At 42.8% G+C, this 144,179-nt stretch overlaps 3 protein-coding genes across 4 annotated transcripts; 1 reads left to right on the forward strand and 2 right to left on the reverse strand.

Moving 5' to 3' along the window:
* The first annotated feature begins 10,748 nt into the window (after positions 1–10,748).
* On the forward strand, positions 10,749–46,841 carry APBA1 (amyloid beta precursor protein binding family A member 1). 2 transcript variants are annotated; one of them, XM_074166012.1, is made up of 12 exons: positions 10,802–11,953; positions 21,996–22,097; positions 25,383–25,422; positions 28,480–28,625; positions 33,783–33,815; positions 34,936–35,022; positions 35,617–35,802; positions 38,468–38,647; positions 39,466–39,678; positions 43,046–43,165; positions 43,859–43,999; positions 45,383–45,454. In XM_074166012.1, the coding sequence occupies exons 1-12, from the start codon at positions 10,802–10,804 to the stop codon at positions 45,452–45,454; spliced, it is 2,472 nt and encodes an 823-aa protein (XP_074022113.1). The 2 variants fall into 2 exon arrangements, with proteins under 2 accessions (XP_074022114.1, XP_074022113.1); XM_074166013.1 differs by lacking the exon at positions 33,783–33,815 and having other exon boundaries at positions 10,749–11,953; positions 45,383–46,841.
* Positions 46,842–54,792: 7,951 nt separating this feature from the next.
* On the reverse strand, positions 54,793–86,645 carry LOC141477321 (endosomal transmembrane epsin interactor 1-like). Its single transcript, XM_074166437.1, has 11 exons — positions 86,280–86,645; positions 83,878–83,934; positions 73,511–73,621; positions 71,545–71,673; positions 70,648–70,755; positions 70,409–70,527; positions 64,925–65,054; positions 63,556–63,628; positions 59,276–59,425; positions 56,894–57,183; positions 54,793–55,816 (listed from the first exon to the last, which is right to left on the reverse strand). The coding sequence occupies exons 1-11, from the start codon at positions 86,643–86,645 to the stop codon at positions 55,610–55,612; spliced, it is 1,740 nt and encodes a 579-aa protein (XP_074022538.1). The 3' UTR covers positions 54,793–55,609.
* An 11,814-nt stretch (positions 86,646–98,459) lies between these two features.
* Positions 98,460–114,674, reverse strand: LOC141477263 (endosomal transmembrane epsin interactor 1-like). The gene is made up of 6 exons (XM_074166357.1): positions 114,309–114,674; positions 111,907–111,963; positions 101,567–101,677; positions 99,600–99,728; positions 98,703–98,810; positions 98,460–98,582 (listed from the first exon to the last, which is right to left on the reverse strand). Exons 1-6 carry the CDS (start codon positions 114,672–114,674, stop codon positions 98,460–98,462), a joined length of 894 nt encoding a protein of 297 aa, XP_074022458.1.
* Positions 114,675–144,179: the final 29,505 nt, after the last annotated feature.

Here is a 144,179-nt window from a genome sequence, read left to right on the forward strand (position 1 = left end):
AGGCTGTCCCCCTGCAGCCCATGGAGGTCAACCGTGAGGCAGATATCCACCTGCAGCCTGTGGAGGATCCTGCGCTGGAACAGGTGGATGCCAAAAAGAAGCTGTGACCCCGTGGGAAGCCCGTGGTGACACAGGCTCCTGGTGGTTCCTGTGGACCCGTGGAAAGAGGACCCCACGCAGGAGGAGGTTTGTTGGCAGGACCTGTAGCCCCATGGGGGACCCATGCTGGAGCAGTCTGTGAGGAACCTCAGCCCTCAGAAGAACCTCAGAAGTTCATGGAGGACTGTCTCCCGTGAGAGAGACCCCATGCTGGAGCAGAAGAGTCCTCCCTCTGAGGAGGAAAGGTCATCAGAGACAATGTGTGATGAACTAACCACAACCCCCATTTCCTATCCCCCTGCACCACTTGCGGGGAGGAGGCAGAGAAACAGTGAAGTTGGGCCTGGGAAGAAGGGAGAGGTGCGGAGAAGATGTTTTAAGATTTGGCTTTATTTCTCATTACCCTACTCTGATTTGATAGTAATAAATTAAACTAATTTCCCCAAGTTTGGGTCTGTTTTACCCATGATGATAGTTGCTGGGTGGTCTCCCCCTGTCTTTATTTTGACCCACAAGCCTTTTGTTCTATTTTCTCTCCCCTGTCCAGCTGAGGCGGGCAGTGAAAGAGCAGCTTTGGTGGGCATCTGGCCTCCAGCCAGGGTCAACCCACCACACCCTGGTACACAAAAGAAGGATCTCTTTATAGCATTTTCATATGTGGTTACATGAAAGTTACAGTCTTTTGGTTAGAAAACATTGCATGTGTGCAAAGATACTGGAGCTGTTTTTCACTTAATTCCAGTCTTAAAATAACAGTCATTCAGAAGTCTGTTTTTAACTGAATTAGGTTAATGTGATTCTTTTAAATTTTTCAGTGCCACTGGTAAATCTTAGCCAATTTCTAATGATCCCAGACAATGAAATTTGCGATGTATTCAGGAGTAAAAAATAGAATTTCTAAGTACACTTTAAATAAATTTCCATCACCAATTTTCCATCTTTTTTTTTTTTCCCAAGACTTGTTATTTTTCTTTATAGCTTATGTAGTTTTTGTTATGATTGCTAATGCATTTTTTTAAAATATTTTTTTAAAGGCGAAAAATGCCAGGACACATGCAAAGAAAATGAAAGCAAAACATGGCTATGGATTTAATAATAAGGAAGTGTCATTGACTCTCATGTCTTACTTATTTTTGCAAGACTGAGGAGTCCGAACAGTAATGTGAAGAGTAAAGAAAAATTTAAGTTAAACAATCAAAACATATATCACTGGCAAGGTTTTAAAACCGAATGTCAGATCTTCAGCTAGATTACGTGCAACTACTTGAATGAGAGATAATTGCAGAAGGCACTATTATGAAGCAATTCTTGCCTTGCTAATATACCTTGTGTCTTGTGTGTGATATTCCCCTTCTTTCCTGTGCCACTCCACCCTCCCTTTTTGCCTTATGTTCTTCTGTCTCCTGGTCCTCTGTTTTTCCCCAAGCTCATATTTACTCTTATAAACAGGGACATTACATGAACAAATGAGGAATTTGTTGGTAAGGTCAATTTTGATGTTTTAGCTGCATCAAGTTATCATAGTAATGCATATCTAGATTGGTCATAAGGGAAGAATTCTTCCCTGTGAGGCTAGTGCAAAACCAGAACAGGTTGCCTAGAGAGATGGTGGAATAACCCATCTACAGAGGGTTTCAAGGTTTGGCCAGACAAAGCTGTGACCAACATGGTCTGGTATTGGCACTAGTTCCACTTTGAGGAGCTGGTTGTTCTGGGTGATCTCCAGTGGTCACTTCCAATCAACATTTTTCTGAATCCGTGAGTTTGTAGGAACCATCTGAGTATGCAAGCAGGCACCAGAATATACTGCTTTCTCAAATATTTCATCTGTATCCGTAATGTTTTTATCTTTCGCTTTCATTGTCTTCCCTTTTCCACTGGTGAAAAAGCATCTGAGAGAAAATATCCCCATGTGATTAAAAGACTGAACATAAGTTAGAAATTATGATAGATATTATCAAGCAAATGATTTGTGGAACTGCTCTGGGGCTGTCCCTGACTTAGCTGCAGCCTGAGTGGATCTGTAGGACAAAACATTTGGTACCAAGGACTTAGTGTACAGCCTTAACCACATTTGAGGAGTCTCATATCACGTTAGCTCTGGACTGGTCCTGTACCTGAATGCTCACCAGGAGATTGAATGAATTAGGTGCACTCCTGGATCTCTGTTCTGCCAACTGATTGTTGTTTGAAAGAAATCTCCAAACCTGCTCTGCAGTCTGAAGTGCAGTATGTGGGGACCCACCAGAAGTTGCCCTTCAGAAGCGTGTTTTGGATCCAAGCTAAAACACAAATCTAGACCCGCTCTGAGAAACTGGCTCTGACAAGTGTAGATGACAATCTATTCACTCTTGCAAGCTGCAGATTCTTTTTGTGCTCCTCCCCTTCATTCCCCTCCCCTTCCTCTTCTTTTCCTTTTTTCCAGACTTTTTTTCTGCTAGAATTGATGAGAGTCAGAAGTTCAGAGACTTTCCGAAAAGCCAAACCCCCAGTCATAGGCCTGAAAAACCAAACAAGGTTTTCCCAGGACTGACTGGGATTTTTTTAATCATATGCCTGCTCTAATCACATTTATGAAATATTACTTCAGTTTGTAGTGACTCACTTCTAGTTACAGAGCTTGGATGTTGTGTGTTTGAGCTCATGATCTGGATGAGTAACTGTCTACAGAAACTGGCATGTTTGAAAGTCTTTAAATTTGACTGTACTAAATTCCTACTGTTGACCACTTGCTTTTGTGAGTAAAAATTGTTCTATTCAGGTAACTGATTTAACATCTTTAGAAGGGTGTGGCAAAAGAAACTTTTGGACTCTTAGTTTTCAATAGCTATTATAACAATGCCAGAGTCCCAGAAGACTGTAAAGAAGTTTATGTAGTGCTAATATTTTGAAAGTAAAGTGAATGACTGGATAATTGTAGCATGGCAGCTTAACATCAGTCCTGCGTGGGATAATGGAGTGGATGTTGTGGACTGACAAACGTTGAAAATTGCAGGTCTTTCTGAATGGTTTGTGCTGCAGTTCAAGCAAGCAAGAGCTCAGGGGTTCATAATGGTTCATGCTTTTTAGGAGGTCGGATTTACTCATCACCATGGGTTTTTACAACTTTTATAGAGCCAAAAGCTTTCATTGTCCGGAGAAGTCCCTGTGACTTAGTACCAACAGTAGCCATCTGCCTGAGTGATTTGAAACACAGTGTCAAATTCTGTAGTAAACCGGCAACCTTAACATAATCCTGTAGCAAGCTACAGAGCTGTGAGAAATAAAAAATTCTTTATTACTTTCATTGCTTTTTTAATCCAATTCCATATTTCAAATTAATCCAGTGGATTCCTACCCTCATTTTAAGGTATATTTCATAGAATCATAGAATCATAGAATGGCTAGAGTTGGAAAGGACCTTAAAGATCATCTAGTTCCAACCCCCCTGCCATGGGCAGGGACACCTCTCACTAGAGCAGGTTGCTTAAAGCCCCATCCAGCCTGGCCTTGAACACTTCCAGGGATGGGGCATCCATCCATTTCCATGAGAGAGATCGCATACTCAGTACTTTCTGTTCTGAATTTAAGAAAATAAAAACAAAATGATGCTGTAGTATAGCAAAGAAAAGGGAAATTAGTATGTGCATGCCTATAGGGTCACTTGCACCAAGGTCAGATATTTGGAGAGGTCCAAACCATTCCTTTTACTGATGGATAGCAGAGACCAGACCAGCATGGTTTTTAATTTGAGTAGAACATCATTAGAGAATAGGACCTTAAATACCATACTTAAGCTTGGAAGTCATAAAAAAAGACATTCTGTTGTAGGAGGGATGATCCTTCCTTGGAAAGGAATAAAAAGATAAAGCAGAATAACTTTAAATATACCATTCCCTGGCATTACAGAATCCCTCATTCTATAGGCTTCACGGAACATTTAAGAGACATCTTATTTCTTTTCATAAAACATACTAAAGCAAAATAGTTAGGGCTTCCATTTCCTGGAGACAAAGGGTCATGACTGTCTTTGAAATACATTACCTTAATAATAACTTCTGAGGATAAGTGAAAGGAACCATTGACTCTCAAACTGTCTGCAAGCAAAAAAGGAGAAAAGTGTTAATAGGGGAATATCTAAATATTTTAATTACTTCATGTATTGAAATATTTCAGAATTGTATTCAATATTTCAGAACTGTTCTTCCTGTAAGTGTATCCATGTAAAATGGATTTTACCTTACAACCGCCCTTTTTAGTTGCTGCTTTTCTCTGCTATAATTTCACTACTTGGATGTGTTAATAATATACAAAAGATTTTATAAGGCTAAGAATGCATAATAAAAATATTCTAAATACAATATACTCTTCTACTAAAATCTAAGTATTGCTATATAAAAAGAGAAGATGAAGTAACCTACTTCTACAGAATTGTGGGCCATCTGAAGGTTTTATTTAAGTCAGTTCTGTTTGGAAGGGAGACAAAAGCACTGTAGGGGGCAGGGAGGAACAAATAATTAAAAAAAAAAGACAACTGCCACCCTACATGTGTTTAAAAAATCTTTTATTTATGTTCAGTTTTGCATATGACTGCATCTTTAAATGTTGTTACACTATATCCTTTTTTCCCATTGTCTGTATGTATTACTTGGCTGGGACTGGTTTGTGTGGACATTCTAGCTGTAGATATTGTGTGGGGATGTGGGAAGTGTGTTTGGGTGACTCCCCTCAAGTTTCTTTGTTTTCTTCTGAACTCTCTTCTGTGTAATTGTGTCCTGGTAAGTTAATTTTCTCAGTGGGGAGAGACTGGCAAGTGTATGGAAAGCTTTGTGGTTTTGACAGAATGCATCTGGTTTTGATTTTCGTGACCTGGCAGTAGTGTATGATCCGGTTAACTTGATTAGTACCAACAATTTTATTTTTTTTCCTTAACCTGATGGGACCCCCAGGCAGGACTCCCATCTCCCTTGCTCAGACTGTATTTTCTGAGCAAAATGCCATTTGAGAGACAGATCTGAGGACCCTGAGCTGCGTACAGTGCAATTACTAATACTCTTCAAGTTCTGTTCTGAGCTGCAGATGTGGAGAAATGCCAGCCTTCATTAGGATTTAATTATGTCTGGGGAACAGATTTCATGTGTAAGTTGCCTTGGAGCAGCTAGTTCAACTAACTGAAATGTGCTTGTACTGAAAAGTAGGTCTCAGTCAAAGTCTTCCTCAGAGAATAGAGAGTGATGTTGGTGTACTCCCTGTTTGAATAGCTAACCCTTCTCTCATCAGCTGTGGGGAACTGCACAAGGTGTCTCTTGCTTCCTGCAAGAGGTGCAGAAATTGTTAATGTTTCAGGCTAGAAGAAACTTTGCTGTTGTGGAGCCTGGAACAGGCAGATGGGTCTGATGAGGCCAGCCAAATGGAGGTGGGCGCTGGTCTAGCCAGACCGGCCACTTGCAGCTGAAAATCTGGTGGATGGTGCCTGGTGGTGCATCTACTCTGACTGGAAAAAAACATACACTTCACAGCTTTTTTTGTTTAAAGCTGTTTTGGATGAGATTTCTTAGCACATGGCAGCAGAAGCAACCAGGCTTCCCAAGCAGCTTACAGTTCAGAAAAGAGAGAGTCATCTAACACAGGAGAGGTAGGGCATTCTCTCTAACAGGGTATTGCATACGCTATTAGATTCTTAGCTGTTTTATACTGTACAGGCTCTTTTAAAAAATAAGAAAAGATTTTGAAGATGTGTCTCAAAGACATATGTTTGCTAAAAGACTATGTTGGTTTTTGGAAAGGTAGCTTGTGTTCATATGTCTTGTTGAGATAACTGTATCTCTACAAGTGAAATATTGGTATATTGCTGGAGGCTGGAAAAACATAGATGCTTTGTGCAGTTCCTCAGAGAATGTGCCAAGACAACTTGCACTTGGGATGGGATGCCTTTGAAAATTCATAGAATGATAGAATTGTCTAGTCAGAGGTGTCTCTGCTTCTAGTGTGACTTGGAGTTATGGGTAAATATATTAAAAGAATAGCTATATTTTATGGAAGACACGGGTAAATATGTCCAAAGTTTTTTAGGGAAGACAAAACTATTTCTGCTTATGTGCTCAACTGGCACACTAACTTTTCTCTTGCAAACATTCGGCAAAGTAAGAGGAAACAGTTATGTTGCTTATAAGTTAAAAGATTCATTAAAAAAATGTACGCATGTAAATACCCCTAACCATGATACAGGCTGGGGCTGGTGTGACCAAGGAGCAGCTCTGGGGCACAGCTGGGGCAGCAAGAAAAGGGGCAGCGATACTTGCGGTCATATGAGCAGGACATGGCCCTGAGAGCCAGGAGAAGGCAGGGACCGTCCTCTCTGCTCAGTGCCTGTCAGACCCCGCCTGGGTATTGCCTCCAGTTTGGGTCCCCAACCCAGGAATGATACTGACAAACTGGTGGGAGGTAAGGGGAGGCCACAGAGATGGTGGGGCTGGACCCTGTGCCCTTTGGTGGTGTTTTAAATATTTTTTTTTTAATATAAAGTAGCAGAGAAAAATCCTTAAATTTCAAGTTTTTTCTTTATGTTGTTTGATAAATATGTGGAGTTGTTTAATTTTTCTTCTTTACAGGCAGGAAGGTACTTTAACCTTCAGCAAAGACCTAGTTGCAGTAGTAATCAGCCTCTAATTTCTCTATTTTGGAGACAGATTCATCCATCAAGTCCTGAGTGCAAAGCTAGGAGTGCTTACAGAGCATTTTCCCATATATGTTTGATTACTGGAGCACAGCTGCTGTTCTGGGTAATTAATGTGAGAGTATAATATTTTTCAGATGGGTGCTGTGTCTTTATTTCCAAGGTCAGATGACCTCTCTTGCTTATATTCTTTTCTGTCTGGCATTTTATGTAGGTTATTGATTTTTGTTTGCTTGCTGGAAATAAAGTGCTTTTTGAAGGCCTGGTGAGAAAAATCAGGCAGAGCTTGTATCTGCTTGAGGGAAATACTACTAAGTATAAAAAAATGTGGGTTTTAGTAGTCTTACAGCTACCATGTATGAGAAGAGATTTAGTGCTTCTAATGCCCAACCTTCATAGGTGGTTCTTTAAATTACTGTCCTAAAGACTGATTGTTAAACAGTCAAATAAATACACTTAGAAACTTACTTTTCATTGAAGATTATTGGGGCTTAGGTAACCTAAAGGCATTTATTCAGCTCTACAATTTTATAAGTGAACTTACCTTCTTTTCTGACAATTAAAATTTCCCTTTTTAAAAAAAATTTCAAAATACATTTGCAAATAATATTTTATTGTGTGCCAAATTAAGAAGTGAAATTAAATTGAAATTATTAGAGGAAGGAGAAACAGAAGAGGACCTTTTTCAGAAAAGAGCTTTAAGTAGAGCTTAAAGTTTCTTCCTCATCCCCTCAAAAGACACAACCTTGAAAATTTCAGGATATCAATATTTGAAATTAACCTGAGATCATTCTTCAAATGAGGGCAATTTCACAAGTGGACCTTCGGAAACTTTCAATTTGCTAAAGGAAAATGTTGAGGCTCTCAGGTGCTTTTAGCAATATTTTGTATGGTTTGTAATCTCTGTAATTTGTTTCTCATAGCTAGACATGTCAGCAATGCTGTTTGTCTATAGTGTGCTATTATGCTGTGACCCTGTATTAAGACTTCTAAAACAGGATTACATGTTTTCAGATATTATTAGAACTGTGGTTCTCGTAAATATTGTGACATTTGATACCTTATTTGACTTGAGGTAAAGGTAGTCTTCGTGCAGTTGAATTTTGCCTTCTTTCCTGACTTAACAAAATTCAGTTAAATGTGTAGCAGGGTACATGTGATAAAGATCTCGGAAAGTTGGTGTCCTGGTTTCAGCTGGGACAGAGTTAATTTTCTTCTGAGTAGCTGCTGTGTTTTGGTTTTAGTATGAGAACAATGTTGATAACACATATTGCTTTAGTTGTTGCTATGTAATGCTTAAGTCAAGGACTCCTTTAGCTTCTCATAGAAGCCGAGAGGGAGCATAGACAGGACAAGCTGGCCAAAGGAATATTCCATACCATAGACATCATGCTCAGTATATAAATGGGAGTTGGCTGTGGGACAGGAATCTGCAATTGCTGCTCAGGAAGGGCTGGGCAATCGATCTTTGGGTGGTGAGCAATTGCATTGCATCACTTATTTTGTATATTCATTTATAGTTATTATTATCTTCTCTTCCATTGCTGTTCTAATAAACTGGCTTTATCTCAACCCACAAGGTTTTCTTTTTTTCCGATTCTCCTCCCCTGTCCCACTAGGTGTGGGGGGGCAGTGAGTGAACAGCTGCGTGGTCCTGGTTGCTGGCTGTTCATCATCCTGTGTTTATGTGTAACTTCATTTCTTTCAACCAGTACTGCCCTTTTTCTGTGGGTGACCAATGACACATAGGTGTGAGTCAGGGGCTACTTCGAATACACCAGATCTAAGGCAGAATTTTTGAACAGTCCTCTATTTTAGCCTAATTCTATCTATGTGCAAAGTATGTCATATGCTGTGGGGAGGAGAGCATTTGCTTTGTTAGTTCTGGCACAGACCTGCATGCCCACCTGTATTCTGCCCATTATTTCCTAATTTCTTGGAAGTCTTAGCTGGAAAAGACCTTACCATGTTACTTAAGGCTTCTTACTAACATACCTTCTTTAGCTGGAAAAAAACAGTTTTTTTGTAGTTATTTCGAAAAAGGATTAGTTTGTGTAGAACATCTTAGTCTGTTCAAGTAATGTGATTTATCAGCTATTATTCTACAACCACATTTTTTAGGTACTATATGATATACGATACATTTTTCTCCCATGTGATGAGGGTTAGGAAGGCAAACCTTAGAGGTTAAACACAGCATGCTAGATGTGCTAAAGCTACCTGTAGGCTGTTCCTGAAAATTAAAAGATCTGCCTGGAAGAAGGTATTTTGTTTCTTTTTTTTTTTCTTTGTTTTTTTAAGGACTCTGCAGAATCACTCTTCTGTGATTCTGTTTGTTTTTTTTTGTTGGGTTTGGTGGTTAGTGGTTTTTTTTTGGGTTTTTTTTTTTTTGTGGGTTTTTTTTTGTTTGTTTGTTTGTTTTTTTTGTTTGTTTAATCGGTTGGACTAGGTGATCTTAAAAGGTCCCTTCCAACCTAGGTGATTCTGTGATTCTGTGAGGAGTGTTTGGTGAGCTGTAGGCTGCACCCGCTAGATTTCCCATGTGCAAGTAACTCTTACCTAGCCTTGCCGGCCTGTCAGCTTTTCTAATGGAGGGCAACTGAAATTACTGTTGCTTTCTCTTCACAGGAGGTTATTCCCAAAGCTCTTTTGCACAGAGCTCATTTACTCAGCAAAGTGTCACCTGAGCCTCCCTGCCTCAATTCAGTACATTTGGTTCAACTTCTGTTTTACATTAATGTTAATTTTTTTGATTGGTAATTGACACATGCTTTTATAGATCCTTCAAGTTAAAAGTACCTTTTCTTTTAATGTCTTTTAATTTTTATTTTCTAATTTTTATATTGTAGTATATTTATTTTATTATTTGTTATTTATATATAAATGTTTATTATTTATTTATTTTATATTTTAGTACTTGTTGATAAGTTACAGGCTAGAGCTCTACTTTATTTATGTGGTTTGACTTAGGGACCAAAAGGGACATAAAATGTCCTTTTTATGACACTACATTTTAAAAATAGGGCAAGGTTCAAAATAGCTGAAGCTGTTACATAAAAATGAAACCTTCTGAGCTAGATAGGCCTGTTTCCTCTATGAAACTTGTAGAAGCTAATCTGTATTCTTATGGGGTTTTCCTGTTTCTATGGTGTGCATATTTATTATTACTGGCAAACCTCTCTAGTAATTATATCATCTTTTGAGATTGTTACTCAATGTCAGCAAGTCTAAGATGCCTCACAGGTCTCAATGTGGTCGTGATTATGAATATTAGTAATGTCTTCTCCATGTTTTAGGAAAGATGTTTGGTTCAGAAGCTATCTTAAGTGATTATAGATACGTTCCACAAAGGTAACTTTTGTATCTAGCTGTCATGTCCTTCTCTAGGGAGAAGGAGCAGGTGCTCGAGATTCCCAAAGAGCGCATTTTTATTCCTAATGATTTTTTTAAAGTGCATAGGGTGACTAGCTCGTACTGAAGAAGTGTAGTATGCATAGCTGTCATGTATCTGAGCCATTGCAAACTCCTGTGATGGGACTAAATCTGTCATTTTACATTACAGCATTCTTCCTTTGCGCTGTTAGTGACCTGTAGGGAGAGTGGTGGAGCAGAGGTGGAATGTTTCTGTCATATCTCTGCCATCGTTGAGCCCCTGGCAAGACTTAGCTTTTCTAACATGTGTCTGCCAATGTCATCGAAATGTCACAGCAGTCCATAGAAGCATCTTCAAGGAGTTGCTTGGAATTATTCTTCCACAAAGAATTTGTCCATAGAATTGAGAAGTGCGGTCCCCAAGGGGGTTGTTGTTGGTTGCTGCTATTGGAGATTATTTGCATGGGAGGTCATACTGATGTGCTGGCTGTTGTCTGGCTTGGGAGCTGTTGAAGTCAAACGTTTGTCTGCTGGGGAAGGAAGGGTGCCTTTTGTTGCTTCTGTTTATTGACTCCACTTTTTTTTTAAGAGTAATGTCAGAGGTTTTTTTTATTTCTTTCAGCTGTGATAGACAAAATGTCAATAGAATAAGTGACCTACCCACCAGAACTTGCCATGAACCATTTGGTTGGACCGCCTGAGGGGGAGGTAAGTGAAGAGCCAGCAGCTGGAGCACTGAACGAGTCAGTGGAGGCTGACCTGGAGCACTCAGAGGTGGAAGAGGAGCAGCGGTATGCAACTCGCTACCCAAGGCACACAAACAACAGCCAAGGGGGCCTGTCTGGGCAGGAGGAGGAAGGGATGTTAGCTCGGTCAGCCAGCACGGAGAGTGGTTTCCACAATCACACGGATACTGCAGAAGGGGATGTGATAGCCACAGTGGAGGACAGTTATGACACAGAGAGGGTTCAGGAAAATGAGGATGAGAGTGCATATGCGGTGCAGTACAGGCCTGAGTCTGAGGAGTACACGGAGAATGCTGAAGCTGAGCATGGTGAGGCCATTCGTAACCGAACATTGCCCAATCACTTACATTTCCATTCCATCGAACATGAAGAAGCCATGAATGCAGCCTATTCAGGTTATGTCTACACACATCGTCTCTTCCACCGAGGAGAGGATGAACAGTACGCTGAGCCTTATGCCGACTATGGACTGCAGGAGCACGTGTATGAGGAGATAGGGGATACACCAGACCTCGATGTTAGGGAGGGGATACAACAGTATGAGCGGGAAAGGGAGGAAGCTGACAATTACCGCAAGGAGGCACTTGGTGCTCGCCTTCACCATTACGATGAACGGTCTGATGGAGAGTCTGACAGCCCTGAGAAGGAGGCAGAATTTGCACCCTACCCGAGAATGGATAGTTACGAACAAGAGGAGGACATTGATCAGATTGTAGCAGAGGTGAAGCAGAGCATGAGCTCCCAGAGCTTAGACAAAGCAGCTGAAGACATGCCAGAGGCAGAGCAGAGTTTGGAGCATGGTCATCCTCTTGCCGGTAGTGGGCATGAAAGTAATGGCCAGCTCCCAGCTGGTTCTCGAGTTATATCCAGCTCAGGAGAATCTGTACAGAGGTACAGCAAGGAAAAGAGAGATGCAATTTCACTGGCCATCAAGGATATTAAAGAGGCTATTGAGGAAGTGAAGACAAGGACCATCCGTTCTCCTTATACCCCTGATGAACCTAAGGAGCCTATCTGGGTGATGAGGCAGGACATCAGTCCAACCAGGGACTCTGACGACCAGAGGCCACTAGATGGAGATGTGAGTATACAAAGCTTTCAGCTCTTGGGATACGTATGTCTCGTTCCTTTAATTGTAACATACATGGCAGTGAAGGAGAGTGCATATTTTTCTTGTTCTGTGACTCATCCTTCAGTAATGTATGTAGTGCTTTGTCTATTTTAAATGTATTCTCTAGAGGACATGTAAGATGTAAGCATGTACATTATCAGTGCAACAGGTTTTTCTTTATGAAGCACTGCTGATTCCAGTTATACAGTACAACAGTTTGTCACATGAAGCTCTTTACTTGTTTTTTGCTGAAACAAATGCTATTACGTTTTTATGGCCATGGGATATTTTAGAATGGCTATTGAACGCTTTGTCTTCTATTATCTATCCTTGCGTGTTTCTGTTAATTCTAGGTTTCTAAGTATCATTTTCTGTCACGTAACAATCCTAACAGTTCCATCACAAATCTGTTAATATTCTTTATGGTGTTATCATAGATCAGATTCATGTTCCAGAAAAGTTGCAGGTTGTTTGTCGTTTTGCAGGCTCTATAAATGTGTTATGAACCTCAGTATATTACATTATCACTGTAAAGTTTAGTCACTCTCCAGCAACCTGTGTTGAAAGCCATTGTTCAGATTTACATCATCAGCATTTCTAAAATTCTGTAGTTTTGGCATGAGGCTTAAATTGGGACCAGAATCAGTTCACAGTCCATGGTTCCTGCTGCCTGTATGGTAATCTTTACTTGAAATTTTATGGGTTTTCTGCATTTCTAATAAACTCATAAACAACTGTTAACTGCGTTAAATTTATGCCTGATGTGAAAAGAGCTGGTAAGCAAAATTTACTGGTCAAAAATAGTCTATCATATGGACCCATGCTATTACTCAAGGATAACTGCACTGCAAACATCTGCTCCATCCTCTTTATTGCTATGGAATGTTTTTTGTGACCTTTGTTTTTTTGGAAGAACACTGAAAGATAGAACGTTTTGTCTGTTGTTTGATGTTTTACACTGAATTACTGTAATCTTCCAAGAAAGCATCAGAACTTTCCAAAACACCTCAGCCTCTGCAAAGGGAATTCAGAAAAAAGATCACATGCCACGTAGAGCTCTGACAGGCTTCTTATTTTTTTTTATCTGCCTTCAAAACGATGAAGGCTAGTATTCTACAAATGGGGAGAGATTTTTGGAGCATGGTGTTCGAGTTGCTGAAAAAACATGCAAGCTGATTGAAACATGTAGCTTCCATATTTTATTTTTCCTTGACAACTGTGGAAACACACCGTGGTGAGTATGTTTCAGTCACATTTTTGTTTCTTCATAGTTTCATTGAAACTTCTTTTTTTAAAAAAACCCCTATATTCCAAAAATTACTTTGACGAATATTTTTTAAATTATGTCTATTACAAAGTTGATTAGCAGTCATGTGGAGGGCTAAAGCAATCTTCCCAGATTATTCAATATGGGAGAACAATTATTTTCAACTTGAAAGATTTCTAAAAGCTGCAATTATTTCTCTCCCCATTTTCAAACAGATCACATTACTCTCTTGCTGTACATTTTGTTCACCATATTGTCTGTGTTTGTAAGTGCTGTCTTTGTCTGGGAGGATCAGAGAACTTCCTGTTGCCTGATTGTCTGATTATAGCACCCAGTACCATGGTGGTCTCAGTGACATGAAGTTGGGGATCCTGGGAGCACTGAGTCCTTCCTAAAGGTGCTCCAGCTGCTCTCTCAAATCTTGCTGCACCTTATAGAATTTAACTTTTCTAAGGTATGCTGGTAGGACTCAGCCTGGTATGTTCATATAGTAGACAAAACAGGTGTTTCCATTGGTCTCTGTATCTACATTAGTTATTGAAGTACAAAGGTATTTCCTTTTTGCACAGAAAGTTACTTTCTCATTCAATATTTTTCATTGTCTGTCAGATAAGATATTTTCAGTGCTGGCTGTAATCAAAACAGTGATGTATAATGACAATTAGTACAGCTCAGTGCAAAGATAAATGGTGGTTGTAGATGTGCAGGCAGTCTGTGTTCTTGGAAAGAGGAAGTAAATTAAGGAAATCGTTTAGAAGATCTGCAGCAGATTGAGGGGAATACATGTTGTAGAAGAAAGGACTTGGGACTTGGTGGGAATTTTGTTTTTCACTGAAGATGAGGTACGTATTTGCTTTACTGGATTCTTTAATTCAGATGCCAACTCATGAACAGTCTGAACAATTTGCTTTCTTTAACAAAGCATTCCTAGAATTGCTTAGCAGTAAGTTGGGCAAAATTAGGTTGTCTTGACTAAGTGACCATGAGTGATTAATTATAATAAAAATATAGTTAAAGCTCATTCATCTAAATATAGATTTTTCTTCTGTCTCCCTTGAGAAAGAAACAGGATCTCAGACAGGAGCTTTTCAGTGTAACCAGTATATGCCAGAGATGTTATTCAGTCTGATTTGTAACACTGGCCTTGAAATAGGAAAGAATTACCTAAGGAGAGTATTTTACCATCAGGCAGACACCCTTTTCTTCCACCTAGAAGTGTCAAGTAGCTGCAGATAAGTGATGAAAAATGAGTGTTTTTATTACCTTCAGTTATTTTGCAGGACTACTTTGAAAATTGTCCCCACATTGTTTTTTAACAAAACCATTTTGCTTTTGGAGGTAAAAATTACTTGGAAATATTTGTAATCATTTTGTGTTGTTAATCATGATACTGAAACTGCTAAGACCTCTTTAGATCCAAATAGCAAGTCACTTTTTATTTAGCTAGGAGCTCTCCATGAGAGAGCAATGGAGCCACAGAGTCAGAAGAATGATTTGCAGTTGAGTCTCATTAAATACGACAATGTCTTTTGCCTTTTTTCAGAAGAAAATGGCTGTCACTCCTCAGTGCTGAGCATTTGGATGATACATTCACAGCAGAATGTTTGGTAGAATACTAGTTGGAAGTGTCCAGAGACTATTTTGAGAAGCTAAAAATCCAGAGGTGTTCAGCTGGCCTGCAGCTGGGTATAGTTTGGGAAAGGAATGTTAGGAGAGACATGCAATGACTGTGACTGTAAGAAAGCTACAGATCACTGTATTCGTTTGTTTTTAAGATGCCCTGTTATCAGGTTTATTAACAGTTTAATTTACCGGGAACTTCAGTCTTTCCTATGTATTCCTCCTCAAAAGAAATGTTTGGTAGGTATCCGAAAAAAGAAAATAGCTCACAGCCCGTGGACAATTTTACTGTAATAAGCTCTGGTAGGTCTGGTAGGCAGGTAGCAAAATTCCGTGAATAAATAAATAGTGTACCAAAGTACCTGCTTAATATTTAACAATGGAGAGTATTTGCTGTCGTGTGCATTGTGCACCCTGGTTTAGTGATGCATGCTTTCGCTTGAATAGGAGATGTTCTGGACGTCTAGTTTGTGGGGAAGATGTTGTATTTGTTTATTTGATAAAAGCTGAAAAATTATCTGACTGTCCTTTGAATAAATGCAATAAGATTTTTTTTTTTGTTTGGCACACATATGAGATATGATAACTTGACATATATTTCCAAAATAATTTTATCAAAAACCTCTTAAAACCAAAGCAGACCATCACTTGCATATGGCCTCGTGAGGGTATCCTTTCCAAATACAGTAGCAGTTACAGCTGCCCTTCAATAATGAGACATCAGGAAAATGACCCATGATGGAAAAGACTGTGGAACTGCAGTTAGGTTGTGTTTTCTGAGTGTGAAATTAGAGACAATCTGTTCACATGATACTGAATAATGTTCACAGCTGGAGACCAGCATAGAGCTTATGTCTGAGAGTGGTGGAAGGGGATACTCTTTAGGAAAAGGTGTTCTTCTAGATGCACACAGTTGTCTCACTGGAAGGGAAGGGCCATATCCCATTTAGGTAGCTCTTGCCCATCATTCTTCTTTGTCAGATTCTCCACCAGAAACCTGCTGTGAAAGTGCCTAGCCAAGCACAGGAATAGTGGTGTTTAAAGGTCCAAGTAGAAGACATCTCCAGTGCATGGATCTGGACTTAATGGTGAACACATGTTAGAGTGGAAAACGGAATAGTTTTGTGTAGTAGATATCTCAGAATACAATTAAATATTGTGGTGTATAAACTGTAAGGAAGGTCTAAAAAAGCATCTTTAAAATGTCATGGAGTTTTGAGAATAGTGGCTTGCTTAGTCATGAAAGTGCAGAGGCCAGAGGAAAGTACAGAAAAACACTGAAAGGCACGAAAGCTCAAGTAGGGTTTTTTTGGCTGGGATTTAAAAAACATTTCTGTCCTCTCATGTCCGGAGAAGAGAAGCAGGCTGCCTGCTTCAGTTCTGCCATAATCAGGAGAAAATAGTGATTTGGAGGGAGAAATTCTCCATTTCAGAACTAAATACCACGACCTTTTTCTGAGGTCCATTCAATTATCCGTGGGGTTATAGATCTGAAAGCCAAGTTTTGTTGACCTGCAGGGCACAGTTCATTGCTGCATGCCAGACTTTGGTTTTGCAAATCCCTCTCATCAGCGTTCACAGACCCTGTTCCTCTGCAGACGTTTGAGGTGGTGCAATGTTAGAATAAACCCTAATATAAAGTGAAACCAAATACATAGGTGATTTGGATTTGTGAAGTAGAAACTCAGAGCTGAAGACAAGCCTTTCAGGTAGAGCAGAACTGAGCTGCATTCTTTTGCTTCTCTGTTCTTTTTGCTTACGTATATTTTATTTCAACCTTTGAGTTGTCAGTGCAGGATTTCCTCAATTCTGGTAACTCCAGGAGTGAAGTGTTTTCATGGAGATGAATTTGCTTCACTTTTTCCACAGCAGGAGTAATGTATTATTAACAAGGCAATAGAGAAGTCTGTTATAAATAATTAAGCAGGTTTTGATATTAGATGAACTAAGGGGAAAGAAAGGGAAAGAAAAGAAATTAAAGATGAGTTTATATTCATAGCATATTGTTTTCTTTTTCTGAACAGACCTTTTAAAACTGTTGGTGAGCACACAGAATACAGGTCATCTCTCTGCCATCTATACAAGACCACAGTCCTAAAATTATACAGCAGAAAATTATCCCAGAACCACCAAACCAAAAATAATTTTTAAAAAAAACAAACAAAAAGCATTTTAATATCCAGGTCAGAGAGCTTTATGCTGATTCATCAGTCACATGGAAGAAAGCCAATTAATCTGCCTGAAGACACTCTTCAGATGAGTTATGGGCTTTTAAATTACAGTGTGCACTGGATACTTAGCCCCTTGAATATTTCTGTTTGGTTTTTGTTTTTTTTTTTTTAAATTATTGAAAGATGAAAGCAATTTCAAGTGATTTTCCTGTGCTGTTGAAAACTAGAACAGTACTTGCCACACTTTTAAAGTCTTTTGAGAATGCAGGAGGTATCCAGGCTAATTTTTTCAGACTGACACATGGATCTGCATTTGTACTAGAAGTTCAAGTGAAAAGTACAGCTAAGGAAGTCCGGACTTGAGAAACAGCCAGCGCCGGACCAGCTTCCCAGAGCCCTGCTGTGCTGGCAGCCTTCTGTCCAGCGTGCATGCTGCTGGATGGAGCCTACCTGCATAGCCTCTGTGTGTGTGTGTGTGTGATCTGACGGGCACTCACAGTCCGTACAGCCTAAGATTTTATTCAAAGAGAAGTTACCAGCTCAGAACACGCGACTGTGGTACTGCGTGGCTGCTGCTACTGACTCATGTGGCCAAGAGGCTCTTAGAAATTGGCAAAGTAAAGGGCCATCTTGCCCAAACAGGCTCCATTACATTTATAGTTTGCTCACTCACACTTTTCTGTATCAGACTTTACAAACCTCTGTATATTCTTAGGTATATTTTTATTCTGTATTTGAGACTTGGTAATATAACAGTAGCAGGTGGGGGGTTTTCTTCCAAGACTTTGACAGAGGTACACAGTTATTGCTTAGGTCAAAATCACTATTTTTATATCTTCAGTGAACTCTACTGAAGAATTACAACTCAGTGGTGTTGTGCAGGCACTCATGGACAGTGTGTTTGTTTTTAAAAAGGTAGTTTATTCAGAGCTTTTGCATAGTGTACCATGTGTGGACAGTCAGATCTCTCAAGTGGGATTGTCAGTCATTGTCCAGATGGTGGCAAGTGCCAGGAGGCTCTGTTCTTGCAGGGCATCTTCAGCTGGATCAGAGGAGATTCCCCAGATCAAGATTCCCCAAACTGCATTTGTTCTCAGGTCTTACATACAGCTGGTCTGTGATCCTACACGACCTCTCTAGCATGTGATCTGTTGCTATAGTTTACCTTAAGCTACATACAAAACACCTCCTATGTTAATTGTATGCATAAGATGATTGTACCTGATATTACCAGCATCTGCAGGAATAGTTTCTTTTGGCTACAGGCAAATATATTATCCATGTACTTTTGGGTAATTTTTGCAGCCGAAACTGTGTGGGAGAGCTGTTGGGTCAGCCACAGCCCCTACTGAGGATTGTAGGTAGCACCTTGAAGCGATGCACGGTGCCCCTCATGTGTCGTATGCACAGGAGGAACCTGATGGAGGAATCTCCGAGACTGCCTGAAATTGAGGAGAGGTCATACAGCAATTAAATATTTTGTCCTGAAGTGAGCAGTTCAGTCAATTACCTTGTCTCAAATCAACTTGGTTGTATCATCAGTGCACAAACTGGCAGGGAAGTGTCCTGGACCACTCTGCAAACTGATGGGTAAGTGCCCTGGGTACGTGTAGAGGCAGTTACACCACAATTACACCACAACTGCAATACAAACTTAAGTTTCATCCTTATGTCACAGTTATAAATCAAATCACATAGATTGTGCCACAGTATGCATGTATGTGTACAGTAGTTCTGATTTTATTTTTTCAAAGCCTCCATTTTTAACACTATAGTTAAAGCAAATTTAAACAAAGATGACCAATAATGATGATTAGTTATATTGTAAGGAAATTTAGCTTTCAGCTCCATTCTTTATGGGTACTTTTATGCCATCTGAAAGCTATGAATCGATGGTGGTGGTCTCAGTCTACATTTTAGTGAATAGAATTTGAACTGTTCAAATCACAGTAGATATTCTGACACAATGTAGTTGTGCTAAAACCTAAGCAATTTACTGCCATAGCTGTGCCGTACTGGGCTGTGCTTGTGAAATTATGCATCTGATTATATTTGCATGTTGGACCTGAATATTTGATAGTGGTTTGACCTTTGGCTAATATGTATGGGTACCTCTCAGAAGACTTTTTGTCACTGAAATCAAATAAATTTAAAAGCCTTGCTTTATCCAGCTGACTCCTCTGAACTATGTATGTGGAGAATATATTTGCCATTCCTCTGCCAAGAAGCCTGTAGGTGGACATTAGTGTCATATAAGTAGTGGCCTTTTGTTTAAGTGAATCTTGCGCTGCTGAAGTATTTGTTGATTTTATGCCCTCTGTCCCAGCTTTGTATGTGATGGTGTGACCCACTAGCTTATACTCATTTCAGATAAGCTGCTGCTAAAAGCAGATAGAATAACACTGCTTTTATAAAGCAAGAGCAGGTGGTTGTGTTTGAAGATGTTTCAGTGTCAGTTATGTTTGTCTTCATGAGCTATTCAGTAGCCAGTTGGTTTGACCTGGATAGGTTAGATGCTACACCATACAACACAATCCTCTCCTGTTACAAGTTCTGTTACTAAATCCCTCTTCACAATAGCAAGGAAGGCTTCTCAGGCGGAGTGGGTTGCGTGTTAAGTTAGAGTCAAGCAACGCCAAAACTGAGATGGAGAATTTTTGGATGTACCAGGTTGAGTATCGTAAGAAACATGTAAGTAGATATTCAAGAGGAGAAATGGGGTTACTACTGTTTTCTTGTAGCTGCATTTCAGAAAATGCTTTGTAATTCCATTAATGGCCATTTCTACGTAATAACAGCGCACTTCACTTGAACTTACCATGTTTGTTCTGACAGCATTTTTGTTAGGCTTCTGAAACACGTTTTGTTAACAGGCGGTGAAGCAGTCACTTAAGACTATTTTACTATTTTAGACTTCAGTTTGTAGTGGTTTGAGCAAGTTGTCTGTCCACCATGATTTATCAAAATATTTCTTGTTATTGCACTGAAAGCTACTTTCAGACTGTGACTGAATTCTTTCATTGGGGCACTGTATATGGTACCTCTAAAAATGCATTTTGATGCAGAGGAGAACTGAGTGTTTATTCTTCAAAGACTGAACTTTTTTGTACAAATGTTTTTTTGGGACAGCTCTCATGTCATATCATGTAGCAAACTTTGCAGATTGTTTGATATTTGGGTATTATAGTTTGGGTTTGGGGATTTTTTTTTCCTTGAAAAATTTGAGTATTCAAGCTCAGCACATGGAAATCTGTGCGATTATTTTGATAGTGGCCTAATTCTGATACTTTGTAGATGAAAATAGCTGAGTAAAGGTATTTATACTGCTGCTGGAGTAACTGTTAATACATTTTAAGTGGTGCAAAATTTCTTAATTAAATATATATAATTATATAATAATCTATAATATATAATAATAATTTTAAAAAATAAAATTTTAGCAACCAACCAATTTAAATGAAATTGTTTATTGTTATCACTTTAGTGCATGAATATGAGAGCTTTCAGGCGTTTTAAAGAACTAATTTTTGGCAGAAACGTGATGCTAAAGTATGATATGCTTTACTTTGTTTCTTTGTTTACTATTGAAAGCTCAATCCTACAATATCCTGATGCCACCATTAGGTTGACAGTATTGTGCACCTTTTATATTTAATCGTAATACAGAAATGCTGTGTAACTATTGGGAATTTACTTAAGTAAACAGGAGTTTCCGTGTGTGCAGCTGGGTCACTGTGGCACTGTAACTCCGGTAGTTACACAGCAAGTCGGGGGAGCCTGTATCTCTCCTACAGCCCTGGCATGAATGCCAGTGGTGCAACGGCCAGTCCTTCAGTCTGACGGCACAAGCACATGCCAGCGTTCCAGGGACGCATTTTCACAGCTGCATGTGGCCAGGAACCGTTTCACAGCTGCATTTCTTTTTTGCCCTGCAGTTGTAATTCAAAATATAGGAAGATGCAGGGACTGCTCTTTTACCCAGAAGATAGCTGTAAAAGGAATTTCTTCTTAAGTCTTTGGAAGCCTTTATTAGTTAACTATAATTCTAATATTTAGTACCTAGATAAGATAAACCTTTTAAAGAAATGAGGGTAAAGAGAAAGCAGAGGAGAATGGAATTTTATGTTCTTGGTTTGTTTTATATCTGTGAAGCTAAGCTTGAAAAACTTAGATTTTTTTGCACACTGTTTCACGGAACAAAATGTTTCAGCTGGAGTGGAAGTATAGCACTCCTAGATCAGACCCACTGCCAGCTCAGAACACTGGAATTGTAGCCCTTTTCTGGTATGACTAACTGGCTCATAGAAGAGCCATGTCGTGTAATATTTTACAAAACCAGAAGAATAGTACTTGACTGTTTTACCGTCTGTCGTGAACTGTTGGGCTGGCAAAGATTTTTTTTTTTTGTTGAGACCAAACTTCCTATGTCAAAGGAGAGTGTAGAATGCCAGGGTTGCTGAGCTAGAGATGCAGCGTGCATAGCTAAATGCTAAACCTTCCTTTGAGGATTCACATTTTGGCATGGGCACTGACATGCTTTGCAGGAATCTCCTTAAGATCTGTCTTTAAAAATGCCTAATAACAATATCAGATGATCCTCCGTTGCAAAAATACTATTTTATTACACACTTTTTGGCTAAGAGTTGCTTGCCACTGAGTACAGCTTTTTATTTTTGCAACAGCTTCATTTCATATGTTGCTGACAAATGAACACAGGTGTTTTTTAAATGATTTAGCTGTTCAGAATAAGTCCACTGAGATACTGATATGTGATCATCATGATAAAAAGCAAGGGTTGCAACAATTTATAAGTGTTTGCCTTCGTTTTTGCGGTTTTTTTGTCTCTCCCACCACTCCCATCTCTTATTTCCACTGCCAAGTTAGAGGAAAATAATAAAGAACAATTTCTACATCAGCCATTCAGATTATTATTTAATTTTCTTGCCATGTCTAGTCTCCATCTCCAGATTCCTCTTCACCTCGAGGTGCTGAATCGTCAAGTAGGCAACATCACCAGGATGTCTGCGGTACAGCAGAGGCCTCCACTAACAAAGAGGTAGAGTGAAATCTTTTTAAAAGCCACAGTCTCGTTCATGCTTCTTATGCCTTTTTATTTTCCTTTTCCCCTTGTACTTGTGCAATCACTTTTCTTCTTCCAAAATCGCAACAAACTTGAAAAGCTGATTTGTATCTCCTTTCCCTATGCTTGCCTGTCTGTCTGACTGAATTTCTAACGTACTTAAGACTGTTTGTCATGGCATTTCTAACTCCGTGTTCAGCTGGCACTAAATTTATTTAACAAGCTAGGAGGTATTGATTTACCAAACAGCCAACATCACCTCTGTATTACAGACAATAGAAAGAAGCCCTTTTAATTTTTCCTTGCATAAAGTCTTCCTGCAAAGAAAAGACTCTTTCTCAGCCAGATGAAAAACTTGCTTAAATAAAGTTAATTAGCTAGTAATTTATGCTGGTTAGTATTTTGTCATTGTAGAAACTGATTTGCCAGTGATTCACAGTCAGAATTCAGTTCCTGACTCCTTGCTCCTCAAAATAAAGCTAAATACTTACTTAGTTACTTTTTTTTCTTTTTTTTTCTTGCCTGGCAGCTTTTTACACTGCAGTAGTTCTACCGACACAAAAGGAGAAAATGTGATTAGAGCTTCTTGCAGTGAGAAAAGAAAATCATTTGGCATAAAAAGTACAGAGCCAGCCATTCTGTACTAATGCAAATAAACAAAAAAATCCGCAAACATTTGATTTATTTGCTTTTTGTTTTTTAAACTTCAAAAAAATGTAGAAGCTGTAGTCTAAAAAGATACCATATTGTTACTGATAGCAATGCATAGGTTACCTTCCACAATGAAAAAACCGGACCTACTGTAACTGGAAATACTGATTAAAATTGAAACACTAATGAGGAATCCATTCTTTCTCTTTTTCTTTTGTTATGATCAAAGCCTAAAAAAGCTTGTAACGTGTATGTAGTTGTGCCAGTCTACATTTGCATTTAAAAAATAATGAAAGGTTTCAACGGACTTAAGAAACTCATAATTTCTGATTTGCTAAAGCCTTCAAGAATAGAATATACCATTAAATTTTCAACTGCTATTTTGTTAGGGTCTTAAAGCCTTTAGCTTTCTGCAGTAGAGATTCTGTCACTTCATATATATCCTAACTTTTAGCTGTTTTTATATATCAATAAGCTTACCCAATGGAAGAAAACGATCAAGACGCTACTCATTTCAGTTTCTAGGATGTGCTTGCATGTAGTGGCAGAGGTGGTAAACCAGGTGTCACAGTAGGATGTGTCAGGTTGGTTGTTTCCCTCAGATGAGCAATAATGCCCACTTTAGTACTTGCAGTGCAAGAACGACAGTGATAAAACAGTCTCATGATTTCTGGGAATGACTTTTAGGTCTTAGTAAAACCTTTTTTTTTAAACATAAATTTTATATTACTAGGTGGCAACAAGATTAACAAGAGTAATGCAACATTAATGACCTTGATTTTTTATTATTCATGGCTATGTAAATTTAAAAGGGGTAGGTTTCCTCTTACTGGTAACTTTACCTGTTACTTTATGATTCCTCTGGTCTTAGTAGACTGTTTTTCAACTTGGGTAATGAACAAAAAACCCTTAGTTTTGTGTGTGAATCTTTGCAATAAAAGATACGTGATGACAGTTTACACCACTCTATCCTGAAAAGAAGTTGCGTCAGGTAGGTTGCTGAAGAGTTGCCAAATCGGTAATGACAGACTTTATTCACTCATTAAAAAAATAAAAGTACTTTGGAAAGCGGATTTGTATGCATGAGCTGTCTCTGGTGTGTAGAGGATTTGTCCTCTAGGCCGGCAGAGTCCAGTGGTTGAATTTTCCCTCATAGCACGACACCAGCAGCAATTACAACCAATTGTTGAAGTCTGTATGGATAGGTGGTCCAGTAAAAACATTCATCTGAAGAGATGAAAGAGCCAGAGACCTGAAAAGGCATATCGGTGTCCTCACAGCGGCTTAAATGCTTTGGCAGCGGGAGATTGTTGTTTATTCACATCTTTCTTTATGCTAGTACAATCTCTGATGGAGAGCTTTCTTGGTTTTGCAGTACAGCTTAGTCATTTTCATAAGGAACAGCAAGTACTTACAGGCTGCACAGGCTCTGCTGTCTGTGTCACGCACCCTTTGTTTTTATTTCACAAGTTGTTTTATAGCAAGATGAGAATCATCTTGAGAAATCACATGAGAATGTTACTTGACACATCCATTTTCTATTTGTTGCAATGGCAAACACTGATAAATACATAGATTTTCTTTTAATAAAAATATATTAAGCAGTTATTGGGCGAGTTACTGCCAGTACAATTGATTATAAATTCATTAAAGTTATGTAGTTCTTGGACTATCCAAAATTCTTATCTGCAACACATATGATAGCAGCAGATATTTCAGTATACCTATTACAATCTATGTATTGTCACAGAGAATTTTCTTTGAATATTTTTCCTATGTGTTTTATGTAATTCTTTATAACAAAATGGCAAGTCTTACTCACTGGAAGTTGTAGCTTTGAGGTGTTTGAAGTGTTAGCAGCCACAGACTCTTTCACATAGCATTGCAGTTGGAAGTAAGGTCTTACTTTAGACTGTGTATTTACATGTACAAGTCAGGATTATTTTTTTATTTTTTCACCTTTTATGAAATACCAGGTGTGGTTTTGTGCTTGATACAGTGTAAAGATAGTTGGTGGTGAGGTGTTCCGGAACTCAGTTACCGCACAGAATACAGGTTGCTACCTAACCTATTAAAATTTAGAAAGCTTTTTGTAGGCTGTATTAATGTGAGGGATACATCTAAGAACAGTCCTAATGAATAACAGAATTTGGTTAATGAACAACAGAATTTTGTTAATGAGTAACTGACTAGGCTGATGAAAGTCATGAATAATAACAGTATAGTGTAATTTTATATATTCCTGCATGTATTTATTTGTAGTTGGAAGATCCAGTGTCTTTGAGATATGATATATTTTCCTGCATACTGCTTGATTAGTAAAAGTAGAGCACCTGTTTGTAGGGAGTTAATACACTACTGAACACCAACAAGTAACTGAAAACTGGGCCTTGTATGTTGACAGGTAGATAAAGACACAAATGGAATACATTGAATTTAACTTTAGTAGGTGCTTAGAGTTTGAAAATAATAAATACAATAATAAATTTTATTAAATTGTGATCTTCTGCTAATGAGTGACCTTTTTTTTTTTTTTGGCATGGAGAAATTTTCAATGCATATTTGTGCATGTTCTGTTCTCTTTGAAATTGTTTTTTCTCTTAATTGCAGTCCAGAAAAAGCTTGGCTTCATTTCCAACCTATGTTGAAGGTAAGATAGTTCTACAATTGCTGAATGTTTTTTCCTATCTAAAACACTCCAATGTTTGTAATGTATAAAATTTTATTTTTGTTTGCTGAATAGAAAAGCTGTGAGGGTTGGGTATACTCATTTAGATTAAATTGTGTCCAGTGAGAAACCTGAGCTAAATCCTACTATGCTCTTTCAGAAGTTCAGAAGCATGGAGCTTTTACTTTTTTAGTGTTTCATTCATAATTTCTGTCTCAGTTCTGCTGTTTTTTAATCAATGTCACTTAAAACACTACCCTTTTTTTTAATGGTATTTACACGTGTGTGTGGGCAAGGAAAACGTGTTAGACAAGATGAGTGTAGTGCTCTCTCCAGCACTGATTCCAGGTGGCAGGCTCAATCCAAGCTCAGTTGGATTAATTAGCAGAACTGAATTAATTGGATTAATTGGCAGGCCTGCCATAGGAAATCTCTACTGCTTTACAGCTACTTCTCCTCTAATTAATTCCTGTCTTAGACTTAAGGTTGCACTTGTACTAGTGCTGAGTTTGTTCAGAACAATGTGAAAAAGCAAGTTACCTGCTACATGAATTTCTGTTACCTTTTGTATGAGTCTGCATCCTGTGTGTACAGGAAGACTGCATGTTGCAAAATGCAATTATTTTGTTATGAGAGCATGACAGAAGCAGAAAATTAGAAGTTTCATTTGTTTTTTGTTTTTTTTTTTTCCTCCCCTGACAGCAGTTGTTCCATATGCTTGATGAAATGCCAGAAATACAGATTATGCGATACAACATTTAGGCTGGCTTGGAACTCCTTGGGTTGCTTTACAGTGTGCTGTGTTTAAATGATAGTGTGATCATTCTCTTTAGCCTACAAATTGATCCTTGGTTTAGTCTTCAGTGTATGAGCTGAATATTTTGGAGAATGTCAACTAATGTAAATTTCACATATTGCTTTGAAGCTGGCTGATCTTGGGAGTTCTGCAGCAATGAAGGATCTCTCTTAGAACTGAAATTCATCTGTTAATGGTAGCTCTGTCTATCAAGGGCTATCTCAAATATTCCTCTCCTTAAATAAAAACAAAACAAAAACAACAACTGGAAACTAAAATTTTCTTAGATCTTAGTCTGGTGCAAAATTCCTTGAAAAACAAATTTTCCATTTTTATGCACTAGCAGTCCAAGAAAGGCTTGCTAGCACCTATGCTACACGTTTGTTCAGATAATAATTTAATTGTCAGAGGTAATAAATGGAGGGGTTCTTATAAAAAGCAGAGCTGTCTGTGTGTTCACTTCTGATGTAAATAGAGCACATACTTTTTTCTGTTTTAATGTACTTCCTTCTGGGGGTCTTATGTACACCTTTGTCAGTCTAGATTTTTGATTTTTGTTTTGATCAGAAATTGGACGATAAAAGGTTTTGTATGCTTTATAGTGAAGTAGTGGAAGTGGTGAAAAGGCCTTAACATGTAGAGTAACAAATAGCAACACTTAAGATGCTGTATGGTTTCAGGACTGGAAGAGTGTGCAAATATATAGTACTTCCAGTGCATAAATTTACCTAAGGAAAAAGTTCCATTTCTTTGGGTCATGTACTTGAAAGTGACTTGTTCATTTTGAGCGTTTTCGTGATCCACAGTATCTGAACAATTCTGCACACTGGAGATGAACATCTCAAAATTAACTAGCTTTCATAGCTTTGTGGCTATGAAAAGCTTTATGGCTTTTCATACTTAAAGAAAATAAAGGAGACAAGCTTGCTCATAAGATTTATACGTCTACTTCTGTCTGTGTGTATAGTTTCAGTGTGATACTTATCTCCCTGTCTTTCTTCTGTTATTTTAATCTTAATAATGACTTGCATTTTTCTGGGGCCAAAGTTACCCATGCTCATTCTGACTGGTTGTTAATCTCTTCTGTTATAAGTAGAACAAAATTGGCATGCTGAGTAACATTAAACTTTAAGCCCCATCACCTTATATCTCAAGATACCCATTGAACTAATAGAAACTCCATTCTGATATTGTAGGGTTTTTTCTTTGCTCTTAGAGGAAAAAAAGAAAACCTAGAAACAGGGCTGTTTGGTGATAAAATGTGGACACTTTTACCATTAGCATTCTTTAAGATGATTTGCATTTTCACTTGTCTTGAACATTAATTGTTTTTCCTTACTTGTAAGAAAACAGGAAGCTTCTTAACGTTAACCAGCCTCCGTTTTGGATCATGACAATTTTAATACGTAGCAAGGTGTTAAAATAGAACATATTTACATATACAATTTTTAGATATAATCACCAAACAGCAAAACACTTGCAGACCATAAATGCTGCTTTGTAAGGATTTGCATTGTTAGGCACTGAACCCACAGAAGTTGATGGGAGTCTGATCATTAGGAATCTGTGGGACTAAGAGAGTTGTTTTGCCATCAGGAGAGCCCACACTCCGTGTATTTAACAACATTTTTATTTAACTCTGTACTTTACCTCAATATCCTTGTTGACAATAAGAATGATTTTTAAAGGTCTATGTCACAGAAGTACTTTGCTTGCTCAGGCAATCAGTATTCTTGGAAAGTGGAGATGTATTGTACCTGTAAAGCATTCCCGAGGAGGTTCCTCTGCCTGTGGTACTAACTGCAGCTACACACAAGTGAGCAAGTGGCTGATGGCTGTCATTAAATTGCACCCTTCCTCTTTCTGCTTGTGACTGCTGGTCTTAGAATTGCAAGGATGGTTTTGGCGGATGAAGGGCAAGCTGAATAACTGTGTCTGTCCCTTGACAACAGTGAAAACCCACAGAGATTATTTTGCTCCAGGGTGATCCCTGCTCACAAAAGAATGAGCTATTGCAAGGGACAGGCTGGATTAGCAATTACAGCTTTTGGCGGAGAGACGTTGAGGGCATTTGCTTGGTGTTTTGTACCTTTGAAAGTACTGGTTGCCATATCATCATGCTAAACTGAAGTATTTCAGGGGAGGATTTGCAGCCATCAGGTGCAGGCTCAAGTTGTCAGAGTGCAGTTGTTTTGCCGTGGTTCAGCATGATTTTCTTCAGTGACTGCTTTCCTGTGTTACAGTTCCTGGACCTTGTGATCCTGAAGACTTAATCGATGGAATCATTTTTGCTGCCAATTACCTTGGCTCGACTCAACTCCTCTCTGATAAAACTCCCTCCAAGAATGTGAGAATGATGCAGGCACAGGAAGCTGTCAGCAGGATCAAGGTGAGGAATAATTCCTGCTGCTTCTAATACTTGTGCATTGAGGTTGCGGATACGAATTTCTCATGTACGCAGTAGTTTTTTCATGTGGGGTTATCTGTGGTTTCGGGAAGGTTAAGTGCCTCATCTTTCTTTCTGCAAAATAAATCATTTAATGCTGCTTTTGGAACAAGACTAATAAGGAAATGCTACCAGATCATTTTAACTCACTATGGTAATACTTGTGCCGTGTACTCTAAGCTGGAATGTGAAGTGAGTGGTGGTCTAAGTTATATATTACCTGGGTGTTGAGGGAAAACAGGTTTAGGGTATAACTAGTAATTACTGCAGCTGCTTCTGGCTTGGCACTTGATGAAACTGGTACTGTGATAATCTCTGCAGTTATTTTTGACCGTGCTGTGCATACTGTTTTCTCCACCCTGCAACAGCTATGAGCTGATTTAAAAAGAAAAAGAAAAGCCTGTGACAGTACAGAGATGTATGGAAACAAAATTTTGTCCTGGAATCCAGTATGTTTGCTTTGTTTGTTTGGAAAACAGAAACGCCCACTGATTTCTGTATGGGCCATGAGAAGCAATGGGCTTGCTGCTGTGTTGTAAGTTACAATGGTGACATTGTCAACTGAAATTAAGGTGTGTGGATGAAGTATTGCAGGGCTGTAGAGGGTGCTGCAGTACACCCGCTACCGATACATGACTGGGTCATAGGCACACAGCTTCCTCTTCTGCTAATTCAGCTAACAAACACAACCTCATCTGGAAGTTTTCCTTAGTTTAATATTGGTGTGTTCTTCTTCTGTATAGTTTATTTTGGATTCCAACTCAGACTCAGTGTGCAGTTGTATAAAAGTGAGAGGAAGAGAGACAGCATGTTATCAGCAAGGCCAATAGCACTGTCTATTAAGGTCGGCTGATGTTTCCTACCATTATTATTCCTTCCAATGTTTTCCATGCCAGGTGTTCAGTTTGGTCTGTGTATGAAACTTTCACAGAGAACCTCCAACTAGAACCAAAGAGATACTTCCAGAAATTGGAATTTTGCTGATGTTCAAATACATAAGGTCTTGCAACCTTGTCTCTGAAAATCACTAACACTCTAGCATTATAGAGGAGGCAGGGATGTAGCCTTCCTGTTACAGATAAGTCATCTTCTGCCATCTCTGTGGAAGCTTCCACAAACTTAAGCAGCTACTGAGCCTATTGCAAAAGAATGATTTATCTGTTTTCATGGAGACTGTGGATTCAGTGACATTTTTTAAAAAGATTTTTCACTCGGCTTTCTCAACTGTGACAAGTCTTGATGTGTTCTTCCCAAAGCTACTGTGGAGCCTTTCCTTTACAGGATCTGCTTCTTTGCTGCTCTGGGTGCAAGTAAGGCTGTGCCTGTCTGTTTAGTAGTCCCCATTCTTTCCTGACACTTGGCTGCAGGGTAGAAAAGTTGTCTGATTTGAATGCACAGGAAACTAAAGGTAAAATAGAAAAGGGAAAGAAATAAGGGCTTCATTGAGGCTGTATCTAGGAGGGATGCATCACTGGAGGCTGAAAGGAAAGATTAGCATCAGCTGTCACAGGAAACTGGTATGAAGAGTTGAACTTGAGCATGGATCTGGGCAGGAAGTTTGCACCTAGGAGGTAAAGCTTGTGTGGGAGTACACAATAGACAAAGATTGAAGGAATCGCTTCAGAGTGTATCTGTGAGGTATAAGAGTGTAGAATCTTTCCCTGATACAAAATGTTTTTCTTAGAAATTCTGTTATGCCTCAGTGCTGCTATGCCTCAAAACAGAAGAAATCTGTTTAATTCTTTTCACTCATAAACCCCATAATTTATACACTCATATAAATTAGCAGGCATGCATTTTCTTGGTTGTAGTAAATTTCTCTCAGGGTGAAGGCCCAAGCAGTTGCATTGTTGACCTGGTAAAACCTTAGCTTGTGCACAGAATTTTCTGAATTTGTATTTCAGAACGTTGCACACAATACGATTGTACACTTCTTTGACAGTTACTGCTTTTCCGCTTCTAGGCAAAGCACAGGCAATGTAAGTATACCTCCCTGCGCTTTAGGGTCTTTGATTTACTAGGGTTGGTTTTGGCCAGTTTTGTGCCTGATTGCCGTTAAAGCTAAACTTTTTTAGTGAGAAATTCATTACGAGAGATGGAGTTCCTGCTGCCAGATTCATCATGGCATAAGTTAGCCTTGTGCAAAATACTGCTCACACAATGACTGTAATATTTGTGCCCTACAGAGGTTTGTTTACAGAGTGTGTTAGGTGTTGTGTGTGAAACATTTCTCTGTAGTTAAACAAATGTTATGAATTAAGAACAAGCTTTTAAAAATTTGCAGACTTGAAGTTAAAAGCATCAAAAAGTGGGGAAGAGATTTGTTTAAGGCCCACTGTGTACACATTGCTTCCTTATGAGTGTGTTCCTTTTTAAATCTAATAATTCCTATAATGCTTCCTTTTAGCAGAGCTTTCAGACCACGTATTCATTCATTTTGAATATAAACAGATTTTGAAAACAATTCTCCATGCTGCTTCTTTAAACAAGTATCTCTTCAGTTAAAACTACAAGGTTTTTCTTGCTGAGGCATTCGCCTCTGTGAAGTCCAACTAACTTAAAATATATACTTTGCTTTGAAGGCATTCATCAAACGTAGTTATTTTATATTTCCACTAGGAGGTACTCTTAGTAATAGAAAAGGTATTTCACCATTTTCAGAGACTGTAGTCTCCCTTCTTCAGACAGCACAGAAAGTAAGATCATTTTGACATTTTACTTGGAGTGCATCTATACTACTTGTAGAAGTAAAAAAGTTGATGTTCATGGTTACAGTTCACAGCTGATCCATGAGTTTTACATGTCAACTAACAATTCACTTTCATTTTTATTTTTCATCAGCAGATTTGAGCTGTGTGGCAGATTTGAACATTTTTAGATAACAACTGATTTAATCAATGAATAGAATTTAAGATATGTGGAAGTATGTTAATATTCTGCACATTTTGTTTACTCAGTGTCATCTGGGTTGCACTGAGTTGCAGTACGTTTTTTTGTAGAGGTTAAATGGCTTGAGTATGTTTGAGACATCTCTGTAGCAAAAGTGGAAGCTTCCTGCTTTTTAACAATTTATAATTTTGGAAATTGATATTAGATACATAGTTAAATTTCATTTACCTTAAATGAAAAGCCTGGAGTCTGTATATTTTTAAAAAATAATATTTTATTTTGTTGAGGTAGTTTCTGGTTTTTCTAAGAATATGGAAAGAACCTTTTGATCTAAATTAGCGAATAATGTGATAAAGAGCATTTGTCTGATAAAGCATCTTGTGTAGAACTCTCCTAATTTGTTTTGTTTTTTTTTTTCTTCATGGACCATAACTTCTTTTATGACATTTCTGTGTAGTGTTAAATCACTTATTAAAATGGGCTGTTCCATATCATTACCTTAGTTTTATGGAATATCTGAAAGTCAGTCTTCAAAAAATTAAAATACCAGTAAAAGCAGATGCTTCCATTGCAAGAGCAGAATTTTCAATAAATTGAATAATAGTGTATTTTGATTAATCTTTGATTTAGCATTGTAAATCTCTAGCGCAAGGATTTTTTGCCCCGCTTTTTCTTCTTTGTAGCCTGTGCTTTTCTGCTTTTGTGAGGTCCATCACTCTGTAAAGTTCGGGGAGGGGGGAAATTGTCTGAAGGCGAGCTTGAATTTGGAAGGTACTTTAAATGCTCTATCTCATGAGTGAATCTCCTTGCCCAGTATACAGCAGGCAGCTGTTGATGAGTGTATTATTTCCGAGTTCCAACGTAAATGAATATTAATCTAATGAAGAACCTGCAACATGAGGCAGTTCTAATTGCTTTTGCAATAGTTTGCAATCACCAGGCTATCAAATATTTGTTACTTTGATAAAGGTGACTAAAAGCTGGCATGAGAGTGTTTATATTTGTAAATAAGCAGCATGGTCTAAAGATTCAGTAGCTGCTTTCAGATTTGTTTAGGTGAAACCTGACATATTTAAGTTGTGAGCATCAGTACAAAATATTTGATGTGTCTTGTGATTCCGGCCTCCTGTTTGTTCTTCATAAAAATAGTTAGCCATGAATCTCTATGAAGCCCGTAATAGTAAGTCTCCTTCCAGCCACAAGAACACCTGTTAATTTAATTAGCTAAGAGGCTGTTACAGTTGGAAGTAAAAGGATATCTGCCAGCCTAGTGAGTATTGCACTTCTTCAGTAAGCAGGTCCATAAGTTTGGTTCATCTTGGTTTGAATTAATGATTGCAAGACTGTAAGAGTGATGCTTATTTGTGGTGTTATTGTTGTCACAGTAGTAGCATGTAAGGAATCAGTCTGGTTGATAAATCTCTGGATGTAAATCAATTTAACTACTTAGTGACAAGAGACCTATTTTCAAGTGTTTGTGGAGCTGAAGTACGTGCTCCACTGCCTTCTTGAAAAAATGTGGTAGTGTGGACATATCTATGTGCAGGTGTCACAGGAAAACCTGTTGTCCAGATATGCAGTGCTAACATTGGTATGGGTATATTTGCACAGAAGGAGGAGAAAATAGACGTGAAAGTTACCTTCTGTAATTTTGTTTTTCCAGGAAAAAGTAGCATAGTTTTTGGGAGTTTATTTTTTAAAGACTGTTTAAGAGCATTAGAAAACTTGAATCTAAATTCTTTCCTTCTAAAAAAGCTGGAATAATAACGGTTAAGATTATTCTCTCACCTTTTACACAATTGTTGCTTCAAAAGAAGTAACCTTATGGTTTACACTACTGTAAATGAGGGGAAGCTCTGTTTTTTTCCTTAAAAAAAAACGCTCAAGGGAAAAAAATTAAAAAAAACCCACCCTTATTTGTTGCGAGTACATTTTAAATGAAGAAAAAAAAATTGAATATTTTTGTATTCTTCCTGACTCTTTTAGTGTGGTTTCTTTTCATTTTTTTAGAGTAATTGTGCTAAACATGAAATTTTTAAATTTTTTTTAAGCCAAAAAGAAAAGAAGGAAATTGATCAAAGCAGGCACTAATTTAGAATAGTTAATAGTCTGTGAGCCCTGGCATTAGCATGCAGATTCCTGCTTGTCTTGGAGTCTCTGTAAGTTCTTTTCTAACTATTCTCCTGTCTCTGTTTGTTCCATGCTAAGCAGATGGCCCAGAAATTAGCCAAAAGCAGGAAGAAGGTGCAGTACAAACTCCATCAGCTTGATGTTATGCCTGTTCTTTTGTTTTCTGGGAGGGTTTTTTGCCTTTCTTTTTTATTTTATGCTTTTATTTTCTGCATCCAGCAAGTTTTTTTTTAAGATTTATTTCTAAGCCACCATACAAGTTGACATTTCTCAGAAATCAGTTGCCTGATTGGCCATTTTTTGTTGCTTATCATTAGCCATTTCATGTTAGAAATAGAATTAAGATTGGATTTATCAAATGGTTACAGGCAGTACCCAAAATGCTTAATAAAGAAACAGGACTGACATGGCAAAGGTTTTAACTCTGTAAAACGATAGATTAAAATGAAGTCTTTTTATTTCACTTTATCTTTCTATAAGAGTGCTTTGTTTGATTAACAGAAGTGTCAAATTGCTGGATGCAAAAAAGAAAAAAAAATATGTATATACACAGTAATATGCTGAGATTTACTCATCTTAGTAATAACCTTTGTTTATGGAGTTTTTAAGTATCTTTTAACAAATCTAATTTTTTAAAAAATTAAAAGTGTTTGCTTTCTGTTAACAAAATATGACTTCTGAAGTGGGTTAGTGCTTGAGTAGTATGTTGTCTGACTGTGAAGGTCTTCTTCCCAGAACTGCACTGTGAATTGCTTAACCTGTACCCACCCATGGTACGGGTTTTTCCATTGGTCTTGGCAGTCACCGTTAGCCTGTATAGAAATTCTTCAGGCAAGAGATACTGTTATGCCTTTCTATGGCTTGTGTGAAAAACCTTCTTTAAAGTGGGGTTCATAGTGTGGAGAAATTGGGAGAATCATTTTGATTTTCATGAAGTCCTCATATATTTTATGTTGCAATCAGGTATAATTTTACTGAATGAGAAAAAATATCAAGGAAGCTTTTATGGGGTTAACAATTTTTCAAATAATATCCAATTCGCTTTCACATATATGTATATAGTTTCCATATCTTTGTGTTTATCTTTAGCTTCTGCGGTCTAATACTCTATCTTGCATTGCTGTTCTGGTGACTGTGTCTTAGTGCGCCCCTGTTTGTGAGCTAACATCATTAGTACGTTACCTAATGTTTTTGTTTGAACATTAAAATCCATTGAAAATGCATTTACTTGCAGGCGCCAGAAGGTGAATCACAACCCATGACTGAAGTGGACCTCTTCATTTCTACACAGAGAATAAAAGTACTGAATGCAGACACACAGGTATAGACAAAGATACCTTTGTCAGTATTGTGGTAGTAGGCTGCTGAAATAAGACTTTGACCTACCTGCCAAAATTTGTTCTTCAAAAAGTCCTGGCTTTTGTATTTCCCTCCAGGATTTCCTAGTAAGAAATCCATGCTCAAGAAATATGTCATACATGCAATTACTCTGATGTGTCTGACTGTAGAAATAATTAGAATTTGTGGGTAAGCTAATTGCAGTCAACTCATTTCTGATGAGCTGTGATGCGCCAAGTATTGATTGTGCCCAGAGTGGCCCAAAATGTTTGGTTGTGGTAATCTGAAATTCATAGTCCTTTGCATGTACATGCCCAGCATATTCAGGTTCTGATATTGAGGTCTTTATGTGCTTTTCCACAGAAAACACAACTTTCATTTGTAAAACTTGCTCTTTGCTTTAGTTGTCAAAAGTGAAGCTCTTGCTTTCTATTGGCATCTCTCTTCATGCATGACAGGTATCACAGACTTCACTTAACAGAGGTCTTATATTGCCATTTTTTTGTTTTCGTAATACTAGGTGTGCAATAAGAGCTTCCTTGAAACAGCTACTCATGTTGCTTTTTGTATTCCTCAGGAAACCATGATGGATCATCCCCTGCGGACCATTTCTTATATTGCAGATATAGGAAATATTGTCGTTTTGATGGCTCGTAGGCGAATGCCACGGTCTAACTCACAGGATAATGTGGAAGCATCTCACCCTTCCCAAGACGGAAAGAGGCAGTACAAAATGATTTGCCATGTCTTTGAGTCTGAGGATGTAAGGAACTACTCTGTCTTGTAATTTTCTAGGGGTGTAAATGTAAGCACATTTTGGTAGGCTTGAAATCCATAGCAAGTAGCCCTCTTGTTCATTAACTGCAACCAAGTATTTCATCTAAGGAGAGGAACTTGCCTTCTATTTGTATGTTTAGACCTGACATTTTACTCACAAAACTGATGTTTATAGAAATACTTCCCATTTTTAAGCTCCTCCTGTGCCTTCCAGTAACAATGAGAGGGGCTCCAGTTGCCACAGCTTGCACATACCAGCTCAGAGTCTACATGTTAGAGTGAAAGTCTGTCAGAGCTGCTTATTTTCCTAGGGAAATTCTGATCCCAAGTGTTGCACCGAGGATCACTGATACATTCTAGAAAGATGATTTTTTTTTTTTTTTATTAGCCCAAGGAGACTTGGGCTGGGGAGTAGTTGCGGACATCATATCAAAAAGCCAACAAAGAAAGCTGGTGATTCCAGCAATCTCAAAGTATGCTGGAGACACAGCTGAGTGAATTTTAGTCTATGGTGCAGGTTACTAAGTTACCTTATATAGGACTTGGTATCCTGTCTTTACAATCAGTGTGCATAACTTGCTGATTTTATGCACTTTTAAAGCTCAGAAACTGAAAAGTAAAATCAAACATATCAGATTGCAGTGGCTAGATATACATTTGCCAGGATCATAATCAAGTTAGCCCTAATAATTTGGGAAAATAAAAAAAATCTCAGTTTTAAGCCCTTCAAATAGCAGAGTATTACTTAGAAGTGAGGTGAAAATCCTCATAGGTCTTCCATTCTGCAGTGTACCAGCAAAGACTTTGGGATGGGAGGGTTTTCTTGAATATGCAGCTGATTTTATGTCATGATGAATCTGTTCTAAACCCATGTGTTGATGAATTATCTAGTTGCAGATGAATGTACATATACGAACCACTTCTGAGGTTAAAAAGTAAGGGCAAGAGCACTGACAGAAGTAAACCTCTGCCAAAATTTTCACAGAGAGCATAAAAAATTGTGGATTCTTTTTTCCCAAAGTAACATGTAAGCCAGTTTTGCAAAGGCTTTCAAGAAACTCTTGTGAAAATGAAAAGAGTAGCCAATGTTTTTTTGGCTTAATATCACTTGATACACTGCCCACTTTGAGGCTGCTGTTCCTGTATTTCTAGTCCCAAGTTTGGACAGTGCTAGCCCTCTTCCTGGCCGGTTGAAAAAGCAGAAATCAAACTGTCAGGTTCCAGAGCTTGGGGCTTATTTCCCTTTAGCATGTGTGGTCTGACTGTGATCCAGATTTCCTGTACCTGTTTTCCAGGCTGCTATTAATACTTTGGCTATCTGGGGTCTGTGCTTCCTTTTGGGGATCACTGACATTAGTTTCTGTGGTTTGTTTGGATCAGCCCATATTTGTGTCGCATGTGATCCTCCCTATGCCACTAGATATTGGCTTGGAAAATACAGGCCTGCAGATCCAATAAAAGCATGTGAAAAAATGCTGAGAAATTGCGGGAGATTATATCAGCTCTCCTTAGCCATGGTATAGTTCACAAATAGCTTGCAAAATTTATCTCAAATACACAAAGGGCTAAGAAAGAGAATAGAATCATTGTAGCACCTGTTACAGCAAGGAGATGGCAGCTTCAAAAATCCTGTATATCCAGTGTAGTAGTACAGCCTGTTTATGTTATAAAACTCATGTATAAAACTCATTGTCACCTTTTATTCTTCTGGGACAGCTGGGTATTTAGATGAATTAATCCAGAGGTGGTAAGCCCTCAAGCAAGTGTTGGCCAGAATGTGTTTCTCCTTGGAAGAGTCCCTATCTAAGGAGGACAGCACCAGGTTTTCCACTGTATTTGGAGCTGGATCTTCAAATGAGCTGAACCCTAGTTATGTGTCCAAATGCTGGGTGTCTAAATGGGAGTTGATCTCTTCTTGGAGAGAACATACATGTGTATGAATGTAAAGTCCACATATATCTCCTCACCTAGGTTACTGAGCTGTGGAAGTGTAGTTTTCCTATTTCCTTCCTGTCTCCTTCTTGCTGTCAAACCTGGGTTGATCTGAGCATTGGTAAAACACTGCCAGTCTAGGTACTGGCCTTTTCAGCAACAGCAATCATGCTATTCTCATCAGTTTGAGTTGCTTTATATTTCAGGGTTGGGAACCTTTCCTTTATTAGGGACCAAAATGGACTTTAAATACAACTCGTAGGCTGTATAAAAATACAGCTCCACAGTATTCATTCATCACTCCGCTACCTGTCTCATACTAATCCTGATCACTGCCTCAAAGGGAGGCATCCCTCTGGTCTACTGTTCCCAGCTGCAACCCCCACCTTGCATGACATGGAGCTTTCTGTGTGTCTGCCTCGTGCATTGTACCATTGGCAGTTCTTGCCTGTGAAAGGATGGCTTTATTTGTATTTCTCATTTATAATTGCTTACCAAGCTGGATTCATGGCACAGGTGTTGACATTTTGGGGATCTTTCAAATTAATTTTTAATGCATAAATATTTTTTTAAACTCGGTTGCAGTAACTTGACTTGTAGGTTCATCAACTTGACTTGATGATCCATTTTACAGTGTGATTGTAACAGAGAAGGTGTTAGTGGACAAGAGCATCAGAATGTTTACTCTCTTCTTTTCTCTTCTCTGTGAACTGCTACAGGCACAGTTGATTGCACAGTCTATAGGTCAAGCATTTAGTGTGGCCTACCAGGAATTTCTGAGGGCAAATGGAATCAACCCAGAAGACCTCAGCCAGAAAGAATATAGTGACTTGCTCAATACCCAGGACATGTACAATGATGACCTGATTCACTTCTCCAAATCTGAAAACTGCAAAGATGTATGTCTCTCTTTTTTTTTAACTCCCATAAAAGCATTAAGCTGCTGTGTACCAGTTGCAGGCCATGCTGGCAGAAATCAGAAAACCATCAATACTTCCTATAAATGACCTCAGTTAGCCTAGAATATCCTCCCGAGTAGGACACCCTGTCGTCAGTTCTGTTTCAAAGGCAAACAGTGAACCCAAAACTTATCCGCCTGAAATGATTTGCTATCTGTGTTCTTTTACCAAACAGTTTTCAGACATGTTTGACATTATATGTCAACAAAATTAATATAAAACAGATAAATAGAGTGATACAATTTAAAGGGTTACAATAAACAATATAAAATTTATAGAGGCACAGCTGTCTGTGAAACTGGCTGCTTCCAGATTTTAAAGGATTGTATTTGCTGAAAGGGTATACATCTTGGTTAATAGAGATGAACCAGTGCACCACAGCAACACACAGGCAGTGGTTTTCCAATCCACAGTCGTAAACTCTTGCAATCTCTTCCTGTTTAGCTTTGTCCACCAAAGTCCATGGCAGCAGGGTTTCTTCCACTCCAGTTTCTTCTGCTCATATGCAGAAATAAGTTGCGAGGGGTTTTTTGCACTAAGCAAAATCTGTATTATGTACTGTTATTTCATGTTTCAATACAAATGAAATGTAGTAAAATGTGTACCCTGTTTTGTTTTGCTATTGAATTAGAAATGCAGGTTGCAAATAAGGAAGGGTATGTAATTGTTAGTTATATGAATGTTTGGGAGGAGGAGTGTTAATCAGTTCCGTAGGTGTGAAGAAGCTTTTTTTTGAAACATTTTTTCTTATGATACAGGTTTACATTGAAAAGCAAAAGGGAGAAATCCTAGGTGTAGTGATTGTGGAGTCTGGCTGGGGATCCATTTTGCCTACTGTTATCATAGCCAACATGATGCATGGAGGACCAGCAGAGAAGTCTGGAAAGCTGAACATAGGGGATCAGATCATGTCAATCAACGGGACCAGTTTGGTTGGTTTACCACTCTCCACGTGTCAGAGCATTATAAAGGTATGCAGAATGTTTCTGGAAGTCACACATTTTAAATTGATTACGTAATAGGAGAGAAGAAAGTATAGAACTCTTAAGAAAATTCTTACCAAGTGTTTGTAAAGCACTTCCCATTTCATTATCTTTAAACTACAGTGGGAATTATGCTACACAAATTTTCTGACTCTCAGAAAGTGAGCTGTGCCATTTACTTGTATAGACAAGGACTCTGCAGAACTTCACTCCACAAGAGAATGTTTTGTTGAGAAGGAACATATTACCAAATATGTAAGATATGTGTCTTCACACATGTAGACACATAGTGTAATATTGGTGGCGTATTATACAGAAATTCCTCTCTGATTTCTACGAATATGGCTGTTGAACTTACTTATTTATTTCGGCAAATTTCTGGTAACAAGTTGTATTATGTAAATTTTTTTTGCATTTTGTACTTTTTTAAATCACAAAGTCAATTTTCCATTTACAAAGTAAATTTACAAAGTAAAAAAAGTAAATTACAAAGTAAATTTTAAATTTTTGTCCATGGATTCATTTCTCAATACTTGAACTAAGATGTTTGCTATAAAGACTTTCCATTCCGGTTTCCAAAAATGTTAGTGCTGAGTTCTTATGAGTAATAGATGGATAAGTCACTGAACCTCCCATTTTAGATTCAGTGACTAGAAATGATAGCCTGGAAGTGTAGCATACTAAAAACATGGTAAAAACAGTCTTACATTTGTGAAGTAAAGAAAAAAGAATCATATTAAATATCTTTGTGCCAGCTTCAGTGGAACAAAACTCCCTACAAATTTAGGCTTTTCACATAGCCATGCTTGTTTCCTACCCCACATCAGTTTTATTTCTAAACTGTGATGAGTTATGCTTCTCTGATTCTGAGCCTTTCAAGTGGAGTTTTGTTGTGCTCATCTGTACTTTCTCAAAAGAGAAACAACCAGCTTTGCTGTTTCGAGCATCTGCAGACCTTTCTTTTCCTCACTGATACTTACTGCCGTTGTCATAGGAACTACTAGTCATTTATTTTGTCTTTCTAAGGAGAAAATAGTCCGTATTTTTGCAGATGTTCATAACTATACATCTGAAGTTGTTCATATAACACTTCTGGTAACAAGTATATAAACCACTGAATGATGCAAGCATACATTTCAATGTGGCAGAAATATCTCAGGATTTCAGAATCCTGTCAAAAGATGAGAATATTGTGTAGATAAGAATATCTTGCAAGTGCTTCAAATAACATAGTTTCAGTATTATAGATGTAATCTCTGCTACTAATTGACCATAAACCAATTGCAAACTGCCAGAGCTCAGAAGAAGCTTTCCATATGTGGTGGTTATTCCCTAATTGTATTATGCTACTTGTATCCTTTTCAGAAGCATCTGGTGCTGGCTCATATCAGAAGCACACTGAGAAACTAGATAAGCAAATAAGTTGGTCAAGTGATGCAATTGTTTTGTTTCTGATCAGCATATATTACCAGTCTGCATAATACCGGAAATTAGCCACTTCTGAAATACATTTGCTTTCTGGAAAATTAGAAAATTGTTTGTTGGTGACCACATTACTTTTTTTTTCAAGGAATACATATAAACTTGCACATTTGTCAGGGAAGTAAGAGTGCAATGATACCAGCTCTGTTGAGGGCATGTAACCTGAGTAAACTCAGATGACTGAAGTTAGACACTTGAATTCCTTTTAGAAAGGACCACTTCCAGTACTCTGCATGACTGCTACCCTCCTGGATTTAGAAGGCTGATGTAGAAGTCCCTCAGACTTTTGAGTAAACATCATACCCATGGTTAATTAGTCCCTTTCTTCTACTATGTGTGTTGTTGTGAAGACCTGCATATAGGAGATGAATGGCCCTTGGGTGCATGTGGTATGCTGCTAACTCCTCGCTGGAGTGGTGGAGTCCATAGTTGTGGAAGAGATGGCGTTCAGACCTTCTTTCTGCTGCGAGTAGAGTAGAGGCAGTTCCCACAGCTACGTGCTTTGTCATTTTGTGTTCACACAACCATTCTCCTGGATCTACTCTCAATAATTAGCCAAGCTGAGCTCAGCGCTGTGTGTAAGTGAGGGCAACTGTCTTCCGTGTGATAACTGCATCCAGTTTAAGGCACTGACAAGAAAACGTACTCTAAGGAATTCACCTTGGCAAGGATGCCAGTCTAGTTATTCAAGTCACTGCTGAATCTGGAGTTTAGCTCAACAGAATCAGCATAGTAAACTGGATGTAGATACTTCAGTGTATTACCTTAGCTATAGTAGGAGTTATTTTTCAGAATTAACCTTTTGAAGTCAGTGTCAGACACCTGTTAGTTGTAGTGGGACCCAAATTTCAATTTTACATAAAAAAGGAATTCAGAAGGAGGTGCTGGAATTGGTAGGTAAGGTGGAAGTTGCTGTATTCTTTATAAAGCATTTCTTTCTTGATGTGGATTTTATTTATGTGTTTATTTATGGCTAACCTTTTGTGTAAATGAAGCATTTCAGAAAAATATTTTAATAATCTCCAAGAGCTCTGAATACTTGAAGTTGTACAAGGGGTCAGATTGCAGTTATCTACGTTTTTACATTTGAGTTTTCAGGAAGACACACAATCACAGAGTCTCTGATGCTGGCAGTCACTGCTGAAACTGGTCTAGACCCACACTTTGACCCACACTTTGGTTCAAAGTAGAGTGGGTTGCTTAGCACTATGCTCGCTGGGGTTTAAGTAACTCCAAGGTTGGATACTCCACAACCTCACTGGGTAATCTGTTCCAGTGTTTTACCACCCTTACCAAAGTAAAAATAACTTTTCCTCCTTCAATTTTCTTCTGGTAGCAAAGAGCTCATGACAAATGTGGTAGAACTCATTTAGAAGGTAGGAGGAACGGAAATGAGGAGCAGTGCTTATACAAGCATGATATGAGCAGGCCCTGCCATTTGCTTCACAGAATTTAATATATCCTATTAGGGAAACCACTTATTTGTAACTATCTTAGCTACTTACTTAAAATTGTATTTCCCATCCACAGTCACTGGCTTTTTTGGTGAGCTGCATAGACCTGTTTACTATTCTTTTTATACGTGATTTGTGTTATCAAATGAAGAAATTGCCAACAGGAAGGTATTGTTCTTGAAACAACTGTGTCAGCTTCTGGGCAAGAAAAATTTGATATTTTGCCACTCATTTCACTAAATATTCTGATGCTTGTGTATGACATTCAGTTACATTCTGTTATAATGCATACAAAGAGCTGTTTATTCAGGGCTGTTCCCATGTCAAAATTTTAACACTTTTTATCCCCCCCGCAATGCTTATGTTAAATGTTTCACTCTATCTTTGCCAGCGTTTTTCATGGTGATTTCTTTCCACAGGGTTTGAAAAACCAGGCCCGAGTTAAACTGAACATAGTTAGGTGTCCTCCAGTAACCACAGTCTTGATCAGGAGACCGGACCTCAGATATCAGTTGGGCTTCAGTGTGCAGAATGGGATCGTAAGTAGCTTCCACACTCACTGGTTAAGCTTTAATAGACATGAAATGTATCCATTTGTGGGTAAATTTCAGTGTGAGAAGAGGGAAGCTGCCATTTTCTCTCTTACAGCAAGCAGGACTTTGCACATGTGTTAAGTCTAAGATACAAAATCTGAGTTAATCAGAGATTTTTTTTTTCTTTGACTCTACTTGACAACTTAAGAGATAGCCAGAGAAACAGAAAAGCTGCCTTAGGTTAGAGAAACAAAAATGCGTAGCAGAGGCTGGTTTTTTTTTGAATCTGCATCATTGATGTCTCTAACCAAGCCATTGCATGATCTCAAAAGAAAAAGACTGACCTTGACCTGTTTTGTTGTAAGGCATCTGCATCCTGATGTAAGGCATCTGCATCCTGATGTAAGGCATCTGCATTGTTAAACTGTGGTCCTTCGTTCACTCTTAAATTTCCAAGCCACAGCACATGTGACGTACAACACAAACAGCCTTTTCTGACTGTTCTGGTCTTGGAAGAGAAAATCCAGTAGTTTACTTGTCACTAACAAATTTTACTTTGAATCAGTGATTCATTACATTTTAGAATTTGTTGCAAGCCTCTGTGTTTAAATGCTGATTTACAGTTTATAGGCAAAAATTAGTAATCTAAAGCCTCTGTTCCTTATCTAGGCCCTGGTAAATTTGTTCTTTCCCTTCCAGATCTGTAGCCTTATGAGAGGAGGCATAGCAGAGCGAGGAGGTGTGCGTGTCGGCCATCGGATCATTGAAATCAATGGACAGAGTGTTGTAGCAACACCTCATGAGAAAATTGTTCACATTCTCTCAAATGCTGTTGGTGAGGTAAGAGCAGGCAATGTGTCTAGACAATATGACATAGTTTATCACTGTTACTAGTTAGAAACAAAAACAGTAACGAGTGGTGTCCCTCGAGGGACCATACTGGGACCAATAGATTTTAGTATCTTCGTCAATGGACATAGATGGTGAGATTGAGTACACCTGCAGCAAGTTTGAGGATGCTCAGTGGTGCAGCTGATAAGCTTGAAGAAAGGGGTGCCATTAGAGACACCTTGACAGACTTGAAAGAAGAGCTTATGTGACCCTCCTGAAGTTCAACAAGGCCAAGTGCAAGGTCCTGCACCTGGGTCTGGGCAGTCTCCAACATCAGTACAGACTGGGGGATGAATGGATTGAGAGCAGCCCTATGGAGAAGGGATTGGGAGTACTGGTGGATGAAAAACTGGGCATGAGCTGGCAATGTGCACTCGCAGCCCAGAAAGCCAACTGTATCCACACAAAAGAAGTGTGGCAGCAGGTTTGAGAGGTGATTCTGCCCTTCAGTGCTGACTCTGCACTGGTGAGACCCCACCTGGAGTACTGCATCCAGCTCTGGGGTCCCCACAACATGAAAGACGTGGACCTGTTGGAAACGGGTCCAGAGGAGGGCTACAAAGATGATCAGAGGGCTGAAGCACCTCTCCTATGAGGACAGGCTGAGAGAGTTGGGGTTGTTCAGCCAGGAGAAGGGACGAGTCTGGGGAGACCTTATTGCTGCCTTTCAATGTATAAAGGGAGCTTCTAAGAAAGATATAGAGAGACATTTTACCAGGGCCTGTAGTGACAGGACAAGGGCCAACAGTTTTAAAATGAAAGACGGTAGATTTAGATTGGACATTATGGAAGAAATTTTTTACAATGAGGGTGGTGAGACACTGGAACAGGTTGCCGGGAGAAGCTGAGGAGGTCCCATCCCTGGAAGTGTCCAAGGTCAGGTTGGACGGGGCTTTGAGCAACCTAATCTAGTGAAAGATGTCCTGCCTGCAGCAGTGGGGTTGGACTAGATGATCTTCAAAGGTCCCTTAGAACTCAAACTGTCCCATAATTCTATGATTCTACGTCTATTAGCCTGTTGGTATTCAAATCTATAAAATGGAAGTGAGAGCAAGCCAGCACACCATTTCTTTTATTATTTACCCATAGTTTTCCTATGTTTTAGAAGAACCCTAATCTGAAAACATGAAGTGTCCACAACTTTAGATGGTTCGTTGATACTAAACATACTGCTTCATAGTATCACCACCTGCAATACTTTAATAAGGGTATGAAAACTCTCAGGTTTTACCTTTTCCTTCAGTCCTGTATGACCTTAGGTAATTTCTTCACCAATGCTGTGTTGTAGTATGCGTGTTTGGAACATTGATTAACTTGTCATATTTCCTTTAGATTCATATGAAGACTATGCCAGCTGCCATGTACAGACTGTTGACTGCACAAGAGCAACCAGTTTACATCTAAAGCTGACACCTCACCGTCACAATGTGCATGGAGGATGTTTTTCCTCATTAGTGCTTGTCTCTTTAGTGCTGCATTTCTGTGTCTGCAGAGACATTTCTTTCCCCCTCTCTCTCTCTCCTTCACAGGCACAAACACACTGTCTCTCTTCACTCTCCCTTTTCCCTCTTCTCTCCACCACTTTGCTGTATTTTGGGAAGGGGTGAAATACATCTATGGGGATGTTTTGGTTGAATCTTTCTACAAGCCAACTTCATGCAGTTCCACATGCAAACCAGGAAAATAACAGCAGCATTGTTCACAGCAGGATTCACAGAGAAGATTAACTCTGCTTCATACTACATATTCAGTTTTATTTTTGTGGCTATAATTTGACAAATTATAGTAAATTTGAGTAAATTAAATGTTGCTGAATGAAAGATGTCTTTACCAAGCACATAAAAGTATAGGGTGCAGAGTGTTATCTTGGATATCCTTGCATGTGACTTTGCCTTTCTTGCCCTGTTTTCCCACAGGCATTGAGCTCAGTATTAAAGATTTATGTCTGTAGGGAAAGTAGATACCAAAAGGATAGTTTTGCCCTCAGGAAGAATTACCTGCTTATGAAGATTCAGTAAATGCTGCTGTTGTAAAATAGGGTGCCCAAACACACACCTTTTAATGCCCCTCTGTCATCAGTTCTTCATGATAGTAGGACACCAAAAGGTACTCCACGAGTTGCAGAAACATGTTACACTTGCATTACTTACACTAAGTAATTTGGGAGGCATTTTTTACAGCTGTCTCCCCGGCTCTGCCCCCCGTTTTCTAACTCTTTGTTTTCTTCTGCTTTGTTTTGAAATGCAACATGTCTTTTATAGTCCCTTGCCTATTTTAGAGGTTAAAGGAGTGGGGGGGATCTTTAAATACCTACAATAGAAATAGTGAGGGGCTTTCCTGAATAGCTACACTTTTTCTAGGCTCTTAATTCTGAATTTGGTGCGCACAGCCATGTGTGCCAGTGTATATAGACATTTTTAAGATTGTGCTTGCTATTTATGAAGTTTGAATATAAGAGATCTGCAGACTATTCTAAGTAATTTTGTTCTCTGAGCCAGTTTTAACACATATTTTTTTCCAAAGACCTGTCTAATTTTATTGACTTTCTCTTTAGTTTATGATATAGATAACAGTGGAAGAGATGAGGTGGGAATAAACTTATTTATTTTGTTATATAATTTAACTTGTGGTTTTTTCCATATGTATGGCACTTAACAGAGATATGCGTGTACTATATGCACTTGTATGAAGATGATAAACTGCAGGGATGTATGAAATCTAGGATTTGATTTGCCTCTAACTTGCATGCTAGAGACAAAAGGGGATAAAATGGTTGATTTTTTTTAAGAGGAAAAATAAAAAAAAAAAGAAGCAATGTCTTTTCTTCCTAGGGAGAAGAAAATTCTCCATTCTCTGTAGTTGTTTTTTACCAGGACTTTATATTAGTGTTCATGCTGAAATTGAACCATGCGTTTAGTCCAGGCTAGTATGTTGATTTCTTTTAAAGAAGCAGTTTCTGCTGTGTTTTATTGTGATAGAAAGGCTCAGTGAGATGAGAACAAGAGCAGGCCACACACAGCCACACACCACTTCTGCTTTGCAAATATACTGCTGGTCATAGTCACTTGTTTCTCAATTATTGTGGGGTGGACTGTGCAATTTAACCATTGTTTGCAGTCCAGTAGCGATACCTAGACATTACTACGGAGATCCGTGGAAGTGCATATCCATGTGTGTACATGCCTACGCACACTGAGCACAAACAGTGCTGAGAGCCATGGAGCACTCTTGCCAGAGGTCCATTTTTGGCTTTCAGAAATCATGGATATCCATGGGTGGACCAGAGGTAGAGAATAAACTTTGTATTTCAGTGGGCAGTAAATATTTAAGGGAGATAATGAAGTGATGCATAAACTATTGTAGTAAGTGAATATGTTTTAGTGTTGAGATTAGCGTATGATGACTTGATTTTACTGCAGTTCTTGTTGTTATATTATTTAATCCCAATCTCCAGAATAGCGGATTGCACAAGAGAGCGGTGTTAGTATTCCAGGTCAGTACTTACCTCTGCTACCTGACTAATGCAACTAGATAGTGAATGAATTGTGAGTATGTCGTTTAACTGTAGACATCTGGTTTATGACCATTTGAACTTTTTTTTTCCAGAACTTTCCATATATATAGTAACATTTGTAAATATGATATATAACCATGTACAATTTAGAAGATTATATACAGTGCAGCCTTTCCATAAGTTGCCTGAGGAAACTTAGCGAACTCTTGAAGACACAGTTATCATGCTTCTGGTTCCTGCTGTGTTTAAGCTCTCAGCTTCACTTGTTTCTGTGGTTCTGTCCAGCTCATGTGGTGGGGTCTTTAACTCACTTCACTGCGAAATGGTGAAGACCTGAACATGCAAATGTACTTAGAGGTGAAACAACTGTTTCTCTTAAGGTCTTGCAGCCAAGATTCTGTGAAGTTAATGGCACCTGAGTGCTTGAGCAGTTCATGGTAAATAGGTGCTTAACATTAAGCAAGTGAATGCTTGCAGGATCAAAGTCTAGCAAAAAATCTCAAGTTTTCCAATTGCAGTGTGTGCGTCAGATTTCTAAACTGGGAGGTCAGCAGCGTGTGCACACTTCTGATAACGCTCTTGTAAACAATCCCATTATACTTTGTAAAGGGAAAGAGTTTCAAGGAAAAGGAGCTCGAAAGGGAAAGCTGGCCGTTCTCTAGACTGTTGCAGCAGTTTATTAGATTACATACGTGAATTTTTAACAGATTCAGAGGAACAAACTGCTGGTTTACATTCCTTCTTCGGTGACAGACCTGAATTCTTTTTCATCCTTGCTGCTTCATACAGTTTAATTAACTCTTCAGTGTTTACATTAAGGATGAAACATCCCTTACATTATTTTTTTTTTATTGGCAAGTTTCACACATTTGTTTTGAATCTTGTTTGAATTTGATACTTAATGGGGATTTCCAGATTTGCTTGCTTTCCTTGTTTTCTAAATGAAATGTGTTTTTGAAGACAACAGTGTGGTTGAGATCTCTTGTACATATTTAGCGCAGTACCTAGGCTATGAAGTTGTACTATTGTTCTGTAAAGGGGATGAATAGAAATTATTGTAAAGCGTTGGGAAAAGTATAGTATTGTATTTGTAACAATATTGTTCTTTGTAAACATTTAATGATCTCTATATATAAATATAAATATATATATAAATATATGTGAGCCTGGAATGTTGATACTGCACATCTACTGAATGTAATTCCTCTGATGTTTTTTGCCACAGGTCTTTGACCTCTGTAATGAAGCTGCAGTGGTTTGATTTGGGGGGAGGGTAAGGGGGAGAGGAGTGGGCTTTTTGTTTTGGGTGGGGGGTTTCTGGCCAGCTATTTTGTTGTGATGTATTTACTGTGCTACTACCTTCCTTTATTTAACAGAGCGCTAATGTCTGTAAGATTTGCAACAATAAAATACAAAACAAAAATACCTCAGACAAGGCTGAGAGTTTGCTCATACTGATCTAAGGGTTGGCTCGCCAGTACTGAATGCGTGAGTTCTTGGAAGTTGTCTGAACTTCTCTTTTGCCACTTAGTCTGGAGTTTCTGCAGATGTGAACCGATGCTATTAAGTTTATTTTTAAAACAGCATTATTTTCAGGTAATAGATGGCACGAGTGCTCCTAAATTAAGCTGATTCCTCATCTAAGGTTGCACGCCAGTTTTTACCGTATGAAATGTCACCATGTTTGCATCTTCCAAAAATATGTTGTTTCAAGATGCCTTTTATGTGACAGAAATATTTCATTGTCAGATGCTTGGCAGAAAAAATGCTTTTTTCGTAAGTGAGGCCTTGCTAAAAATTCTTTACACTTACTCTAATTTCTGAAACCACTATTTTTCTTCAAAGGTCATCAGCATGGTTTACTCTTAAAGACTTCCTATCATTTGAATAAATAAAAAGTAGAATTGTAATATGTCTGTCCTTAGAATAAATCCTGGAACTGCCTGTGCTAAGGTTAAAAAATATTTGTATAATATGAGAGTTTGACTATGAAAAATATGATGGTATTTGAAAGTCAACCAGCGAGAGCCAACAAAGGAGCATTTCTTCAGGTCAGGCTTCCTAGGATTTTCTGTGCTTCGTAGGTTGCCGTGAGTACTTTGAAACTACAGAAACTGAGACAGGCCACAGCTGATTCAGAAGAAAACTAAAAATGGGCCTTCAGCCACTGGATGGCTGTTCATAACATGAAATACAAATATTGCCAACGTGGGAGAATGAAGTATTTCTTAACTTTTCACCTTATTTGCTTAAATGATAGATTGGAGAAATTGTGAAGTCTTTGTTGTAAATGGTGCAACAGACAGGCTGAGGTTGCTTTCTGTGCTTCCCGGTGTGCCACCTTCCATCCTGTTTATTATTTCTTTTTAAAGCTTTACATTCTGATTTCTATATTACCGACTTTTTTGCATTTCAGTGGATAAACCTAAGCCTGGCTTTTCCTTTAGCAGTACAGATGTAACTGTCACAGATTTGCTGTCTCCACAGAGGACATTTTCCTTGCCCTCACTTCTGGTGTTTTAATGGTTTGGATGCACACTGGGAGGACGAGCAGACCCCAGCTCCAGCACCCTGAGGGGCCTTGCAGGCTGAGGAAGTTGTGCTGACACCCTGTGGGGACGGACAGTGTCTGAGAACAGGACCGGAATTGTGATATAAATGAAAGTTCAGTGCAGGAGCATCTAGTAGCAATCCTGCCCTGAGGAACGTTGTGCCTTGAGGAGTGGGTGATCCACGTCTTGGTTAACCTGAGCAGACCCGGGTCTGCGCTGTCCTGCTCTGTGCTGCTTGTACAGCCTGGCCTTCAGGGATGTCCTTCGGACACAGCATAAATGTTGCTGGTTGATTATAAGGGAGGAGCCTGCTGGCAGCCCCTGCTTGGTACTGGTGTGTGTCCTTGCCTTTACCTGGAAGAGCAGCAAGAAGTTCTTATGTGAGCATCCTTTGTGTTAGACAGTAGAAGTGATGAACGGAGTTGTTTTATTCTAAGAAAATCTTCTAATAGCTCAAATGAACCGAAATGGGCTGACCCTTCCATGGATGGGATCTGCACAACTTCTTGCACCCTGGTCGTAGGCCTGTTTGATGCTACACAACGTGGGGTTACCAGCATCTGAAGGGATATAAAATTACCTATACTATCCTCTTTCTTTATATCATTAGCTCTAATAAGTAGCATTTTAAATGTGACTTTACAGAGTCTGAGTGCCTTTCTTATGGGGATGATAACAATTTAGCACTTCCTGGTGCAAAACACATATGCCTTGGAGTTCTGGTTTTGGTACTGTCAGTAAGGCAGGAATAATGTCCTACTGTTAAGTGAGAAGGTCACTGAGCCAAAAAAGAACTTCTTTCAAACAGTTGGTATTTTAATTATAGTTTGCAAATTAACAACCTTCTTTTGTAAAGGATAGTGTTAGAACTCTGGACACCAGCTTTTACTGAAAGCTGGCTTTGTATCTGAAAGTCTGCATTTTACGACTGGAGCTTTTAATTTAAAGCATAGTACTCATAATTTGCAAGGTTCTTTGATACTGCTTTTGACAGCTGCTTCCGCAAGAATGGTGTATAATCATGCCCCATAACTGCAGAGGTTGCCATACTTCAGAGCCAAGAAAATGTTTCTGGTCTGTAACCTCAAATAAGGTATAAAAGGCATAAAGTGCCCAGACTGTGAATGTGCATCCTGGTAGATTTTCTTCCTGGCTTCTCAGCAAGGTGACAACCACTGCACAGGGATTTCACTGGCCTCTGCAATGAAGTGTGACTATGGTCGTAAGGTGTGTGTAATAGTCATAGCTCATTAGAGAAACCGTTAGATATTGATCAGCTTGGTGTACAGGAATGAGGTGTATGTATACATTTAGCAAACAGAATTATGTATAAGGACATTATCCATGAATCTGCATGCTGACTTTTCCGAGGGAGGGCAGCAGCAATTCTTGGGAAACCAAAGAATTTTAACAGCATGCTAATTAAGAGGGATGCTTCTCAGACCCAGTGCAAAGTAACTAACTGCAGCACATACAGGAAGGGAGCAGTTGTTCATTCTTAAAGAGGTTGGTTATTGCTGTAAATGTCAATCCTAACTATTTCTGTTTCTGTAAAACACTTTAGAAGGGACACTTTTTTTCTTCTCCAGTACCATGGTTTTAGATACCCTCATTTTCTCTGCCACTGACTGCCTGCCATGACTGCTCTCCTGGAATTCTCCCCTCCCTTGAAACCTAGTGTCTATTTTAAGCGATTTGTATTCCATCTCCGCCAGGCAACGTATCTATAATTTATGCTAATTCTCATACTTTCAGGGCAGCAATTTCATGCAGAATTTTTCCCCACTGGATGATTTTACCAATGAGCGAATCAAGATGGCGGAAAAATGTCTCCCGGAATCTAAGCAACTGGCTTGTGCCACCCTGTCATTTCTGATAGTCTGTGTGCACGTGTGTGTAGGGGTAGGGAGAGGACATAAGAATGACTTTCAGAGAAGTAAAGTGAAACCAGGTACAATTTTCCACTCTAAGTCCGTATTTCATGCTTAGCCTTCAGAGAAGCATCCACTTACCCACTGATGCTTCTTCCTACCATCTTTACCCAGTCGCAGCCTGCATGTACTCTGCCCTTCCTCCCTCTTCCATCCCATGGAGCATCTTCCACGGCTTCGGTGGATTTTCCCACTGAGTGAGCAGTTGCACATGCTGTACCTTCTCCAGAACGACATCTTCACGCGAGGCCATGGAAGTTCAGGAGATATACCCTGGCAGCACTGGGGAGAGAGACAGTATGACAGATTGTACTCAGTTTTGTGCTCCCGCCCCCAGTTTTAGAATGAGAAGGTCTGGGACTAAGAGGGCAGCATCTCATCCACTAATACATTCCCATTGCTCTAACTGGGGGCTCTCACCGTGGGGTGAGAGTTGCAGGAGGAGTGGCGAAGGCATCATTATTTGAGAGACTGCTGTTGATGGAGACCTTTTCATTGGTGCTGAAGACTGCCCGGGCAAGAAGCGAGACTGTATTTTGCAAGTGGAAGGGGCATGAGAAATTTGTCTTTCGAATGTATGATAGCTTATAAAGCTGGTAGGTTGGGTTTTTTTTAAAAAAAAAAAAAGAGCCGCTGGTGGGAGACCGGTTCTGATGAAAAGAGATTTGCCTAAACTTTTCCTTATGGGATAAAAAACACTTTAGGAAATGAAAATTATTCTGCTGCTAGGGGCTGCAGTCTCGCTGGAGCTGTGGTGATTAAGGTTAGCTGCTAGACACCTTGTAGCTCTTGAAATCTTTGCATGTTTTAAACTTGTTTAAGTAGCATTAAGTGTAGTAAGTGTCCTTTACATTATGTCTGGCTGAGATTCAAGTTATGATGAAGAAAAAGAAACTGGCTATGTTACTGCCAGTAGATTTAGATTAGATATTAGAAAGAAATTATTTTCTGTGAGGGTGGTGAGACACTGGAGAAGTTTCCCCGGGGAAGCTGTGGATGCCCCATCCCTGGAAGTGCTCAAGGCCAGGCTGGATGGGGCTTTGAGCAACCTGGTCCAGTGGGAGGTGTCCCTGCCCGTGGCAGGGGGGTTGGAACTAGATGAGCTGTAAGGTCCCTTCCAACTCTAACCCTTCTATGATTCTACTGTGTCTGTCCTGCTGAAAGATAATTAAATTATAACTTGCTACACTGTTTGGATGTATGGGTAACTTTTTTTTTTTTTTTAAACTTGCAATGTTTTTGTTCCAATGCTTGTAGAGGAATTTAACTTTTAATTTAATTTAATTTAATTTATCTTAGAAAACTACTCAGTTTGCGAGAGCAGTATTTTGCAGTTTAATTGCTTCCTATCTAGAACGTTATTTCTTCTTTTCTGGATGGGTGATCCACCGCTGGCGAGGGGCTGTAAATCCGTGGCACTCAAGGCGTGGTATTGGCTGCCACTGTGGCTGACGGGGCTGGGCACCAGTGGACAAAGCAGTGTTCTGGAGGGTAGATAGATAATCCTTGCAGTCAGCGAGGGCCTGCGGGGCCAGCCCCTAGCCAGTCGGGTTGTCCAGTCACCGGTGCAGAACAGAGCACAGCCTGGCTACAGCCACCAGCCTGCTCAGTGTTCAGGCTCATCTCCAAGAAATACAGGAATTCCAGTATTATCTACACACCGGTTCAGCTACAGAAGTTGCAGGTGTGTTACATGAGGTACCTGGAGATGCAAGTGCCTCAGCTTCATACGCATTCTCCACATGAAGTGAGGCTGGCTACCTGTAGTGCGCCCTGGCCACAGACTTGGCTGTCAGCTCTCTGAAACGCTCCGCTGCAACAGGGAACAGGCCTTCTAGAGAAGCCTGTGATAATCAAAAGGTGAGTATCATCGGTCAGAAAAGTTGATAGCTCCGAGTACTTTATTTTTTATTTTTTTTTTTTTAAATCTTTCCCTCTGGTGGAACAGCTTCTGTTGCCCCATTATTTCTCTTAGTCTCTGTTAAAGCACGACCGGCTAAAAAACAGGTCATGGTTTGTGCAGGTAACGAAGGAAACACCTTACCTGGGTAATAACTTGACTGATAGGTTTTATAAATAATTGTGGCACTTGTCCTGGAGTAATTACTTGGTCAATTAGAAATTAAGAGCTTTGGAAAGCAGGTAATTTAGTGAAATCAGATTTTCTCTTTCCTGTTACCTGAAACACGTACCTGCCTTTTGAAGCGCTGCCCGATGTCTGGTAACTTTAGTTCAGGTTAGTCCCATTACGCTGGGATAATGAGCAATTAACTGAACTGTGATCAAGTCTTCTGAACCACAAGCTTATGTTGCATCCAGACTTCGAGCCTGGGGACCTTTGCAGACTTTTCTCCCCGTGGGGTTGCAGGGAGTTTATACACAGAATGTGACAGCAAAGTAAGAGCTGTCAACAGCTACTGTGAGCACAGTTTGCACTGATGGGGTGTGCGTGGTTTTCCTCTTCCACAATGAACAACTGGGAAAAGGAAGCTAATACTGAAGATCTAAAAGAATTCCCACTTATGATGATGAGTTTTAAATGTGGTTGCAAAACATGTAACAGAGCGGACTTAAAAAGCAATGTGTTCTTGTGGTGTTTCCCTTCTTCTCCAAGACAAACCACCTCAATTTTTACTTGCTATGTTCTTACTTCTGGAAGCAAAATGTACCAATAGGCCAGTGCTCCAGCAAACTCAATACCCCTAACGTATTTCCTCTATTGACAGGAAAAATAAAGCAGCAAGTCCAGTGCAAAGATAAGCATTTTTATTATTCAAGTTATCATCTTTAGTGAGTCAAACCACGCCGCACAGTTTCAACTTCTGAACAAGCTTAATTAAAAGTCCCTTTAAAGCTTTTTGGTTTTTCAGTGGGAAAGCCATTTAATAATTTTTAAATGAAGCTTTATCATTAAAATAGCAGCAGGAATACTTAGCCATCCTAGCCACAAACAGTGTTAAGTAGTCACCTCCACATCTGAAGAGAATTTGAGCTGGCTGCTTACATGCTTCCAGCATGGATGTCAGCTGGCACATCACAATGTGCTTGTTATGTGCCAGCAAAAAAACACAAAAAAAAAAAGAAAAAAAAAATATCAGTGGAGCTACAGTAACACACACCAGATGAACACAGGCATTGACACTGGCCCTGTTCTCCAGTGAGATACAAAGTGCACACATGCAAGAACTGTCCTTGCCTCACCCTGGTAAATCAAGGCATAGAGCCATTCTGCCCTCTCGCTTGTGAGTTGAGTGAAAAAAAAACAAATCCATCCTAAGTGGTGATGGACTAGGGAGACACAACTGGACAGTACCACACCACAAACAGACTAGTCGCACCTGAGCAGCCCAATAAAGGCCAGCTTCCAAGCCACTTAATAGGCTTTTGGAACAAGCTTCCCCTTCGGAGTCTGAGCGTGAGGGTACAAAAAAAAAAAAAGGATTATCGGCACACTCTTCCAACCCCAGGTCAGAGATAATTTTCCTCTGCAGCACGTATGCCTGACAGAAGTGCTCCACTGAGGAACAAACAGAAAACAGCTCAAAGAAAGGCAGAAACCAGCTCAAAGTACAGTTTCCCTGACAACACCAATAAGACTGTGGGGCCGTTCATGCTCTGCTCTCCGGATCCTCCTTTCTGGTAGCTCATCCTCATCTGTGGTGAAAGTACTCAGGTCACCACAGCTCTCCCGGTGCAGCAATCCAGGACGCCGTCTGAAAGGTAACACATGGGCACTCGATGATGTGGCTTGCTGGGCGGGTGTCATCACCTTTAAAAGGGGGGGGAAAAAAAAAAAAAAGCAAATCAGATTTTTTTTTCAGGCTCTTGTTCCATTAAAATAGTTTCTTACCCAACTAGGAAGAAGCTAGTTGTAGTGCTGAGACTAAAATTGCTATTTGTCAAGGAGGCAGAGGAAAAGCAATCTCAATTGGGAAAACGAGTGAGTGTTGGGTATTTTTTGGTGGTTTTTTTGTAAGCTGCACAAGAATTAGCTCACCCCACACCATGGCCTGTCGCGTATGGCTTAACAGGAATCTAAATGTTGCTTCCTGCAGAAGCCACTAGACTGTAATAAGCTTCAGGCCAGCATGAAAAATTAAATTATCATATGGAAATTTTTTTTTCAGCTCTTTCTGTCAGATTTGTTGAGGCTTTTGTTGCCGGTAGGCTGCAGTGGGAAATCTCACTTTATGTGCAGAGCCTAATTAAAATCTTTGATGTGTTTTGTGTGAGAACTCAAACCAAAACTAGTAGTCACAGCAAATCACCTGTACCATGCATGAATCAACTCATCTATCCAAATGGTCTGTAAGCTACCAAAACATTTGTTCGATGAAGTCTATATTGTCTGAAACTTCTGAATATTCATTCCATTAACGTAAGCACGTATTTTCTACTTTCTGCTTTTTTTTTCCCCTTTAGTACTAGGTCTTATTTTTATCATGGGAGCCAATTACAAAAAGTTTCTTCTTGACAGCCTTCATTCCTTCCACTTTATATGCAAATGCTTTATAAATCTCTTCCCTCTCCCTGCCATGCTCAGTATAAAACACTGTCATGTTATTTACAGTTCATAATTCTACCGCAGAAGACCATCTCCTTCAGCTTTTAAAGACACATATATTCAGTCCTCTGAAAACCTTCCTGGATGTGTGGTTGATAGAGCAAGAGACATCACAGCTACGCAGCCTCTCGCACGCTCTCTAAATAAAACCGACATACCAAAAGAAGCTATTTGGGTTCAGAAACTTTGATACACAGAGCAGAGTGGCAAATACAAACCTATACTCCCACAAGGCCAGCCTGGGTTTCCACATCACCCAATAAATACAAGCAATAAAACTACCTGCTCAAGGAAGGTGGCACTAGTGATAGCTTCTGCCATATGTTTCTCATCCGATTTTAAAACAGACTTGATGTTTTCCACCAATTCGTGTACGTCAGGGCTCATGCTGCAGGAGGACTGCTCCAGGATCCACGCCACAAGCCGTTTGGTGTCCGTGTAAGACTTGTAGTCTATCAAAGACTGGGGTCTTCCCCTCAAAGCTCTTGCTCTCACACTCTTCCGCAAGGTGACAGCGCAGAGTTGAGGGTTTGCGTCAGTCTGCGTTGCAGCTTCACAGCTGAGCACTGCCCCTGAAGACAAAGATCAAGCAAAGCAAACAATCCACTTGGTTCACAGGACTGTTCGACAAGTGTCCCCCGAGATTTCAATCCTGATGCAGTGCAGAATTTAACTGTGTAAAACCTAACAGCCTGGTATGGTCAGGGTGGCACACAAGGATTACTCTGTATTCGATTTATGCTAGAGGAAATGCCTGTAAAACAAAGTAGTACACAGCTATGGTTGAGCGCATATCACATGTCAAAGGGTCTGGTGGGACATTTCTGGGAAGGTTGTCTGCCATTTAGTGTATGTTGGTTCCTTTCTCTTTTGCTTCTGTTCTGAATAGACCTGAAACAAGCACTGCGTGTTAATGTTACCAGACAGTTGTACAAGGCTGGTTAAGCAAAGCTTGAAGGCTTTTATGAGCTTTCCTAAACTTTTTGTAACCTTCAGCTAGTCACAAAATATCAGAAAATAATTGCTTGTCAAGTAGGAAGCTAGTAATAATACACACTGGAAATTTAATGGAAAGAACCCCAACCAACCAAACCAACAAACCATTCAAAATTACCTTGTAAGGACTAAACAAGGGGCAGCAGGGAATCAATTCCACTGCCTTTGGCCTAAATAACAATCATCACTTTTTGGCCCTGCTAAAAAAAAAATAAATAAATAAGAGCACCTACAGGTTGTTCAAGAAGCACTTTAATGTTGGCTTTATGCCAAACACAGTACCAGGAGGAGGGCCAAAACTTTCCAGCAAGAGGAGCACTAACCAACTTAGAATCATAGAATGGTCAGAGTTGGAAGGGACCTTACAGCTCATCTCGTTCCAACCCCCCTGCCATGGGCAGGGACACCTCCCACTAGAGCAGGTTGCTCAAAGCCCCATCCAACCTGGCCTTGAACACTTCCAGGGATGGGGCATCCACAACTTCCCTGGGCAACCTGCTCCAGTGCCTCACCACCCTCACAGTTAAGAATTTCTTCCTAATATCTAATCTAAACCTCCTCTCTTTCAATTTAAAACCACTACCCCTTGTCCTATCACTATACTCCCTGATCAAGAGTCCCTCTCCAACTTGAAGCAACTTCTCTTGTTCTGTTGCAGCTGAGTTCCCTTTCTGCAGCACTCTCATGTGTTTAAGTCTCAGGTGTAGTTCTGAACAGACCTAACCTCAGTTACATCCAGCCTAGAGCACACAAATGCTTCTGACTGATGGAGTCTACAGCAGAAGCGCTCTGCTCCACTTTCACAGCTATGAGTAGGCTCTGTGTCATGTAACTATTGCTTCAGCAGCAGATTCTCTGGGGTGCAGTGGTGGAAGTTGATAGGAGGAAAAGAGAAAACACATGATGTAGCAGAGACATAAAAAACATTCCACAAAATAGTAAGTGTAATCCAGACTGGCAGGCTCCCTTTATTCAAAATAAGTGGTTGTTACTAACATGCTTCCTCCCCACGTACATTTTGTGAGTGCCTGTATGTACCAGCAGCTACTATATACAATATCTTCCAATAAAAAAGGCAAGACTCTCAACTAGTGGATTTTTAAGACTGTCAGCGGAATCAAGGACTCTGCAGCCACACTAGCACTTTTTCCACAGCAACTGAATTAGATCACTGACATCAAAGTAGCTCAACAGACTTCATCAGCTCTCCACTCTGGGTTTTTTTTGTGTTGAGTTTTTGGGTTTTTTGATGCTATAAGGAGGAAGAATAGGGGTGTAAATTTATAGGCTAATACCAAATACCCAAGCTAATTTTGCTTTAAATTGCTCACACTAACAACTGCCCTTGCAAGCTTTTAGATGCCAGTGTACGAATACATGAAGAAATCTTATGTGGTCCCTCCTCCTCATCTTCCACCATCTCTCCCTCCTCCTGAAACCAGCAATGCCTGACACGGACTCTTTTCCAAGACAGGAAAGGCTGAAGAGCAGCAAGACTAAAGTATTGGGAGAAGATTTGGCAAAGCATGAACCGTTTGCTCTAATGTGGGTACTCGTTGGGAGACAGCGGCTGATTTCTGGAGGTACTAGGTTCAAGGTACTAACCTTCTGACAAATGTTCTTTTAAGGACTCATTCAATAAGCACTGACAAAGAAAAATCAATTCACCTTGAAGCAAATGGCTGTGCAGCGCAGGATCACTTTTAGACCGTTTCCGCAAAGGACTGAAGGCTTTCCTGCAAGCTCCTTCTGCAGGCACCGGGCTTGCATTTGAGGGTGAAAGGCTCACTCTGCTGGAAGACTCGGGAATTTCTTCACCTGAATAATTAGGAATAGTAAAGGTGAAGGAAAAGCAGTCAGAATAAAGAGAAAGCAGTCAGAGGTGCACATACATGTGCATATGCCCACACTCGCCAGTAACGTTGGTCTAAAGCCTGCTTAAACATTTGCAGAAACCTGTTCAGCCTTATTCAACTGGAGTAGCAAAAAAAAAAAAACACAAAAAAACCCCACCACAATAAAAATTCAGCTTTTCCTAGTACAAACTTTGCTTCAAACTACCTGATCAGAGAGAAGGGAACGACAGCTTTCTTGGAGAGAAAACCAAATCTCATAGAGCCTGAAATCCTTCTGCATATAAGCAGATGTACCAAGATATGACAGCATATGGTCACAGAGGTCAGTTACTGTTTGCAGTCAGGTAGCTCATAAATCAGTCACCAGGCCCTACAAGAAAATTAAAGAGCTTGTTTCATCAGGTTCTTTATTAAAATAAAGATTTTACTGAATTCTTGTGACGTGTTTCATCTTTCCAATTAATCAACATTCCTCCTTTTCCTCAGGGTGAAATTATATGCTGTGATTCCCACAGCTTTCTTTTAGTTAGCAAGACAGGATGAAGCTATGTATTTCTCACCATGGCTGATTCCGTACCTCCCATCTGATGGCACTGGACAGATTACAGGAAACAATGTTCTTGATTATACATGAGCAAAAAACCAAATTATTGTAAACAGTCTCTTACTCAGAGCATGGCAAATGTCTGTGCTGCTACTCTAACAGAAACATGCCAGTGACTGGAGCATTTGAGAAAATTAAGGCTTGGATGATATGTACTTGTTGAGCACAGCACCTTATCTCCTACACAAATTTCACTGAATTTCACTGAATTTTTAGAGTTGGAAGGGACCATAGAGATCATCTAGTCCAACTCCCCTGCTGAAGCAGGACTGCCTAGAGCATGTTAGAGCATGTTACTCAGGACTGCATCCAGGTGGGTCTTGAAAATCTCCAAAGAAGGTGACTCCACAACCTCCCTGGGCAGCCTGTTCCAGGGCTCTGTCACCCTCACCGTGAAGAAGTTTTTTCTCATATTTGAGTGGAACCTCCTATGTTCCAGCTTGTGCCCATTGCCCCTTGTCCTAGAATCTCTAAAGAGAAGAACCAGTGACACAGGAGATAGCAGCCTGGCAAGTCAGGAGGTTGGACACAGCAACAAAGCATGACAGGCCAAGAATCAGGCAGGACTAAAGAAGCCATCACCAATATAAACTTTGTAAAGTCAGTGGAGTTGTGTCAGTCAGTCCTTGAGGTACAGTGCTGCTGGTACTCCGGAGATGATGTTTTTTTTTAAAACTACTATATAGATGAATTAACTGATTTCATGGGGAGGGACTCTTTATTAGGGAGTAGAGCAATAGGACAAGGGATAATGATATTAAACTGAAAGGGGGGAGATTTAGATTAGATATTAGGAAGAAATTCTTAACTGTGAGGGTGGTGAGGCACTGGAACAAGTTGCCCAGGGAAGTTGTGGAGGCTCCATAACTAAAAGCGTTCAAGACCAGGCTGGATGGGGCTTTGAGCAACCTGCTCTAGCGGGAGGTGTCCCTGCCCATGGGGGGGGGGTTGGAACTTGATGATCTTTAAGGTTTCTTCCAACCCGAAGCATTCTATGATGTTACGATAATTCTTCATAATATTAGTATTTCAGACATCAGAGAGATAACTGGCTTAAGCTGCTGTGTACTGGAAATGCATATACCTAGTATGTGGTGATATAGAGCCACTGCCATGCATCCCCAGACATCAGTAGAACTGCATGTCTTCCTACTACAGCTGGCAAGGAAACTCCCATTTTGCTTGACAGGAGCGCTTTTGAAATCAGTGAAACCATTTTGGCTAGCCCAGAGAAGCTTACAGCTCCTCCTGCAGCCAGCACTCCCCGTGTTCTGCTGCCTGAGATGAGTGCGTAGCTTTAACTTCCGTGGGGAGCTACACTTGGTTGACCAGTCCTGAGGATGCCAAGGGAATCATGGCACCATACACAAATGCCCTGGCACAACAGTGTACCAGCATAAACTGGAACTTCAGCTTTTATTTATAGACTGTTAGTCTGCATCACTTGAGACAGCCCATGCAGTTACTCTACCACAATTCCAACATACGCCCTCATTTTGTATTTCCCTCCTGCTGTGGTTTAACCCCAGCAGGCTCAGGCCCACACAGCTTCTCACTCACTCCCCCACAGCAGGATGGGGAGGAGAATTGGAAAGGCAAAAGTGAGAGGACTCATGGGTTGATATAAAGGCAGTTTAATGCAGAGAGGGGAGGGGGAACAAAACAAACCAAAGAAAAAAAAGTAGTGATGCAAAAGCAATTGCTCACCACCAACTGACTGATGCCCACCCAGTCCCTGAGTAATGGCAGCTCTGGAAAACTCTCCCCAAGCCTATATTGCTGAGCATGACATTATATGGCATGGGACATCCCTTTGGCCAGTTGGGGTCAGCTGTCTCAGCTGTGTCCTCTCCCTCCCAGCCCTCTCGCTGTGAGGGGCAGAGTAAGAGATGGAGCAAGACTCAGTGCTGCGCAAGCGCTGCTCAGCAAGAGACAAAACATTGGTGTGTTATGAAAACTGTTTTGGTGACAATTCCAAACCAGCACCATATGGGCTGCTATGAAGAAAAGCAACCCCATGCCAGGCAGACCCAGTACACCTCCCCAAATGTAAGTAAATTAAGAGATACTGCTCAGCATATTTCCTTTTCTTAAATTCATTGCCCCTAGGAAGCCTTGGCATCTAGAAGAAGCAGCGTTAATTTCCTTCATTAAGATGCTCACTTTCTTCTTTATCTGAATTTATCAGCCAGGCTGAGATGTAAATGTCTCTTTACAGGCCTTCTTAAATAAAATAAAAAAAAAAAAAAAAAAGAGAGAGAATTAGAAAAAAAAAGATGATCTGTTCAAAAGGAGGGTACAATTTACAACATGACCACATGTGCTCAGGTCTGCTTGTTTGCAAAGGAAGTTTTTTAATACAAACAAAACCTCATGCACACAATGCCTCATCATGGCTTTTTTAAAAAAAAAAAGAACAAAAAAACCCACCAAAACTTTCCTGACTCTCCTTCACAACAGTTGCATTTTCTATAGTATTCTTTTCCTGTTTTCCATTCTCACAACTTTAAGCAGTCACCATGGTACAGCCTTATGTTTGATATCTTATTTTCATTTGTGCTCAAAGTTCCCAGGGAAAGCAACAGCAGTTCTAGGGATATGAAGTCCTTGAGAATTAGACTTTTTTGCTTCAACTCTTCTGAATTTCTTTTTGGCTATCATAAGTGATGAGATATCAGAAGCATTTAAGTGCTTGTTTTCAGAGGTTTCAGGCAGCCTGCTGGGGAGTGTAAGGAAACTGTGAAAGACTTGTTATTTGACTGAAGTATGGTTTTATGTAAATAACTTTTTTCCTGCCACCACTTAGTAGGGACATTTTCAAGTGATAAACTTCACACCAAAGTTTTCCTATAGCTTGAAAAGTAGGTTGGCAGAAGAGAATCCACAGTCAAATAATAGATTTGGGTCTTTCTCCCCTCAGCCCCTGCCTCAGTGTCTTTACTCTCTGTCTGGTATGAATGTTGCACAGAAAGGCACACAGCCATCTGTTGCACAAAAGATAATCTGCCCCATAATGGCAAGTTCAAATGAAAAGCAGAACAGATTTTCACCAGGGCTGTACTGGAAAAGCTGCCTGTGACTTATCTGGGATCTGATAATGTTTAACCACAAGCATACACCACAATAAAGATCAGGCTGAAAACAACTTGGAATCATTTCCATAGTTTTCTAAAACAACGCTGAGCAAAGCTTGATGTGGCCTCTATGCGTAGTCTAGCTATGTCCCATACCAGTATGCAGAAACTATTTAGTAGTTCTTCCGGTGCAGGCTGATTAATATATCTTCTTTTTGTATCTTAAGAGCAAACAACTTTTTATATCTTTTAAACATTGATCCCTGCTCCTACTGCCCAAAACAATCACGATTCTGTATGTCTGGCTTGCAATACGGTGGCCATCTTTCAAAGAAATAATAATGCTGCTCTGACATTAAGTCATCTGGGTTGGGTAGAACTGTTCTAGAACAAATTTTAAAATGTACTTTTTACCTTGAGAGGCCTCCCTGTCACTCACTTCCCCTGAATCAACGACTTCCACAACACTTATTTGTAGTGCATCTTCCTGGAATGAAATAGAAAAGTTAAAAAATCACAAGCCACCATCTTTTTTCTGAGACAAGAACTGCAACATCCACCTTAGAAAGTGAACACTTTTGCTTAACTGCATGGTTTGGGCTGCACTGGCCACTAAAATGAATGACAGCCTCTTTAACCTCTCTCCCCAGAGAAGGGAGAGAGAATAAGAGAGACTTTTGGGTTGGAAATAAACTAAACTACTTTTATGAAATATCAATAATAAAAAGAAATTATAATAATATCAATAAGAAGATAAGGAAGTATATACAAAACCAATATCAAGCTCCCAGGATGATGATCATGCCACCAGCAGGCACTAGGAAAGTCCTAGATGGGAACTGAACTCAGGAACTGGATTCAGGAACACATGGGTCAAAGGCAGATGAACAGAATTCTCCTTGCACGCCAGCCACTGAAGACAGAGGCTGACTCTTTGACCCCTCAGCTTTTATACTGAGCGTGGGGCAGATGGGATGGAATACCCTGTTGGTCGGTTCTGGGTCACCTGTCCTGGCCGCTCCTCCCCACAGGTGGGACCCTTCTATGCTCTTCTGCTTCCGACCCTCCAACAGGCATATAATAAAATTAGCTGACCTTGGTTGTTACAGCAATAAGAAGAAGCAGGAGCCTCTCTGCATACCATTCCTTGGTGTTCACTATAAACATCAGACCTTATCACTCCAGTAGCAAACACTGTCTGAAAAATATGCTGCTAATTTCAGAGTGCAGTTCAGTTGAAGAGGCTTAGCTGAAAAGTAAAATTACTGAAAAGAAAATTGGTTCTGTTCTACCTCAAACCAGGACAAGTGACTACATGATATGTGTTTAATTCCACTGTAAAACCAAGACTAGCAACTGTCTAAAATTAGTGTTCATCATCCAGGTCAGACAATTTTATCCTCCTGAGTATTTTCTGGAAAAATGCACCTGTCTTCTGAAAAGGTATCATGGCAAAACCCTGACCTAGTCCCACATGGGAGGAGTACAGATGCAGTAAGGAAGTAAAGAAAGGAGGAAGCACAGGTGTCTTCTAGAATAACCACAGTGTATTTTACTCCTCCCATGCTTGGACACAGCTTTCCAACCGGGGAAAACTCAACTCTAAAGGTAAGTGACTAATTAAGATCTTCGGTGAAATTCACAGCAAGCCACATTTGTAATGAAACATTCTCCTGCTACTCTGAAATGAAAAGATACCTGACATGTGTTTACCATCCCTCAGTGCAACTTTACCTTTATAGCAGAAAAAACACATTACACTTTAAACTCCAGTGGGCCCTACCTGCTCAGAGCTGTTCTGGCTCCACACAGCTTCATAAGGAGGAGGTGGGTCCAGAGGGCAGAACACTTCAACGCCTTTGATTCGCGCTCCATAAATATGGGGTAACGGAATCACATCCGAGCCAAGCATCCTGCAACAAGCAACACCAAGCAACTCTTGTCAGTATGGCTTTCCAGCTGCAGAAAACCATCATCAGCTACTAAACTCCAATGGCTTTGCCATGCCAGCTCAGATTTTGGGATCTCAGTCACAGCTCATCAACCCGCTGAGAGCTCCAAGAGATTTTCCCAGAAGATGGCAGGACATTGCTCCTTAGCAGGTGCCTCTCCAATGTGTCCACCAGAGCTTCACACATCTTTGGGCAGTGCTGCGCCCAGGAATCCATTTCAGTTTTATTTCACAGAGATTCAGTTTTGTTTCAAGAGATTCAAACACAGGCAGTCATATAAAATGTGATAGCCTAGCTCTGATTTTTGTGTACTAAATTCTTAATTATAGCTGAAATTCAAGATACTTCTGATCTCATGTTTTATAGATACAGCTGCACAGAAAAAGGCAAATTCAGACTAAAGGCTATTTTTATGGTGGTGCTTGGCTAAGAATATTATAGTTGATCAATTCATGAAGGCTTGTATAAGGCAAATGCACCTCACGGTTAACTTTACTTCTCATTTTTCAAAGAGCTATATGAAGCCTGAAATACAGCAGAAGTCCCAAAGACCTTTTGCTGTATCATCTTCCTTTTGGGAGGTAGCTCTGACAGGGAAGAAACCAGAACAGTGCCTGTACAAACTCTTTTTGGCAAGTGCTGATTTTGATAACATGTTTGTTGCTCCATTAACACTGGAACAAAGGGTGGTGGTCAACAGCAGAGGCGCAGAGGAGGCCTTCAGAGAAGTTTGTGACCCAAAGCGTCTCAATCTTACTCTGCTTTTTATTACATTTTAAATCATGGATTTGGTACTGAGCTGGAACCTCAAGCAACACACAGAAGTCCATGTGTTTTGCTCTCAGGACCCACGTCAGACTTGCAGCTATCACCAGTGGATGCGATCTCTCTACAAAGAAATGTTACACAAGATCTAGTCCTTCCTCACAGAATTTAGCGCTTCTCTGGACACTGGCTGGAGGGAACAAAGATGATTGTGAAAATTATTTTCTTAGAAGCTGAGAGGAAAGGGCAGAGTGAATAGAAATACCTGTGGAAGGTTGCTTACAGAGGAAAAGAATAAAACTTCCAAAAAGAGAACAGGGGAGCACCTTTATGAAAGGCTTCTGTCAAGGTAATGGAGGCACTGCATGGAGAAATTTGAGAAGACAGAACAGATTTTGATACCTAGTCGTTGCTGTTTTAATTTCAAAAATGGGAAAAATAGAATACATTAAAATAGTTCTTAATTTTAGACTATTTCATCTGCCCCTAAAAGATTCAGAATAACTTCGGAGTACGATGGAGACCGATGCTCTATTGACGTTACTTCTTCACATTTTTCCAGGACGTTCGTGCTGAGCTTACACTCAATGATGGCCACAAAATTATAAACTTCTTAAATCTTAGTTTTGTTTTTAAACATGCCTGTCCTACTCAGCTCAGTCACACCTTGAAAATTAATGTTGCATCCAAGAATTACATTGTGCTAAGACTTATTACAGAACATGGAACTAGAAAAGCATACCCTTAAGTCCCTTAATATAAAAGTCGTTTCCAAGATGTGCACGTTCGTCAATCTGTTAGTTATTTCTTAATTTCCATTCTCTCTTTTTAGGTAAGCAAGGCGAATTCTTGTGCTACACAGAACACCAGCAGCTTTTGGAAGTGATGATACAGGAAGGTAGGAAACAGGCGTAAGAGCTGTTTCAGGGAACCCCACTGCCACCAGACTGCTCCAGACCATGGGGAGGCTCTGTACTGCTTCTGGTAAGCAGGACACTGAAGAGGGAAGGCACGTCCTTGGCCACCTCTCACCCACCTTCTCCACTCACACCTCAGCTGAACAGCAGCACGAGGGCTTTGGCCTCCCGAAAGCTTCAGTGTTTCAATAGCAAGAACTTTTTCAGTGGTGAAGAAACAACTGTCAGCAGCACATGGGTCCAATTTGAGACACAGTCTGAATGTGACAACATGCAACCTGGATAAGCAGATTTGCATTTTGGCAAATGCCTCTAGTCCTCAAATGGTACTTTAAACTGGGCTGGGGTACACTTCTAGACCACAGGCGATCAGTTTGCTGCTCTACATGGATCGCCTCTTCCCTTAAATTCACATGCCTTATAACACATGCCTTTGATCACACAAAACCGGGAGGGGTGGCTGACACACCAGAAGGCTGTGCCACCATACAGCGAGACCTGGACAGGCTGGAGAGTTGGACAGAGGAACCTGCTGAAATTCAACAAGGGCAAGTGTGGGGTGCTACACCTGGGGAGGAATAACCCCAGGCACTGGTACAGGGTGGGGGCTGACCTGCTGGAGAGCAGCTCTGAGGAAAAAGACCTGGGAGTCCTGGTGGACAACAGGATGACCATGAGCCAGCAATGTGCTCTTGTGGCCAAGAAGGCCAATGGCATCTTGGGGTGCATCAGGAAGAGTGTGACCAGCAGGTTGAGGGAGGTCATCCTACCCCTCTACTCTTCCCTGGTGAGGCCCCATCTGAGTACTGTGTCCAGTTCTGAGCTCCCCAGTTCAAGAAGGACAGGGAACTGCTGGAGAGGGTGCAGCAAAGGGCTACAAAGATGATTAGGGGCCTAGAACATCTCTCTTAGGAGGAACGGGTGAGGGACTTGGGTCTTTTTAGTCTGGAGAAGACTGAGGGAGGATCTGATCAACACCTATGAATACTTAAAGGGTGGGTGTCAAGAGGATGGGTTCAGTCTTTTTTTCAGTGGTCCCCAGTGACAGGACAAGAGGTAACAGGCACACACTTGAACATAAGAAGTTCCATCTAAACATGAGGAGGAACTTCTTTACTTTGAGGGTGGCAGAGCACTGGAACAGGCTGCCCAGAGAGGTGGTGGAGTCTCCGTCACTGGAGACATTCAAAACCCACCTGGACATGTTTCTGTGCAACCTGCTCTAGGTGGACCTGCTTTGGCAGGGGGGGTTGGACTAGATGATCTCCAGAGGTCCCTTCCAACCCCGTATCATTCTGTGATTCTGTAACACTTTGTATTTTATTCTTCACGTGGAAACTCAGCCGTAGCTGCTAATGTTATTGTGCCAATCCTGAAAAATAACTTCATTGCTATTTCCTCATTTATGATGAGGTAGGAGTTGACCAGACATTTGTAATGCTAGTTTGTTTTGTCTACCACTAAGGAAGATAAATGTAAATGTTTTCCCATGAACAAACAAACTAATTAACTGGCTGTGCTAGCAGTGCCTCTGGCTTTGCAATTTAAAGGGCTGAGGAGAATGGCTACTCCTTCCAAATATGTCCTTGGCACATGTTTTGATCACCGCAGTGTTTCCTTTTTCAAAGTGATGTATCTGTTTTGGAGTTGCCCCAGGTGCGCCTTGCAGATGGTGGCTCACCACCCTGGAAGCAGTTCCTGCCACACAAAGGTTTTGGATGCAGGGCGCGTGGGAGCTCGGCACAGAAAGCCAGGTCATGGACACAGCACGGCATTCAGGGTACGGACAGGGCAGGGAGAAGTGCAAAGAGGCTAACTGAGAAAAGGCCAGGTCCCATCTCAGCCACTCTGCTGGACACCCTGAATCCAGCCTGGGGTGAGTCATATTTCCTCTTCTGCCAAGAACGGAAATTGAGTCTGTCTGTTGCTTTAACTTCTGCAGTGCTGCATAACTGCCCTGAGCACCCTGAAACAAGTAGCCTGACTTCAGAAAGACATGACCGTTGATTAAATGTTATTATCAACAAGTTTTAATGCAGTCACAGGCAAGGTAACTACCCAATATCAGACTGCAGAAGCCTTAACTATTGTTCAGTGGCTCCAACTGTGCTGAAAATAGACAAAGAGAAATACTGCTGCTGGGAAAGAGAGAACCATCTAGAATGACGTGCCAGACAAAGAACGACAGCCCCGTTTTAAAGCAGGGGAACTGTGACAAGCATATGTCAATAAATACCTAATCCTCCAAAGAGATCATTACACGCACCATTCTGTTCTCATAACCAGCTCGAGCCAAGACTCACATAGGAGGTTTTTAGTAAAGTTTGGAATTCAATCCCAGTCTTCGGTATTTTAGATCACTTTTTCATTCTAAAATCTATTCCTGTGCCACATTACCATTTTCTAGGTAATCCCAGGATCTGTAATTACCTCTGTAAGGACCACAGAGTCTTGAAAGTCCTGTGTGCTATTCCTGACAAAACAGTGAAATAAACTAAACAGTCCTGCATGCTGCAAAAGGCAGGGGTAGAGTAATACGGTCTGCTCGAGCATCATGATATCTTAGGTATAAACATGGTGTGTTCACAGCAGAATAATGCAGGCCCATCTGAATCATAAACTAATAAAAAAAGCTATCCTGCAAGTTACTGTGAAGAGTTTATAACCACCCGGATAATGAAGGATAGCACAGCCCGGAAGCCAATACTGAATTGCAATATAGACACTACTAAGTCCCAGTATAGCAAAATAACAAAGTTATGGACAAGCTACATGACTTTTAGCCCTATCCCTCTTCAACACGAAAAAAACCCCACCAAATTTATATTTTAATGTTTCATAAGACTAATTATACCAAAGGCAGCCTTCAGCAACATAAACATTTTCTGCACGTTTTCTCTTACTCACAAAAAAATTCATGCAGCTATTATTTAATCCTCCTCCAAATCCTTCGTCCCTTTATCTTTGTGGTAATTAATTAAACAAAAAAACCACAAAAAACAAAAACCAGAGGGTGTGGGGGGCAGGGGAAGAGGTTACAGCAACTTACGACTGTCCTCCTCTTTCTGATATGTGAGCTCATCCTCCCATGTTCACTCTCCCTTCTCCTCCCTCCCTCAGCTGCCACTGCAGAGAAGCCCAGCAACACCACCAGGGGCGAGTACCGAGATAACGGTACCTGGCCTTGCAGTCAAAACGTACCCTTCAGTCAGCCCTAGTTGCCAGAGAGGGGCCTGGCAGGAAGGTCTTTGGGGCCCCAGGCTGCCATTCCGGGGTCTCTCACAAAAGCCTTGCCAAGAGGTTGCGCCTGGCTTCTCATCGCTGCCCCGACCTGCTCCTGACAGCACCCTAAAAGGTTTCAGCTGTGTCAAACTGCAGTCTTTCTCTCACCCAGAAACAGTTTCTACAGAATCTAACGTGAAAACCACAAAGTTATACCCCTCACTGACACTGTAGTTATGCTGCCTCCTAACTCTACAGGTTTTTTCTTTTTTCTTTTTTTTTTTTTTTTAAATAAAGTCACCAACCTTTTCCAGTTAATAACAGAGAAATGGGTCTTTAAAAAAAAAAAAAAGAAGATTATGCAGTGTTTCCAAAAACACTAACAGAAAGGAAGAGTGTGTAGAGGTTTACCTGCAACTTGTTTGTGGAGTACAAGAATAAAAAGTTGCAAAATAGGAGGGAGGTGGCACAGGTGGGACAAAATCATCAGGATCCAAAACATGGTCTTGGTCTTCAATCTGAGATTCATCCTAATCAAACGAAACTTCTGTTAAAAACCTTCTGAGATATAAAAAAATTGCTGAAATGTGTAATCTAATAATACTGTTAGAGCCGCTGTTTCTAGCGGGCAACGCCTTGCGCTCACTTACTATGCAGGATCTTCTTGTTGCAAAAATCTGTAAGTAATGCAGGGCGGCCGCTACCAAGCAAACTGTGGTGGTGAGAGCATTCAGGGCACAAAGAGCAAAGAGAACTTTCTGAAGAACATGAAGATCATGGGAATTAAAAGATTAAATCAAGGTATTTGTAAATGTCAAAGTAATAATAAATAAAAAACTGAAACAAACTCAAACACAGAAAACACAAGGATGACCGTGACAATTACTTGTTAGAAACATCTGTGATGAAGTCTTCAGGACAGGTAATCGCCAAGATTGCAGTAATTTGCAAAAGCTTGTTTTGCCCTATTGTGTGTTCTCACAGGGAGATCCAGAAGGGTTCAATACCACTCAGATATAATTTATAGCCCATTGATTCATCCAAGAATTACAACCTTTCTTTTAACTTTTCCGTGGGAAATCCAGATGTGAGATAATCACCGTTAAAGAAATGTGAAAACACTTTTACATTGGAAGATGATGCTGTTTGGAAGTTATATTGTAGCAATCTGTAAGCCAAGGAAGGCTGAGAAGATCAAAAGACCAGTGAAGGCATCAAACCATTAGCAAAAATTTACACCATATTTACCCATGTCATCTTGTCCAAATTCAGCTGTAGATTTGGTTGCATAGAACACAGTAAGGACAAGAACTGCATATCGGATCAGCAATGCACTGACCAAAACCCAGACATGAGAAAAAAATACAAAACAACAAAAACCCACCAAAAAAACCTGTTACAGAACCCTAAAGAGCTTCTGACCAGTGTGGCAGACCAGAAAAATAACAGATTCTTTCAGAGTAAACACAGCAGCCACCTCAGCACTGCACTGTCACACAAGCGTGGACATCATAAAGCAGCCACATCGAGCAGTGTGCACAGGGTACCTTGAGAAGAAGGTGAGCAGCACCACAGGACTTCACGTGGTATAGCCTCAGCGCAGTCTCTTCTTCTGTGCACTTAGTGAGATGCAATTCTTCACAGCAGAAACAAATCTTGTTTTCACCCATATCCACCTTTAAAAACACAAAACTCCACTTTTTAATCAATTAGCTGTTTTACGCGACATTTTAACCTGCATAATATAGAGCCCATGTGTTATACCTCTGACGACAAAGCACATTGGAAATACAGGCTCATAAAATGAAATTTGTACAGTTTGGTATGCCAGCGATTCATGCATTATAAAGCTATATTATGCATACTTCTTATTTGAAAGCAAGTATTACTGATACTCTCAAGACATTTAAATACAACTCAGTTGTAATAAAAGCTGCGTGGATTACTAAGCAAGTTTAGTATCCGTGCTCCTTCAAACGCATAGCAGCCTGGAAACTCTTTCTTTGACTGATGCGTAAGCCGCTGTCTATGGAGCGTACACGTTTTCTCCGATTCATGAGTGTATTTTGTATCTCTAAGGATGGAATGAAACCCACAACTGTAATTTCCACCCAGCCAAATCAGTAAGAGTTACATCTGTTCACCACGATTGTTTGTAATCTTCAAATTAAAGTTGTCATCTTAGTTTTCAAGTAGAAATTCAATGCTTCTGTATCTAGAGATAATTGGTTTCTTAGCTGCCACGCTCTCTAGAGTTGTAGCATCAAAGGTCTTCCACCTACATGAATCACTCTACAGAACAATTTATGACTTCGGGAACGCCTCTCGGCTGTACCCTATGATTCCAGCCACAGAGGGCTCCAAAATTCCTGCAACATTTAACTATCTCACCTGAAATAACATTAACAGTTCTCAGTGCTGCTTCGGTACATTGATACTGGGTGAACCTAGATTGCCAAGTGCTTGTCGTTTTGGATTCTCACTGCAGTGCACCACTGCCATGTTAAGGAACCAACAATAGCTTTCTCGAAGCAATAAGTGACTGAAAGTAAATATTCAAAGATCTTTCTATTAACCCTTAAAGTCCTTCAAGCCTTTACACACGATCCTCTTTACCACCAAGTGATCCTGTATCCTTCAATTATTCCACAGCTTCTGGCTCATAAATAGACATTCTTCTACTTCTTATGACACCCATTTGAGAAAAGCCTTTTTCATTCTGTCCTTTCTTGGGCAGATTGCTTCTTCCTCAAGTAGAAGTGTTCTGAAAAGCTAGTATGATTAGATCTACTTTCATTTTTTCCTGACAGTTGTTGCTGTATGGTATCAAGTTGTCCTCACCAGGTGAGGCAAGCCAGGAGAAATAATACCATCCAGAGCTCATAATGACTGAGCTTTTTGTTAGGTAGCTCACCGGTGCTCACTCAGGCTTTTTCCAACAGTTGTTTGGGTTGGTGTTTTTTTTCACATTACTATAAAAATCCTTTATGCTAGTTCTTAAACAGCCATGATATTAAAATCAGTGTATAATGCAGGCAAGATGGATTTTCTGGAGATCTATTTGGCATTCTTTCCTACGTGGCCTCATAGAATTGTCTAAAAAGCCTTGTACCAAATCAGCTGTGTCTTCAGACCCTGAAGACAGAGACCAGCTCTCAATAAAGTCAAACAAAACCATTCCTGGGCTAAGTACCCTCTTCTAATGAGGAAGAAAATCTTTCAAAACGTATCCTTTTGGCGTCCTCAGCTTTAGGAGCTGAACGCTTTATGAAGACTCCAACTCAAAAAAAACAAGTGTATAGGAACACAGACAAAAACACGGTTGTGGATTTCAGTGAGGCTGTCCACATTTTGAACTGAATCAAGGCCCTAAACTGAGAGTTTTCTTTTTTCTTCCACCACACTGTAGCTGCATTACTTGCATCTCTCCGTTAGCATATTTTGTGATCCCAGCACAGCAAGCTTACGTGGCATACCATGAAGAAACGTATGTAGATCAGTATGTCTGCTCACCAAATCACATCGGGGTACACTGGACACAAACTGAACGCCTTGACATCCTAATATAAATCCAGCCAGGTTCAGCAGAACACAGATGATAGACAGCAGAACAAACAGATTAGCCTGGAACAGCAAAACAAAGTTAACAACAATGGGAACAGGGTCACAAACCCAACTCAAGGATCCCACGGCAGTGCAAATCCCACTCCCAAAATGAAGCTGGGAACGGCAGTCCTTTTCTGTTCAAAACCACCCATGACTTCAGTGCCCCCGGTGTCTTAACCCAGTAGATGGTTACTCCAAACACCTTTGTCTTTTCTCGTTCCTTATCAGTTGTGCACCAATAAAACACATTCAACTACTGAAACGTACAGGCAGCTAAAGGTTTTTCTGGAGTGCAAAGTATGATTTGCAAGCCATCCGACTTCCACTGTATGCCGTATCCTTCCACCAAGTTCACCTCTCATTACACTTAGATCAGCAAGAAACCTGAAGAGGAAACATCTTGAGATGATATTCACTCTGCATGGAATTTCCAAAACTATTTTGCAGCACAAATAAATGAAAAATATTTGCCCCAGCACACTGAAGCCAGAGACACTTAAAGGGGCTTTGGTTATATGCTTTTATTTCTTCCTGAACACCTAAAACCAGAACACCTCCATTCATACATTGGACAGTATCTTCAGTCTTATAAACCATTTGAAAGACCTGCAGTGGCAACAGAGTAAAGTACTGGAAAAAGGACAAGCAGAGGATAAAATGAGGTCCTACTTTCACGTATGCCCTTATAATCTTCGATCTGTGCTTACGTGAGACTTGAGATACGGATTTTAAACACGTGTAAGAACCTTCTGTCCCACAAGACAGCCAACACAGCAGGGCACAAGCAATCCAGAAAGTTCTTGGAACGTGTTGATGACAACTTCCTTCTCCAAGTGGTACAGGAGCCAAGGAGGAGAGGAGCCATGCTGGACGTTGTCCTTACCAACAAGGAGGGGCATCCAGCTGTGTCCAGCTCTGGAGCCCTCAGCACGAGAAGAATGTAGACCTCTTGGAGTGGGTCCAGACGAGGGCCGTGAAGATGATCAGAGGGCTGGAGCACCTCTCCTATGAAGACAGGCTGAGAGAGTTGGGATTGTTCAGCCTGGAGAAGAGGAGGCTCTGGAGAGACCTCATAGCAGCCTTGCAGGATCTGAAGGGGGCCTACAAGAAAGCTGGAAAGCACTTTTTAGGAGGGCCCATAGCGACAGGACCAGAGGTAACGGTTTTAACTGGAAGAGAGTAGATTTGATTAGATACCAGGAAGAAGTTCTTCTTCAGTGTGAGGGTGGTGAGACACAGGAATCGGTTGCCCAGAGAAGCTGTGGATGCCCCATCCCTGGAAGTGTTCAAGCCCACGTTGGATGGGGCTTTGAGCAACCTGGTCTAGGGGGAGGTGTCCTTACCCATGGTGGCAGGGTTGGAACTAGATGATCTTTAAGGTCGCTTCCAACCATTTCATGATTCTATAAACGACCCTTCCTGTCCCAATTCATAAACATAAAATTTTTCTCTGCTTCCGGAGAGAGTAATATGGGTAAGACTACTACTTTAGAGACAAAGAGAATTAACAGTTTCCTCTCCTGACATGTTTAAATCTTAAGCATTCAATCCTACAAAGCAAGTATCAGGACTTTGTTATTAACAAGGATTCTTTTGGACATCAATCTGCTCACTCAGAGTCCTTTGTATCAAAATGGTCTAAATTAAAAATGCAGGAGATGACAAAAAGCTGAGGAAGAGAAGGAAATCATGAGGGGGGCAGCCTCAGTTCCGCTCAATGGCTTTACAGCAGATCCAGCAACAAGGACTTCCTAAACATGTACAAAGCAATAGCTTTCCAAATTCATTTAGCTGATGTACCATGGTTAGCTACCTAGGAAGCTGGACCAAAAATAAATCAGAGCTGTTGCACAAATTATGATCCCGTTTACTGAGGTTCAGGAAAAAATAATCACCCCTGAATGGACAGGAGCCAAAGACCATTACTGTGCAAGCTTTTCCTTAAGTTACAACATCTCATTACTAGCAGGCTTTACAGAAGCTTGACCATGACATTATCACATAAGGTAGGTTTTAACCTCAAAAAAAACCCCAATAATCAAAGTAGCTATTAGTACTTCTCTGAAGAGGATTTGGACTATTTTGTATTCAACATACTGAGAACAATCAATATTAAGAGGAACAGTCTTTTCTCCTAGCTTTATAAATATCATAAAACCACAGATAAGAGGTTTTTAAGGTTACTAAGCACTTTAAGTGCCATTTGTTTTTCTGTACAAACACAGAATTTAATCTTTTTTTTTTTTTTTTTTTTTTTTTTTTTAATTCACTCCTTGGTCAGCACTCAAATGAAACAATACAACTTCTTAGGCTTTTATCTAGATTATCTCAGTTACCCTTTTGATTAAAACTACTGTAAGAAAAAGAAAATTGGGAGACATGGGTATTGCACGCAAGGAAAGCTTTTCATCTGTGTTCAACACAGGGCAAATAAAACTGGCTAATTTTAGTTGATAAAGTGAAATAGAAGCTCTTTCAACATAAAACATCCTTATAGTGCAAGTCTCAACAAACAGTATTAAGGAAAACAACAAGTGCACTTGTCTTCTTTCAAATGATGAAGAAATGGAGGTCCTGAGCAAAGAGGTTACTTGGTCAAAGTAATAGGTCGAGAAAGCAATAGGTCCCTCCACCTGCTGGCAAGTCTCTGCCTAATGCATCCCAGGACACCATTAGCCCCCTAGCATTTTGCCTTCTCATGGTCAGCCTGCTGTCCACCAGGATCCCCAGGCTCTTCTCTGCAGAGCTGCTTTCCAGCAAGTGGTTCCCCAGTGTGTACCGGTGCCTAGGACCATTTCCCTGCACAGGCAGGACTTTGCATTTCCTCTTGTTGCGCTTCATGAGATTCCTCTCAGCCCGTTTCTCCAGCCTGTCGAGGTTTCTCTGAATCACAGAATCTTCTTGGTTGGAAGGGACCTTTGAGATCATGGAGTCCAACCAACAAAAAAAAATCAAAACAAAACAAAACAAACAAACAAAAAAACCAAACAAAAAACAAACCAACAACACAACACCTACAACCACACACCACACCCACCCACAAACAGATGCAAACCAACAATCTTGGGCACCAGAGCATGCCCTGAAGCACCATGTCTACATGTTTCTTAAATACCTCCAGGGATGGCAACTCCACCACCTCCCTGCGCAGGCTGTTCCAGTGCCTGACCACTCTCTCAGTAAAGTAATTCTTCCTAGTATCTAATCTAAACCTCCCCTGCCGCAACTTCAGACCATTTCCTCTGGTCCTGTCATTAATCGCTTGGGAGAAGAGGCCAACACCCACCTCCCTACACCCTCCTGTCAGGTAGTTGTAGAGGGCAATGAGGTCCCCCCTCAGCCTCCTCTTCTCCAAACTGAACATGCCCAGTTCCCTCAGCCTCTCCTCATGTGACTTGTTCTCTAGGCCCCTCACCAGCTTGGTGGCTCTCCTCTGGACACGCTCCAGCAGCTCAATGTCCTTCCCGTAGTGAGGGGCCCAGAACTGAACACAGCACTCCAGGTGAGGCCTCACCAGCGCCGAGTACAGAGGCACCATCACTGCCCTACTCCTGCTGGCCACACTATTCCTGATACAGGCCAGGATGCCGTTGGCCTTCTTGGCCACCTGGGCACACTGCTGGCTCATGTTAAGCCGGCTCATGTTAAGCCGGCTGTCCACTAACACCCCCAGGTCCTTTTCTGCTGGGCAGCTCTCCAGCCGCTCTTCCCCAAGCCTGTAGCGTCGCCTGGGGTTGTTGTCACCGAAATGCAGGACCCCGCACTTGGCCTTATTAAACCTCATCCCATTGGCCTTGGCCAATCGACCCAGCCTGTCCAGGTCCCTCTGTAGAGCCTGCCGACCCTCAAGCAGATCAACACTCCCACCTAGCTTGGTGTCATCTGCAAACTTACTGAGGGTGCACTCAATCCCCTTATCCAGATCATCAGTGGCAACCTGCCGTGGATCAGCCACTCCTCCCAGTTTTGTATCACCTGTGAACTTGTTCAGAGTGCGCTCTGTCCCATTGCACAGACCACTCATTAAGCTATTAAGCAGGATTGGCCCCAGTATCCACCCCTTGGGCACAACACCGCTGACTGGCCTCTGGCTGGGCTTCCTGCCACTAATCACAACCCTCCGGGCCCCGTCATTCAGCCAGTTTTCAATCCATCTCACTGCCCGCTTATCTAACACCTACCCTGTCAGCTATTTTATAAGATAGATTCTCCTGCAGATGCAAAGTTAAACAACTTCTCCATCACTACTCACCTACAAGTAAAAAGAGATGTTCCGCTTTACCCCAGTGAAAGAAGATCCCACTCAAAGGCAAGCCAGGAGAAAAGTACTCCTCAATTTAGAATAAACAGGCAAAGGCAAACATGCTATTTTAAAAGCCAAAACAGAGGTAACTAGTCTTAACTGCAGCGATAAAAATGGAAACCACTCAAATTATGGCCTTCGTTTGGCTCACAGCCCTCATCTTCTGAGCACTAGATACACGTGGACTGCGAACAGCTGCAAACAGAAAGTCTCGAGGAACATTTACATGTATTAAACTATAGGAAAGAAAAGTGCACGCTAATCTTAGAGTATTTGCTAATGTCTTGCATGGATGACCTCTTCCAGGTGAAAGATCATCATGCACTTTGAGGACTCAACGTTTACGCAGCAGCATAAACCTGCACAATAAGGCTGTGACCCTGTCATTCATTCTGCGTGGGCAGACTGCTTGCTGTCCTGCTGCCGATGCCATTGAAGCTAACAGCTAACGCAGAGCGGCATGGCTTTCACTTTAATATGCACGCATAGGACTGATGCTCAAGCAGGCACTTACACGAAAGAAAAACATTTGCTCCACAGTCATCGACTCTTATATCCGTTCACGTCCCACATATATACTTTATAAACAGCCTTCTAGGAAAAGGCAAGTCAATGCATTAATTTTCCATATACACAGCAGCAATAGCAGTAATTCAGCATCAACTACAGGACCTTACTAATTTTCTATCATTTGTGAGAGCTATTTATTGTACCATATGGGGACCCGTAACACAACTGTCAGCAAGAAAAGCCACACAGAAGTAAAAGACAAACCAATTCATTCAACAAAAAGGTCAGATAATTCAAATGCAGCATTAAGCCACCCCAAATGAAGGAGATAATAATGTTTTTATGCTGAAAAATATTTTAAAAAACCAAACCAAACAGAAGAGACCTGACTTTGACCCGATTATAAGGGCTAAAATCATAGTCCCATACTTAACGGCATATTTCTTTTTATTTACTTAGACTGACTTTAAAACCTTTGTATGAATACCATTTATTGACTTAATGGAGAGCCAAGATGTTAACATTGAGCTATTTTTCTTCTAAAATTCAGACAAACAGGCACTACCACAGTAATTCTCACCAAAGCCAAATGATTTTGCTTATTATGAAGCACAGGAATAGGGAGATTTTTTTTTTTAGCAGCGTCAGGATCATGACAGCTTCTGTTCACAGTGCTTTATATTGTTACTAGCAGGGCTAAAATTTGAGACTGTCACTTCACTAGCGCCAGAACAAAGTATTTGGGTGTAAACATTACATTTTGGTTACATCTATGCAAATGAGTCAAGGTGTAGATACCAAGAAGGCACTAGCTAGCCCCAAAATTTTTTAAAGTTGCCGGGACATATATTTCTTCTGATAAACTTTTTGCTATTAAATTTAAGGTTTACTACAAATTTATTCTTCAAAAATTTTCAAGGTTTTAAATAAATACTTAAATTCCATGAACTTTTTGGTTTTCCACTGAAATCTGTGAATCACAGCTAAATCTCCTCTTGGGCAGCAGAACCCAAGCACCAAGCAGCCAGCAGAGATAAGCTTAACTTGAAGTCTTTGTTACAGTTGGTGAAGAAAAAAAACAAACAAACAAACAAAAAAAACCACACAAGGAGAAAGGCTCCTAAAAGGCACACGTTACAGGTGGCAACTAATTTGTACGTGACTAGAAAGGAAAGGATGCTTCACTAGCAGGCGGCTTCTGCATTCAGCAGAGCACGTACGGCTTCGGCAACACCAGGGAGCACAGCATAAATTTGCAGCGCGTTGGCTAGCCCAAACTGGTATACAAGTAAGGACAGAGGCCAATACAGCAAGCGTGGCCTATCGAAGATGTAACCTGCCCTCAATGCATACACAATCAAATGAAGAACGCTGAACTGACACACTTTCTGGAAGAATTTATGTTCCTTCAGTTAAAAATAAGATTCAGAGCCTTACGAGAGGAAGGAGTTCAGGAGCAGGGAGGAAGGAACCAGCTTCCGTTCAAGTAGAGAGCAACACTGAGCGCAGAACGGTTGACAGTCAATACCCAAACGACTTTGTGAGGGGAAAAAAGTTTCCCAATTAAATACATTCAGACAGGCATGCGCAGGAAGCAGCTGCTTCTCTGGAAGAAAAATCAGTTTCAGAGCGTAAGTGTTACAAGCTGACTTGCAAAGTCAATTGACAACTGATCCCCAGAACAGAAAAGCCTCAGCCAACTAAAAGCAAGGTAAGATTTCAGACCCAGGGCTTCCCAGCAGCTGTAGTGCTGAAGGCCAAGTCTCCTCTGCAAGAGTATCCCTCAAAAGATACGATTATAATTCGATTTTGCCTTGCAGGACCCCGTCTCTCGCACCTATTATTTACCCAGTATCTCCCCACGCTGTAATGTAGCCTGGGTGGCAAAAAATAGGAAATAAAATTGAGAGCCGTATTTGTTATCAGGTCTTATGACAGCCATCCCTCTTTAAGACTAGTTTTCTCTCACAGATGGTGCTACTGAAGGTCCACTACAGCTGCAACTAATGCGTTTCCCTTCCTTTCTCCCCTCCAGGCTAAAAACACGAACAACCAGAACGCAGCAGCTCTCTGCCTTCGACACCACATCCCATCCCCAGCTCCTTTTTTACAACATCCCAGCCCTGTTCTTTCCCCAAGCTCCAGCAGCACCAGAGCCTTGCCATCACAGGGAAAAAACAACAGTTGGTTTTCCCCACAACCAAGACCTCGGATTGAAGTGGCAGCCACCAGACAGCCTGGCCGTTCACGAAGAAACAAACCCAGGCAGTGAGAAATCATCACCTAAAGGGGGAAGATGGAGAGAAATGTTTTGTGAGCCAAGACACCACCTCTAGCTGGAGGAGCTAGACTGCTGCCACGCAAAGGACCTGCAAGCAAATGGGTGTGCTCCAGCAGGTTTCAGAGATAAAAATCCTGAAATCATCAGAGTTGCAAACGGTTTTCTTTTAGAAAGAGTTAGTATTTTTAAAGGGAGCAAAGATAAACATAAACTGCATTGTAAAATTCCTTGTCAGTACTGCAAACCGACAATCAAAACCAAAGATAAGGTAATACAGGAACTCACAAGGAAGTGCATTACCATGTCCTTAAGCTTAAAACCTACCACAAACTGCTCTGAAAACCAGCACCTCCTTGTGAACAAATCCCATGGCAGTCAGTCACCACAATTCTGTTCAAAACTCATCTCTGGGAAGGAGGGAGGGCTAAATGATGGAGCTCAACCATCTACCCTTAATTACAGCCTAACTGCTACATCTGAGAGCTCTTAGTACACACCAGGATGAAAATCTAGACATAATTATCCCATTTTAGCTGAAAACAAAACTATTTTGGGGGGTTTCGACGCATATGAAGAATTCCGGCGGGTCTTTGTACAATTTGAAGAAATTATGAAACTGAACCGAGTGACTAAAAACAGCTCTGCATAAGAAGAAACGTGAGAAGAGGCCCTTCCTTATGAACAAGAGAGCATCTTGTTGATTGGGCCATAACTAGATATGAAAAAGAATAACGAGCACTTAATTCCACAAACTTTGCACTTTAACTGTTGAACACAGTCCGAAGCCTCTGCGTAAGGACATCTAAACGCTGACATAAGCTGCTGCAACATAAAAAATGGTAATTAGTATCACTCCTCAGAGATTTCTGGCATGGCTCTAGCCCAGGTACCCAACACGCTAAACAGCTGGGTTCAACAGCAATCTTATAAAGCCACCTTCACGTGCCATCAATCCTTTCCACAACGCTCACTTGCTGCCTAAAGGCATTTCTACACCTGGCACCTGCTTGGTCAGGGAGAGAGCTGTGCAACCTCTTCTTTCTCCACAGCAGGGAGGTGGCTCTGTGCAGGCAAGGGGAAAAGGGATTCGGTCCAAAAGCCAGAAGAGAGGAATGCATTAGAAGCGTATTTACAAGAAATAAGTGCAAAGGACCTTGCACGAGGAGTAAAAAGGGGATGGCAGTCACAGCTGGAAAAAGGGATATGTTTGAGCTCCAAATGCATTTTATAGTTTTAGTTATGAATGTCCTAACTCTAACCCACAGCTGTGTAAGAAGTTTCATTGCTTAGCTATTTAGGAAACTTGCTTTTACAACTCTTACAACTCCTCTTAACTCCCAAGAGAAAACGTTCAACTTACTACACGGTAGATATAGTAGACATTTAGCCCAAAATAAATACGCTCACAGAAACTAACAATATGTCCTTGATAGACTGTAGCTAGTTCAATGCATAATTTCCTTAGCCTCATGAAAAGTTTAATGCCAGTTTCCTTTTTTGCACACAGAACAGAATATTTCAGTTGGAAGGGACCTACAACGATCATCTAGTCCAACCGCCTGACCCCTTCAGGGCTGACCAAAAGTTAAAGCATATTATTAAGATGCTCTTAAATATTGGTAGGCTTGAGGCATCGATCACCTCCCTAGGAAGCCCGCTCCGGTATTTGACAAGCCTCTCAGGAAAGAAATGCTTCCCAATGTCAAGTCTGATTTAATCTGGCTTTCAAATACCAGACCTCTATAAAATACCTGCACTAATAAAAAATAAAAAATAATTTAAAAAAAAACAACAACAGGTTGATAGAATTGCATAATCATAGGATAACTGTGGCTGCAAGCAAGCTCAGGAAGACTCCGGTGTATCCTCCCACTCAAAGCAGGGTCAGCTATGAGACCATAGCAGGACTTGAAGCAGTCTTATCTCAGAAAACTTCCCCATCTGCTGCACAACATCCCTGGGCAATCTGCTCCAGCACTTGACCGTCCTAAAGATTATTTGATATAAATTAAAGGATCAGGAAGAGTTTAGCGCTTTTGCATTTAAGTAAAACTAGGAAGGGCCCATAAAGTTTATACAAGGGACAATGTGAAAGAGCTACAACAGACAAAAGGGAAGTACAGCAACAACATTCTGCAGAAACAGCACAGAACACAGGCAATACAGAAACAGGGAGCACCATGCAAGCCTCAGGCATTTTGAGACAGATGGCATTTACATTTATTTCCATGAAAATATAGTCCTTCCAGACGGAAGCCCCAGACACGGAGCTCCTCTTTCTATACACAGAACTGGCAAAAAAACTTGCTTTGCTCTGTCTGTGTTAACCCACGCACTACTGAGAAACAGCAACTCATCCACAGTTCACACATCTGATCCTTGGTACTCGTCACTGACGGACATGCAGATCCCCAACAAGTGCTGCATAAAAATAAAACAACTGCTTTGCCCTGGAAAAAGGGCCATGGAAATGACAGTAAGGCAAAAAGGCAAAAAAAACCCCCAAACACTCCCAAAACAAAAAACAAACCACCACCAAAAAAAGAAGCACACCAAACCAAAAACCACCTCAAAACCATTTTTTCAGATCCCAACTCTGACACTGGGAGCCACACAGCTTCAGATTTCACTCACGGTCAGCAACAGGTTACACACCCTGCACACCAATTCACTTCTCTCAGAGCAATGCAATGCCAACTGCATTTGAAACAGCAACACTGGATACTTACTGTAAGACAGCAATATACTTAGGTTAGCTCTCAAACCTGCTAACAGACACTAAAAGTACAACGGAGCTAAGCTTTAAAACCAACTCCCTTGTTTAAGCTTAAGCAGCGCTGCATCAGAGAGTTAAATTATTTATACTAAACCAGCACTTTCTTATAACTACAAACACACAAAAAGCACTCCGGAACAACATTAACATTTCCTCCAGACACAGTCCACTCTTGCCCTTAGTGGGAACTCCATCCGTGCAGGACAGAATATACTCTTTCACGGGCTTTGGCTCCTCTTTCAATAATTATGACTCTACAAATTAAGGAAAAAAAAAAAGACAGTCAACAGTACAGCCTATTTTCTCAAGGAGATAGAAGTGCTTTACTTTTTTTTTACCGATGAGTATTAAATCAGGATTATCTTCTGGTACTTCCCCTACATCACGTTTTAATCTATACTTACCAAAAGCATCATCGGCCTCTTCCATGTTGTTAATCCCAAGATTCCGGATAAGATTACCTACAACACCAAAAAACATAGCATCACCAAGAAGAGAACAACTGTTTACAAAATGCCATTTACACGGTATTTATCACTGCTCTGACGAAAGGTACCTTGGAACACTACAACAATGCTGGGAAGATATGAAGATGCACTTTAAAGCAGAGAATAAGAACCTGTGCTGATGAGGCTCTTCACTCCTAAGAGCAACCTGTGAAATAACACAACGGAATTTTGCTCTGCTGTTTTCTGATTTTGGCCTCCCAGAAAAAGTGCATGAGGACAAGAAGTTACACCAGAAACACGGACCTCAACAACTACCTAAAAAATTACTTTCAGCCAACTCAGTACTTGTTTTCTGCAACACGGCTAAGCAAATCTAAAAAACGCCTACCTCCTCTCCACCCTCGGTCACCACTCCATCGCTTCATTAAGTGTCTGGGAGTACCCATTCCTGCCTCTTCCCTGGTGCTGACTCTGTCCCTCTTCTGACCATTTTGGTGAACGAATTCACAGAGCACGAACCCTACCAAAAACGCTGAAGAGCACCAAAACCATCTCCCTGAACTGACTTGCTGTCTACTTGGAAGAATGCCGGCATCAGCATGAAGAAAGAAGAGTAAGTAAAAGCATCCCCTTCTGCAGCAGTAGTTGTCAGACCAAACTTGCTGAATCACAGAACTGAACCCATGACTCTTTACCTTAGAGGGCAAAACAACGAAGGAAGGAGAAAGCACTGCTGTAGAACTGAAGCAAACAGCATACCCAAATACTCTCGCTGCAAGGATAGGAACCCTATAAAGGGAAATCAGTTTTTCAGCAGGTCCCGCAAATAAGTGGATATACTTTCAACTTGAGGGACTTTGTGACTGAGCCAATTCACACCAAACTCCTACCCTAGACAGAAACAAGAAGACTAGAACAAACAGGAAGTCGCCCACTAGCATTTTTAATAAATCCCTTCTGAAGTGAACTTCATTCACTTGACATGATCAATCTGATTTAGCGTAACGTGCATTCTATGACTTGGCCAAAACACCTACCGATATCATCCCTGGTGTTGCAAAACCACATACATAACTCTGCCATTTCATAACCAATTATTTTTTGAATTCTGGGAGTGCAAAATAGTCACATGATTTTATAACAAAGCACATCAATACTGATGTGAATTGCTGTTTTGCCTTAAGGACAACAAGACCCATTTCATTACGTATGTTAAAGCTTTAAGATAGACGAAGGGAAAGTCCTTCTCAAAATTGTCCTGATCTGCACTTAACCCGTGCATCACAACCAGCATGTTGCATCTAAAATGAAAAAATAAAACAGACACATCCTCAATTCCAGCTCTTCATTGCCTCTACCTTTCCAGGTTGCTTCTGGCCTAAAATTTTCACTCATACTGCTACATCTGAAAGGCATTTTTGGTAACTTTCCCAACCGAATATATTATTGTTTCAGAGCTAGCATTAAAAAAACTAAACGCCCTTCTTCATTATTGAAGAAACTGAATACTTCTATTTTACACATGCAATTTTAAAACATTTTAAAAGCATAAGCATGGCTCTGTGTGCAGCATTTTAAGACAGTCCATAGCTGACATATATTTCTGTGTGCAGGACTCTAAGGAAGTCCACAGTACAAGAAAGTACGTAAGCAAGCACATATATTTAAACTTGCCTTAATCTAGGGAAAAGAAAAAAGAAAAAAAGATGGAAGATCACACGGGAGATACCAAACACACACATCTGGATGGTGTGGGTTTCCTCCCCTCCCCCTGCTGTAAAGGCTGTCTGTACTTTTGGAAGACCACGGCATTACCCACACGAATAGGAACTACTTGATCCCCAAACCGCAGATCATTCGGCACGTTTCCACAGGTTGCGAACAACACTGGAAACAGAATTGAAATATTTAAACCGAGGGACAGGCTGATGCTCTTCACACCAGCAGCAGGGGTAGAGCACGCCAGCCACAGAACGCGACTTGCTCATCGCCCAAGGGCCCACAAACCGGGAGCGACCCATCTGCCCATCTCCTATTCCTACTCACTTCTGCCTACCGCTGCCTAGCTTCTGCCATACCAACTATTACACGGTCTCTCTTTATAAAGCTACAGTTTAAAGCCGGGCTCAGCAGGAGACGGAATAACTCTTCTCTCCGTACTCTTTACAAAACTCTCGGAAGCCCACCCGTTTTTTTTCCCCCTGGGAACACCACGATTCTCTTCCTCTCTCATCAGAGTCACGGCGTACAAGGCACCAAACCGATATACAGCACCCCCGCACCCCACGACTTGAGAAGACCCCGTTTCTGAGCGCGTATAATAATTGGGCGGGCTCGTTCAGGCTGGAAAGACTTACCGAGGAGCCGGCCCATAAGGGACAGGCGTTCTTCACCTGCGGGGCGCCGCTCAGCGACAGCGCCCCGAAGTTCAGCGCCACCAGCGCGCAGCCCAGCACCATCTGCAGCAGCCCCAGCGACAGCAGCGGCCGGGCCGGCAGCGAGCCGGAGCCCGGGGCCGGGGCGGCGGGGCGCGGGTCGCGGGCTTGCGGCAGAGCGGGGCGGCAGCCGCGGGAGCGGAGGGGCGGCAGGGAGGGGGGGGCGTTGGGCAGCGAGCCCGCCGAGGCCGCCGTGCCGGCGGTGCCGGCTGCCGCCGCTGCTCGGCGAAGCGGAGCGAGCCCCGGGACGGGGCAGCAGGAGCCCGGCAGCACCACCGGCAGGGACATGGGGGGGGCGGCGGCTGCGGGCGCCGGGCCGGGCCGGGCGGGGCCGGTCCCTCCGCCGCCCCTGTGCCAGCCCACCCGGGCGCCGACTTCCTGTGGCGCTCGCCCTCGCCTCGCCTCGCCTCGCCGCTCCGTGCCGCTCCGCGGCGGGCCTGTCCGTAGCCTCTAGCTGGCCACCGGGGCCAGCGGCCGGCCGAGCCCCGCCGCCGCGCCCCGCCGGCGCCCCGGTCTGCGCACCCGTGACACACCCCGCACCCCCCCACCGCCGCTGCCGGGGCCACCGCCGCGACCGGCAGCGAGCCCGCCGCAAGGAGCCTCGCCTCAGCCCCGACCCTCGCCCCGCTGGCCCGCCGCCGGGCCCCGCTGGCTCCCAGCTCAAAGCCATCCCTCCCGTCCCGTCCCGTCCCGTCCCGTCCCGTCCCGTCCCGTCCCGCCATGGGTCTCCCTGCTGCCACATGGGCCCTTTTGTACCAGTCTTGGCGGGTTTTTCCCCTCCCCTGGCTAACGTGCTCCATGCCACCCCTCCTCCCTTGCCCTTTTTCCCTCTGGTCCCTGTTGTCACCCAGCAGCAGGCTTGACGTTTTAAAATAACTCTTCCCGGGAGGAGGCTGGGGGAAGCTACCGGGGATCGCATGTCGCGTTGCTGGCGCCCTTCCCAACCAGAGGAGAAGGTCTGGCAGACAAAACGATGCCTGTGTGTCCATGTGCGGGCCTGCCTGTGCGCACGCACGATGCCATGTCGTCTGAGCAAAGATAAGGGCAGAGGAGCCTCTTCACCCGGCTGAATTTTATTTGTTGCCCTTTTCCTCCCCCGCGTTTTCCTTGGTCAAAGCTTGCCCTGACCCTGCTCTGTCCTTCTCCGAGGAAGGAGGGTCAGGAATTTACTTTGCCCGGGTGTGCAGCTCTCTCCAGCTCAGCCAAAGCAATTTTCTACCTGTTGGACGTGTCTGGACATGCCTTCGAAAAACAGAGAATCTCTGATACGAAAAACAGAGCTTTTAGTACTATAGGAAAATAAGCCGTGTTGAAGGTGTCATTGGCTCAGGTGACAGCACTTGCTCCTTTGCAGAGAAAGGTGTAGATCCAGCACTCCAGAAAGGGTTTTGAAACTGTTACGGTAACGTGTAAGGTCTTACATGAAGAAAGGGGAAGATTCCTCATCACTGCTTTTGGCGTTACATCCTCTGTGCATCTCCGTTGATTCTATACCTGAAGACTCAGGATTTAGAGCACTCCTTCCCAAGAAAAACTCACCTGCCGCCCTGGATTGCCACCCTGCAATCAAGCTCTTGCAAATCAACCTTTATGCCGGGGTTTATGGCCCGAGGTTTGGAGCAACAGATTTTAACAGCCCGGAGCGCATAAGAGGACTGCCCGGGTGCTACTGCCCTTGCATATGACTCTATGTCCTCACCAGTCTTTAACTCAGTCGTTAAAGTGTGACTTTAACCATATAGGTGGAACTGAAACTCTTGTACAAATGCTAATTTATGCGACACTCTCTATGATTTTGCCTTTTGTTCCGTTAAATGAAAACAGAATTGCACATATGGAATTGCACATGGAAAGCTCACTAATACCGAGCCACTGGAAAAATGCTACGTCCATGTATTTCAGGGCTTCAGAGTAGATGTCCAGCCTTAGTTTGCCAAATCCACAAAACGCAGCCAAAGATACAAGGTGCCCCATCAAAAGACAGATTTCAGCTCTATCCAACTAGCGGCTTACTTGTAACAAGTGAAAAGAGGGTATCTGCCCCTCATCTCGTGAATGGGATCTTGTAAACCTTAGGATTTATTTCCCATTTCTTCAGACACGCTCTTTTTTTAAACTTTAAAAAATACAAGCTGAAAAGAAGCACTTACATCAGAACAAAGATTTATTTTCAGTCGAAAACAACAAGTTGTTACTTCACACTCAAAAATTCAAACCTACAATGTACTAACTCGTGAGCTCAAAATTCTCATGTTTTGGATTGGCACATTGCTTTCCCCGTAGCCTTTTCCTGTCTTGACTTCATCTGGGAAAGAGACAAAATACCTAGATCCTTTTTCATCACATGCTACATGTCACTGCAAGTACCTGAAACTCCAAAGAATGATAGAATAAGAGAATAATACGGGTTGGAAGGGACCTTCCAAAGTCACCTAGTCCAACTCCCCTGCAACGAGCAGGGACATCTTCAGCTAGGTTACTCGGAGCCCCTTCCAACGCAACCTTGAACGCTTCCAGGGATGGAGCACCCACGACCACCTCTCTGGGCAATGTGTTCCAGCGTCTCATCGTAAAAAATTTCTTCCATAACGTCCAATCTAAATCTACCCTCTTTCAGTCTAAAACCATTACCCCTTGTCCTATTGCTGCAGGCCCTACTAAAAAGTCTGTCCCCATCTTTCTTAGAAACCCCCTTTAAATAATGAAAGGCTGCTATAAGGTCTCTCCAGAGCCTTCTCTTCTCCAGACTGAACAACCCCAAGTCTCTCAGCCTGTCCTCATAGGAGAGGTGCTTCAGCCTTCTGATCATCTTTGTGGCCCTCCTCTGGACCTGTTCCAACAGGTTTGTGTCTTTCTTGTGCTGAGGACTCCAGAGCTGCACGCAGCACTCCAGGTGGGGTCTCACCGGTGCGAAGCGGAGGAGCAGGATCACCTCCCTCATCCTGCTGACCACACTTCTTTTGATGCAGCCCAGGATACGGTTGGCCATCTGGGCTGTGAGCACACATTGCCTGCTCACGTCCAGGTTTTCATTCACCAGGACCCCCGAGTCCTTCTCAGCAGGGTTGCTCTCAATCCCTTCATCCCCCAGCCTGCGTTGATGCCGGGAGTTGCCCTGACCCTGGAGCAGGACCCTGCCCTCGGCCCTGTTGAACCTCACAAGGTTCACACGGGCCCACTTCTCAAACTTGTCCAGGTCCCTCTGCATGCCATCTCATCCCTCAGGCATGTCAGCTGCACCACTCAGCTTGGTGTCACCTGCAAAATTGCTGAGGGTGCACTCAATCCCCACTCTCTATGTCATTCATTGATGAAGAAATTAACGTTACTGGTCCCAATATGGATCTCTGAGGATCGCTGTTCTCCAGCCGGACATTGAGTTGTTGACCGCTAACTCTCTGCTAATTTCTCGTTATACAGGTACCGGATGGGCCAGCTGGGGCTGCGTCACAGCGGATGATGCACAGCTGGATCTTCTGTTCTCTGACAAGGAAGAACTGATTGGGGATGGGGTAATGAGTTGCTGATTTTGATGTAGCGGAGGTCAAGTTCCTGAGGCAAGGGAGGGTAGCAGGAGAGTGCTTAAGCACAGACCCTGGGGTTTAGGAGAGCAGATTTTACCTTATTCAGGGAACCGACAAGTGAGATTTCATGGGACTGAGCTCTGAAGGGCAAAGGAGCCCGGGAAAGCTGGTCAGCCTTTAAAGGAGAGCATCCGCCATGCAGTAAGGATGGCCAATCCCGATACTCAGTAAAGCAAGGGGACGTACAAGAAGGCAGACACCCAGGCAAAAAGAACTGCCTACAAGATAGGGAATCAGAGACAGACCACAAGGAAGGAATTGAAAAACATTGCCTGGGCGTGCAGGGGCAGTGTCAAAGAGGCTAGTGCTTAGCCAGAGTTCAGGTTTGCAAGAAGCAAGAAGAGTTTCTACTACTGTCAGCAGTAAAAAGCTGCCCAAGGAAATCTTGGGCCTAATTCTGAATGGGGCAGGTGATACAGGAGCAGAGGACACAGGTAAAGCAATGGTACTCGCTGCCTTCTTTGGTGTCACCAGCAAGGTCTGTCAGGCCTCTGTGCCTTGTCATGGGGCTCAAGGAGAGATGAGAAGCAAGGGATGAAGACTGAGACAAGGATTAATTTCAAATACTTGATGCATACAAGACCCTGAGATACGATAGGCTGCACTTGAAGGTGCTGAGGGAGATAAGGGCTAATGTCCTTATAAAGCCGCTCCCCATCAGCTCTGAGAGGCTGTGGATACTGGGGAAGGCTCCCAATGACTGGAGGAAGACAAATGTCACACCCATCTACAGAAAAAGGGTAAAAACTAACCTGAGGAACTACAGGCCAGTTAGCATCGCTTTGGTCCCTAAGAATGTCATGGGACCAGGCATTGTTCTTTGAGCAACCTGGTCTAGTGGGAGTTGTACCCGTCCCTGTGGGGGTTGGAACTAAATGATCTTTAAGGTCCCTCCCAATCTAAACTATTCTATGATTCTGTGGTTCTCTATACTTTTACTTTCACCTCAAGATCCTTATTGACTGAAATCTCAGCAGTCTTGGCACCTACGAATACAATTGGGTTGTTTAACTCTGCCTCTCTGGCGAGGTTCTCGCCATGTAGGAAACCACTGGAGGAACTTCCTTCATGTTTCCCAAACTAAAATTCTCATCTTCCATTCAAACATGTCTACTATTTTGGACTTCAAGCCATATAAGGAGGTGCGATTTTTAAGTAGTACTTGTGCTAAACAGTTTGGAAGAGAGAAAATGTCATTCTTTAGTGTCCAAACCTGTTTCCGGTTATGAACATTTAGGAGCAAACAGGAGGAAGATAGCAAACTATCCCTTACCCATGCACCATGAAGGTTTTTACACACCCATACAAGTATTTGACAGTATTTGCTGATGGAATGAGAGCTCAGCTGCTGTGGCAGGTCCTCTTTCCATGCCACTTCCATGCCTCATCCATCCCCTTTGCCCACCTTTGGGCCTTCCCTGAGACATCCTGTGATGAGCCTCATATGTTTCCACAAGCCCCTGAGCAACATCCCACCCTGTAATGTTTGGGCATCCGCAAGTGCTCTTGCTCTGCATCTCACCAGGACTCCTGCCGCCCTGCAGGCAGTGACCCCCTTTAACCCGCAAGGCTCCTGCTTGGCCTTCCTGTGGGTGACTCATCTCAATTCTAGAGCAGAAAAGGACACTGGGGGAATGGTGAACAAAGGGCTGAACATCAACCAGGACTGTGCCCTTTTGGCAAAGGTGGCCAGCAGCGTCCTGGGCTGCCTGGAAGGAGGAACGCTGCAGATCGAGGGAGCCGATCCTTCCTTCCTCCTCAGCACTGGTGAGCTACCACTGGTGTACTGTGCCTGCTTCTGGGCTCCATACTACAAGAGAGACAAGGATCTACTGGAGAGCATCTAGCCAAGGGCTGGACTAAGGCAATGAAGGGACTGGAGCACCTCCCGCAAGAGGGATGGTGGAAAGAGCTCAGACTGCTGAGCCTGGAGAAGAGAAGGCTCGGGGGAAACTCAAGATACCTGAAGGGAGAGTGTAGAGAAGATGGAGCCAGGCTCTGGCCAGCGGTGCCCAGGGACAGATTAAAAGCAACAGGCAGAAGCTGAAATGCAGCAGGTTCCCCCCCAACATAAAGAGATGTTCTTTTACTGTGAGGGTGACTAAGCACAGCAACAGGTTGCCCAGAGAGCCGGTGGACTCTCCACCCTTGGAGACCTTCAAAAGCCATCCGGGCAGGGTCCTGGGCAACCTGCTCTACGTGAACATGCCTGAGCGGGGACCTTGGACATGATGGCCTCCAGAGGTCCCTTCCAACCTCAACCATTCTGTTGTCTCGAGGGCTTTCCCTCCAGTGGCAAGGTGCGGGTACTTCTCTGCTGAGAGGAGCCTCTGGAGAAGCAGAGTCGGGGTGCTCTGTTACCACTGAGGAGCTCACCATGGCTCCACCGCTGCATTGCTGGGCTGCCTGTTGCTGGGTCTTTGTGCTCGGGGCACCAGCCTCTCATCACAGGTCCTGACAAGCCTGAGGTTAAAACCCACTCGCCAGGCCACGAGAAGGCAGCAAGTGTCCTGCAGAGCAGGCTTTCCCCCTTTGGAAGGGCGGCTGCCATGGGTCAGCCCCCAACACCTCTGTGATGTCACAGGGCAGTGGATGCAACTGCCAGGGACTTTGCTGCTCTTCAGCAGCCGCAGGCTCCATCCCTGCTCACTTTGTCCAGAGCTCCTGCAGGCGCACACGCAAGGCGTGCAGGCTCCAGCAGGACGTTGGGCTTGTTCTTTGAGCTTCAGCGTGACGGAGAGCAGCAGCTGTGGGCACTGAGCAAAGGCAGACCCTTCCAGAGCTCCTCTCTCCTCTACCCAGGTGCGTGGTGCTGTGGGTCCCTTCGGCGCCTGTCCTGGGGCTGCAGGCGCAACGAGAGTGGCAGGGGTGTCGGCAGAGATGAACATCCCCGACAGTGCCTCTGCCTTCCCTGACCCCCTCTGGCAGGTATCCTGTGCTAACCCCGGTGGTGTCTGGGGCCTTCGGGGGCTCGGGCATTCCAGCTCTTCCCCAATGGCCCCCCAACAGCTGACTGGAGCTTGCCCCAGGCGGTTTGGACACTGGGGATGTGCCGAGGAGACCTGGGCAGGCTTCCCCTCATGCTCTCCATCGTTCCCTCCCTTGAGCAGAGATAGGGGCAGATCCTGGCCCGGCCCCACATCTCTCTGCCCTGCCCCAGCTCCTACCAAGCCCCAGCCGGAGCCTCTCCCACCCAGAGACACACATGCTGCCCCAAGCCTGCCTTCCCCTGGCGCTGGGGCAGGAGGATCCCCCTGGCACCTCTGCTTCAGCACGGCAGCCTGCCCGGGAAGGCAGGGGCGCAGGGAGTACCCTGGGGCCGCCTGGCCCACAGGGCAGCTGCTGCTGCTGCTGCCCTCCAGCCCACAAGGACACCCTTCAGGAGGCCCTTGTCTCCCCTTTTCCACAGCTTTCTGGGCTTTTCTTTGCTTTTCTGCTCCCCGCACCACAAAAGCTCTGGCACTTTGCACCTCTCTCTTGGCAGGAGATGGATTCAGGCACCGAGCAAGACCTGGAGAAGAGCGGGTCTGCTGCCATGGATGGCGACGCAAGCCAGCTGCCACAGGCAGGGCCGGAGGAGGCAGCAGAATGCTCCCAGTGCCCCATCTGCCTGGGCGACATTGAGGACGCGGCCTACGTGGCCTTCTGCCTCCACCGATTCTGCTTTGCCTGCATCAAGGAGTGGGCCAGAAGGAGAGCTAGGTGCCCGCTCTGCAGGGAGCCTTTCAACCTGGTCCTGCACTCAGTGCAAGCGGATGACCACTACGAAGAGTATGTGGTCCCCTCATCCAGCCTCCGCCTGAGGGAGGTGATCAGAGAGAGGGTCCGGAGCAGATCCCCACAGCGGCATGGCAACCCACACAGCTGGGCCACCGATGACGTCCCCTCCGCCAGCAGAAGGCAGCCTGTGGGGAGCCCCCGAGCGCAGAGGCAGGGTGCAGCTCCGGGGCCCTCCTCCCAGCAGGCCCCCACACCCAGCACCGCTCGGGAGCGAGCCCCACAGAGAGCAGGGGAGTCCCCAGTGGGCCCTGCAGCTGCAGGCTATGAGCGCATCAGCAGAGCAGTGCGACGAGCTCGGCTTCTTGCCCGATGTTGCATCCAATAAACTTCCAGCTGTGCTTTCCCAGGGGCTGGTATATTCCCAAAACCAAATTGCTACTCACTGTATGGAATGCTTTCCAACAATATCTCAGCAGTGCCGGAAAACCCAGGGGAGAATTGACCTCTGCATGGCCCAGCTGCCATGGACACAGGCCATGCTGAAAGCCCCAACCCCGACAGGTCCTCCAGCTGGTGCCTCCACACCTAGATGTCTCCAGTCTTTCTCCGGTCACACCAGTCTCAGCCTCTCCCTCTCAGTCCTCTGCAACAGCAGCCCGACTCCTGCAGCCCAAGACCCCGTGGCTGTGCCTGGCAGGCAGGCAAGCCTCGCCTCTGCTCTTCTGCAACATCCACCCCAGGAGAACGAGGCCCTCTTGCCGATGCGCACACCTTGGCTTAATCTCTGTCAGGAGAGCAAAACTCCAGACCCCAAGTCTCCTGGGTTTCCAGGGGCAGCGCAGAAGCAGACTGCCGTGCAAGCACAGCACAGTCTGGCCACAGGCAGAAGCACTCGAGGAATGGGCGCTCGGGAGCAGAGCCTGACAGTCTGTGTCAAAGGGAAAGCCTGGATAGCCTCTTTCCAAAAAGAAGCCACTGGCAAGTTCCTGGTAAATAGCTTTGGCTGATCATACCCTCACCAGAAGTCGCATGCACGTGCAGAGGCACTGAGTAGCCCTGAGCAAAAATGATTCTGTCATTTTAAGAAAGGGTGGATCCACAAACTCTCCAAACTTGAGTCTCCCTTCTAAACCATTGGCAAGGGAGGCAAGCCCCCAGGCACTGACTCAGAGGTGAAGCTGGAAGCAAGGACGGGCAAGGTATGGTTCTCCTCAGACTGTGTGTGCAAGGCTGCCCAAGACATGGATAGTTGATCTGCAGTGGCGCTAACCTGGCCACTCCTGGTGACCAGATCTGGAGCGAGCTGTCCCTGTGCTTTGCTCTGCTCCAGCAGCAGCCCAGCTTCCCCTCACTTTCAGAGCCAGTCATGTGCTGCTGCAGCTCTGCACAAAGGGCCCCGTGGGACAGCGTGATGCCTGGTGTGGGATGCCGCACTATTGCACTGCAAAGTAGTGACAGTAAACATAATCGTATTGTTAGACCAGGAATGCTGAATCCCGCTTCAGAAAAAAAAACCATGAAGACAGAGCTCTACGTATTTTGCAGGACCACATTCAGGACAAGAATTTCTGAAGGTTTCCGAAATGTGGAAGTATGAAAACTCAAAACCATCAATCAACAAAACCAGGAATATGACTTTGTCTTTAACCACTGAAATACCCTTTGAATACCTTAGCAGTTGCCTCTGCAGGCTGGATCAGCGACATGGCAGTAATGACGTTTAACTGCAACATGTGTGTGGTGGCAATACAGGATTTTGGTTGTTAAGAGTTTTGTGCAGAAGGTTCTGTCAGGACCTTGGCCTTTGCTATCTGCCTTAAGCACGCCTTGAAGCCATCATCAAAGGGCCCCTTGTATATCTTCTTTTTTGATCTTTTGACACAGAAAACCCTTCTTGAATTCATGCCTCCACAAAAAAAGCATGAAACCCTCCATTAGCACTCTTTCTGTCTTCCCATCCCTCTTTTTTTTTGGAGTGGGTGGGAAGGGAAGCAAAGCAACTTAGCAGACAGTTACAACTAGACAATATAATGCTTTCAAATAAAATCTTATTAGCCATTCAGACTAGAGACACTCAAATCAGCATACCTATGAGGAACTTAGCAAAGTCCCTGTCAACAGGGAAGTAAACTAAATAGACATTTACTTTATGGAATCTCTGAGGATAAGATTTAAAACTCCTATATATATATACAGTTTTCAGTGGTCCCCAGTGACAGGACAAGAGCTAACAGGCACACACTTGAACATAAGAAGTTCCATCTAAACATGAGGAGGAACTTCTTTACTTTGAGGGTGGCAGAGCACTGGAACAGGCTGCCCAGAGAGGTGGTGGAGTCTCCGTCACTGGAGACATTCAAAACCCACCTGGACATGTTTCTGTGCAACCTGCTCTAGGTGGACCTGCTTTGGCAGGGGAGGTTGGACTAGATGATCTCCAGAGGTCCCTTCCAACCCCGTATCATTCTGTGATTCTGTAACACTTTGTATTTTATTCTTCACGTGGAAACTCAGCCCTAGCTGCTAATGTTATTGTGCCAATCCTGAAAAATAACTTCATTGCTATTTCCTCATTTATGATGAGGTAGGAGTTGACCAGACATTTGTAATGCTAGTTTGTTTTGTCTACCACTAAGGAAGATAAATGTAAATGTTTTCCCATGAACAAACAAACTAATTAACTGGCTGTGCTAGCAGTGCCTCTGGCTTTGCAATTTAAAGGGCTGAGGAGAATGGCTACTCCTTCCAAATATGTCCTTGGCACATGATTTGATCACCGCAGTGTTTCCTTTTTCAAAGTGATGTATCTGTTTTGGAGTTGCCCCAGGTGCGCCTTGCAGATGGTGGCTCACCACCCTGGAAGCAGTTCCTGCCACACAAAGGTTTTGGATGCAGGGCGCGTGGGAGCTCGGCACAGAAAGCCAGGTCATGGACACAGCACGGCATTCAGGGTACGGACAGGGCAGGGAGAAGTGCAAAGAGGCTAACTGAGAAAAGGCCAGGTCCCATCTCAGCCACTCTGCTGGACACCCTGAATCCAGCCTGGGGTGAGTCATATTTCCTCTTCTGCCAAGAACGGAAATTGAGTCTGTCTGTTGCTTTAACTTCTGCAGTGCTGCATAACTGCCCTGAGCACCCTGAAACAAGTAGCCTGACTTCAGAAAGACATGACCGTTGATTAAATGTTATTATCAACAAGTTTTAATGCAGTCACAGGCAAGGTAACTACCCAATATCAGACTGCAGAAGCCTTAACTATTGTTCAGTGGCTCCAACTGTGCTGAAAATAGACAAAGAGAAATACTGCTGCTGGGAAAGAGAGAACCATCTAGAATGACGTGCCAGACAAAGAACGACAGCCCCGTTTTAAAGCAAGGGAACTGTGACAAGCATATGTCAATAAATACCTAATCTTCCAAAGAGATCATTACACGCACCATTCTGTTCTCATAACCAGCTCGAGCCAAGACTCACATAGGAGGTTTTTAGTAAAGTTTGGAATTCAATCCCAGTCTTCGGTATTTTAGATCACTTTTTCATTCTAAAATCTATTCCTGTGCCACGTTACCATTTTCTAGGTAATCCCAGGATCTGTAATTACCTCTGTAAGGACCACAGAGTCTTGAAAGTCCTGTGTGCTATTCCTGACAAAACAGTGAAATAAACTAAACAGTCCTGCATGCTGCAAAAGGCAGGGGTAGAGTAATACGGTCTGCTCGAGCATCATGATATCTTAGGTATAAACATGGTGTGTTCACAGCAGAATAATGCAGGCCCATCTGAATCATAAACTAATAAAAAAAGCTAACCTGCAAGTTACTGTGAAGAGTTTATAACCACCCGGATAATGAAGGATAGCACAGCCCAGAAGCCAATACTGAATTGCAATATAGACACTACTAAGTCCCAGTATAGCAAAATAACAAAGTTATGGACAAGCTACATGACTTTTAGCCCCATCCCTCTTCAACACGAAAAAAACCCCACCAAATTTATATTTTAATGTTTCATAAGACTAATTATACCAAAGGCAGCCTTCAGCAACATAAACATTTTCTGCACGTTTTCTCTTACTCACAAAAAAATTCATGCAGCTATTATTTAATTCTCCTCCAAATCCTTCGTCCCTTTATCTTTGTGGTAATTAATTAAACAAAAAAACCACAAAAAACAAAAACCAGAGGGTGTGGGGGGCAGGGGAAGAGGTTACAGCAACTTACGACTGTCCTCCTCTTTCTGATATGTGAGCTCATCCTCCCATGTTCACTCTCCCTTCTCCTCCCTCCCTCAGCTGCCACTGCAGAGAAGCCCAGCAACACCACCAGGGGCGAGTACCGAGATAACGGTACCTGGCCTTGCAGTCAAAACGTACCCTTCAGTCAGCCCTAGTTGCCAGAGAGGGGCCTGGCAGGAAGGTCTTTGGGGCCCCAGGCTGCCATTCCGGGGTCTCTCACAAAAGCCTTGCCAAGAGGTTGCGCCTGGCTTCTCATCGCTGCCCCGACCTGCTCCTGACAGCACCCTAAAAGGTTTCAGCTGTGTCAAACTGCAGTCTTTCTCTCACCCAGAAACAGTTTCTACAGAATCTAACGTGAAAACCACAAAGTTATACCCCTCGCTGACACTGTAGTTATGCTGCCTCCTAACTCTACAGGTTTTTTCTTTTTTCTTTTTTTTTTTTTAAATAAAGTCACCAACCTTTTCCAGTTAATAACAGAGAAATGGGTCTTTAAAAAAAAAAAAAAAGAAGATTATGCAGTGTTTCCAAAAACACTAACAGAAAGGAAGAGTGTGTAGAGGTTTACCTGCAACTTGTTTGTGGAGTACAAGAATAAAAAGTTGCAAAATAGGAGGGAGGTGGCACAGGTGGGACAAAATCATCAGGATCCAAAACATGGTCTTGGTCTTCAATCTGAGATTCATCCTAATCAAACGAAACTTCTGTTAAAAACCTTCTGAGATATAAAAAAATTGCTGAAATGTGTAATCTAATAATACTGTTAGAGCCGCTGTTTCTAGCGGGCAACGCCTTGCGCTCACTTACTATGCAGGATCTTCTTGTTGCAAAAATCTGTAAGTAATGCAGGGCGGCCGCTACCAAGCAAACTGTGGTGGTGAGAGCATTCAGGGCACAAAGAGCAAAGAGAACTTTCTGAAGAACATGAAGATCATGGGAATTAAAAGATTAAATCAAGGTATTTGTAAATGTCAAAGTAATAATAAATAAAAAACTGAAACAAACTCAAACACAGAAAACACAAGGATGACCGTGACAATTACTTGTTAGAAACATCTGTGATGAAGTCTTCAGGACAGGTAATCGCCAAGATTGCAGTAATTTGCAAAAGCTTGTTTTGCCCTATTGTGTGTTCTCACAGGGAGATCCAGAAGGGTTCAATACCACTCAGATATAATTTATAGCCCATTGATTCATCCAAGAATTACAACCTTTCTTTTAACTTTTCCGTGGGAAATCCAGATGTGAGATAATCACCGTTAAAGAAATGTGAAAACACTTTTACATTGGAAGATGATGCTGTTTGGAAGTTATATTGTAGCAATCTGTAAGCCAAGGAAGGCTGAGAAGATCAAAAGACCAGTGAAGGCATCAAACCATTAGCAAAAATTTACACCATATTTACCCATGTCATCTTGTCCAAATTCAGCTGTAGATTTGGTTGCATAGAACACAGTAAGGACAAGAACTGCATATCGGATCAGCAATGCACTGACCAAAACCCAGACATGAGAAAAAAATACAAAACAACAAAAACCCACCAAAAAAACCTGTTACAGAACCCTAAAGAGCTTCTGACCAGTGTGGCAGACCAGAAAAATAACAGATTCTTTCAGAGTAAACACAGCAGCCACCTCAGCACTGCACTGTCACACAAGCGTGGACATCATAAAGCAGCCACATCGAGCAGTGTGCACAGGGTACCTTGAGAAGAAGGTGAGCAGCACCACAGGACTTCACGTGGTATAGCCTCAGCGCAGTCTCTTCTTCTGTGCACTTAGTGAGATGCAATTCTTCACAGCAGAAACAAATCTTGTTTTCACCCATATCCACCTTTAAAAACACAAAACTCCACTTTTTAATCAATTAGCTGTTTTACGCGACATTTTAACCTGCATAATATAGAGCCCATGTGTTATACCTCTGACGACAAAGCACATTGGAAATACAGGCTCATAAAATGAAATTTGTACAGTTTGGTATGCCAGCGATTCATGCATTATAAAGCTATATTATGCATACTTCTTATTTGAAAGCAAGTATTACTGATACTCTCAAGACATTTAAATACAACTCAGTTGTAATAAAAGCTGCGTGGATTACTAAGCAAGTTTAGTATCCGTGCTCCTTCAAACGCATAGCAGCCTGGAAACTCTTTCTTTGACTGATGCGTAAGCCGCTGTCTATGGAGCGTACACGTTTTCTCCGATTCATGAGTGTATTTTGTATCTCTAAGGATGGAATGAAACCCACAACTGTAATTTCCACCCAGCCAAATCAGTAAGAGTTACATCTGTTCACCACGATTGTTTGTAATCTTCAAATTAAAGTTGTCATCTTAGTTTTCAAGTAGAAATTCAATGCTTCTGTATCTAGAGATAATTGGTTTCTTAGCTGCCACGCTCTCTAGAGTTGTAGCATCAAAGGTCTTCCACCTACATGAATCACTCTACAGAACAATTTATGACTTCGGGAACGCCTCTCGGCTGTACCCTATGATTCCAACCACAGAGGGCTCCAAAATTCCTGCAACATTTAACTATCTCACCTGAAATAACATTAACAGTTCTCAGTGCTGCTTCGGTACATTGATACTGGGTGAACCTAGATTGCCAAGTGCTTGTCGTTTTGGATTCTCACTGCAGTACACCACTGCCATGTTAAGGAACCAACAAATAGCTTTCTTGAAGCAATAAGTGACTGAAAGTAAATATTCAAAGATCTTTCTATTAACCCTTAAAGTCCTTCAAGCCTTTACACACGATCCTCTTTACCACCAAGTGATCCTGTATCCTTCAATTATTCCACAGCTTCTGGCTCATAAATAGACATTCTTCTACTTCTTATGACACCCATTTGAGAAAAGCCTTTTTCATTCTGTCCTTTCTTGTGCAGATTGCTTCTTCCTCAAGTAGAAGTGTTCTGAAAAGCTAGTATGATTAGATCTACTTTCATTTTTTCCTGACAGTTGTTGCTGTATGGTATCAAGTTGTCCTCACCAGGTGAGGCAAGCCAGGAGAAATAATACCATCCAGAGCTCATAATGACTGAGCTTTTTGTTAGGTAGCTCACCGGTGCTCACTCAGGCTTTTTCCAACAGTTGTTTGGGTTGGTGTCTTTTTTCACATTACTATAAAAATCCTTTATGCTAGTTCTTAAACAGCCATGATATTAAAATCAGTGTATAATGCAGGCAAGATGGATTTTCTGGAGATCTATTTGGCATTCTTTCCTACGTGGCCTCATAGAATTGTCTAAAAAGCCTTGTACCAAATCAGCTGTGTCTTCAGACCCTGAAGACAGAGACCAGCTCTCAATAAAGTCAAACAAAACCATTCCTGGGCTAAGTACCCTCTTCTAATGAGGAAGAAAATCTTTCAAAACGTATCCTTTTGGGGTCCTCAGCTTTAGGAGCTGAACACTTTATGAAGACTCCAACTCAAAAAAAACAAGTGTATAGGAACACAGACAAAAACACGGTTGTGGATTTCAGTGAGGCTGTCCACATTTTGAACTGAATCAAGGCCCTAAACTGAGAGTTTTCTTTTTTCTTCCACCACACTGTAGCTGCATTACTTGCATCTCTCCGTTAGCATATTTTGTGATCCCAGCACAGCAAGCTTACGTGGCATACCATGAAGAAACGTATGTAGATCAGTATGTCTGCTCACCAAATCACATCGGGGTACACTGGACACAAACTGAACGCCTTGACATCCTAATATAAATCCAGCCAGGTTCAGCAGAACACAGATGATAGACAGCAGAACAAACAGATTAGCCTGGAACAGCAAAACAAAGTTAACAACAATGGGAACAGGGTCACAAACCCAACTCAAGGATCCCACGGCAGTGCAAATCCCACTCCCAAACTGAAGCTGGGAACGGCAGTCCTTTTCTGTTCAAAACCACCCATGACTTCAGTGCCCCGGGTGTCTTAACCCAGTAGATGGTTACTCCAAACACCTTTGTCTTTTCTCGTTCCTTATCAGTTGTGCACCAATAAAACACATTCAACTACTGAAACGTACAGGCAGCTAAAGGTTTTTCTGGAGTGCAAAGTATGATTTGCAAGCCATCCGACTTCCACTGTATGCCGTATCCTTCCACCAAGTTCACCTCTCATTACACTTAGATCAGCAAGAAACCTGAAGAGGAAACATCTTGAGATGATATTCACTCTGCATGGAATTTCCAAAACTATTTTGCAGCACAAATAAATGAAAAATATTTGCCCCAGCACACTGAAGCCAGAGACACTTAAAGGGGCTTTGGTTATATGCTTTTATTTCTTCCTGAACACCTAAAACCAGAACACCTCCATTCATACATCGGACAGTATCTTCAGTCTTATAAACCATTTGAAAGACCTGCAGTGGCAACAGAGTAAAGTACTGGAAAAAGGACAAGCAGAGGATAAAATGAGGTCCTACTTTCACGTATGCCCTTATAATCTTCGATCTGTGCTTACGTGAGACTTGAGATACGGATTTTAAACACGTGTAAGAACCCTCTGTCCCACAAGACAGCCAACACAGCAGGGCACAAGCAATCCAGAAAGTTCTTGGAACGTGTTGATGACAACTTCCTTCTCCAAGTGGTACAGGAGCCAAGGAGGAGAGGAGCCATGCTGGACGTTGTCCTTACCAACAAGGAGGGGCATCCAGCTGTGTCCAGCTCTGGAGCCCTCAGCACGAGAAGAATGTAGACCTCTTGGAGTGGGTCCAGACGAGGGCCGTGAAGATGATCAGAGGGCTGGAGCACCTCTCCTATGAAGACAGGCTGAGAGAGTTGGGATTGTTCAGCCTGGAGAAGAGGAGGCTCTGGAGAGACCTCATAGCAGCCTTGCAGGATCTGAAGGGGGCCTACAAGAAAGCTGGAAAGCACTTTTTAGGAGGGCCCATAGCGACAGGACCAGAGGTAACGGTTTTAACTGGAAGAGAGTAGATTTGATTAGATACCAGGAAGAAGTTCTTCTTCAGTGTGAGGGTGGTGAGACACAGGAATCGGTTGCCCAGAGAAGTTGTGGATGCCCCATCCCTGGAAGTGTTCAAGCCCACGTTGGATGGGGCTTTGAGCAACCTGGTCTAGGGGGAGGTGTCCTTACCCATGGTGGCAGGGTTGGAACTAGATGATCTTTAAGGTCGCTTCCAACCATTTCATGATTCTATGAACGACCCTTCCTGTCCCAATTCATAAACATAAAATTTTTCTCTGCTTCCGGAGAGAGTAATATGGGTAAGACTACTACTTTAGAGACAAAGAGAATTAACAGTTTCCTCTCCTGACATGTTTAAATCTTAAGCACTCAATCCTACAAAGCAAGTATCAGGACTTTGTTATTAACAAGGATTCTTTTGGACATCAATCTGCTCACTCAGACTCCTTTGTATCAAAATGGTCTAAATTAAAAATGCAGGAGATGACAAAAAGCTGAGGAAGAGAAGGAAATCATGAGGGACACAGCCTCAGTTCCGCTCAATGGCTTTACTGCAGATCCAGCAACAAGGACTTCCTAAACATGTACAAAGCAATAGCTTTCCAAATTCATTTAGCTGATGTACCATGGTTAGCTACCTAGGAAGCTGGACCAAAAATAAATCAGAGCTGTTGCACAAATTATGATCCCGTTTACTGAGGTTCAGGAAAAAGTAATCACCCCTGAATGGACAGGAGCCAAAGACCATTACTGTGCAAGCTTTTCCTTAAATTACAACATCTCATTACTAGCAGGCTTTACAGAAGCTTGACCATGACATTATCACATAAGGTAGGTTTTAACCTCAAAAAAACCCCCAATAATCAAAGTAGCTATTAGTACTTCTCTGAAGAGGATTTGGACTATTTTGTATTCAACATACTGAGAACAATCAATATTAAGAGGAACAGTCTTTTCTCCTAGCTTTATAAATATCATAAAACCACAGATAAGAGGTTTTTAAGGTTACTAAGCACTTTAAGTGCCATTTGTTTTTCTGTACAAACACAGAATTTAATCTTTTTTTTTTTTTTTTTTTTTTTAATTCACTCCTTGGTCAGCACTCAAATGAAACAATACAACTTCTTAGGCTTTTATCTAGATTATCTCAGTTACCCTTTTGATTAAAACTACTGTAAGAAAAAGAAAATTGGGAGACATGGGTATTGCACGCAAGGAAAGCTTTTCATCTGTGTTCAACACAGGGCAAATAAAACTGGCTAATTTTAGTTGATAAAGTGAAATAGAAGCTCTTTCAACATAAAACATCCTTATAGTGCAAGTCTCAACAAACAGTATTAAGGAAAACAACAAGTGCACTTGTCTTCTTTCAAATGATGAAGAAATGGAGGTCCTGAGCAAAGAGGTTACTTGGTCAAAGTAATAGGTCGAGAAAGCAATAGGTCCCTCCACCTGCTGGCAAGTCTCTGCCTAATGCATCCCAGGACACCATTAGCCCCCTAGCATTTTGCCTTCTCATGGTCAGCCTGCTGTCCACCAGGATCCCCAGGCTCTTCTCTGCAGAGCTGCTTTCCAGCAAGTGGTTCCCCAGTGTGTACCGGTGCCTAGGACCATTTCCCTGCACAGGCAGGACGTTGCATTTCCTCTTGTTGCGCTTCATGAGGTTCCTCTCAGCCCGTTTCTCCAGCCTGTCGAGGTTTCTCTGAATCACAGAATCTTCTTGGTTGGAAGGGACCTTTGAGATCATGGAGTCCAACCAACAAAAAAAAATCAAAACAAAACAAAACAAACAAACAAAAAAACCAAACAAAAAACAAACCAACAACACAACACCTACAACCACACACCACACCCACCCACAAACAGATGCAAACCAACAATCTTGGGCACCAGAGCATGCCCTGAAGTACCATGTCTACATGTTTCTTAAATACCTTCAGGGATGGCAACTCCACCACCTCCCTGCGCAGGCTGTTCCAGTGCCTGACCACTCTCTCAGTAAAGTAATTCTTCCTAGTATCTAATCTAAACCTCCCTTGCCGCAGCTTCAGACCATTTCCTCTGGTCCTGTCATTCGCTTGGGAGAAGAGGCCAACACCCACCTCCCTACACCCTCCTGTCAGGTAGTTGTAGAGGGCAATGAGGTCTCCCCTCAGCCTCCTCCAAACTAAACATGCCCAGTTCCCTCAGCCTCTCCTCATGTGACTTGTTCTCTAGGCCCCTCACCAGCTTGGTGGCTCTCCTCTGGACACGCTCCAGCAGCTCAATGTCCTTCCTGTAGTGAGGGGCCCAGAACTGAACACAGCACTCCAGGTGAGGCCTCACCAGCGCCGAGTACAGAGGCACCATCACTTCCCTACTCCTGCTGGCCACGCTATTCCTAATACAGGCCAGGATGCCGTTGGCCTTCTTGGCCACCTGGGCACACTGCTGGCTCATGTTAAGCCGGCTGTCCACCAACACCCCCAGGTCCTTTTCTGCCGGGCAGCTCTCCAGCCGCTCTTCCCCAAGCCTGTAGCGTCGCCTGGGGTTGTTGTCACCGAAATGCAGGACCCCGCACTTGGCCTTATTAAACCTCATCCCATTGGCCTTGGCCAATCGACCCAGCCTGTCCAGGTCCCTCTGTAGAGCCTGCCGACCCTCAAGCAGATCAACACTCCCACCTAGCTTGGTGTCATCTGCAAACTTACTGAGGGTGCACTCAATCCCCTTATCCAGATCATCAGTGGCAACCTGCCGTGGATCAGCCACTCCTCCCAGTTTTGTATCACCTGTGAACTTGTTCAGAGTGCGCTCTGTCCCATTGCACAGACCACTCATTAAGCTATTAAGCAGGATTGGCCCCAGTATCCACCCCTTGGGCACAACACCGCTGACTGGCCTCTGGCTGGGCTTCCTGCCACTAATCACAACCCTCCGGGCCCCGTCATTCAGCCAGTTTTCAATCCATCTCACTGCCCGCTTATCTAACACCTACCCTGTCAGCTATTTTATAAGATAGATTCTCCTGCAGATGCAAAGTTAAACAACTTCTCCATCACTACTCACCTACAAGTAAAAAGAGGTGTTCCGCTTTACCCCAGTGAAAGAAGATCCCACTCAAAGGCAAGCCAGGAGAAAAGTACTCCTCAATTTAGAATAAACAGGCAAAGGCAAACATGCTATTTTAAAAGCCAAAACAGAGGTAACTAGTCTTAACTGCAGCGATAAAAATGGAAACCACTCAAATTATGGCCTTCGTTTGGCTCACAGCCCTCATCTTCTGAGCACTAGATACACGTGGACTGCGAACAGCTGCAAACAGAAAGTCTCGAGGAACATTTACATGTATTAAACTATAGGAAAGAAAAGTGCACGCTAATCTTAGAGTATTTGCTAATGTCTTGCATGGATGACCTCTTCCAGGTGAAAGATCATCATGCACTTTGAGGACTCAACGTTTACGCAGCAGCATAAACCTGCACAATAAGGCTGTGACCCTGTCATTCATTCTGCGTGGGCAGACTGCTTGCTGTCCTGCTGCCGATGCCATTGAAGCTAACAGCTAACGCAGAGCGGCATGGCTTTCACTTTAATATGCACGCATAGGACTGATGCTCAAGCAGGCACTTAAACGAAAGAAAAACATTTGCTCCACAATCATCGACTCTTATATCCGTTCACGTCCCACATATATACTTTATAAACAGCCTTCTAGGAAAAGGCAAGTCAATGCATTAATTTTCCATATACACAGCAGCAATAGCAGTAATTCAGCATCAACTACAGGACCTTACTAATTTTCTATCATTTGTGAGAGCTATTTATTGTACCATATGGGGACCCGTAACACAACTGTCAGCAAGAAAAGCCACACAGAAGTAAAAGACAAACCAATTCATTCAACAAAAAGGTCAGATAATTCAAATGCAGCATTAAGCCACCCCAAATGAAGGAGATAATAATGTTTTTACGCTGAAAAATATTTTAAAAAACCAAACCAAACAGAAGAGACCTGACTTTCACCCGATTATAAGGGCTAAAATCATAGTCCCATACTTAACGGCATATTTCTTTTGATTTACTTAGACTGACTTTAAAACCTTTGTATGAATACCATTTATTGACTTAATGGTGAGCCAAGATGTTAACATTGAGCTATTTTTCTTCTAAAATTCAGACAAACAGGCACTACCACAGTAATTCTCACCAAAGCCAAATGATTTTGCTTATTATGAAGCACAGGAATAGGGAGATTTTTTTTTTAGCAGTGTCAGGATCATGACAGCTTCTGTTCACAGTGCTTTATATTGTTACTAGCAGGGCTAAAATTTGAGACTGTCACTTCACTAGCGCCAGAACAAAGTATTTGGGTGTAAACATTACATTTTGGTTACATCTATGCAAATGAGTCAAGGTGTAGATACCAAGAAGGCACTAGCTAGCCCCAAAATTTTTTAAAGTTGCCGGGACATATATTTCTTCTGATAAACTTTTTGCTATTAAATTTAAGGTTTACTACAAATTTATTCTTCAAAAATTTTCAAGGTTTTAAATAAATACTTAAATTCCATGAACTTTTTGGTTTTCCACTGAAATCTGTGAATCACAGCTAAATCTCCTCTTGGGCAGCAGAACCCAAGCACCAAGCAGCCAGCAGAGATAAGCTTAACTTGAAGTCTTTGTTACAGTTGGTGAAGAAAAAAAACAAACAAACAAACAAAAAAAACCACACAAGGAGAAAGGCTCCTAAAAGGCACACGTTACAGGTGGCAACTAATTTGTACGTGACTAGAAAGGAAAGGATGCTTCACTAGCAGGCGGCTTCTGCATTCAGCAGAGCACGTACGGCTTCGGCAACACCAGGGAGCACAGCATAAACTTGCAGCGCGTTGGCTAGCCCAAACTGGTATACAAGTAAGGACAGAGGCCAATACAGCAAGCGTGGCCTATCGAAGATGTAACCTGCCCTCAATGCATACACAATCAAATGAAGAACGCTGAACTGACACACTTTCTGGAAGAATTTATGTTCCTTCAGTTAAAAATAAGATTCAGAGCCTTACGAGAGGAAGGAGTTCAGGAGCAGGGAGGAAGGAACCAGCTTCCGTTCAAGTAGAGAGCAACACTGAGCGCAGAACGGTTGACAGTCAATACCCAAACGACTTTGTGAGGGGAAAAAAGTTTCCCAATTAAATACATTCAGACAGGCATGCGCAGGAAGCAGCTGCTTCTCTGGAAGAAAAATCAGTTTCAGAGCGTAAGTGTTACAAGCTGACTTGCAAAGTCAATTGACAACTGATCCCCAGAACAGAAAAGCCTCAGCCAACTAAAAGCAAGGTAAGATTTCAGACCCAGGGCTTCCCAGCAGCTGTAGTGCTGAAGGCCAAGTCTCCTCTGCAAGAGTATCCCTCAAAAGATACGATTATAATTCGATTTTGCCTTGCAGGACCCCGTCTCTCGCACCTATTATTTACCCAGTATCTCCCCACGCTGTAATGTAGCCTGGGTGGCAAAAAATAGGAAATAAAATTGAGAGCCGTATTTGTTATCAGGTCTTATGACAGCCATCCCTCTTTAAGACTAGTTTTCTCTCACAGATGGTGCTACTGAAGGTCCACTACAGCTGCAACTAATGCGTTTCCCTTCCTTTCTCCCCTCCAGGCTAAAAACACGAACAACCAGAACGCAGCAGCTCTCTGCCTTCGACACCACATCCCATCCCCAGCTCCTTTTTTACAACATCCCAGCCCTGTTCTTTCCCCAAGCTCCAGCAGCACCAGAGCCTTGCCATCACAGGGAAAAAACAACAGTTGGTTTTCCCCACAACCAAGACCTCGGATTGAAGTGGCAGCCACCAGACAGCCTGGCCGTTCACAAAGAAACAAACCCAGGCAGTGAGAAATCATCACCTAAAGGGGGAAGATGGAGAGAAATGTTTTGTGAGCCAAGACACCACCTCTAGCTGGAGGAGCTAGACTGCTGCCACGCAAAGGACCTGCAAGCAAATGGGTGTACTCCAGCAGGTTTCAGAGATAAAAATCCTGAAATCCTGAATCAGAGTTGCAAACGGTTTTCTTTTAGAAAGAGTTAGTATTTTTAAAGGGAGCAAAGATAAACATAAACTGCATTGTAAAATTCCTTGTCAGTACTGCAAACCGACAATCAAAACAAAAGATAAGGTAATACAGGAACTCACAAGGAAGTGCATTACCATGTCCTTAAGCTTAAAACCTACCACAAACTGCTCTGAAAACCAGCACCTCCTTGTGAACAAATCCCATGGCAGTCAGTCACCACAATTCTGTTCAAAACTCATCTCTGGGAAGGAGGGAGGGCTAAATGATGGAGCTCAACCATCTACCCTTAATTACAGCCTAACTGCTACATCTGAGAGCTCTTAGTACACACCAGGATGAAAATCTAGACATAATTATCCCATTTTAGCTGAAAACAAAACTATTTTGGGGGGTTTCGACGCATATGAAGAATTCCGGCGGGTCTTTGTACAATTTGAAGAAATTATGAAACTGAACCGAGTGACTAAAAACAGCTCTGCATAAGAAGAAACGTGAGAAGAGGCCCTTCCTTATGAACAAGAGAGCATCTTGTTGATTGGGCCATAACTAGATATGAAAAAGAATAACGAGCACTTAATTCCACAAACTTTGCACTTTAACTGTTGAACACAGTCCGAAGCCTCTGCGTAAGGACATCTAAACGCTGACATAAGCTGCTGCAACATAAAAAATGGTAATTAGTATCACTCCTCAGAGATTTCTGGCATGGCTCTAGCCCAGGTACCCAACACGCTAAACAGCTGGGTTCAACAGCAATCTTATAAAGCCACCTTCACGTGCCATCAATCCTTTCCACAACGCTCACTTGCTGCCTAAAGGCATTTCTACACCTGGCACCTGCTTGGTCAGGGAGAGAGCTGTGCAACCTCTTCTTCCTCCACAGCAGGGAGGTGGCTCTGTGCAGGCAAGGGGAAAAGGGATTCGGTCCAAAAGCCAGAAGAGAGGAATGCATTAGAAGCGTATTTACAAGAAATAAGTGCAAAGGACCTTGCACGAGGAGGAAAAAGGGGATGGCAGTCACAGCTGGAAAAAGGGATATGTTTGAGCTCCAAATGCATTTTATAGTTTTAGTTACGAATGTCCTAACTCTAACCCACAGCTGTGTAAGAAGTTTCATTGCTTAGCTATTTAGGAAACTTGCTTTTACAACTCTTACAACTCCTCTTAACTCCCAAGAGAAAACGTTCAACTTACTACACGGTAGATATAGTAGACATTTAGCCCAAAATAAATACGCTCACAGAAACTAACAATATGTCCTTGATAGACTGTAGCTAGTTCAATGCATAATTTCCTTAGCCTCATGAAAAGTTTAATGCCAGTTTCCTTTTTTGCACACAGAACAGAATATTTCAGTTGGAAGGGACCTACAACGATCATCTAGTCCAACCGCCTGACCCCTTCAGGGCTGACCAAAAGTTAAAGCATATTATTAAGATGCTCTTAAATATTGGTAGGCTTGAGGCATCGATCACCTCCCTAGGAAGCCCGCTCCGGTATTTGACAAGCCTCTCAGGAAAGAAATGCTTCCCAATGTCAAGTCTGATTTAATCTGGCTTTCAAATACCAGACCTCTATAAAATACCTGCACTAATAAAAAATAAAAAATAATTTAAAAAAAAACAACAACAGGTTGATAGAATTGCATAATCATAGGATAACTGTGGCTGCAAGCAAGCTCAGGAAGACTCCGGTGTATCCTCCCACTCAAAGCAGGGTCAGCTATGAGACCATAGCAGGACTTGAAGCAGTCTTATCTCAGAAAACTTCCCCATCTGCTGCACAACATCCCTGGGCAATCTGCTCCAGCACTTGACCGTCCTAAAGATTATTTGATATAAATTAAAGGATCAGGAAGAGTTTAGCGCTTTTGCATTTAAGTAAAACTAGGAAGGGCCCATAAAGTTTATACAAGGGACAATGTGAAAGAGCTACAACAGACAAAAGGGAAGTACAGCAACAACATTCTGCAGAAACAGCACAGAACACAGGCAATACAGAAACAGGGAGCACCATGCAAGCCTCAGGCATTTTGAGACAGATGGCATTTACATTTATTTTCATGAAAATATAGTCCTTCCAGACGGAAGCCCCAGACACGGAGCTCCTCTTTCTATACACAGAACTGGCAAAAAAACTTGCTTTGCTCTGTCTGTGTTAACCCACGCACTACTGAGAAACAGCAACTCATCCACAGTTCACACATCTGATCCTTGGTACTCGTCACTGACGGACATGCAGATCCCCAACAAGTGCTGCATAAAAATAAAACAACTGCTTTGCCCTGGAAAAAGGGCCACGGAAATGACAGTAAGGCAAAAAGGCAAAAAAAAACCCCAAACACTCCCAAAACAAAAAACAAACCACCACCAAAAAAAGAAGCACACCAAACCAAAAACCACCTCAAAACCATTTTTTCAGATCCCAACTCTGACACTGGGAGCCACATAGCTTCAGATTTCACTCACAGTCAGCAACAGGTTACACACCCTGCACACCAATTCACTTCTCTCAGAGCAATGCAATGCCAACTGCATTTGAAACAGCAACACTGGATACTTACTGTAAGACAGCAATATACTTAGGTTAGCTCTCAAACCTGCTAACAGACACTAAAAGTACAACGGAGCTAAGCTTTAAAACCAACTCCCTTGTTTAAGCTTAAGCAGCGCTGCATCAGAGAGTTAAATTATTTATACTAAACCAGCACTTTCTTATAACTACAAACACACAAAAAGCACTCCGGAACAACATTAACATTTCCTCCAGACACAGTCCACTCTTGCCCTTAGTGGGAACTCCATCCGTGCAGGACAAAATATACTCTTTCATGGGCTTTGGCTCCTCTTTCAATAATTATGACTCTACAAATTAAGGAAAAAAAAAAGACAGTCAACAGTACAGCCTATTTTCTCAAGGAGATAGAAGTGCTTTACTTTTTTTTTACCGTTGAGTATTAAATCAGGATTATCTTCTGATACTTCCCCTACATCACGTTTTAATCTATACTTACCAAAAGCATCATCGGCCTCTTCCATGTTGTTAATCCCAAGATTCCGGATAAGATTACCTACAACACCAAAAAACACAGCATCACCAAGAAGAGAACAACTGTTTACAAAATGCCATTTACACGGTATTTATCACTGCTCTGACAAAAGGTACCTTGGAACACTACAACAATGCTGGGAAGATATGAAGATGCACTTTAAAGCAGAGAATAAGAACCTGTGCTGATGAGGCTCTTCACTCCTAAGAGCAACCTGTGAAATAACACAACGGAATTTTGCTCTGCTGTTTTCTGATTTTGTCCTCCCAGAAAAAGTGCATGAGGACAAGAAGTTACACCAGAAACACGGACCTCAACAACTACCTAAAAAATTACTTTCAGCCAACTCAGTACTTGTTTTCTGCAACACGGCTAAGCAAATCTAAAAAACGCCTACCTCCTCTCCACCCTCGGTCACCACTCCATCGCTTCATTAAGTGTCTGGGAGTGCCCATTCCTGCCTCTTCCCTGGTGCTGACTCTGTCCCTCTTCTGACCATTTTGGTGAACGAATTCACAGAGCACGAACCCTACCAAAAACGCTGAAGAGCACCAAAACCATCTCCCTGAACTGACTTGCTGTCTACTTGGAAGAATGCCGGCATCAGCATGAAGAAAGAAGAGTAAGTAAAAGCATCCCCTTCTGCAGCAGTAGTTGTCAGACCAAACTTGCTGAATCACAGAACTGAACCCATGACTCTTTACCTTAGAGGGCAAAACAACGAAGGAAGGAGAAAGCACTGCTGTAGAACTGAAGCAAACAGCATACCCAAATACTCTCGCTGCAAGGATAGGAACCCTATAAAGGGAAATCAGTTTTTCAGCAGGTCCCGCAAATAAGTGGATATACTTTCAACTTGAGGGACTTTGTGACTGAGCCAATTCACACCAAACTCCTACCCTAGACAGAAACAAGAAGACTAGAACAAACAGGAAGTCGCCCACTAGCATTTTTAATAAATCCCTTCTGAAGTGAACTTCATTCACTTGACATGATCAATCTGATTTAGCGTAACGTGCATTCTATGACTTGGCCAAAACACCTACCGATATCATCCCTGGTGTTGCAAAACCACATACATAACTCTGCCGTTTCATAACCAATTATTTTTTGAATTCTGGGAGTGCAAAATAGTCACATGATTTTATAACAAAGCACATCAATACTGATGTGAACTGCTGTTTTGCCTTAAGGACAACAAGAACCATTTCATTACGTATGTTAAAGCTTTAAGATAGACGAAGGGAAAGTCCTTCTCAAAATTGTCCTGATCTGCACTTAACCCGTGCATCACAACCAGCATGTTGCATCTAAAATGAAAAAATAAAACAGACACATCCTCAATTCCAGCTCTTCATTGCCTCTACCTTTCCAGGTTGCTTCTGGCCTAAAATTTTCACTCATACTGCTACATCTGAAAGGCATTTTTGGTAACTTTCCCAACCGAATATATTATTGTTTCAGAGCTAGCATTAAAAAAACTAAACGCCCTTCTTCATTATTGAAGAAACTGAATACTTCTATTTTACACATGCAATTTTAAAACATTTTAAAAGCATAAGCATGGCTCTGTGTGCAGCATTTTAAGACAGTCCATAGCTGACATATATTTCTGTGTGCAGGACTCTAAGGAAGTCCACAGTACAAGAAAGTACGTAAGCAAGCACATATATTTAAACTTGCTTTAATCTAGGGAAAAGAAAAAAAAAAAAAAGATGGAAGATCACACGGGAGATACCAAACACACACATCTGGATGGTGTGGGTTTCCTCCCCTCCCCCTGCTGTAAAGGCTGTCTGTACTTTTGGAAGACCACGGCATTACCCACACGAATAGGAACTACTTGATCCCCAAACCGCAGATCATTCGGCACGTTTCCACAGGTTGCGAACAACACTGGAAACAGAATTGAAATATTTAAACCGAGGGACAGGCTGATGCTCTTCACACCAGCAGCAGGGGTAGAGCACGCCAGCCACAGAACGCGACTTGCTCATCGCCCAAGGGCCCACAAACCGGGAGCGACCCATCTGCCCATCTCCTATTCCTACTCACTTCTGCCTACCGCTGCCTAGCTTCTGCCATACCAACTATTACACGGTCTCTCTTTATAAAGCTACAGTTTAAAGCCGGGCTCAGCAGGAGACGGAATAACTCTTCTCTCCGTACTCTTTACAAAACTCTCGGAAGCCCACCCGTTTTTTTTCCCCCTGGGAACACCACGATTCTCTTCCTCTCTCATCAGAGTCACGGCGTACAAGGCACCAAACCGATATACAGCACCCCCGCACCCCACGACTTGAGAAGACCCCGTTTCTGAGCGCGTATAATAATTGGGCGGGCTCGTTCAGGCTGGAAAGACTTACCGAGGAGCCGGCCCATAAGGGACAGGCGTTCTTCACCTGCGGGGCGCCGCTCAGCGACAGCGCCCCGAAGTTCAGCGCCACCAGCGCGCAGCCCAGCACCATCTGCAGCAGCCCCAGCGACAGCAGCGGCCGGGCCGGCAGCGAGCCGGAGCCCGGGGCCGGGGCGGCGGGGCGCGGGTCGCGGGCTTGCGGCAGAGCGGGGCGGCAGCCGCGGGAGCGGAGGGGCGGCAGGGAGGGGGGGGCGTTGGGCAGCGAGCCCGCCGAGGCCGCCGTGCCGGCGGTGCCGGCTGCCGCCGCTGCTCGGCGAAGCGGAGCGAGCCCCGGGACGGGGCAGCAGGAGCCCGGCAGCACCACCGGCAGGGACATGGCGGGGGCGGCGGCTGCGGGCGCCGGGCCGGGCCGGGCGGGGCCGGTCCCTCCGCCGCCCCTGTGCCAGCCCACCCGGGCGCCGACTTCCTGTGGCGCTCGCCCTCGCCTCGCCTCGCCTCGCCGCTCCGTGCCGCTCCGCGGCGGGCCTGTCCGTAGCCTCTAGCTGGCCACCGGGGCCAGCGGCCGGCCGAGCCCCGCCGCCGCGCCCCGCCGGCGCCCCGGTCTGCGCACCCGTGACACACCCCGCACCCCCCCACCGCCGCTGCCGGGGCCACCGCCGCGACCGGCAGCGAGCCCGCCGCAAGGAGCCTCGCCTCAGCCCCGACCCTCGCCCCGCTGGCCCGCCGCCGGGCCCCGCTGGCTCCCAGCTCAAAGCCATCCCTCCCGTCCCGTCCCGTCCCGTCCCGTCCCGTCCCGTCCCGTCCCGCCATGGGTCTCCCTGCTGCCACATGGGCCCTTTTGTACCAGTCTTGGCGGGTTTTTCCCCTCCCCTGGCTAACGTGCTCCATGCCACCCCTCCTCCCTTGCCCTTTTTCCCTCTGGTCCCTGTTGTCACCCAGCAGCAGGCTTGACGTTTTAAAATAACTCTTCCCGGGAGGAGGCTGGGGGAAGCTACCGGGGATCGCATGTCGCGTTGCTGGCGCCCTTCCCAACCAGAGGAGAAGGTCTGGCAGACAAAACGATGCCTGTGTGTCCATGTGCGGGCCTGCCTGTGCGCACGCACGATGCCATGTCGTCTGAGCAAAGATAAGGGCAGAGGAGCCTCTTCACCCGGCTGAATTTTATTTGTTGCCCTTTTCCTCCCCCGCGTTTTCCTTGGTCAAAGCTTGCCCTGACCCTGCTCTGTCCTTCTCCGAGGAAGGAGGGTCAGGAATTTACTTTGCCCGGGTGTGCAGCTCTCTCCAGCTCAGCCAAAGCAATTTTCTACCTGTTGGACGTGTCTGGACATGCCTTCGAAAAACAGAGAATCTCTGATACGAAAAACAGAGCTTTTAGTACTATAGGAAAATAAGCCGTGTTGAAGGTGTCATTGGCTCAGGTGACAGCACTTGCTCCTTTGCAGAGAAAGGTGTAGATCCAGCACTCCAGAAAGGGTTTTGAAACTGTTACGGTAACGTGTAAGGTCTTACATGAAGAAAGGGGAAGATTCCTCATCACTGCTTTTGGCGTTACATCCTCTGTGCATCTCCGTTGATTCTATACCTGAAGACTCAGGATTTAGAGCACTCCTTCCCAAGAAAAACTCACCTGCCGCCCTGGATTGCCACCCTGCAATCAAGCTCTTGCAAATCAACCTTTATGCCGGGGTTTATGGCCCGAGGTTTGGAGCAACAGATTTTAACAGCCCGGAGCGCATAAGAGGACTGCCCGGGTGCTACTGCCCTTGCATATGACTCTATGTCCTCACCAGTCTTTAACTCAGTCGTTAAAGTGTGACTTTAACCATATAGGTGGAACTGAAACTCTTGTACAAATGCTAATTTATGCGACACTCTCTATGATTTTGCCTTTTGTTCCGTTAAATGAAAACAGAATTGCACATACTGTAAATACATGGAAAGCTCACTAATACCGAGCCACTGGAAAAATGCTACGTCCATGTATTTCAGGGCTTCAGAGTAGATGTCCAGCCTTAGTTTGCCAAATCCACAAAACGCAGCCAAAGATACAAGGTGCCCCATCAAAAGACAGATTTCAGCTCTATCCAACTAGCGGCTTACTTGTAACAAGTGAAAAGAGGGTATCTGCCCCTCATCTCGTGAATGGGATCTTGTAAACCTTAGGATTTATTTCCCATTTCTTCAGACACGCTCTTTTTTTAAACTTTAAAAAATACAAGCTGAAAAGAAGCACTTACATCAGAACAAAGATTTATTTTCAGTCGAAAACAACAAGTTGTTACTTCACACTCAAAAATTCAAACCTACAATGTACTAACTCGTGAGCTCAAAATTCTCATGTTTTGGATTGGCACATTGCTTTCCCCGTAGCCTTTTCCTGTCTTGACTTCATCTGGGAAAGAGACAAAATACCTAGATCCTTTTTCATCACATGCTACATGTCACTGCAAGTACCTGAAACTCCAAAGAATGATAGAATAAGAGAATAATACGGGTTGGAAGGGACCTTCCAAAGTCACCTAGTCCAACTCCCCTGCAACGAGCAGGGACATCTTCAGCTAGGTTACTCGGAGCCCCTTCCAACGCAACCTTGAACGCTTCCAGGGATGGAGCACCCACGACCACCTCTCTGGGCAATGTGTTCCAGCGTCTCATCGTAAAAAATTTCTTCCATAACGTCCAATCTAAATCTACCCTCTTTCAGTCTAAAACCATTACCCCTTGTCCTATTGCTGCAGGCCCTACTAAAAAGTCTGTCCCCATCTTTCTTAGAAACCCCCTTTAAATAATGAAAGGCTGCTATAAGGTCTCTCCAGAGCCTTCTCTTCTCCAGACTGAACAACCCCAAGTCTCTCAGCCTGTCCTCATAGGAGAGGTGCTTCAGCCTTCTGATCATCTTTGTGGCCCTCCTCTGGACCTGTTCCAACAGGTTTGTGTCTTTCTTGTGCTGAGGACTCCAGAGCTGCACGCAGCACTCCAGGTGGGGTCTCACCGGTGCGAAGCGGAGGAGCAGGATCACCTCCCTCATCCTGCTGACCACACTTCTTTTGATGCAGCCCAGGATACGGTTGGCCATCTGGGCTGTGAGCACACATTGCCTGCTCACGTCCAGGTTTTCATTCACCAGGACCCCCGAGTCCTTCTCAGCAGGGTTGCTCTCAATCCCTTCATCCCCCAGCCTGCGTTGATGCCGGGAGTTGCCCTGACCCTGGAGCAGGACCCTGCCCTCGGCCCTGTTGAACCTCACAAGGTTCACACGGGCCCACTTCTCAAACTTGTCCAGGTCCCTCTGCATGCCATCTCATCCCTCAGGCATGTCAGCTGCACCACTCAGCTTGGTGTCACCTGCAAAATTGCTGAGGGTGCACTCAATCCCCACTCTCTATGTCATTCATTGATGAAGAAATTAACGTTACTGGTCCCAATATGGATCTCTGAGGATCGCTGTTCTCCAGCCGGACATTGAGTTGTTGACCGCTAACTCTCTGCTAATTTCTCGTTATACAGGTACCGGATGGGCCAGCTGGGGCTGCGTCACAGCGGATGATGCACAGCTGGATCTTCTGTTCTCTGACAAGGAAGAACTGATTGGGGATGGGGTAATGAGTTGCTGATTTTGATGTAGCGGAGGTCAAGTTCCTGAGGCAAGGGAGGGTAGCAGGAGAGTGCTTAAGCACAGACCCTGGGGTTTAGGAGAGCAGATTTTACCTTATTCAGGGAACCGACAAGTGAGATTTCATGGGACTGAGCTCTGAAGGGCAAAGGAGCCCGGGAAAGCTGGTCAGCCTTTAAAGGAGAGCATCCGCCATGCAGTAAGGATGGCCAATCCCGATACTCAGTAAAGCAAGGGGACGTACAAGAAGGCAGACACCCAGGCAAAAAGAACTGCCTACAAGATAGGGAATCAGAGACAGACCACAAGGAAGGAATTGAAAAACATTGCCTGGGCGTGCAGGGGCAGTGTCAAAGAGGCTAGTGCTTAGCCAGAGTTCAGGTTTGCAAGAAGCAAGAAGAGTTTCTACTACTGTCAGCAGTAAAAAGCTGCCCAAGGAAATCTTGGGCCTACTTCTGAATGGGGCAGGTGATACAGGAGCAGAGGACACAGGTAAAGCAATGGTACTCGCTGCCTTCTTTGGTGTCACCAGCAAGGTCTGTCAGGCCTCTGTGCCTTGTCATGGGGCTCAAGGAGAGATGAGAAGCAAGGGATGAAGACTGAGACAAGGATTAATTTCAAATACTTGATGCATACAAGACCCTGAGATACGATAGGCTGCACTTGAAGGTGCTGAGGGAGATAAGGGCTAATGTCCTTATAAAGCCGCTCCCCATCAGCTCTGAGAGGCTGTGGATACTGGGGAAGGCTCCCAATGACTGGAGGAAGACAAATGTCACACCCATCTACAGAAAAAGGGTAAAAACTAACCTGAGGAACTACAGGCCAGTTAGCATCGCTTTGGTCCCTAAGAATGTCATGGGACCAGGCATTGTTCTTTGAGCAACCTGGTCTAGTGGGAGTTGTACCCGTCCCTGTGGGGGTTGGAACTAAATGATCTTTAAGGTCCCTCCCAATCTAAACTATTCTATGATTCTGTGGTTCTCTATACTTTTACTTTCACCTCAAGATCCTTATTGACTGAAATCTCAGCAGTCTTGGCACCTACGAATACAATTGGGTTGTTTAACTCTGCCTCTCTGGCGAGGTTCTCGCCATGTAGGAAACCACTGGAGGAACTTCCTTCATGTTTCCCAAACTAAAATTCTCATCTTCCATTCAAACATGTCTACTATTTTGGACTTCAAGCCATATAAGGAGGTGCGATTTTTAAGTAGTACTTGTGCTAAACAGTTTGGAAGAGAGAAAATGTCATTCTTTAGTGTCCAAACCTGTTTCCGGTTATGAACATTTAGGAGCAAACAGGAGGAAGATAGCAAACTATCCCTTACCCATGCACCATGAAGGTTTTTACACACCCATACAAGTATTTGACAGTATTTGCTGATGGAATGAGAGCTCAGCTGCTGTGGCAGGTCCTCTTTCCATGCCACTTCCATGTCTCATCCATCCCCTTTGCCCACCTTTGGGCCTTCCCTGAGACATCCTGTGATGAGCCTCATATGTTTCCACAAGCCCCTGAGCAACATCCCACCCTGTAATGTTTGGGCATCCGCAAGTGCTCTTGCTCTGCATCTCACCAGGACTCCTGCCGCCCTGCAGGCAGTGACCCCCTTTAACCCGCAAGGCTCCTGCTTGGCCTTCCTGTGGGTGACTCATCTCAATTCTAGAGCAGAAAAGGACACTGGGGGAATGGTGAACAAAGGGCTGAACATCAACCAGGACTGTGCCCTTTTGGCAAAGGTGGCCAGCAGCGTCCTGGGCTGCCTGGAAGGAGGAACGCTGCAGATCGAGGGAGCCGATCCTTCCTTCCTCCTCAGCACTGGTGAGCTACCACTGGTGTACTGTGCCTGCTTCTGGGCTCCATACTACAAGAGAGACAAGGATCTACTGGAGAGCATCTAGCCAAGGGCTGGACTAAGGCAATGAAGGGACTGGAGCACCTCCCGCAAGAGGGATGGTGGAAAGAGCTCAGACTGCTGAGCCTGGAGAAGAGAAGGCTCGGGGGAAACTCAAGATACCTGAAGGGAGAGTGTAGAGAAGATGGAGCCAGGCTCTGGCCAGCGGTGCCCAGGGACAGATTAAAAGCAACAGGCAGAAGCTGAAATGCAGCAGGTTCCCCCCCAACATAAAGAGATGTTCTTTTACTGTGAGGGTGACTAAGCACAGCAACAGGTTGCCCAGAGAGCCGGTGGACTCTCCACCCTTGGAGACCTTCAAAAGCCATCCGGGCAGAGTCCTGGGCAACCTGCTCTACGTGAACATGCCTGAGCGGGGACCTTGGACATGATGGCCTCCAGAGGTCCCTTCCAACCTCAACCATTCTGTTGTCTCGAGGGCTTTCCCTCCAGTGGCAAGGTGTGGGTACTTCTCTGCTGAGAGGAGCCTCTGGAGAAGCAGAGTCGGGGTGCTCTGTTACCACTGAGGAGCTCACCATGGCTCCACCGCTGCATTGCTGGGCTGCCCGTTGCTGGGTCTTTGTGCTCGGGGCACCAGCCTCTCATCACAGGTCCTGACAAGCCTGAGGTTAAAACCCACTCGCAAGGCCACGAGAAGGCAGCAAGTGTCCTGCAGAGCAGGCTTTCCCCCTTTGGAAGGGCGGCTGCCAGGGGTCAGCCCCCGACACCTCTGTGATGTCACAGGGCAGTGGATGCAACTGCCAGGGACTTTGCTGCTCTTCAGCAGCCGCAGGCTCCATCCCTGCTCACTTTGTCCAGAGCTCCTGCAGGCGCACACGCAAGGCGTGCAGGCTCCAGCAGGACGTTGGGCTTGTTCTTTGAGCTTCAGCGTGACGGAGAGCAGCAGCTGTGGGCACTGAGCAAAGGCAGACCCTTCCAGAGCTCCTCTCTCCTCTACCCAGGTGCGTGGTGCTGCGGGTCCCTTCGGCGCCTGTCCTGGGGCTGCAGGCGCAACGAGAGTGGCAGGGGTGTCGGCAGAGATGAACATCCCCGAGAGTGCCTCTGCCTTCCCTGACCCCCTCTGGCAGGTATCCTGTGCTAACCCCGGTGGTGTCTGGGGCCTTCGGGGGCTCGGGCATTCCAGCTCTTCCCCAATGGCCCCCCAACAGCTGACTGGAGCTCGCCCCAGGCGGTTTGGACACTGGGGATGTGCCGAGGAGACCTGGGCAGGCTTCCCCTCATGCTCTCCATCGTTCCCTCCCTTGAGCAGAGATAGGGGCAGATCCTGGCCCGGCCCCACATCTCTCTGCCCTGCCCCAGCTCCTACCAAGCCCCAGCCGGAGCCTCTCCCACCCAGAGACACACATGCTGCCCCAAGCCTGCCTTCCCCTGGCGCTGGGGCAGGAGGATCCCCCTGGCACCTCAGCTTCAGCACGGCAGCCTGCCCGGGAAGGCAGGGGCGCAGGGAGTACCCTGGGGCCGGCTGGCTGCCGGCCAGCCGGCTGCTGCTGCTGCTGCCCTCCAGCCCACAAGGACACCCTTCAGGAGGCCCTTGTCTCCCCTTTTCCACAGCTTTCTGGGCTTTTCTTTGCTTTTCTGCTCCCCGCACCACAAAAGCTCTGGCACTTTGCACCTCTCTCTTGGCAGGAGATGGATTCAGGCACCGAGCAAGACCTGGAGAAGAGCGGGTCTGCTGCCATGGATGGCGACGCAAGCCAGCTGCCACAGGCAGGGCCGGAGGAGGCAGCAGAATGCTCCCAGTGCCCCATCTGCCTGGGCGACATTGAGGACGCGGCCTACGTGGCCTTCTGCCTCCACCGATTCTGCTTTGCCTGCATCAAGGAGTGGGCCAGAAGGAGAGCTAGGTGCCCGCTCTGCAGGGAGCCTTTCAACCTGGTCCTGCACTCAGTGCAAGCCGATGACCACTACGAAGAGTATGTGGTCCCCTCATCCAGCCTCCGCCTGAGGGAGGTGATCAGAGAGAGGGTCCGGAGCAGATCCCCACAGCGGCATGGCAACCCACACAGCTGGGCCACCGATGACGTCCCCTCCGCCAGCAGAAGGCAGCCTGTGGGGAGCCCCCGAGCGCAGAGGCAGGGTGCAGCTCCGGGGCCCTCCTCCCAGCAGGCCCCCACACCCAGCACCGCTCGGGAGCGAGCCCCACAGAGAGCAGGGGAGTCCCCAGTGGGCCCTGCAGCTGCAGGCTATGAGCGCATCAGCAGAGCAGTGCGACGAGCTCGGCTTCTTGCCCGATGTTGCATCCAATAAACTTCCAGCTGTGCTTTCCCAGGGGCTGGTATATTCCCAAAACCAAATTGCTACTCACTGTATGGAATGCTTTCCAACAATATCTCAGCAGTGCCGGAAAACCCAGGGGAGAATTGACCTCTGCATGGCCCAGCTGCCATGGACACAGGCCATGCTGAAAGCCCCAACCCCGACAGGTCCTCCAGCTGGTGCCTCCACACCTAGATGTCTCCAGTCTTTCTCCGGTCACACCAGTCTCAGCCTCTCCCTCTCAGTCCTCTGCAACAGCAGCCCGACTCCTGCAGCCCAAGACCCCGTGGCTGTGCCTGGCAGGCAGGCAAGCCTCGCCTCTGCTCTTCTGCAACATCCACCCCAGGAGAACGAGGCCCTCTTGCCGATGCGCACACCTTGGCTTAATCTCTGTCAGGAGAGCAAAACTCCAGACCCCAAGTCTCCTGGGTTTCCAGGGGCAGCGCAGAAGCAGACTGCCGTGCAAGCACAGCACAGTCTGGCCACAGGCAGAAGCACTCGAGGAATGGGCGCTCGGGAGCAGAGCCTGACAGTCTGTGTCAAAGGGAAAGCCTGGATAGCCTCTTTCCAAAAAGAAGCCACTGGCAAGTTCCTGGTAAATAGCTTTGGCTGATCATACCCTCACCAGAAGTCGCATGCACGTGCAGAGGCACTGAGTAGCCCTGAGCAAAAATGATTCTGTCATTTTAAGAAAGGGTGGATCCACAAACTCTCCAAACTTGAGTCTCCCTTCTAAACCATTGGCAAGGGAGGCAAGCCCCCAGGCACTGACTCAGAGGTGAAGCTGGAAGCAAGGACGGGCAAGGTATGGTTCTCCTCAGACTGTGTGTGCAAGGCTGCCCAAGACATGGATAGTTGATCTGCAGTGGCGCTAACCTGGCCACTCCTGGTGACCAGATCTGGAGCGAGCTGTCCCTGTGCTTTGCTCTGCTCCAGCAGCAGCCCAGCTTCCCCTCACTTTCAGAGCCAGTCATGTGCTGCTGCAGCTCTGCACAAAGGGCCCCGTGGGACAGCGTGATGCCTGGTGTGGGATGCCGCACTATTGCACTGCAAAGTAGTGACAGTAAACATAATCGTATTGTTAGACCAGGAATGCTGAATCCCGCTTCAGAAAAAAAAACCATGAAGACAGAGCTCTACGTATTTTGCAGGACCACATTCAGGACAAGAATTTCTGAAGGTTTCTGAAATGTGGAAGTATGAAAACTCAAAACCATCAATCAACAAAACCAGGAATATGACTTTGTCTTTAACCACTGAAATACCCTTTGAATACCTTAGCAGTTGCCTCTGCAGGCTGGATCAGCGACATGGCAGTAATGACGTTTAACTGCAACATGTGTGTGGTGGCAATACAGGATTTTGGTTGTTAAGAGTTTTGTGCAGAAGGTTCTGTCAGGACCTTGGCCTTTGCTATCTGCCTTAAGCACGCCTTGAAGCCATCATCAAAGGGCCCCTTGTATATCTTCTTTTTTGATCTTTTGACACAGAAAACCCTTCTTGAATTCATGCCTCCACAAAAAAAGCATGAAACCCTCCATTAGCACTCTTTCTGTCTTCCCATCCCTCTTTTTTTTTGGAGTGGGTGGGAAGGGAAGCAAAGCAACTTAGCAGACAGTTACAACTAGACAATATAATGCTTTCAAATAAAATCTTATTAGCCATTCAGACTAGAGACACTCAAATCAGCATACCTATGAGGAACTTAGCAAAGTCCCTGTCAACAGAGAAGTAAACTAAATAGACATTTACTTTATGGAATCTCTGAGGATAAGATTTAAAACTCCTATATAGCCATCAAAGACTCAGAGTCAAGCATTGATATTGACCAGAGGAATTACAGAATTCTCCCATATTCACCCCAGGACACAGAGGGAACCAAGTTGCTTCTTGGCATCAGAATAAGTTTTCCCCTATGTAAGGAGATTTGAGTTGGCCTGCTGACATAACACTGACAATATCAAACCTGATGGATGGTATTAACTATTTAACTAGTCAGCATGCTGATATGATATATATAATCCAACTTTGTTTCTGCTTCTTAAGGAATACTGATTGAGATAATTGTCTCTTTTAAAATGCCCTAAGTTTACGTGTGAGTTGAAGACAGATAGAACTTTAAAGAATGTATTGAAACTTTGTACTGCATGTATCCAAACATGTCATTGGAGAGATTGCTCTTGCTTTAGAAGTACTTCCTGTGTATGATTTTAATTGGTATTGAAGGGAATTTAATTGTTATCAATGGATTCTGTATAGTATCAGCCCTATGTCTTTTTCCTAATTTTTGCAGACATCCACAAGTCAGCTCCACACCACTTCTGTACTCCATTTTTTTTCTGTCTAGACAGAGCCTGGATGCTCCAGGCTTGGATGTGGCCATCTGCTGTCCTGCAGTCTGTGGCCATCCACTCAGCAGGGACAGAGGAGTCTTGGTTCCTCAGCTGCCTGGTGCAGATTGATAAAGGAATTCTAGTGCTCCTCAACAAAGGGGAAGGACCTTTGGGGATGCCAGATGAAGAAGCAAAAGTCAGCATAAAAGTGCATGTACTGTTCACATGAACAGAAAGGGAGATGGTAGAGATTATAGTCCAGCCATCTGGCCCTAAAAAAAGAATCAAACATATTAATAAGCGTTTGGAGAACTCATATCCCACGTAGCTGGATGATGCATATGCAGGCTCATCTGTGGGAGACAACTCCCACATTGTATTGGGGATGAATAGAGAATACTTGGAGAGTGGCAAGTGACTTCTTAAGGCTGTAAGAGAACATGAGATAGTGTTAAGTTTACTAATATTATTTTATTAGTAGTATCAGTACTATTAGTATTTCTAATAGCATTTTATATTATAGTTAGAAATATTATAATTGTTAAAATTTGTTTAATAATTAGATACCTAATAAATATCTGATTTACCTAGGCAGAATTGTGTTGTGATGTGTATGCTTCATGGGAGGATTATAAAGAACCATGGCATTGAATTGGTGTAGTCAGTAGGATCCCTCCAGCAAACCACTGTAGCTTACCAGTAAGAGTGTTTGGCTTGGCTCATGAGGTGAAATAATACTAGTGAGCCAGTATTGCTTGGACTACTGCCATGAGGTAAATGTGTGGAGTATGTGGAAAGATTTAGGGCAAAAATTTCTAGAGGAGTGATATGGTAACTTGCGCTAGGGTTACTGAATGCGTAGAGGAAAAATCCATATAGGTTGTGAAGACCTATACCCTTGCTTGATTTCCATGTCAGGGTTTGGGGAGATGGTGCCAGGATGGCTCTGGATGCAGTGGAATCTGAGACAGCCTGAAGGGCTACTACCTGCCTCTACAGGCTACCATGTCCTCCACGTTACGGACATGTGTCACACGTGGCCACACTTGGCTCTTCCATGTAATTTCCCCCCACCCAGGATCCTTCTGTCATTCAGTTCATTGGCGTTAGTGGATAATTGTTCAGTTCTTTTCTTTTTTCCTGGTATGCAGGATATGGTCCTATCCTTTATCCCAGTCACAAGTAGTAGAGAAATATGCATTTATTTACTTTTCATAATTTCCACAGAATCTTCAGTGTACTCTGATGGCTTTAATAATCTCTGGAAATGTAAAGAGAAGCATCTGTTGAAATTCACTGTTCCCTGATCAAGCTGCTATGCCTTGCTTCTGAATGGCTCTACAAACGTTAGGCAATGGACTTTCAGAGAACTTTGCAGTGTGGTTGAGACACTAAGCTAAGTCTTGAGATGAAGTTCACCTGTTGCTTTCTTTGGTGTAGAAGTAAGAGAAAATAATTCAAGATTGCTCCCTTCCCTTCCCTTCCCTTCCCTTCCCTTCCCTTCCCTTCCCTTCCCTTCCCTTCCCTTCCCTTCCCTTCCCTTCCCTTCCCTTCCCTTAGTGGTCCAAGGGCTTGGTTATGAATTTGGAATCCAGCCCCTAAGCAATTCTAGTCCTGTGGCTTTATTTTGCTCAGAGAGGTGTTGGCTCCCTCACTTAGAAGGCTTTTTAAGGTTCAATGTAATGCAGAAAAAGCAATACTCCTTCACACTTTAACAATGGATGTCAAAGGGAGAAATGTTCAGCTTTCACTCTCCTTCCAGTATCAGGGTGTCTGGACTCTGAAAGAATGTTTCAGTGTTCTACAGGGTGTGGAGAATTTATGCGATGATGCTAATATATCCTCCTTTGACTATCTTTGAGTCCTCAGGGAAACCAAATTTCTGCTAGCATCCACAGAGCAGACTTTGGTCTTGGAATAACTCCTACATGATGCTTTCCTTGTGCCCCCATATAATGCTGAAGAGAAAAATGGGTCTTTTTTATTGTCCCATTGCATTGGGTTTTGTACTAGCTAACAGTTATAATTTGTGATTTATCTTCCACAAAGTCAAACTTTTTTCCCCATGAGCCTATGGCAGCAGTTCCCCTGACCTGTTTTTCTTGCACTGTTTGACACGCATACATTCACTTTTGCTATGAAAAAGTAAATGGAATAGCTCATGCTTTATTAGTTCCCCAGGACACATATGTAGGCTGGAATTTTACCAGGGGGTTCAGCCCTGTTTAATTCCAGGGAATGGAGTTCAGTGCAGAAGCTTTCCAGTAAGATCCTGTTGGTCTGTCATCCCAATTGTTCTCACCTTGGGAAAAGCAGCAGCACCTTTACAAGTATAGTGATAAATATTATTATGGGCTTCAGAGTACAAGAATCTTGCAAGAGCTATTTAATTTCTGTTCATACTTAATATTCTCTCCTATAGTCAAAGTCTAAATTAGAAAATCTAAGCCCTTTCAGAGTATGTGTACTTATAGATTCATAGATTCATAGATTGGTCCAGGCCGGAAGGGACCTCCAAAGGTCATCTAGTCCGACCTCCCCGCAGTCAGCAGGGACACCCCCAACTAGACGAGGTTGCCCAGGGCCTCGTCGAGCTTCACCTTGAATATCTCAAGGGAAGGGGCCTCAACCACCTCCCTGGGCAACCTGTTCCAGTGTTCCACCACCCTCAGAGTAAAGGGACATTTTTATCACATCAGTTGCTCTAAAATATCAGAAGTTTAACTAAATTAAAGGAATGAGAAAGACCAGGTGATGAACTGGAACATAGTAAATTCTTCAAGATATGAAACCAGTGACTTCAGAGACTTTGCTTTGCCATACAGCTTCGCTCTATCTCCACCTTGCTGCTAGTCAGGTTATTGCATTGCTGGATTGTTAACTTTCTTAAATGTTCTTCTTCTATGTGAATTAACATCTGCATATTGGTGCACTCTGTCATTGCTTACCTGCAACTACTGCCTGTAGAAGATTGTGTTGACTCCTGAGATAATTCTCATGAAGAGGATTCAGAAGCAGAAATGCAAACTGTGTGGATGCAGGGGTTTTTCCTTAGTCAAATTAGGGGTTTTTGCCATAAGTCTGTGATCACACATCTTTGGATCAGGCGTGTTTCAGCACTACTTTGTGTATGCTTTGAGTTTTTTATGGCTTCAAAATATAGTAATTCTTTTTATAAACAGGGTTCTGATCTGAAAAATGGTTCATCCCCATTAGAGACTGAGGTAACCTTGGAGGTATGCTGGCAGTATGTGACACACACCCACACGGTCACCACCAGTTGGGAGAGCAGCACAGGCAGGTTATATCCTTAAACTGGCATTAGCAGCATCCAGTCAAAGATTCACAGTCTTTCTAGAGATTCTATTCATACAACTCATTTACTTGGGCTAGCAAGACATATTAACAAAAGATAAATAAGTTAAACTCACTATAGCAGTGGACATCAGAGGCCTCTGCTCTCTCAAAGGTAGAAAAATATGTAGGGAAGAGCAGAGCTCCACCTACTTTTCAAGACAGTGGAAAGCTTTTTTAAATTGTGTTCTATTTTTATCACTGGATATATCATTTTGCAGACAAAACGAAGACTTCATTTTAAAATTTTCTTGTTTTTTTCTTCCTAGATTTTTAATATTAAAAAGAAAATTGAGTATGTCTGATACGACACTATTACAGGAAAGCCAAAAACTAAGTTACCATATTTCAGTTTGGCAAGTTTAGTATAATGCTTGTGTCTTCATTAAAAAGCTAAAAAACCTGGTACAACCTCATAGCCACCTCAGACACTTCTGATCACCAGCTGGAGCTCAGGGACTAATCACCCAAGTGGTATGTTTAGGCTGCCTTAGAAGGTTCACATGCCAAGTTAGGAGACATCACAGCAGGTAACGTTGATTTATTTTTTAGAAATCTCAGTGTGTAAAGTATTCCCACGCTCCTCAAAACTGTTCAATAAAAAGGAACGAAAAGGCTTGGTCAGTGGGAGCTAAATTCTGCCTTACACGGTGATTACTTGTGGTAAGAGGTTGTTTTATTTCCTAATAGACAAACCCATGGCACTTTATCCCATCCAGGAGTTTTGCAGTAGTTTCAGGTGTGTACTATGATAACTATAGCTGGTGTAAAAGGTAATTCCTTATTGTCTAGGCTGCACCTCAAGACCTCAAAAACATTATTTTGCTTTCTGTTAGAATGTATATGTTGCAGTAATTGAGGAAAACAAGATGTAGCTTGTCTTAGATTATATAGGTGCTGGTCTAGAAATTGGCTAGAAATCACTGTGGATGCTTGTAAAACTTCAAGATAAAGTTAAATATATTGCAGTAAAATAACTCTGCAAAGACAATGGAAAGATTATAATCTGTTCTTTTTAAACTGATGATACGGAAAGAATTTCTAAAAAATGATTAGTTGACTTGGTTGCAAATTTAGTTTAGAGGATTATGGAAAAACATATCTTGCCTTTGGTTTCTTGATTCGTGATAACATCAGTTGAAAATGAAGGTCCTTTCTAATGTCTACAATAGCAAGTAATGTGCTGTGACAGGAACAGATCTAGAAAGTGAAAGACCTGATCTGGGAGACCTGGTGCTAATTGAAGCATTTCAGGGATGTTACTCTGGGCTAGCTCTAGTCTGGTCCCATGGACCAAATGACTATTAGCAGTTGTAATACACCTTTGTATGATTTAGTTCCATCTGACAGGAAATCTGAGATTGCCACCGAGATACACTCTGAGATACTGTTGTGACACCAGTGATTAGGAAATTTGCTTGGAAAACACACTGATGTAGGTGAAGTTTGTGTTTTCTCTCTTGAAAATTTGATCTAATCCCAAAGAGCTACCCAGAATGCATGCAGTCCTTTGTTGCAGAACATTTAACATAAAAATTCTGGATAAATATTTCTAGGACTTCCAGAAAATAATTTTTTTCTCCTGTATCTATTGGCTTACAGTTAGGATCCAAATCAAAATGGGATCATGTAAAGATATGTTCGTTTTCTATGTGTGGTTTCATGTTTCAGAACTCTGTCCTCCAAGAAAAATATGGTGAATTGTGTCACAGTTCTTTTGCATCCTCCAGTTAAGTACACAGACTGCCGTACTATTCTGGTGTTGCAAAAATTAAACCATTATCCTCTGTTGCTGTTACATGGCATTGACATTCATGCACAGAAAAAGTGGTATAATCACTGCCCCTCCATGTTACTCCTGTGGTGGCAGCTGCATACAGACATCCAGCAGCAACAGTATCCCATGTATGCCTTCCCACAATGTCTGGATGTAACCGACAGGAATCTAGAAACATGTTTCTCTGGGGGCCCATCCATTCATTTTGTCCCCACTGTTGGCACACTCAAAAAACCAGGACAAATGTCCTTTGATTAGCCAATGAGCTAAACTCTGAAGAGACTAAAAGCGGTTTCTCAAGGTTAAGGGGACTGGTACACACTCATAAAGAGCGTGTACCCGTGCCTCTTGGGGTACAGAGCATATACAGATGTCCCCATGATGGGGAGAAGTAACATCAGATAAAGTAGTTTTCGTTAGCAGGTGTTCACATTCAGGACACAATTCAGAATATTAATTTGATGGAATTGCAGAGCTTTTAGTTTTAATGAATAACGTTGATCACTCATATTGTGAAATAGCAAAAAATTACAATACATGCAGCAGCAGAGGCAGTGCTGTTTGTTACAGCTGCTAGGATATCTTCAATTTGTTGCAAAGGCTAGGTAGTTACTCTGGGAGTTTTAATGTGTTTTTCATGATAAGCAACTTCAGAGGTCACGTCTTTACATGCGTTGGCTGCTAAGTTGTCGTAGCCTGATTAACTAATTCCAGACAACTTCAAATTCTGCAGCATTCAGGGTTGCTCCAGCTGTTCATACTGATCCCCAAAGAGTTCCAACAGTTCCCTGACCTGCCCTCAAGGCAGCACTGAAACTGAATTTTCCCAAGCCAGAAAAATTGGATTTGCACCATGGGTATATTTTAGTTATGTTTGTTTCCCATACAGTGGCTACATATTGCTCTAAATTGAGGGAAAGAGTACATAAGATTTGGGGGATGGTTTTCCCATTCCTGAAGGTGGGGGTTTTACTAGCAGAGGGATTTGCAGAAATCCAGATGTACAAGCGTCCTCCATTTCTCTACTGTAATCTTTAGCCTTGACTTAAAATCAGGATGGGGATTTTATCAAGATCCTTAGAGACACCACTCAGAAGATTGTAGATAACATAAGGTAAGGGGTAGTGGCCTGGACAACAACTGGGCTTCCATGTAAAAGTAGAGTGAAAGCTATTTGTAGTCCCTCTGTTACGAATATATGTCCTAGACGAAAAAAACTTCTATTGATTTATTAAAAATTCATGTAACATTTCTACAATTAGACTCTAACTGGTTCCAAGTCAGTTAGAGATTTGATATTAGAAGACAGTGTTTCCTGAGGTATCTAGTGTGTGGATACCATGGTATTGTTTTCTCCGTGGAGAGAAAGGACATTGTAGAGAGGTTGGTGCTGGTCTCTTCTCACAAGCAAATAGTGATAGAACAAGAGGTAATGGACTCAAGCTGCAACAGGGGAGGTTTAGACTGGACATTAAGAAGAAATTCTTCACAGAAAGAGTGATCAGACAGTGGAATAGGCTGCCCAGGGAGGTGGTTGGTTGAGTCACCATCCTTGGATGAGTCGCTTAGATGTGGTGTTGGGGGATATGGTGTAGGGAAGAACTTTGTGGAGTAGGGAAGATGGTTGGACTCGATGATCCCAAGGGTCTTTTCCAACCTAGATGATTCTATGATTCTATGAGAGGCTCCAGGCCCATCAGTTGTATGAATGCACATGTACCAGAGTACGCCATAGGGATATCTGATACTGTCTTGATTTCTCTGTCAGATGAATTTGGGCTATGAGTATTGAAGTCTCCTCTCGATAGTAGTGCTGGATATATTCAGGGCATAGGGTTGGGGTCAAATTGCCTACTGGTCTTGGGTCTGAGTAAAAGGTGGAACATCAGGGAAAGGATGTGACTTTCCTTATTAATAAATGAAGAAATCCCATAAAACGCAAAAAAAAAAAAAAAATTGAGGAGGAGGAGATGGTGTGTATGTTGTGACGTCTGTGTATGCTAGTCTGGAATCTCTTCACCCCCCTTCCCGTTTTGATTTTTTTTTCTGCTTCTGCTATTTCATACTGATTCCTGTAATGATAGAAAACAAATCTCAGTCTCAGAGTTTATCCAAGCCTCAGCTTTTATTAATTCCTTCTGTTTACATTTATTCAAAACTTTCCATACTCTCTTTCTCTGGTTGTACAGTGGAACCTGTGTGAACCCTGTGGGTTCCTGGTGCAGGGTGGACATCTATCATTTCATCTGCTGACCTCAGGCAGATTAACATCATGGCTGGGGAGGTTGTTGACAATTCAAATGCTCAGTTAAGGAGACTTCCTCTGAGTGTTTAATGATTGTTCAAATGCCATGAAATCTTCCACAAGATTTTTTCCCCACTTAGGAGATTTTGATTGTGAATTTTTATTTAATAAACAGATCATTTTGTCTTTCTATAAACCTTCACTCTGTGTTTGATATAGTAGACCAAGAGTCCCACAAGTCATACCCACCTAGATAAAGACTATTCATGTATTTCTTTATTTTTAAAATGGAATCCATTATCAGATTGTACTTCTTTAGACAATGGGAGTGTAGCAAAGTGCTAATTTAATCCTATTACTGGGGGTGGTGCTGTGGCACCTCTAGCTGGATGCATGTGTTCCAAGCCACTTATTACCTGTCAGGTGCTGCCATCCCTTGGTGGTTCTCAGCAAAGGGCAGTGTAATCTGTTTGCCAGGTTTGTGCAATATTTTCCCTTTTCTCAGGCTAGGATATTGTTGGCTGTAGGCTATGCATCAAGGTTAGAAAAACTGGCAGAACCATACCTACTATTTGATCAGCTAGAGTATGTGTTACAGGTTATGCCATTTGCCTGCGTGTTCAAACAGATTTGAACTCCCCTTAAGTCCTAATCATTTGAGTAGCCACCTTCTTAACCACTCCTCACAGACCTTTTGGACTGTATTAATTTCAGTTAAATGATTGATGTCGCAGGCAACAAAACAGTTCTGAGTCAGGGAATTTTACTTAATTTAGTTTATGGCCAATTAAGAAGATTTTAATTACAGATTCTGGTATTGAGGAATAAAGAAGCAGTTAAACACTTACAGAAATACAGTGCAGCTTTGCTCTGAACACCCCAGTCGAAAAAAGTGGGAAGGATGTATAGGTCCTATAGACTGATCATCTTTTTACATGTCTAGGGCTTCCTGATGTTTTGGAAGCCAGCGCCAAAAGGTATTTTACTTTAAAAGAACACATAAGGATCTGGCTAATATACTAAATCTCAGAATATGAGAGCACCAAAACCCCAGTGTACCTATTGCTGCTCCTAATTCTGTTTTATTAGGTGAAGCCAGGTCCTGTATCTTATTCAAAACTGATTGAGTAATTATGTTTTTCTTCCTCCTACCTGCCTAATTCTTACAAATACTACTTCTTTGCTAGGACCCTGTCTTTTTTTGTCTGGGACTTCTGCCTCTAGAGTTGGGAGGTAGTCACCAAGTACCATCAGGTCTCTTGACTGGCCATACCAGACTATCATATGGTAAATATCTCTTTTCTATTCTACCCCATCATTCTAGTTATTGGATCAGTTCAGACACAAGACAAATACCACTGGTAACCTGTATTGTGGCATACATACTGTTTTGCTTTCAGAGATGGAGCAAGTTGGAGCAAACAGGTGTGAGCTTCCTTTTGGTTCCTATTAAGATGCTCAAGTGGTGACCCAATTTCCCATTTTTGCTAGCTGTCTATCCATGTCTGACTTCTGAGGATGTCCATCCCAGGATAATCTTGGTACCTAACAGGACCTGAAGTTTCACCATTCTGACATTTGGCAGAAATAATTTAGTCTTATCCATGGACTATGTGACTGTTTTGCCATTTGCTCCTGTTATTGAATCTTTGCTTCATTTAAGAGGCCTCTTCCTTCATATATATCCTTATGAATCATAGGGATTTGGGCTCCAGCATTGAATAAGGTGGCAGTGGAGAACTTGTCACTGACCATCACTTCCAGACTCGGATGGCAGTGGGCTGCTCGGATGGCTGCCAGCTCTACAGTGGGGTCTGAGCAGCCCTGAGATCAGGGTGGGGACCTGGAGGAGTGGGGCTGAGGCAGCTGCTGGTTGGGCCTCCTGAATATTTTACACTGGCATGTTTTCTCCTGCTAATTATTTGAGACTAGCTATGGAAAGACCCTGCAGCTGCAATTGCTTTATTCCTTTATCATCTCAGCCGTATGGCTTCCTGCCTCATTGACTACAGTCAGTACTTGCTTGCTTGTTTTGGCTCTCCCATGGCTTTCCTGTGGGGTGGTGTGGCAGAGATAGGATGGGGTTGGTAGTGTTAGAACCTTCCTGGATTTGTATTACTCAGACTATAAGTGGAACTTTTGGACCATCATATAATGACAATATGGACAGCACCTGCTGCAGGACTCCTGGCCAGTGAGTGTTGGCACTCACAGCTGCCACAGTGGCATTGCTGGAGGTTTAAATTTTGTGGCAGTCTCTTCTACTGGATAGAGTACACCTGCGGTGGTGGCTTGCTACCGTGGTTTATTCAGAGCAGTTTGTCTGCCACTGACCTCTTTTTAGCAAGTCTAAGGTGGTACGTTTTAATATTGCCTTTTCTAATTTGCAAACATTCTCCCAAATCCATCCATCTTTACCTCCTCTGTCACTAGCCAGTAAGATAGGATTCCACTGCACAATTCAATAAACTTTTCATGTGGACATAAGTGTTTCCAGATTTCACGTCAAATTGAGTCTGTAAATCAGTTAATTCCTGAGAAGTGAAACCACAGGCAGTAGTAGTAGCAGGGGGTGGCTGCTGTCCTGGCAGTGCATCAGGCTCTTATTTGGTGTTACTCCCTAAACCTTGTCACTCTCTGAGTCAAGGAGTCTATCACAAGGTGCTTAGGAGATGGGGGTTTGGGTATCATAGGGTGTTCAGTGGGTGGGGGATAGGGATCTGGGTCATACCATGTATTTATCTCAAACAGTTTCATACATAGCAACCATGACCTTGACTGGCCCTATTTTGTCATTTTGAAACAGTTGTTGCCATTGCTGCAGAGCTTTGGCAATTGTATGGGGTTGTAATTTACTTTCTAAACACTTATTTTGTGCTTCTAGTTTACTATTTCTGATATTATACATTACATTGCTTTGGGTAAGCCTTCTTCCTCGGCTAGAGATTTTACCTTGTTTGCCTCTTTACCTGTCTACTGCTGTCCACAGGCAACTTTTGAGTAACCGGTGTAATCCTGACTTCATTTTTCCACCTCTCAGACTATGGCTGGAATGCCATAGCATGTCAATGTAGATTTCGTCTACCCATTTCAATATCCCAGTCTGGATCATCATATCCTTCTTTTATAAACTTTTGCCCTGTGATCCTCTGGAGAGCTGGAGACCAGCCCTGCTGCAGTATCGCTGGGACAGAGACTGATGGCACTGGGAGACTGGGACAAGTGGGAGGCCCTGGGGGGCTGGGCAGGGACAGTGAGGCTCATCAGTGCTCTTACGTGGCTGGCAATTTCTCAACAATTTTCTGTTCCAGCTGTATGAGGCATATAGAAATCAGACAACAGGTAAATGACCAAGACCAAAAAAGCCATCCAACCTTTCCCAGATGCCGTAGAGCATATACCATGTCCTTGTGGGAGGGCTAAGGACAAGAAAATGAATGTCACATTATGGCTTACACTATTTCCGTGGGTGCTGAAGACACTGAGGAGAACATTGCTTATGGAAGACAGCCTCTGGACCTGTCCTGGGCGCTCTTGGCATGAGGACCTGTTCAGCATGTCTGCTCACTTTCCTGTGAACACTGAGCCTGACCAGGGAAGTTGCTGAGCCCCCGTCTTGCCACTGAATTCATCACAGGTGTGAGACTGCTGGAGAGGATAGTTGTCTATAGTCAAGGTCTGCAAGTGTTGTCTCATTCAGCCTTGCAAGGCCCAGGAGGCATCAGCTGTCAATGGGCAGCTGAGCTGCATAACACCATGGAGGATTTGTAGATGTGGATTTTGTGGATCTCTGCTCAAATGTCTTTCAAAAAATGTGCCTTGGAGACCATCACAATCAGGGAAAGATCAGTTTATCTGTTATCTTCAGTGCCCAGATACTTACTCTAATTTGTCAGTACCACTTTGGTATATTCTTGGTTCATCCTTGCATTTCCACCAGTTCTGTGGTTACCCCTGTAGACCAAATACCACTCCACCACTGTTCAGGGGCCCGTGGGCTCCTCACAAGTTTGTGGAGGAAGCTTTCGGAGCAGGGACAGTTTCTTTGTTACACAAAAGTATGCTTTTTTCTAGCAGGAAGACAAGAATCTGGCTTTCATACTTTCACACTTCATGACCACATGGGCTCAGCTCTCTCCCTTCCCACAGTTTTGAAATCCCAATCATAATATGGTGGGAAACTTGTGTGGTTGTTCAGAAGTGCAGGGCTCTTCTTCAGAAAGCTTAGCCATGGCCAATTTGGCTTAGGGCAAACTGGCCAAACACCTTAGGGCACCTAATAGGCACTACAAGCTGTGCTTTTTCTTTTGAAATTTGGTTGTTGGGGGTGCTGCCCTCTTGAGTGCTGCTAGACTATAGGTTCTGTGTGACTTGATTACTGTTTGTTGTGCTTCGGGCAAACCGCTACAGATGCCTGAGCCTTTTCTTTTCTCCTGATTTAATTTTGCAAAGGAAAGGATCAAAGGAAATGTCTGAGCAACCAAGCATGTTATCCTGCTGTCTACCTACCTTCTCCTCCCTTCTGCTGGTGTGGGGACCACAGGCTGGCAATTGCTGATCAACATGCTCCTGAAAGCTGAAGTGACGTGCATCTCAATCACAGCAGGGTGATCTTAAGTGGAAAGCAAAAAAAGATCCAGTCCCATTCACTGTACCTGACTGCTAAGCAGGAAGCAGGACCTCATAACTGAGATCATGTTTGTGTCATCCACATGACCACTGCAGGAGACATGGAGCGAGGTGCCACTGTGGCTACAGCCTAGCCACAGAGCCATGAACTCTGGAGGGGTAAGGAACAAAATGGTGAGACACCCTTCTTTTGTGGTACAGAGAGAGAAACTGTGGCAATGTCAGGAAGTCCTGGGGTGACCTTGCAGAGGTCCCAGGCAGAAGAACATCCTCCAGTGACTACAGATGACCCACCTGGATCCCCAAGCCTGCTTGGCAGAGAGCACTGCTGAATTCTCCAGGGCACATGGAGAAGAAATCCCAGACCTTAAGCAGCAACATTCCCTCTAACCTGGGAGAAGGCCATGCTCTCCCAGTAACCCCATGAGGGACTCACAGGAGCCCAGCCATCCCCAGCTGTCTTGCTGGCCTCAGCAGCATTAAGAATAATAAGACTGCTGCATCATTAGAGAAATAGCTGAAAATGGGAGAAGAAGGTGACAGACTGGGGAGGTGGGGAGGTCGGTGCTGCACCCATGGAGCAGCTGGGACCTGCCAGTGACCAGGGAGCCAAGCCAGCTGAGCTGTCCCAGCAGGAACTGAGAGCTCAGGGCAGCCCATGGGAGTGCTGCTCTGTCCACCACCTCTGCACCTTTCTCTGTCCCACTTGGCACCAGCCAAAAATCCATGGTGATAAGACTCAACACTGGGCTGGCCAGGCTGTCATCCCTTAACACAGGGATCCTAGCTGGTAAGATGCGTGGCAGCTAAGCTAAGAGAAGAATCAGGCAGAAATGGAGACTGTCCTGGGCTGCTGGTGAAATCCTGAGAAGCTGGGCTCTGGGCACCTCAGACGGTCACCCAGAGGGACCATGGGTTTGTGTTGATCCTTACTCAGTCCATGGGAGCAAGTTCACCCTGGAATCAGCATCCCTGCTGGGTCCTAGGGTCTGTGGTTGCCTCTTGATCTGAAGTAGAAAAACTTTATTTTTAATGAACTAGATGATGTTTAAGGTCCCTTCCAACCCAAACCATTCTATGAGCCTATAACCTCCATGGGTTTACTGAGTCCCTTCTGAGCCCTTGTCTGTAGGATTCTGTGTGTGAGTGCTGAGGAAATGCCTGAGTGGTAACTACCTCAGACTGACATAGATTGTTTTCCTTTGGTCTGAGTTTGGTGACTCCAACTTCAGGACTCCAGCCCTGAACAACATGTGAATTCTCTTACACATTTTCCTGAGCTAGATCTCAGCAGGCCTGTGTTCTCCACACTCCTGTCTGAGTCCCGTTATCAAGAGTCAGTGCTTTAAACAAACTAAGTAAAACCTTTAGTAGGTGCAGTCTTCAAGGCAAAAGACCAAAAAAATGCATGAAATTCTATGTGCCATGTTTGAAAGAAGTTCAAATATATCTACATGCAGGTGTCTGTTTTCTTTGGTGCTGAATTTGGTTTTATCAGACAGGGCTTCTAGTTAGGGCAGCCCAGAGTTGTTCTACTATATTCACAGTGCCGGTGATTCTTACGAGCATAGATGGCCAGGGGATTTATTTCCTTGTTGCTTTTCTTTGCTTTGTACTGTTTTTCCTGCCCATAAGGAAAACAGTGGCATGTATCAGTGTTTATATAAATAGAAAAGCCCGTTATACAGAAAAATAGAAATCCCAGCCTTGGTAGGTTACATTGCGCTGCCCTGTGTGTCGGCAAAGTGTGCAGACCTCACATTCATCCCCTTAGAATCACAGAATGACAGAATTATAGAATAGTTCAGGTTGGAAGGGACCCTTAAAGGCCATCTGGTCCAACCTCACCTGCAACAAGCAGGGACATCTTCAACTAGAATACTCATGAACTGAGCTCTTAGGAAAGAGAATTTTAGGGGCTGCAGACATTTTTACTCTTTTAATTCCCACTGCACAGTTCAGTTTCACTCACTTGTTTTGGTATGAGCACTTCAAAATAAATGGAGGGAAGGACTTTGACAAGAGGCTGACAGGAGTCTGTACTCTATTTGCTGGTCATGGGAGATGAGTATAAAATTGCCCTCATGTTCACTGAAAATTTCAGCCTTGAGATCCATTATAGAAGAGATCCACAAAATACAGACAAAAATACTACTGTTTATGTATGAATATTGAATATAGATTAAAACATATGTGTTAGAGAGCTGAATACTAATAAGTAATGGAAATTATTTATCCCTAAGGCAAAATAAACACTTACTCCCAACACCTGATTGAACACCATCTCAGAAAGCAACAGTATTGCATTGGAAGTGACAAATCTAGTTAATTACTATTTTCTGACATCTAAAACTGAATTATAGGAGTTCTGCTATAAAATGTGTTTTGGACTGCCATAACATTACTTTTTAATTATTAATTTATAACTCAGTAAACTGCAAGGTACGTTACACTACAGGCAGCTAAATAAGCCAACAAAGCAGTCAGGATGTTCTTACTGATTTGCTAAAAATAAACTCTGAATTTTAAGACTTGGATCTTTACTGAATAAGGTGTTTGAAGCCATAAAGATATTTCTTTGTGAGCTTATCAATAGGAGATTTTTAAGAATGTCTGGATGCGTAGGTTATTGGACATCATTAAAACTGTTTGAAAGACCCTTACAAAATATAAGTAATTCTGTTGTTTCTGATCCATGAAAAGGCACATGTAAAGAAACAGCTAACATGTTAAATGAAGTGCTTAAAAGCTATGTGTTTTAAATAAATAAAGGAAGTGTGATAGGACATGTGCATATAGTTGACCATTCTAGAAGAATGATAATTGCTTCATTTCTTCTTGGTCCACTTACTTTCAAGTCTACTTTGTGCCATTAATATTTCTGCCACTATATGTGGAGGTGTTTTTCATACAGTGGAAAACTTTTTGATTGGAAGGAAGTTTATGTGCGAGTCAACTTTTCAAGGTAAATGAGTCTCTCTCAACGGAATTACTATTATTTTCACTATGCTTTGTGTGCACTTAGAGGTGCCCAGTGATCCTGCTTCCTTCCTATTCTAAGATGTATGTAGGCCAAACTCAGGCATGTTTCTACAGTTCTGAACAAAACTAAACCCTCTCATTTCAAAATGATAACAAAACAGAAGAGCTGATTTTATGCTTCTTAGATGATTTTTCTATTCTAAAAATCCAAATCACAGAACAATCTTATATAACTGCTGTGAAAATTGATTGAATTGACTAGAATGAGAGCTGTAGTTCTTTACTTCTGCTCTTCATTATGTGAATTTTGTTCTGTTTAATGTAGTAGGTGGCCAGATAGGAAGTGTCTCTGCTTTTATATACACACGCATGGGCGTGGGTGTGTATATGTATATACACAATACCTTAAGAGGCTTAAGAACATGTGTGTCTATAGGGACACAACAAAGAACATCGGAGAGCTATTTAGTTGTGAATGGCCCTTACTTCCTATGTGCCATTACTGTTTGGGCTGTATTTTCTTGCATCAGTTTGTGCCATTTTTGCTAACAATGGATTGTAAGAAGGCCTTTAATTTCCAGGAAAATAAAAGCCACAGTTATATGGAAAGCCAGCTTCTACAGTTTTTTGACCTACAGTATGGCAGTCAAGATTATTTTAGAACTACAGCTGGTGAATTGTATTAATCCCTCTGGTTCAGTCCTGCAAGAGTCAAGAACTATTTTCTCATCTTTATTTTGTCTCTTCATACATCCTGTCATTCACTTATCTCATGTATCTCAGGCTCAATTCTTTACAACACACTGTGCACATAGTCTAAACAGGAGTGAATGTTTCTTGTTGGTATGGGGACTGATGCTCATTCTTGAAAATGATGGGCAAAACCCACAAAGGAGAAGTACACATTTCAAGCTCCTTTATGAGCGAATGAATAACCTTTTGATCCTAGCAGAAAAGGTTAAAAAAATCTCATAAAATGTAAAAAGGACTGAATGTTGGCTTTACGCCACAAAAAAATACGAGCTCAGTACCTGCTATCTGTAGGGGTACTTCTTTCAGAATATGGGTGTTCCATGAATGTTTTAACAATTAGCTTCCACCTGCTGTCAAAGTGGACTTTCATCTTTCAGTTAGTAACAGCTGCATGTTGTTTGATTCTTGGACTTCGATAGATAGATTCTTTTACATTTTGTAAAAGGAATTTTCATTTTTCTGTATTTATGTTGCATTTAAATTTTTCAAGTGCCTGCACACTTCTTACTACAAATATATTTATTTTTTACAAGTGACCCTTATAAGAGGATGTAATGGATAAGGAAAGAACATTAGTCTGTCTTAACTCTGTGAAACAGTAGCACCTGCTTCCCTTTAAATTTGTAGTCTATATCAAGGTCTTGGAAAACCTGAGGAAACTCACTGTGACTTCTGTGTCTCTGTAAAATCAGATTAGTAAAGTCAAAGTTTAGTCCAACAATAACAAAACAGATCAGAAAACTCAAGATTACAGCTTTCTGACATTGTAGGTCACAGCCTCTAAAAATGCTATACTGGCATTTTTATTTCTCACAGACCGATTTCGTCAAAGTTATGTTTATATGCTTCCCTGTCAATTAACACAAATGACAGCTTGCAACACCATTGACATGGCGTGTTGACCAGCACTGGAGTGTTGCTCGACTGTCGGCTGAACATGAGCCAGCAGTGTGCCCAGGTGGCCAAGAAGGCCAACAGCATCCTGGCCTATATGACGAACAGTGTGGTGAATAGGACTCGGGAGGTGATCGTCCCCCTGTACTCGGCACTGGTGAGGCCCCACCTCGAGTACTGTGTCCAGTTTTGGGCCCCTTACCACAAAAAAGACATTGAGGTGCTGGAGCGTGTCCAGAGAAGGGCAACGAAGATGGTGAGGGGTCCAGAGAGTAAGTCTTATGAGGAGACGCTGAGGGAGCTGGGGTTTTTCAGCCTAGAGAAAAGGAGGCTGAGGGGAGACCTTTTCACTCCCTACAACTATCTGAAAGGAGGGTTTAGAGAGGCATGGGTCGGTCTTTTCTCCCAAGTCACAGGCGTTAGGAGAGGAGGAAATGGCCTCAAGTTGTGCCAGGGGAGGTTCAGATAGGATATTACGAAAAATTTTTACACTGAAAGGGTTATTAAGCATTGGAATGGGCTGCCCAGGGAAGTGGTTGAGGCACCACCCCTGGAGTTATTCAAAAGATGGGTTGACATAGTGCTTAGTGACATGGTTTAGTGATGGTCTTTTTTATCAGTGTTAGGTTGATGGTTGGACTAGATGATCTTAAAGGTCCCTTCCAACCTAGACAATTCTATGATTCTATGAAAAAGGGAGACAAATCTATTCTGCATGAGGATAGAAGGAGAAACTGAAAGAAAAAAGATTGAAAGAGCCAAAATATCATATTTTCTTGGTCCATATCAGTAAGCTGAGACAATTTCTAATAATGTTTTGAAAAAATACCATCTGTGTGGGAGTGGCAAATAAATAGAGCCTTGCAGGACATGCATTTCATATTCACCAGTTCAACACTTGCTGCATTGTCTTGGCAGAGCTATCTATGGGCAGGGCCCTGGGTGGGGCTCAGGAGACCTGGATGCCGATTCTGATCCAGTCACTAGCCCGTTAACTAAAGTTGTGCAAATTATTAGATTTCCCATCTGTAAAAACATGATAATGCTATCTATGTTGTAAAGCACTTTGAGATATACAGCTGAGCAAAAACAATAAGCAAGCATATGTGGTTACATTTGTTGAATTACTGATTTAAGCTATGTTTTTCCAAACTGAGACTGTATCCACTCTTGAAAATTTACAGTGGTGCTGTGGACACGTAAGTTTTAGTAGATTCAATCTGTAAAACAGGATTAACACTCACTCTGTGTGGTCGTCCCTAGAGCAGAAGAGCATTTTAAGAGAATTGGATGAAAGCTTAGGTTCTGCACAGCAATCCTAGCTGAAAAAAAATCCTGGTGTATGGACTCTATAACACAAAAGCACAAATGTTTACTTAGAGAGAAACACAGAAATGTGACTATGCTACTCCTTTTCTCTCTGTTACTCACTCTTTTGTGCGCCCTCTCAAAAGTGCCTCAAAAAGCAGAATACCTCCGGGCTGTAATCTCCCCAGCCACTCAGAACGGGCATTAGTAGGTTTCAGTGGAAACCACTATTGCAGAAAGAGGTGGAGATTTCCTTCACTGTGAATCTCTTCTTAGCCTGTGCTGTAACATAGTATCAGGAGATGCTGCTGGTCTTTCAAGGGAAGCGTGAGATCTTGTTAACAATTCCCTTAGCGTTTTTCTGGGTGCAGTGATGCTGACCCTGTGCTGAACTTCTCATGGGCGACTGTGGTTTATAGACCTGATTTTTTTCAATACCCTTCAGTGTTGTTCATTCTACCTATGGACCAGGGTGCCCACTTTGGACACATCAGGAATGCTGATGATGTTCCTGTACCACAGGCGAAGAAACAATTTTAACCAGGGACGCAAAAAAGATTATACATTAAAATCTTCCAGTTATGAGGAACTATGTCTGTTAACATAGCTAACTCCTATGATATTTTCAGTTTCTTTTTTTTTTTTTTTTTTCAAACATATTTAAGTTCCATCCAAGGTGACCACTACATGAAGATTAAATCTGAGAAGAACCCAAGTAACTGACTGGTATGCTTGAACTACAGCACAGTTGAAATGCATTACTGATGGTATTCCCCAGTTACGTATAGAATTACAGAATCACAGTACGGCTGCAGGCTTTATGTATTCTACAGGACTCTGTCCAGCCTCTTCTGTTACTTAAAAAAAGTAGGAACAGCCAATTCTCTCAAATATTTAGCCTTGATTGGAATAAATTTTCTCATAACAAACTAATGTATAACAATCTAGTGTTTACAGCCACTGCTTGATAAATGTATTTACTATCCCCACACAATGCTTTACAGAGACAGTATTAATGCCATTACCAAACTAATCTCTCTGCTCTGAGTTACAAAACCCACAGTTTATCAGTTTGTAACAATATTTTAATGAATATTCAGTAAATAGAGATGGACTATGCACTTCAGAGCCATAATAATATCACTGAATTCAGAATCTGAGGGCATTTACATTCTTACCTCAGTCTTCAGACAACACTTCTTTTAATAAGAACTTTTTTTTAAAGTCCAGGTGGGCATTTGGGCACCAAAATTTAATCCTGTGTAAACAGGAGCTGGCTGGATTAAGTCACTGAAGTAAATCTAGGTCTATCAGAAGTGGAGGCTTGCAGCAACAGCCTAGAAGGTATAGGAAGAAGACAGAAAAATCTATACCTAGAGGCCCTGGGAAGACTGACGTGCTTCTGGTTAACAGCATGCCCAAGTGTATGGTAAGTGCCTCCTAGCACCATGCAGCACAACCTTGCTTTACCATCTTTACAACCTGTCTTTAGCGCTGGCTTGGCAAGTCCAGTGAAGTGGCAATCGATGGTTATTGCAAGCAGAACCCGGGCAAGAGAGTGAGAAAACACGTTTATGTGAACAAGACCATTGGTTACATAGATAGTCTACATTTAACCAGATGAGTCCCATTAAACACAGAAAATTATCTGTAAATGAGTGGAATAGTCTTTCCTTCATTGTCTTCCATTCAAAATCATAACTGTTGTAGTCACGACAGTGATGAACTATGTGACAGGCGTCCAGGGTATCTGTAGCTTTGCACAGAGTTGGAGTTTGGCACAGACATGAATATGGACACCAAGGCTAGCAGTCAGCT

The sequence above is a fragment of the Numenius arquata genome, chromosome Z (genome assembly GCF_964106895.1).
Source record: "Numenius arquata chromosome Z, bNumArq3.hap1.1, whole genome shotgun sequence".
Classification (NCBI taxonomy): domain Eukaryota; kingdom Metazoa; phylum Chordata; class Aves; order Charadriiformes; family Scolopacidae; genus Numenius; species Numenius arquata.

What these genes read in the sequence shown, in the direction of transcription:
- APBA1 (XM_074166012.1), top strand. Translation starts at nt 10,802, where the DNA reads ATGAACCATTTGGTTGGACCGCCTGAGGGGGAGGTAAGTGAAGAGCCA. An exon ending in AATCTGAAAACTGCAAAGAT is followed by an intron (nt 38,648 to 39,465) that starts GTATGTCTCTCT and finishes CTTATGATACAG; the next exon opens with GTTTACATTGAAAAGCAAAA. An exon ending in TCAGTGTGCAGAATGGGATC is followed by an intron (nt 43,166 to 43,858) that starts GTAAGTAGCTTC and finishes TTTCCCTTCCAG; the next exon opens with ATCTGTAGCCTTATGAGAGG.
- LOC141477321 (XM_074166437.1), bottom strand. Translation starts at nt 86,645, where the DNA reads ATGTCCCTGCCGGTGGTGCTGCCGGGCTCCTGCTGCCCCGTCCCGGGG. An exon ending in ACTCCACAAACAAGTTGCAG is followed by an intron (nt 65,055 to 70,408) that starts GTAAACCTCTAC and finishes TGCTTGTTGCAG; the next exon opens with GATGCTTGGCTCGGATGTGA. An exon ending in GCACAGCCATTTGCTTCAAG is followed by an intron (nt 57,184 to 59,275) that starts GTGAATTGATTT and finishes CTTTGTCTTCAG; the next exon opens with GGGCAGTGCTCAGCTGTGAA.
- LOC141477263 (XM_074166357.1), bottom strand. Translation starts at nt 114,674, where the DNA reads ATGTCCCTGCCGGTGGTGCTGCCGGGCTCCTGCTGCCCCGTCCCGGGG. An exon ending in CCTTATGGGCCGGCTCCTCG is followed by an intron (nt 111,964 to 114,308) that starts GTAAGTCTTTCC and finishes TTGGTGTTGTAG; the next exon opens with GTAATCTTATCCGGAATCTT. An exon ending in CAACAAGAAGATCCTGCATA is followed by an intron (nt 98,583 to 98,702) that starts GTAAGTGAGCGC and finishes TCGTTTGATTAG; the next exon opens with GATGAATCTCAGATTGAAGA.